The 144,179-nt window shown below is 33.5% G+C and overlaps 4 protein-coding genes and 1 long non-coding RNA gene across 5 annotated transcripts; 3 read left to right on the top strand and 2 right to left on the bottom strand.

The window, feature by feature from the left end:
• Nucleotides 1-41,341: 41,341 nt before the first annotated feature.
• Nucleotides 41,342-53,176, top strand: LOC129228229 (uncharacterized). The gene is made up of 3 exons (XR_008580904.1): nt 41,342-41,439; nt 45,429-45,500; nt 51,568-53,176. It is a non-coding gene; the product is annotated as an uncharacterized LOC129228229 (long non-coding RNA).
• Nucleotides 41,480-44,472, top strand: LOC129228228 (type II inositol 1,4,5-trisphosphate 5-phosphatase-like). Its single transcript, XM_054862896.1, has one exon. It carries the CDS (start codon nt 41,611-41,613, stop codon nt 44,332-44,334), a length of 2,724 nt encoding a protein of 907 aa, XP_054718871.1. The 5' UTR covers nt 41,480-41,610; the 3' UTR covers nt 44,335-44,472.
• Nucleotides 53,177-54,699: 1,523 nt separating the features above from the next.
• On the top strand, nt 54,700-67,616 carry LOC129228227 (uncharacterized). Its single transcript, XM_054862895.1, has 2 exons — nt 54,700-55,658; nt 67,181-67,616. Exons 1-2 carry the CDS (start codon nt 54,903-54,905, stop codon nt 67,349-67,351), a joined length of 927 nt encoding a protein of 308 aa, XP_054718870.1. The 5' UTR covers nt 54,700-54,902; the 3' UTR covers nt 67,352-67,616.
• An 800-nt stretch (nt 67,617-68,416) lies between these two features.
• LOC129228226 (thioredoxin reductase 2, mitochondrial-like) lies at nt 68,417-96,194 on the bottom strand. The gene is made up of 14 exons (XM_054862894.1): nt 96,068-96,194; nt 95,562-95,645; nt 95,138-95,194; nt 92,757-92,979; nt 88,403-88,478; nt 88,169-88,302; nt 85,917-85,936; nt 85,238-85,329; nt 83,904-84,072; nt 81,113-81,246; nt 74,478-74,573; nt 71,418-71,582; nt 71,066-71,160; nt 68,417-69,454 (listed from the first exon to the last, which is right to left on the bottom strand). The coding sequence occupies exons 1-14, from the start codon at nt 96,147-96,149 to the stop codon at nt 69,331-69,333; spliced, it is 1,551 nt and encodes a 516-aa protein (XP_054718869.1). The 5' UTR covers nt 96,150-96,194; the 3' UTR covers nt 68,417-69,330.
• A 4,506-nt stretch (nt 96,195-100,700) lies between these two features.
• LOC129227627 (ester hydrolase C11orf54-like) lies at nt 100,701-120,319 on the bottom strand. Its single transcript, XM_054862216.1, has 9 exons — nt 120,148-120,319; nt 119,479-119,577; nt 118,052-118,125; nt 116,035-116,136; nt 112,703-112,765; nt 109,177-109,266; nt 107,862-108,011; nt 103,027-103,140; nt 100,701-101,359 (listed from the first exon to the last, which is right to left on the bottom strand). Exons 1-9 carry the CDS (start codon nt 120,203-120,205, stop codon nt 101,186-101,188), a joined length of 924 nt encoding a protein of 307 aa, XP_054718191.1. The 5' UTR covers nt 120,206-120,319; the 3' UTR covers nt 100,701-101,185.
• Between the last annotated feature and the right edge of the window lie 23,860 nt (nt 120,320-144,179).

Below are 144,179 nucleotides of genomic sequence, written 5' to 3'. Positions count from 1 at the left end.
TTGTTTTTTATACCATCAAAAAGTAGAGATTCCAACGAAAAAAACTTGCTCCGATTTTTTAAAAAAATCAGATCTATGTAAAAAAAAAAAAAAATCATCACTATGTAAAATTTTAAGCTATCTATTAAATTAACAGCAAACACAATAATTAACAGCAAACACAATTGGAAAACTGATTATTTTTCATAATATTCAAGGTTACACAGTTCGAAATTGCGGAAATTACTCATTTATCCCATCTTACAGTGTAGCTTGCCATTCGTAACTCCAAAAAGTTTGTGTCAATGTAACATGAAAAATTTCATTTTTCGAGTAATTAAAGTGTACATTTTAATAAGGAGCTTAAAATTTTTACATAGTTATGACTTTTTTTTTTTTTTTTTTCAAATACGAGTTTTTTGATTTTCTTCATTTTTTGCGAAAAATTTCTATAGTATGGTATATTGTTTTTTGTACCATCAAAAAGTAGAGATTCCAACGAAAAAAACTTGATCCGATTTTTTTTAAAAATCAGATATTTTGACGTGAGATTTTTTGGTTGAAAATTCTGATGATTTTTTACTACTGAATCAAAATAAGGAGAAAAAATAAATATTTTAAATCCAAAAAATTACAGTGTATTTGGGACATAATAAGGTAACTTTTCATTAAATTTAGTGAAAAAAAAAATTTTTTTGTGGGAGATAAAAATAAAAAACCAAAAAGTCGGTTTTTTGATTTTTTCGCATGTATTTTGAGGTTATAGAAAAAAAGTGCAAATGCAAAAGTTGTAGATCTTTTTATTACCAACAACTTTGCAATTTAGTTTTTTTCGATAAGACTCTTAGTTTTTCCGGAAATCATGATAAACCGTTCCCCCCCCTTAACCCCCCCTACACCCCCCCTTCCCGAACTCAGCTCGCCCGTAATTTATTTTTCCAATTAATGTTATTAGATTTTCTTACCTTTCTAACTGGTTTTATCCTGTTCTAAATTTTTTCGACTTTTTACCATTTTCAATGCTATTGGCACTGGTCTACTTTGGAAAAACCTGTTTTCTGCATGGTTTTTGCCATCTTGAAGGGAAATAAAAACTCATGTTCTTCTTTTTTATTGGTTCTGTCATTTCTGTGCACTTGATTTTGTTTTTAAAGTAAATTACGGTTAAAATTGTTTATGTTTAAGGCTGTAAACATGAACAGTTCTCGGCACTATTTAAATGAAAATCAATTTTCAGTTACAGTAATAATTCATTACAAGTTTTTACTAAATTTACAAATGCACTCAAACTTTAGACCAAACTTTAGCACTCAAACTTAGCCCTCAACTCTCAAAATGAATTTCAATGGAAAAAGCAGCTATTTTTTACATGGTGGTCATGCAATGCGAATTTTAAAGTGATTTAGCGGATTTTTGCATGCTAACGCTATGATAATTTTAGGGGGACGGGGAGGTTATTAAAACATTTTGTATCGATATTTTTTTAATAATATATAATGAGGAATTCATGAGAATGTTTGCCAACTTTCGGAAAAACGAAAATTTTGGGGTCGTTTCCAAAATTTTAAAAGTATTGTTTTCTGAAAAAGCATGCTTAAAAACATAGGATCTGACCATTTTTTAAATAATTTGTTTAAGTTTAATATTTTTAAAAAATTGCTTAAATCAGTGCGCTTTCATTGTTTACACTTCTGCCGATGGCATCACAAATGATGAAATGCCATTCAGTGTTGCCATTCACAGAACAAAATATTTAATTCGTATTTTTACTCACGTGTATTGGCAACGATATGGTTGATAGCAAGCGTAGAGCGCAATTTAATTTCGCTTCTTGATTGTCAGAACGTGGAAACGCGATGGAAAGATGCGCCAAAGAGCATCATTTGTGACGTCATCAAGACCACGCCTTGTTTGAAAAATCGGACATTTTAAAAGAAATAATTAAAAAATAACTGTTGGGAAAATGAAAGTTTTTTTTTTTTTTTTTTTTTTTGCTTATTCTATCAATTTCAGTGACAAAAAGTACTACTCCTGACAGAAGGAAACAACCCTATTGTTCTAATGAATTTATAATATATTTTTTGAATGAAAAAAAAAAGGTAAGGATTTTTTATCCGGAAAACCCTTCCCAAACATTGATTTCTCAATGCCCGGGGAGGTCAATTTTGCCCGCTTGACATCTCCCCCCCCCCCCCCCGTCACTAAGTGACGGGCCTGGTGGACCTCATAATCAATTTTTTCCATAGCATTCGTGTTCATAAATGCAATGAATTGAACCACGATCAGAAATACTTGGAATACATAATTTTGAAATAAAACTTATGCTAGTGTCTCCATCTATTGACATCTTTTGTAATGTTCCAATTGTATGCTCAATTAATATCTCTCTCGCTATCCCATTATCTTCCTCAAGTGTTTTACTATTTTAAAACTAAACGGATCCAACGTTGTTCGTTATTGCCCATTAAACTGCGGATGAGTGTAAAAATACTTTTTTTCACTTTATTTTCTCTTTTTTAACACATTTTCAACGCTGAATTTATCCACATAACAGGCGGTAAATTAGTTTTGTTTTTCTTGAGAATCCCTCTGTAAATATTCAATTAAATTCCTCTAATTGTTTCAGAACATGGTCACTCAATTTTCTTGAAACATCTTTATTATGTAACTAGTTTTACCCGCACGGCTTTGCACATAGTAGAAAATTAAAAGCTCTTTTGGTTCGCCTGTATAATTACAAAAAATGTATGGTGAATTTTTCGCCAATTGGCTTGCCTATGTTACGGTTCCACGTTATGATAACTTGGTAATTCACTCGTCCATCTTATGATAATTTTGCTCGGGAAAATGTTCTTAAAATTGGAAGAGAAAAAGAACAAAATCGAATTTTCAAAAAATCGCTTCGAGGTGCACACCACCATGCTACAAACTAACTTTGTGCCAAATTTCATAAAAATCGGCCGAACGGTCTAAGCGCTATGCGCGTCACAGAGATCCAGACATCCATTACATCCTCCTGACATCGAGACATCCAGAGAGCTTTTCAGCTTTATTATTAGTAACTAGTGGTATTAGTAAAGACTAAAGATGGTCGATTTTTCCTTTATTTTCTGATTTTTACGTCGTTATTAGTCACAACAGATAAAATTCTGACATAGAGAGAAAACTGAGGCTCATGTCACTTTTCAAAAAAGCGCACTAGGCTTCATGCCGCTTTCAAAATAAAATGAACTTCTTTACTAATTATAAAGCTCAAAGTTTAACTGGATCTCTTCCGGGATATCTGTCCGTATCTCTGTCCGGATATCTGTCTGGATCTCTGTGACGCGCATACGCCTAAACCGTTCGGCCGATTTTCATGAAATTTGGTACAAAACTAGTTTGTAGCATGAGGGTGTGCACCTCGAAGCAATTTTTCGAAAATTCGATTTTGTTATTTTTTATTCCAATATTAAGAACATTTTATCGAGGAAATTAGCATAACGTGAACGAACAAATTACCATAACGTGGACTAGCCAATTACCATAACGTGGGCGAGCAAATTAACACAGCAAATTTTAGAGAAATGCATCATCCATTATTTGTAAATATATAGGCTAACCAAATGACCTTTTAATTTTCTACGACGGGCAAAGCAATGCGGTTACCGCTAGTTACAAATTAATTCCTAATAAAAAGGCCCATAGTATTTTTGTGCAAGAAATCCTTCACTAAGTCTAGACCAGCGTTTCTCAACCTCTGTGCACCCGCAAACCAGAAAAAGCTTTTGAAAAACAAATTCGCAGACCGGTGATTATTATTATTTTTTTTTTTTTATTTATTTATTTTTTTTTTTTTGGAGCAATCACGATTGCTTATTGTTCTCATTTGACCGTTTTTGAGGTCCGTGCCTTTTTCAGCTTGGACCAGAAGCGCACCACCGCCCACCGTCCGCTACAGGCGGCGCTGCGCAGCGCGGCGCGGCTGCTCCGGTCCTGAGCTATCTGCTTCTCCTGGTCGGAGGCGTCCATGTCCTACACACACGCACGCTCACACACATACACACGCTTACATGCATACACACAGGTCTACGCACACCCACAAGCCTATACACTTACACACACAAGCACACGTAACCGCCCAGGAGGAGAGGCAGGCTTGGGGGGGGGGGGGGACAGGAGCTGTTTCTAGAAACAATAACTCCAATGAGTAGGATCCTGTCTCAATTCGTGATTGCGAGAAACATAATTTGAATTCAAAATTTCAGAATTCAAATTATTTTTTTTTTCTTTTTTTTCTTTTTTACTAAAAAATGACTCAGGAACAGTTAAAAAAAACTGTTGGGGGGAATTTTGGACTGATGTTTTTTTTTTTTACAGAATAATAATAATTAAATGAACAAACGAAACTTTACTTCGTGAAAAAATATTACAAAAATATTTGAATGCAAATATAAGTAAATATTGTTTTCATTTAATTAATCGTACATAAGTTCGTAAGTAAATACTCGCGAAAAAACACAGAAAATTGCAAAAATTAATCACAAAATTTTGTTTAAAAAATATTTTTTACAATGACGTTTTAAGTATTTTTATTAAACACTAGTGGTACCCGCACGGCTTTGTTCGTAGTAGAAAATTAAAAGGTCATTTGGTTTTCCTGTATATTTACAAATAATGGATGATGAATTTCTCACCAATTTTTTGTGTTCATTTGTCCGCCCCATGTTACGATTCCACGTTATGATAATTTCGTAATTTTCTCTCCCACGTTATGATAATTTGCTGGGTATAACGTTCTTAAAATTGGAATAGAAAAAGAACAAAATTGAATTTTCGAAAAATCGCTTTGAGGTGCACACTCGCATGCTACAAACTAATTTTGTGTCAAGTTTCACGAAAATCGGCCGAACGGTTTAGGCGCTGCGCACATCACAGATATTTAGGCATCCAGACAGAGATATATCCCGATATCCCAGACAGAGAGACATTGAGCTTTATTATTAGTGAAGAAAACTAAAATCAAAAATCGAAAGCTTCTTTATTCCACACAGTAAAGCCGACTCTGTACACAGTAAAGCCGAGATTAAAAAAGAGGGTTAAATTTGTTTTTAAATGCCTCATTTATTTTAATTTAGTGGTAAATCTTTGCCGTGATTTCGATTAAAACTACGCTGGGAACGAGCAGGCATACTTTTAAAAATAGTAAAAAGACGATTTTTTGAGAATAGATATAATTGCAATTCCATGAAATATCCTTTTCAGCAGAGTGAAAGTAGAAAACAAATAATGCTTTTAGGAAATCTCTGAATAACAACACTCAATGAAACAGAAAAATATGTATTTTTTTATTTTTTTTTCATTCTGACGCGTTTGACGGAAATTGCGTCAGAATTTAAAAGATAAAAACATATCCTATTTCCGTGCCTTTATGTATTAAAATTTGTTTTTCTGCTTATTCCCATTTACTCTTTTCCGGTTGGTTTGTTTTGTGGAAATTTTCAAAGCAGTTTTAATACCTTTTTAATTATTTGCTGCTTTTACTCAGGCACGAAATTATTTTTTGATTATTATCACTCCAAATTGCAACTCTTTTCACAAGCAGTTTTTTTTATATAAACCATTCGAAACTTTTCATCGAAACTAAATAAGAGAAAATTGTCTGAAAAATTTCCTCAAATCGTACTTTTTTGTTCATTTAAGCACTCAAAATTTCAACAAAAATACGGAAAAGTTAATAATATTTTTTTGAAGAATGTATTCGTCTATCTGTCATGAAAGATTTAAATAAAACAATTGCTTAAAATTTTTGTAGTTTTTATCAAATGCCTGTGTGAAGATATCGAGAATGAAATCTAAAAAAAAAGTTTGATTTTTGAAATCTTGAATTCAAGTTTTGTTTTTCTTAATCACGAATTGCGATACACTGTAAAAACGATTCAGAAACGTTCCTGGAAAATAATGGGCAGCTGATGTGCCCAATTTCTGCCAGTAACATATCTTGCAAAATCCAGGAACTTTTTCCGCTAAAATCCAGTAACCTTCCCGACATTATCCAAGAAGCCTCCTGAAAATTCAGAAATCTTGCCGTTAAAAGCCAGTTGTCTCTCTGTAAAATTAGTGTGAACTTAAGAAGGTATAATATAATAGCTTGGCATATTCCTGATTTTTCAAGGAAGTTCCAAGAGCATTATTGCAAACATGGCCAAACTAAACCAGAATTGCTGGTAAGTAACGAGCAACGTAGTCCATACTTACTCGCTCCCTTTGGGAGCTTAATTAGCATGGACGGGTAGTAATTGAATCGAAGCCTATACACTTTATCAATACGCTCAGTTAATCTTTAAACTGGGAGCTAAAAATATTTTTCACAACAGTGAAAAGTCTTCAACCGTGCAACTTGTAGCAATTTAGGAAACTTTTTGACAATGATACTTGATTTTTCCAGGAAGTGGGTAAACACCATTAAAATCACGAAACGTAACACGAAAATACCCAGTTACGTTTCGGAATTTTTTTACAGTGTAGGACCCTTCTCGTTGGGTTTCTTGTTTCTACTAATGGCTTTTTTCGCAACCATAATTTAAATTCAAGACGTCAAAATTCAAATGAATGCCAGGGGCTGGATGCTGGATGTTGTGTGCTGGATGCTGTTTTCGCGTTAGAAGGATTTTGTAAAGCCAAGAAAGTCGTTTATAAATATCGATTCTAAGTCACATGGACGCCTGCATTATAAGCATCTTTATTACTAATAATAAAGCTGAAAGTCTGGATCTCTGGATGTATGTTACGCGCATAGCGCCTAGACTGTTCGGCCGATTTTCATGAAATTTGGCACAAAGTTAATTCTTAGCATAGGGGTGAGCACCTCGAAGTGATTTTTCAAAAATTTGATTTTGTTCTTTTTCTATTCCAATATTAAGAACATTATATCGAGGAAATTAGCATAACGTGGACGAGCAAATTACCATAACGTGGACGAGCAAATTCGCATAACGTGGACGAGCAAACTACTATGACATGGGAGAGCAAACGAACGTAGCGAGAAATTCATCATCCATTATTTGTAAATATGCAGGCGAACAAAATGACCTTTTAATTTTCTACCACAAGCAAAGCCGTGCGGGTACCGCTAATAGAGAAATAAAAATCAAAGGAAGCGGACATCATTCAAGGGTCAATTGAAAACAATAAGCAATGCATGATTGCTCAAAAACTAATGAGCAAAAAGTTAATAAGCTTGTTGAATATCGTATCTTCAAATAATACAGGAAAACAAACCGTTGAGTTTATATTTATTGAAAATCAAATTTTTACAATTATAAACAAAATTCAATATTTGAAGGAAACTCACTCGGGGATGCCCATAAAAGGTAGCGTGAGTATTCAAGCTCTAGAAGGGGGTCGTTTCCGAAATTTTTAAAGTATTTTTTTTCTGAAAGAGCATGCTAAAAACATAGGGATTGACCATTTTTCAAATAATTTTACAAAATTTAATATTTTTTGACAATTATTTTAATCGGTGCGCAGATTCAATTTCCTTTTTTACACTTCTGTACTTGACATCATAAGTGATGAAATGCCATTTACTGACGCGATTAGCGCAGAGCGCAATATTTAATTCGCTTCTTTACTCACATGTACTGGCAACGATGTGGTTGATAGTAAGCGTAGAGCGCAATATTTAATACGCTTCTGAATTATCATAACCTGGAAACGCGGTAGACAGCAAGCGTAAAAATTCAGCCTGCCAAAGTTCATCACTTATGACGTCATAAAGATGAAGCCTTATTTGAAAAACCAGACAATTAAAAAAAATAATAATTAAAGATTAAACGTTTTAAAAATAAAAGATTTTCCTTGCTCTCTGTTTTTTTTAAAGCAATTACGAATTGCTTATTGTTCTCACTTGACCTTTAAATAACGTTCCTATGATTTTACTTTCCCCCCGCCTCCCTCTGCAGCACCACCGTCGACCGTTCCTCCCGATGCGGCTCCTCTAGCGAAAACCGTCTCCAGGTTGCGTCCATATCCAACACACACACACACGCATACATGCACACACACAAAGGCGCCCATATGGGGGCAGGTGGGGTCTCAAGCCCCCCCCCCCCTTTGAAATTAGAACTTCCTTGCTTTTAGTACTTTTTTCTTTGTAAAAAATGTAAAAACATTTCTTCCCCAACAGTTAATGAGTAAGTTATTGAAAATGTCAAGTTTTAATAACTCTAGTCTGTACTGAAATCGGTTTCCATGGGGAAAATATCCTGCTAAACCATGGGGGAAATACCTGACCCCCCCCCCCTTAAAATTTTGCATATGTGCGCCCTTGCACTCACCTACACACACACAGACACACATACATACACACACTCATGCCTGCACACAGACACAAACACACACGCCTACATACACACACACACTTGTGATTGCGAAAAACGTAATTTAAATTCAGGATGTCAAAATTCTTTTTTTTTTTTTTTTTTTTTTGCTCATTTTATCAACTTTAGTGACTAAAAGTAGTACTTTTGACTGATGGAAACAACTCCATTGCGAATTACAAAAAAAAAAAAAAAAATTAAGAAATTTTTTTTTATTATTTTATTGTTATATTAAAATTCTAAAAACTTTCATAACATCCTAAAAGTTTCAATGAAACTCTTCCTAGCTCTTTCCTCTCTAAACCTTTTGTTTATTTACAAAAGGTTTGGATTTTTTTTTTCTTTACATTCTTGTAATGTCGAACGAGGAAGTCGAAAAGGTTTTAGAAATACACACTTTAAAATAACTCCAGATCTAACCATTAGTCAGTTTTTGTCATAAAATGGATTTTATATAGATTTAATGGTTTTACAACGGCCATTTCTTGACATCCATCAGTCGATGCGTGGTAATGCTGAAGCTCAGAAAAAAAATGCAATTCAATTTCTTCTTAGTCTATTCGGGTTGAAGAATTGTTATTGTTTTCTAATGCTAAGATGAGAAGAATGCTGGAAAAAGTCAATAACATTTTGTTTACTTTCAGTATATAGTTGTGGTATTAAACGAATACTGAAAAGAAAACAATAAAATATATATCTAAAGTTTCGATTTAAAAAGAAAACTAATAGCGTTTGTGTTCAATTACACACAAACTTTTTTTCCTTAATAACTAGGGAAATGTGGGGCAAAGTGAGATGGTTAAAATGACGGAGCTTTTTCAAAATGAACTACTTGGAAATTTGCTTTACATGGAGAAAGAACGTTGTATTTTATAATAAAACTTTCAATGAAATAGTAATTTTTATTTTTTTTAAATAAATTTTCGCTTTCAAAAAAAAGTGGAAATTGTTCACCATTTTTTTTATGGGGCAAAGTGAAAAATTAAATATTTTCGTAATGAAATATTTTCTATTCAATTAGTAAAAGTATTTTGATCGAATGAATCAGTAAATAAAAGGTTGAATGAAAGTATACTGAAAAAGCTTAATATTAACAAAATAAATACTGCACCGAATATTAGAAGTTCTCAATTAATATTTCAACTGATAATTACAAGAAATTTATAATTTAGTATTGCCAAAAACAATTTTCGACTTACAACAAAATATTACGATATGAGTATCAGTTTTTGAAAAAATTGCTTTTATTATCTTATCTTATCTAGCTTATCTATTGCTTCTACAATTTTTAGAGTTTTTATTTATTTTACAGCATTATAGTGTAATTTAATAATTATTATATTTTAATGATCTCTCTCTCTCTCTCTCAGTGTTGAAAGGGGAGGGAGAATCCCTACTCTTGACAGTGAATGCTAATATTGAGACGTTAAAGAGACCCTGTTCTCTAAGGGTAGCAGTTTATTCTACTGTTTCTTATTCCGACTGTCACTTATACCGAGTGTTTGTAATGACATTATTCAAAATGCTACGTCATATTTTACTTTTCAAACAACATCTAAGCGCTACATTTTCGAAAAATAATCAATTTTAAGAACAGATCAAATTATTTTTAGAAGGAAAGCTATTCAGTCACATTTAAAAACATAAATTTTCAAAAAGAAACAAATGTGTCCTCGGTATTTTTCAACTTTCTGATTTTAGTTGCGCCATGCATGGCATTTGTATCAAATCGATCCTTTATAATATCCTAGAACAGCTAGAAATAAAAAGAATAATTCTTTGAACAAAAACTTAAAAATAAGAGGCTCAGAACCAAATACTATTTCTGTCAAAAATTGCCAATTTATGACGAGTACTTTTATACTCTTTCTAATAATAGATGATGGGTTATAAAAGCATCAAGGAAGAAAGTTTGAAGCAAAATAAGCTAATTAAAAGACAGGAATAAAAGCAACATCTGTTTTATATTGATTTATTTATCAAGTATCTTTTCCTTCTTCGATTAATTGTTTCGGACACGAAAAACGTTTTTTCTTTTACAAAATGTTTTTCTTTCCTTCTGAAAATACATTTGCTTCTTTTTTAGTTGAGAATTTCTTTCTGTACATGCATGAATATTTTATGCTTCGTGCTTTATTTTAAGAAAATATTTCCATGGCTATCTTACCTTATCCTTCAGCATACTTTTTAACTTGGTTTTTAATTTCTGAAACTGATCATGAGAAGTGAGAAAATAGTGGCGTGAGGGACTGTCCGCAAATGATGTCACGCTTTGAAGGGGAGGGAGCTCGTGAAGTTGTGACATTTGTGACAAGGAGGTGGGAGGGTAACATTGAATACAACATTAGACACAAGTACCTCCTATAATTTAAAAATGGCTCGTCGTAGAAGGATGAAATTCCGTTTTCAGAGTTTGTGTGGGTTTTAGTTATGCTTCCCCCCTCTTGGTTGCATTCCAATATTCCAAAAAGGGTCTTTCTTTGCGGTTTTTTTTTTTTTTTTTTTTGTTTTTGTTTTTGGCAAATCAATGTTAATTTCAATGCAGACTGAAGTAAGGTCATAAATTGGTGATCAGTTGGTGCTATATTGTAAAGCTTTTTGTCGCCAAGGTTCTGTTGCAAACTTGGTGATATATCATCAAGATGGCGAGGAAAACTGGACTTCTGTACAAACAGAAACCTGATTTTTGGCTTTTGTCAAGTGACTTTATATCCGCTACACCATTTTGCAAAGAAAAATGGATTCCGAAACACGTGTCAGCAACTGCTTGCAAATTTGTGCGTTTAAAACGGTGTTTTCCTACACATTATACGATTTTTAACTAAAAATTAAACTAATACTCAGACCGAAAACTGCTAACATTTCTTAAACAACGAGGTGCTTCTTAAACTATTCTGTACAAAAATATGAAATTCGTAATGAAAGTGATGACGAAAAAATGCAAATAAAATAATTTTGTTGAGCGAAATATAAGTAGTCTTTTTTTTTCGCATATATTACGCATACTAAAATAAAATAGAATCGCATTTATTACATTTATTATCGCGAAATCGTTTAAGGGAGATTTTTTTTTGGAACTAATTTTTACTAGTTTATCTCTTTATTTATTTCTTCAAATCTGAACAGTCTTGATTGTTTAAGCAAAACTTATCTGACACAACTATTAAGTAAAATGTAAAAACTCACGCTATGCAAGAATATTACATCCTTTTCCTGCTGCCTAACATTCTGCAGATTATGGGAATAAATGTCAGGAATGATTTTCAGACTTCAATTGTCTTGCATCTTTTTATATCTCTGTTGCAGTCTTGCAAAGCACGTGCATGCGTGCGTGATGACTGCATATATTGTTACGCACGTCATACCAAGTAGAATTTCCTTTAAGCAGAATGACTTTTCTCAAAATATGTTTTGATTGTTTGCTGCTTTGCCGAAGAACGAAAATGCTCAATATTATGAAATTTTTGTCACGTTCTAAACACCATTTTAATACTTCAAATATCGCTTCTAAGGATTTTACAGGTGGGATCGGAGCAATAAATAATGTGTTTCTGTATCGTGTGTGCATTAGGGTGTACCAAAAAAACGAAAGTCAATTTTTCAAGTTGCACACTCTCTTATATTTTTCCTTTTGCGTCAAAACAGTTATAATTTGAACAACGGCAACCTGTGCCGACTTGCGCCTGAAAGTGTGAACCAATCCTATGCACTAGGCAGAGTCAAAAACCACATTTTTTTTGGAAATTTTCTCATGTTGATAAAACGTTATAAACCCTATATAGCCTTACGTGTACCACAAAAATTGTTATCCAAATAAAAAAATATTTAGGTGTCCAGCAGGAGTCCTAATAGTTTTTTCGATTGATCTTTTAAAAAATTACATATACATTCAAATATAATTTCGAGTTCAAAAGTTATTAGTGAACACATTTTCAAATCAACATTTGCAAATGAATAGTTAAAAAATAATGTATTTCTAATGAAAAATTTAATTTGAAATTGAAAAATCCAACTGTTAAGTACTATGTGGGAGACCTAAATTTTGCAAGAGAGCACATACTCCTATTTAACGCTAATCATCGACTTAACTGTTTATATTTTTCAGCTTGATAACTTCATAAATTTACCTTACATTTAAAAAATATTTACAAAGAAAAAAAAAACAATTTTTTGCAGAAAATTACAAATTTTAGGGCTCTTGCTTGACACCTAAATATATTTTAATTCGGACAAGTATTTTTGTGTTACAGTATGTGGAGCTATGGGGGCAGCGTTTTATCAACAGGAAATTTTGAATTTTCATTTTTTTTTTTTTTTTTTTCCTCGATTCGGCTTTGTACACGGGGCTGGTTTAGACTTTCAGGCGAAGTCGGCACGCGTTACTGTTGTTCGAATTATATGAAACTTTTTTTTTTTGTGTGTGTGACACTCTAGTGTGCGTCTATACAGCGGCTTACCTAGGAGTTGGCAGGAGTGGCTCTTGCCAGGGGCGCAACAGCAAGAAAGACGAAATTTTTCAATTATCATTATCAAATACGATTTTTAAGTAAAATACTTCAATGATTTTTTCGTAGAAAAATGAGTAAAAAAGAAGAAGAATTTTGCAGATACAGAACATTCCCTGGGTCAGCTTAATACCTACCTAGCAGTAGCGTATTTGGAAGTGGTAAGTGGCTGTTTTCCGCCCCGAATGATCCCCTTTTTTTTTTTTTTTTTTTTTTTTGAGAAGAGGCCCACATTTTAACTCTTGTTAAGTTCTGTATTATGTATGAAGATTCGATGATAATTTCAGGAAGGTTACTTACTTTCAGCGGAAACCGTTCCTGGTTTTTGCAAGATATATGTTACTTGCAGAAATTTTGCACATCAGCTGCCTGTTATTTTCCAGGAACGTTTCTGAATTATTTTTACAGTGTACAGAGATACTGGAACTGGAGGTTGCTCGGTTCTTAGTCTGAATCAAACTAGTATGTTGTGGCTATCACGAAACTTTCTTCTATATTTTTCTTTTTTTTTCTGATCTCTCCCCATGCTTGACGAGGAAGCAATATTCCCAACAAAAACAAAATTACACATGCAAAAACTTGACGACCATCCCAATGTCTGAATTATTGCAAAAGCAAAGCAAAGAGCGAAAATTGAAAGTTATTTTAAAAGCCTTGCTTGAATTAATTACAAATATTTTATTTGTTAACAAACATAAGATGGCAACAGTTAAAAATTTTAAATCATTGAGATAATGTTTCCGATCATTTCAATACAGGACAAGCTGGTGGAAGAGTTTGGCATCCCGACTCTCCACAACTTTTGCAAAAAGCTCGCCAAGAGATTTCACTACAACATTCCCCGTGTTGGCAATCCACTACTTAACATCCTTCCAAATTACGATCCATTGGATCCGGCAAATTCTCGCAGGCCTCGCGCTCTGCTAGCTTAGTTTCAATTTCGAAACGGGGTGAGTGAATCCCTTATCGGGTTCATACCTCGTTTCGACTCTAGTTATTGTGCTACACTCTGGCTGGGAGCATGCTCCTATCTATTTTCATTTCACTATTTTCTTTTTAAATTTCTTATCAACATTTTATCATTGTCTTAATTTTATTTTATTTTTATTCATTCAAATAGCCTAGAAATCCCCCACGGGGAAAAAAAGTATAAAACTTTTAAAAAATATGTAGGAAGCGAAAAAAAAATACTTAAACTTATTTAAATAAAGAAGAACTTTAGTTGAAATTTACTTTGAAGAGCCTTCGGCTAACCATTATGGTACTCCCGTTAGAGGAAGCCACATCTCTCGTACATCCACGCAACCATCTTCTGTGCCACAATAAAGCCATGCCCCCAACCGGGGAACTATCAACATACCACACCAGAGGATAAGGGGCATTGCCCCAGGTGCCTCAAGCAACGAACTTATATTTCCGTGGCATTTCAATACAATTAAAATCACGAGAAATACGCAGACGACAATCTATTAACATTTATCTTTCTTATTGTTGCATTAATAAAGCTATTTTTATTCGCAAAAAAAAAAAAAGAAATCAACACCTCTTGGAGCGATTGGCGTCAAAATTGAACCAAAGCCTGTTTACATATGGATTCACATATGTTCCAAATTTCAACCAGAACGTAGCATTACTTCTTGAGATAGAGAACTCACAATGGAAAAGAAGAACGGGCGATTGCACTACCCCCTTTTTAGCTGTTGACACCAAAATAAAATCAGCTCTTATACCCACTAAGGGCTACTTGCCGATAAATTTTTCTTTCATTCCGTTCATTATTTCTTGAGATACAGCAGTCACAATTGACGACAAAAAACGTTCTATAGCTCAACCCCCGTTTGAGTTATTGACACCAAAATTGAATCAGCACCTGTTCCTGTTAAGGGTAACATATGGATCAAATTTTGTTTGATTCCGCCAGTTACTTCCTGAGGAATGGCAAGCACGCGTAACTCAAAAAACGTCCCATTGCTTCACCCCCCTTGGAGGAATTCATGCCAAAAACCAATGGGCACAAGTTCAAATAAGGGCACATATGTGTACCAAATTTCTTTCGATTTCTTGCGGTAGTTTTTGCTGTAGAGCGGCCACAAAAAACTGGTCACACACACACGTAACACACACACACACAGACAGACATTTTCCAAAAATAGTCGAAATGGACTCAGCACGCCTTAAAACGTTCGAATCCGTCAAAACTCGAAATTCGAAAATTTGCACGAATCCAATACTTTCTTCTATACATTAGATATAGAAGAAAGTAAAAACAAAGCAGGTTTCAAGATCTCATGCACTAATTAATCATGTGTAGTAACAGTTCCGAGGACCGTGTAATCGTGTTGTTAATACCAGAGTCGGATCTGGAGGGGGGGGGGGGGGGTAAGCCGAGACTTCTTGCCCCGGGCAGCAATTTCAGGGGGCGGCAAATTCGAGTGGTGCTCCAGAGGGTGGACTTGCCCACCGGCCCGCGGGTCGGTGCCGGTGCGCCCTTCCCTCCCCCTTTTTTGGCGCCCTTTCGGCTTCTTTTTTTTTTTTTCTTGCACCCCCGAAACTGTTTGCCTTTACTTTCTTTTTCCTGCCTTATAATTATGCGCGACTTTTTTTTTTCTTTTTCTTAGACGACCAAAAAAAATTTTGAAAAAAAAATAGAACCGACTTCAAAATTGCTCTAAAAAGTGAAAAATAATTTTATTCTTTAAACACCATCGATAATGCTTTTAAACATAATTTTTGAAGTTGGCGCAAAAACAAAACGTAAAATCCAGTGTAACCATGCTTCGTTCATATTTTTTTTTTTTTAGAAAAGCATCGAAAGTTACGAACGAAACATTTATATCGCTATTCAAATATGCTTCATCAATGCATAATGTATGTGATAGTGAAGAAACTGGTCCTGGTTAAATTTATAGTTGTATTTGAGTTATGGCTGTGAATGATTTTATCTATCGTTTTTGCGCCAACTTCAAAAATTATGTTTAAAAGCATTATCGATGGTGTTTAAAGAATAAAATTATTTTTCACTTTTTAGAGCAATTTTGAAGTCGGTTCTATTTTTTTTTTCAAAATTTTTTTATTTCATTCTTTTTAGTGTAAATGTAGGTATTTTAGAAATAATAAGAAGTTACCATCACGATAATTCACATTTTTTCTTAAAAATGCTCCATACTAAAAAAAAAACTATTGACACGCGTTAAACTTTAAGCGATTGGCACTAAAAACTTATCTTTGTTCCTCTCTGGAAATCATGCGTAATTAATTTAATTATAACCATTTAAGTATTACGTTTTTCCTAACTAATTTACATTCCACAGCATCTAAGTTGCTCATGATGCAATTCTGTATTTTCTTACTTAGCCCCGATCATCTGTTATCGGCCGAGATGATAACGATAAAAATACTACAGAGTAGTTGAGTCAAACCTAATGCTTGCATTGTGAAGGCTAAGCAGATCCTAATCACTGCATCACCTCGCTTCCAGGTTAGGTTTACCCCTACTATGGAGCAATAGCACTGAAGAAAGGAAGATTTTGATAATTCACATAGGGTTACTATAAATCAGCAGGGTTACTAAAATAAAATTATTTACGCCAAAAATGAGACGACAGCGTCAGATTCCCCATTATCGAAATATCCCTTGAAGAAATTTGATGCTTGCTTCAGAGAAGCCTTCATTCAAAATTATCATTACAATTACTATTAATGTTATAGGGCACCAAAGTTTTATAACAATGAGTTTCCTATTGTCGCGTAGATGAAGAAAGCGAAGACAATGTGAAAGCCAAATGAAGCGAATACTCGTTAGTCTCAACTCGAGATCTTTATTCAGAACCACGAATGAACGTTACATCTCCTTATATACAACTTGAGAAAGTGCTGAACTTTCCAGACTTGGAAAGATACAGAAATTAATAGAAGATTCGAGAAAATACGGGAAACAGTAGAAACGAAATTTTAGTAAAACACACTTTGTCCTAGTCGGGATTTGAACCCGGGTTGCTCGTGTGGGAGGCGAGAATTCTACCACTGAGCCACCGTTGTCCACGGATGAAAAGTGCGAACTTCGCTACAAAATCATTTAATAGGGAAATTGCATAAAATTTACTGTTTTTTGCCCATAACTTTTTTTCTAAAGAACAAATATGGTCAAACGAAATAATGGGACCTAAGTTGAGCCATCCCCTATCCATTAAAAAAAGAATCATCAAAATCGGTTCACTAAGTGAGACGCTATGAGTGGACAAACAAAAAAAAAAAACATACATACGGTATGAATTGATAACCGCCTCCTTTTTGAAGTCGGTTAAAAAATTGGAAAGTCTTCAAAATGCTACGCTTTGGAAGCCCCTTCCCCAGCCAAAACCATTCAAGAGCATCTCAAATTTCACTTCCAATGCTTCAATTTCGCAAAATTCCAGGGTAGAACTAGCACCTCGCCTTCTAACAAGATTAAAAAACGTTTAAGACTGCTTTTTTGGAACTACAATTTGGAATAATTGTCGAGCCCCAAACGTTACCAAATGTGGTTTTCAGTCGTGTTTTTAAAACTTCAATTTCGAAAAATTTCCTGACAAGGCCCTCGAACTCCCTTTCTCTAATGCTATCCAATTCGTCAAAAATTGAATTTTTAAAACGACAATTGATTGAGGCGCTTAGCACGCAGTCCCCTTAAAATAAAGTGAGCTGATGCTCCCGTAATCTGAAAATGCAAAAACTACAATTCCAAAAAAGAAAAAGATGGGAAGCTTCAAATCCCTCTCCCTATTATCACTGAATATTGCTTAAAAACTTCGTCTTTTAGCAATTCGAAATAGACTTCTATTTCGAAGTGTTTTTTGGGGAGAGCCCGGAGCACCCCCTTCCCTAACATCATCAAAGTTTGTTGGTAACTGCGTTTTGGGACTTCAGTTTCGAAAAATTGGGGGAAGGGAGATCGTTTTCACTCTAGTTTTCAAAAAAATCGATAAGAAATAGCCCCTAAGTCCCATCTCTTACCCTAACGTCAATGAATAACACCCATAATAGCGTTTTTAAGAATTTTTTGGTGAAAATTCAAAAGAAAAAGAAAAAAGTGTTGATTATTTTAAAGAAATATTACCTTCAGTAAAAGCTGCTTAAATAAAGAGTTATTGATCAATACTAATTAATAAAAAACACATTCTCGCAAAAACAAATTTTAACAGTATTTTTATTGTGCTTATTAAAAGAAAAAAAATCCATAATTACAGGGGGCTTTTTATTATAATTTTAGGGAGGAAAGGAATTGTTCAGTATTCAGTAAATTACTGCTCATTAGCCAGGGCTAAAGCAGAAATACATTGGTCAAAATACTCCTCGTTGCTGTTACCTCGTAAAGATACATAGGCTCTCATCTTAGTGGTTGCAATTTTCGAATGAGTGTCTCCGCAGCAATAATTAGCATTTAGCACTATCAGTTACAAAATGCATGGTTAAATGGTTACTAATCGAACGGCCAAGCTCTACGTAATTACCTTTCCGTACACATTTCTTAACTATTTCAACTAAAATGTGTTGAGACAAGTATAAAATTGAATGCTTTCCCAAATACATGCATTTAAATCGTCCGACAACTCATAATGCCGATTAGGCTTATCTCGCCAATGCAGAAGTAGTAGTGCATATTGTCAGGGATTAACAGGAGAAATGAACAGTAATTGCTCCAGTAGAGTAGATACAAAGTTTAGTGGAAAGTTCGTGCAATCGACAAATGAATTGAAATAATATCTTGTCATATAAATGTATAAATTTGTTAATTAATATGAGTTTGGATTAGTTCTCTTATAAACTCGAGACCTTCTGAAGCAGATGAAGCATTTTGCAACATAACCAGGTTTTTCTTTCTTTTTTTTTCCCCCTCCTACATTCTACAATAGAACCAGAAAATTCCCGACTGTTTTTGGAAGAAAACCAGTTTTTGACAGCTGTTTTCGACCTTGTTTATCTGGATACATTCCAAACCGATTTGTAGAACAACAAGAAGAATCAGATTACGCCAAAAAAAAAATTTTTTTTAATCATGGATTTTCGTAACAGGGTGACTGCTCTAGACTTGTTCATTAAATTAAAAGGTATCACAATTCTCTACATATAGGCTTGCCAGACTTCTGACATCCCCCCCCCCCCAGTGTCACGGATTCAAAAGAGTTCACTCCTTCAGCTGATTTTTAGAGTGTTTCAGAGGGTTGTTTATTCCACAAAATGTCAAAAAAAGTCTCTTTTTTTTCCATATTTACTCCTTTTAAATCGTTCTTTTGTTTCTTCTTTCTCATTCTTGATTTCTTAAAGGCATTTTATTTTACAGCACTCCTATGTTAATTACATAAAAATTTATATAAAAAAGGAAATTTTTAAATATTTTTTCCTTTTTTTTTTTTTTTTTTTTATATAATTTTGTGGTGAAACAGTATTTTTGTAACTCAATTTTTTAGACTTCTTACTACAAAACGGAATTTCTGTGAATTGTGTATTATTTCAGTACTTTATCGACGAATAATTTCGAAGAAATAGCAATAAGAAACTTAATTTGAAAACTTTATCATGCTTGGATAGACTGAAGTTTATATTGTATTACTCCGCATTATCCGGCATGCCGGAAAAAAACCGAGGTCGACCAGCATGCCAAGAAATTCAAATTTTCCGACATGCCGGATAATTCGAGGTTTATTTTGCAGCAAAACAAAAGTAAATTTCCCTATTCAGTTCCAATCAGGAAGCAAAAAAACTGTAAGGAAAAAAAATAAATAAATCCCAAAAGTAAACTTTAAAAAAATGTGTATTGCATATAATATGTGCTTGTTATTAATGGTATGTCGTTATTAATGGATTTAATTACATGGCAATAAAGTAATCAATTCATGGTTACTGTGATTTGTTCATAATGTTTTAAAATAAATTATTTTAGGTTCCTTTTAGAGAGGTAAGTTTAGTTTTTATTTATTGAATAGCTATGGTAAATTATTTAGCACTGTTTAGGAGCGGTAACTAACTGCTTAAATGTTTGCTTTCTTAGTTTTCCTTTAATTTTTATAAAATTATTCGTTATTAAACAATATTTTTCTTGTTAAAATAACAAATGACATTGTTAATGAATATTTTTACAAAATTAAACTGTTTATTAATACTAATAAGATATGTAGAGAACTTAAATTCATTTTTAAGCTGAACATATATTTTTTATAGTATATATTAAATTTTTTTCTTAACCTCGATTTTTCCTGCATGCCGGAAAGGACCAGACAAGTGTTATTGAAAATCTGGTGACCGCTAAATTTGGTGACATGCCGGATAATGCGGGGTAATACGGTACTTTGTTGTGACGGAATGACAGAAGTTTTTAAGGTCCATTAATTGCAATAAAAGTGACCATATTTTTTATGAAATAAAGAAAACGTTTCACTTGTCTCATATAACGCTACTGTTGTTGCTTACGTGTCTATTTTAAGATTTAGTATCATTGCCTCAAGACATCGGATTGGAGATATTAATTCACACCAGGGCCGTACCAAGAATTTGGTCTTAGGGCCAACTTCCAAAAAAATATTGTTCCAAAACTCAAATGTCTTTCATATGTATATTAATTGCATAAAACGGTTTCATAATAGACCCGACGACTTGAACATCAGCACAAATAGCGCAACTCTCCGCATGAAAGTTTTTAAACCCTCCCCGAAATTATTTTCTGGTTACGACCCTGATTCACACATGAAACACAGACAACACAAGAAAGATTCGCAGCACGAAGAGAGGAAATAACAACCAGGATACTGGCAGGAATCGAACCCACGACCTCCGGTTTATGAAGCTAAGTTTCTACCACAGAGCCACGGAGTCCCCTTGCGCTACTGAATAAAGCATAATGAGTTAAATAAATAAAATCATTTCAATAAAATTTGTGAAAAAAAATGTTTTCTTAAAAGTTTAAAGTTGTCTTAAAAGTAAGTTTAGTTTTCGTAAAAGTTGCCATTTTCGTGGAATTGCCCTGCACCAAAGTTAGAAGCTCAGTGAAAATTCGTTTTTTTATGCAAAAAATGCGCTTTTTTTTAATAAAAGACGTGTGGGTATTTTTTTTTTTTTTTTTTTTTAATAGGACTATGCGCGGTTTCAGATGATCGGTTTACAACTGGGGTGTGTGTTTTAACGAAAGTATTTTTTGTTCGGAGGGGGAGGGGGGAGATGATTTTCCTTCGTTGTAACTTTTTCATACATTTCAATACTTTTCTCTTCTAGGGAAACACGGATTTTCATATTCACTAAGTATTTCAATGAAATTCTCTATTTTTCGGATTGGGAGATTTTCACTTGATTCTGATTCAGAAATCCAGACTGCCAGGGCCGTCGAGAGCCAAGGCGGGCCCTTGTCAGTCTGGTCAACGGGTTCCCCTCCCTCGTAAAATTTATCACATTTATGCCACTCCGGTTCCGAGCCAGGCTCCCTGAAGGACGGGCCCCTGGTTTTTGACTAGACTGTCATGGCCTCTTGTCGGCACAGAGGATTGCTTATTTTCAAATTGCATAATGACAGGACGTTTGCGACTGGTAGATAGCGAGCCGCGTGAACCTTCACTGCATGTCCAATGAAATGCATTTGCTCAAATTGAATATGATCATCTGCTTTTTTTTCTTGCATGTATAAATTTTGTGTTTATTTTTTTTTTTTTTTTTTTTTTTTTTTTTTTTTTTTTGTTTGTTTCAATTAATATTTTAGACCTTAAAACTAAATTTAGTGGTATTTCTTATGTCCTTGCTTTTTTTTTTTCCTTGGCAGTTTCTTTCGAATTGGGTGGTTACAACTTATTATCAAGTTATTTATTTTTAAACGCTTAACTACGACGACTTTGAATGATTTTGATCGTATTTAAACAAGAAACTTTTTTATTTGGAAGAGGGAGTTTTGGCTAACAGTTTTCGTTCTTCTATAAAGATTTTTTTTTATTACTTCATACAATATGCTTGGAGCTTAGGTAAAATAATGTGTGCACTTTTTATTAACGAAACAGAATCTTTCATTTTATTTCGAAGTGCAAAGGGAAATTTGCATTTATTTATTTTATTTTATTTATTTATTTATTTATTTATTTATTTAGATATATATGTATAGCACGAGCACAGCCGTGCGGGCACAGATAGTATGATAATTCTATAGCAGCCGATAAAATTTAAAATAAAAATTGATAGAAGAAGAAATATAGGCTGTATAGTAAAAGCTATTTGTACGCAGCTGTATACCGCCAATTACTTTCCTCTAATTTTGTATTTAAATTTCATTGATTGCTTTAGAATATAAGTAGATATGAAGAAATTAAGATCAACACTGCACTTTTTGAGTGTTATAATCAAGAAGTCATTAACTTATTTCATTGCATATTTTTAATGAGAATCAATCTTATAAAAGTAGTCTTAAAATAAAATTTAAATAAATTATATGTTTTATACATGAAATTTCACTTTCTCATTCATCGCTCGTATGATACGTTGTATCTGTTGACATTTTGTATTTTATCTCCAAGGAAACATTTCAATTGTTGTGACTGAAAATATTTTTTCACTTTCTTATCAACTTGAACTTTGGCTGATTGTGTGCAAGATTATTCCGATAACACACGGGAAAATATAAGGTCGAAAAGTATGCCATTATCAAAAGAACAGTAACCTAATTTAAAATTTAAATAAGAAGTTCCAAAAACCAACATCAATTGATAAGTATCAGATTAATATTTTTTCAATTAGCTAAGAGTTCAAATTGTGTCAAACATGCCCTTTTGAGATTCAACGCTGATTTCAAACAACAAAATATGCCTCTCTTCTTATCAAATATATATATATATATATATCTATATATATAAAAATCTCGTGTCACGATGTTTGTTCGGGGTAAACTCCGAAACTACTGAACCGATTTTTATCAAATTTCATACGTGTCTGTAATTTGGTCCAACTTAAAAGATAGGATAGTTTTTATAATTTTTTATTGCAAATTTCATATTAATTATGCAATAATAGTATGAATTAATTGTTTAGTTCTAAAAACTTTTAATAGATGGCGGTGTAAGTTAATTAATCGATATAACTCTTACATCGTATGACTTACTGCTAAAAACACCATGAGAAAAAAACTCAGAAATGTTGCTTAGAATTTCCATATAACGTTTCGGGATATTACAGGTTATTATTCACTTCCTGAGAAAATCAACAATATTTTTCAAAACGTTTCCTTGAATTTACATAATTGCAGATTTCACACCGTTGTGCAAAATATTTTTCTCCACCAGTATCAAGATTAACTAAACGTATTTAATAGGTGTATCGGTTTCGAAGCGATTACGATCTGTCCAGATTCACTCAACGCCCAACGAGTGCGAAAAGACATCTGGATCACGAAGCTTTGCAAGAGTTTCATTCGAGATACTTGCTTGAGATCTGTCTTCGTGTTGGCAATGTGTGCATTAATGCTTTGAGAGCTTTCTTAGAAAAGCAGGAAGGTTCCAGGCTATTATATTAAACCTCCGTTAGACTTCTCTGAAGGTGCTAGAATCAGAACTTCCTTTAACCAAGAAGACTACGAAATTCTTCAAAAATATTCCAGGTTAATTTCAGGACGTTTAATGAATTTAAGCGGAAAACAATTATTTTTTATTTTATTTCCCAAGAAACTTTTAATATCATTAATTCTTGCAAAGATACGTTCGCAACAGACAATTGCATCGTCAGGCATTGCTGCTACTTTTTTTAGATTGTAGACGAACAGCACATTCAGCTTTAAAGTTGCCTATTAGATATTCATAACAAACAAAACGCAATGTGTAACATTTAAGAAAAGAAAAAAAAAAACGTGGAATGGCTGTAGTGTTGCAAGAGAGGAGTGAAATTAAAATTTCGGATAAGTGTACTATGGCTCATGAGTAAAAGCATTCATTCGAAGCACATCATAAGATTGTGCAAGATTTGAACGGCAACGATAAACTTTTAGGCGAAATTGTCTAAATACTGTCTGGGGACTTCCGGCAGACATTACCAGTTATTCCGATGAAATCAACGCATGCTTAAAACAATCGTATAGCGTAATGTCGAGATAATGCGATTGACCATGAACATGCGAGTATAAACGCAATATAATCTAATCCCTGAAGTATTTTCTAAGCAATTGCTGGGTATTGGAAACGGTGAAATTGAACTGTATCAAAATATACAGTACAACAAATAGACAAACATTTTCTACACTGCCGTTGAGACGAAAAGTGAACTAATTGAGAGTCTATTTCCAGATAAATTTAATTTTTTTAAAATCATAATTGCCTCTGTAATCGCGCTGGTTTTGTAGCAGTTTTGGTTTCGGTAAACATTTTCGAACAGACAGGAGTATTTGTGGATCGTCAATTGTCGACTGTCAAATACATATCCCTATGCATGTCACAAATTGTATTTATTGGTCGCACAAAGTCATTGGGAGTTGACAGTTTCTAATGCAGGCTTGACGTAAGGAGAAACAGTATTCCTCAACTGCTTAAAACAATTTTGACGACATTCTATCTAACACAATCATCATTTTTTAAAGAGAAACTACACAACTTTCACGTTTGAAGACGTATTTCATAAAGTTTACCAAACACACAAATATTTAAATCCAGATTTTACACCAGAGATAAATATGAAGTTTTAGTTTCAACTGAAGGTTTTTGCGTTTCAATTTCAAATTTGCCACTTAGTTATTATGATATGCCGTCACCTGACAGTTGGGCCACCGACTTAGTTAACACTGATTTTCAACGTATAACAACAGAGCAATGACGCTGTCTTAGCTACAATTATTGCGAATAATGGGCCATTACTGACGGCTGAAAAAAAAAACTCCCCATTGATGCTGAACAAGTCTATACAGTTGTCGATGAAAACAAAGCAGTAAACATTCCAACTGAATTTTTAAATTACCTGGATACACCAGGAATGCGACTACACGATTTCCGGTTGAAAATTGGCTCAACAATTTATTCTTTTTCGCGATTTAAACCCACCTAAATTTTGCAACGTACACGTTTCTTCATCAAAATTCAACAATTTTGACGATAAAGTTTAAAGAAGAAATGTTTGTGTTGCCACGTAATCCATTAATAGCGTCATAATTTTCAAACACATTTGAAAGGCTTCAATTTTTGATTCGTTTAGCTTTTGCAAAGACCATAACTAGATCTCAAGAACAAACAATGTCTTCTTTCGGTTTGGACTTGAAACATAAATATTTCTCTCATAGGCAACCATATATCACCTACTCACAAGAGGAAAGTTATCATACTTTTCGTATTAGCAAAAGACTGGTTAAGCAAGAACATTGTGCACAACTTAGTGCTTAGACAGTTTTCAGTTTTCAAATAATAGAAACAATAGTTCGAAGTCAATGTTATCTACTTCATTGAAAAAATTTAATTATTATGTTTTTAATTTAGTTAGTGTATTTTGTAAAGAAGTTATTGATTACAAACTATAGAGAAAGCAAACGTGAATAAAATGTTGTGTAGAATCTAAAAGCGTATGGTGGTTTACGCTTAGTTTCTACATTCGGTTATTTTACAATCAGTTTCGATATTTACTATCACTTTCAAGCTATTTTTGGTTTTGTTTTTAACCAAAGTCATACTTACAAATTTTACTAAGCGTAAGTATAGTGCTTTTTCCATAGAAAATTTAGTTAGTACTTACTGAATTCAATAAGTACTTTCTTCAGCCTGCACTGTAAAAAAAAAATAATAATAATCCGAAACGTTACTGAGTAAAAATTTTCTATAATTGCTTGCAGTTCTGGCTAAGCTTTGGCTATGTTTGCATTACTGCTTATAGAAGTTCCTTAATAAATCAGAAAGGTGCTAAGCTTTTTTTTTTTTATTCCTTCCTAAGTTTACACTAAAGTTACAGAAACACGACTAACTTCAAACGGGAAGATCTTCGAATTTTTAAAGAGGTTTCCGAGATAACTTCAGGAAGGTTATTAACTTTTATCGGAAAACTTTCCGGGTTTTGGCATGACATGTTCCTGGAAAAAATTGGCCACATCAGCTGCCCATAATTTTCCAGGAACATTGATGAATCGTTTGTACATTGAATCACGCCCATTATCAATATCATATGTTTTAAAATCGGCTATACTATTTTAAACTCTATTAAAAATATTTATTTGATTCTATCAAAATAATGAGTAAAATTTCATTTTAATCCAACTTCCTTGCCACAGCAACGCGTGGCTGGGTCAGCTAGTATATATATATATATATATATATATATATCTATATATATAAAAATCTCGTGTCACGATGTTTGTTCGGGGTAAACTCCGAAACTACTGAACCGATTTTTATCAAATTTCATACGTGTCTGTAATTTGGTCCAACTTAAAAGATAGGATAGTTTTTATAATTTTTTATTGCAAATTTCATATTAATTATGCAATAATAGTATGAATTAATTGTTTAGTTCTAAAAACTTTTAATAGATGGCGGTGTAAGTTAATTAATCGATATAACTCTTACATCGTATGACTTACTGCTAAAAACACCATGAGAAAAAAACTCAGAAATGTTGCTTAGAATTTCCATATAACGTTTCGGGATATTACAGGTTATTATTCACTTCCTGAGAAAATCAACAATATTTTTCAAAACGTTTCCTTGAATTTACATAATTGCAGATTTCACACCGTTGTGCAAAATATTTTTCTCCACCAGTATCAAGATTAACTAAACGTATTTAATAGGTGTATCGGTTTCGAAGCGATTACGATCTGTCCAGATTCACTCAACGCCCAACGTGTGCGAAAAGACATCTGGATCACGAAGCTTTGCAAGAGTTTCATTCGAGATACTTGCTTGAGATCTGTCTTCGCGTTGGCAATGCGTGTATTAATGCTTTGAGAGCTTTCTTAGAAAAGCAGGAAGGTTCCAGGCTATTATATTAAACCTCCGTTAGACTTCTCTGAAGGTGCTAGAATCAGAACTTCCTTTAACCAAGAAGACTACGAAATTCTTCAAAAATATTCCAGGTTAATTTCAGGACGTTTAATGAATTTAAGCGGAAAACAATTATTTTTTATTTTATTTCCCAAGAAACTTTTAATATCATTAATTCTTGCAAAGATACGTTCGCAACAGACAATTGCATCGTCAGGCATTGCTGCTACTTTTTTTAGATTGTAGACGAACAGCACATTCAGCTTTAAAGTTGCCTATTAGATATTCATAACAAACAAAACGCAATGTGTAACATTTAAGAAAAGAAAAAAAAAAACGTGGAATGGCTGTAGTGTTGCAAGAGAGGAGTGAAATTAAAATTTCGGATAAGTGTACTATGGCTCATGAGTAAAAGCATTCATTCGAAGCACATCATAAGATTGTGCAAGATTTGAACGGCAACGATAAACTTTTAGGCGAAATTGTCTAAATACTGTCTGGGGACTTCCGGCAGACATTACCAGTTATTCCGATGAAATCAACGCATGCTTAAAACAATCGTATAGCGTAATGTCGAGATAATGCGATTGACCATGAACATGCGAGTATAAACGCAATATAATCTAATCCCTGAAGTATTTTCTAAGCAATTGCTGGGTATTGGAAACGGTGAAATTGAACTGTATCAAAATATACAGTACAACAAATAGACAAACATTTTCTACACTGCCGTTGAGACGAAAAGTGAACTAATTGAGAGTCTATTTCCAGATAAATTTAATTTTTTTAAAATCATAATTGCCTCTGTAATCGCGCTGGTTTTGTAGCAGTTTTGGTTTCGGTAAACATTTTCGAACAGACAGGAGTATTTGTGGATCGTCAATTGTCGACTGTCAAATACATATCCCTATGCATGTCACAAATTGTATTTATTGGTCGCACAAAGTCATTGGGAGTTGACAGTTTCTAATGCAGGCTTGACGTAAGGAGAAACAGTATTCCTCAACTGCTTAAAACAATTTTGACGACATTCTATCTAACACAATCATCATTTTTTAAAGAGAAACTACACAACTTTCACGTTTGAAGACGTATTTCATAAAGTTTACCAAACACACAAATATTTAAATCCAGATTTTACACCAGAGATAAATATGAAGTTTTAGTTTCAACTGAAGGTTTTTGCGTTTCAATTTCAAATTTGCCACTTAGTTATTATGATATGCCGTCACCTGACAGTTGGGCCACCGACTTAGTTAACACTGATTTTCAACGTATAACAACAGAGCAATGACGCTGTCTTAGCTACAATTATTGCGAATAATGGGCCATTACTGACGGCTGAAAAAAAAAAACTCCCCATTGATGCTGAACAAGTCTATACAGTTGTCGATGAAAACAAAGCAGTAAACATTCCAACTGAATTTTTAAATTACCTGGATACACCAGGAATGCGACTACACGATTTCCGGTTGAAAATTGGCTCAACAATTTATTCTTTTTCGCGATTTAAACCCACCTAAATTTTGCAACGTACACGTTTCTTCATCAAAATTCAACAATTTTGACGATAAAGTTTAAAGAAGAAATGTTTGTGTTGCCACGTAATCCATTAATAGCGTCATAATTTTCAAACACATTTGAAAGGCTTCAATTTTTGATTCGTTTAGCTTTTGCAAAGACCATAACTAGATCTCAAGAACAAACAATGTCTTCTTTCGGTTTGGACTTGAAACATAAATATTTCTCTCATAGGCAACCATATATCACCTACTCACAAGAGGAAAGTTATCATACTTTTCGTATTAGCAAAAGACTGGTTAAGCAAGAACATTGTGCACAACTTAGTGCTTAGACAGTTTTCAGTTTTCAAATAATAGAAACAATAGTTCGAAGTCAATGTTATCTACTTCATTGAAAAAATTTAATTATTATGTTTTTAATTTAGTTAGTGTATTTTGTAAAGAAGTTATTGATTACAAACTATAGAGAAAGCAAACGTGAATAAAATGTTGTGTAGAATCTAAAAGCGTATGGTGGTTTACGCTTAGTTTCTACATTCGGTTATTTTACAATCAGTTTCGATATTTACTATCACTTTCAAGCTATTTTTGGTTTTGTTTTTAACCAAAGTCATACTTACAAATTTTACTAAGCGTAAGTATAGTGCTTTTTCCATAGAAAATTTAGTTAGTACTTACTGAATTCAATAAGTACTTTCTTCAGCCTGCACTGTAAAAAAAAATAATAATAATCCGAAACGTTACTGAGTAAAAATTTTCTATAATTGCTTGCAGTTCTGGCTAAGCTTTGGCTATGTTTGCATTACTGCTTATAGAAGTTCCTTAATAAATCAGAAAGGTGCTAAGCTTTTTTTTTTTTATTCCTTCCTAAGTTTACACTAAAGTTACAGAAACACGACTAACTTCAAACGGGAAGATCTTCGAATTTTTAAAGAGGTTTCCGAGATAACTTCAGGAAGGTTATTAACTTTTATCGGAAAACTTTCCGGGTTTTGGCATGACATGTTCCTGGAAAAAATTGGCCACATCAGCTGCCCATAATTTTCCAGGAACATTGATGAATCGTTTGTACATTGAATCACGCCCATTATCAATATCATATGTTTTAAAATCGGCTATACTATTTTAAACTCTATTAAAAATATTTATTTGATTCTATCAAAATAATGAGTAAAATTTCATTTTAATCCAACTTCCTTGCCACAGCAACGCGTGGCTGGGTCAGCTAGTATATATATATATATATATATATATATATATATATATATATATATATATATATATATATATATATATATATATATATATATATATATATATATATATATATATATATATATATATATATATATATATATATATATATATATATATATAAATATCTCGTGTCACGATGTTTGTTCGGGGTAAACTTCGAAACTACTGAACCGATTTTTATCAAATTTCATACCTATCTGTAATTTGGTTCAACTTAAAAGATAGGATAGCTTTTATAATTTTTTATTGCAAATTTCATATTAATTATGCAATAATAGTGTGAATTAATTGTTTAGTTCTAAAAATTCTTAATAGATGGCGATGTAAGTTAATTAATCGATACAACTCTAAGATCGTATGACTTACTGCTAAATAAAGCATGATAAAAAAACTCAGAAATGCTGCTTAGAATGTCCATATAACGTTTCGGGATATTACAGGTTATTATTTACTTCCTGAGAAAATCAACTATATTTTTCAAAACGTTTCCTTGAATTGCTACAAATTGCAGATTTCACACCGTTGTGAAAAGTATTTTTCTCTACCAGTATCAAGATTAACTAAACGTATTTAATAGGTGTATCGATTTCGGAGCGATTACGGTTCGTCCAGATTGACTCAACACCCAATGAGTGCGAAAAGTTAACTGGATCACGAAGGTTTGCAAGAGTTGCAGAGGAGTTACATTCGAGCTACTAGCTTGAGAGTCCGTCTTCGCGTTGGCAATGCGTGTATTAATGCTTTGAGAGCTTTCTTAGAAAAGCAGGAAGGTTCCAGGCTATTATATTAAACCTGCGTTAGGCTTCTCTGAAGGTGCGAGAATCATAACTGCCTTTAACCAAGAAGTCTACTGAATTCTTCAAAAATATTCCAGGTTAATTTCAGGAAGGTTAATGAATTTAAGCGGAAAACAATTATTTTCTTTATTTTGTTCCCCAAGAGATTTTTAATATCATTAATTCTTGCAAACATACGTTCGCAACAGAAAATTGCAGTGACAATTGCATCGTCAGGCATTGCTGCTACTTTTTTTAGATGGTAGACGAACAGCACATTCAGCTTTAAAGTTGCCTATTAGATATTCATAACAAACAAAACGCAATGTGTAACATTAAAGAAAAAAAAAACGTGGTATGGCTGTAGTGTTGCAAGAGAGTGAAATTATAATTTGGGATAAGTGTACTATGGCTCATGAGTAAAAGGGTTCATTCGAAGCACATCCTAGGAACGGCAACGATAAACTTTTAGGCGAAATCGTTTAAATACTGTCTGGGGACTTCCGGCAGACATTACCAGTTATTCCGATGAAATCAACGCATTTCTAAAACAATCGTTTTTCTAGCGTAATGTCGAGATAATGCGATTGGCCATGAACATGCGAGTATAAACGCAAAATAATCTAATCGCATAAGTATTTTCTAAGCAATTGCTGAGTATTGGAAACGGTGAAATTGATCTGTATCAAAATATACAGTACAAGAAATAGCCAGACAATTTCTACACTGCCGTTGAGACGAAAAGTGAACTAATTGAGAGTCTATTCCCAGATAAATTTAATTTTTTAAAACTCATAATTGCCACTGTAATCGCGCTGGTTTTGTTGCAGTTTTGTTTTCGGTAAACATTCCCGAACAGACAGGAATATTTGTAGATCGTCAATTGTCGACTGTCAAATACATATCATGATGCATGTCGCAAATTGTATTTATTGGTCGCACAAAGTCATTGGGAGTTGACACTTTCTAATGCAGGTTTGACATACGGAGAAACAGTATTCGTCAACTGTTTAAAACAATTTTGACGACATACTATCCAACACAATCATTATTTTTTAAGGAGAAACTATATTACTTTCACGTTTGAAGACGTATTTCATAAAGTTTAACAAACACACAAATGTCTAAATCCAGATTTTACACCAGAGATGAATATGAAGCTTTAGTTTTAACTGAAGGTTTTTGCGTTTCAATTTCAAATTTGCCACTTAGTTATTATGATATGCCGTCACTTGATAGTTGGGCCACCGACTTAGTTAACACTGATTTGCAACGTATAACAACAGAGCAATGACTCTGTCTCAGCTACAATTATTGCGAATAATGAGCCATTACTGACGGCTTTAAAAAAAAGCTCTCCATTGATGCTGAACAAGTTGTCAATGAAAACAAAGCAGTAAACACTCCAAATGAATTTTTAAATTCCCTGGATACACCAGGAATGCGACTACACGATTTCCGGTTGAAAATTGGCTCAACAATTTATTCATTTTCGCGATTTAAACCCACCTAAATTACGCAACGGTACACGTTTCTACATCAAAAGTCAACAATTTTGTCGGGAAAGTTTAAAGGAGAAATGTTTGTGTTGCCCCGTAATCCATTAATAGCGTCATAACTTTGAAGCATATTTAGAAGACTTCAGCTTTCAAAGCGTTTAGCTTTTTCAATCACCCTATAAATATCTTAAGACAAAACAGTGTCTATTTGCGGTTTGTACTTGAAATATACATATTTATCTCCTGGGAAAACTATCTATCGCCTACTCACGAGTGGGAAAGTTATTATACCAATTAGTGTATTTTGTAAAGAAGTTATTGATTACAAACTATAGAGAAAGCTGAAGTGAATAAAATGTAGTGTAGAATCTAAAAGTGTATGGTGGTTTACGCTTAGTTTCTACATTCGGTTATTTTACAATCAGTTTCGATATTTACTATCACTTTCAAGTTATTTTTGTTTGTTTTTTTGCGGAAGTCATACTTACAAAATTTACTAAGCGTAAGTATAGTGCTTTTTCCATAGAAAATTTAGTAAGTACTTTCTTCAGCCTGCTCTGTAAAAAAAAAAAAAAAAAAAAAAAAAAAAAAAAACCGAAACGTTAATGAGTAAAAATTTTCGATACTTGCTTGCAGTTCTGGCTAAGCTTTGGCTATGTTTGCATTACTGCTTATAGAAGTTCCTTTATAAATGAGAAAGGTGCTAAGCTTTTTTTTTTTTTTTTGTATCCCTTCCTAAGTTTACACTAAAGTTCCAGAAACACGACTAACTTCAAATGGGAAGATCTTCGAATTTTTCAAGAGGCTTCCGAGATGATTTCAGGAAGGTTATTAACTTTTATCGGAAAACTTTCCGGGTTTTGGCAGGACATGTTACTAGCAGAAATTGGCCACATCAGCTGCCCATAATTTTCCAGGAACATTTAGGAATCATTTTTACATTGAATCACGCCCATTATCAATCTCATATGTTTTAAAATCGGCTATACTATTTTAAGCTCTATTAAAAATATTTATTTGATTCTATCAAAATAATGAGTAAAAGTTTATTTTGATCCAACTTCTTTGCCACAGCAACGCGTGGCTGGGTCAGCTAGTATATATATATATATATATATATATATATATATATATATATATATATAAATTGCGAATCTGCTCAAACGCAAGTAAAGAGTGGTAGTTTTACATACGTGGATGCTACACCATCGTAAAACCCTCCCCATTTACCCGGACTTGGGACCGGTAAAGGGACGGACCTGGTACCCCAAAGACGAACCCCCACCTACGGCTGGGTTACGTAATGGGGGAGTGTCTGAGTAGTATAAAGCATGTTGCCAGTGTAAGATCAGTATTTCTGGCAAAGAGATTGCACGCCGTATAGCAGTTAAAATCACACCGAGTTGCTGCCTCAGCGAGAAATGGCGAATAATCAGTCTGTTAGACGACATCTGGATGCTTTTACCCGAGGTCGAATCATTGGGAAGTTGGAGGAAGGCCGCAGTGTGACAAGTGTGGCTGCAGAGTTCGGAATTGCTCACAGCATCGTTTCACGACTTTGGAGACAATTTCAAACTACAGGAACAGCTATCCGCGGGTTCAGTAGTGGTAGTCCACGAGAAACCACACCCGCAGATGACCAATATATTATCTTACAGGCCAGAATAAACAGGCGGGAGACAGCGGGAGAAATCGCTAGACACACGACACAGGCGACTGGACGACCGATATCGCGTTTTACCGTGGCCAGAAGACTGCACGGTGGTGGTCTGATTGCACGACGCCCTATACGGTGTGTACCTCTAACGCCTGCCCATCGGAGAAGGCGTTCTCTGTGGTGCCGGGAATACCGGAATTGGAGAGACAATGAATGGGGACGAGTACTCTTTACAGATGAGAGCAGATTCAGTCTGAGTAGCGATTCTCATCGCATACTCGTTTGGAGAGAGAGGGGGAGCCCCAATCATCCCTCGAACATCATTGAAAGGGACAGGCATGGAGGTCGCGGTATTCTCGTTTGGGGCGGCATCAGGCTTGGTAGTCGTACAGACCTTCACATCCTCGACGCAGGTTCAGTCAACGGGAACCGTTATTGTAACGAGATTCTTCTTCCATATGTGCGTCTTTTTAGAGGCGCTATGGGTCCGCAGTTCCTTTTCATGGACGACAATGCACCATGTCATCGCACAGTAGCTGCCGAACAGCTCTTAGAGAGTGAGGATATTGAACGTATGGATTGACCGGCACGATCTCCGGATCTCAATCCCATCGAGTGTGTATGGGATTTTCTAGGCAGACGCTTGGCAGCTCGTACCTTACCACCAGTAACGATTCGGGAGCTTCGATTGGCGCTGCAAGACGAATGGACAGCAATGCCTCAACAACTCATTGACACCCTCATTCTCAGCATGGGCAGACGCTGTGAAACCTGCCTAGCAGTCGGGGGAGATCATATCCCCTACTAAAGACCGGATGCTTCTTGCTGGACACCCATCACAGGGATGTTTCGGCCTTCAGTCGCATTGCGCTCCATGCTACTTTTTCAATAAAACTTCTTTTTATCCCTCTGATTTCTCTTTTAGTAAGTGTTGCTTACATTACACATGTCCTTACGTATTGGGGATCTTACTGTATTAAATGTGTTGATTTGGGAAGCTTTTGTACAAAGTTATATTGAAAAAACCGTCTCGTCCTTAATTTTTGCATACCAGTATATATATATATTACTTCCTTTTACAAAAAAAAAAAAAAGTATTTTATTCGCGAAAAAATTTTTGCTCAAAAAATTGGCCTTAATTTCCATTTTGCTCGCCCCCAAATGAATATTGATGGGTTTTTTTTTTTTTTTTTTTTTTTTTTTTTTTTTTTTTTTCCCCCAATCCGAACACACTTGGATATATACCTAAGAACGTATAGACACTCGAAGTAGCCATTTTGACTATCCGCGAGTTAATTACAACGAATTTTCTCGTGACGTTCATATGTACGTATGTATGTGTGTCTGTGCGTATGTGTGTATGTATCTGCGTATGTGTGTATGTATCTGCGTATGTGTGTATGTATGTGCGTATGTGTGTATGTACGTGCGTATGTGTGTATGTATATGCGTATGTGCATATGTATCTCGCATAACTCAAAAATGGTATGTCCTAGAACGTTGAAAATCGGTACGTAGACTCCTAGTGAGGTCTAGTTGCGCATATCCCCTTTTGGTTACATTCGGATGTCCCAAAGGGGGTCTTTTACAACTTTTTGGGGTAAAATCATTGTTAATTTCAGTGCAAACTCAAGTGGTGTTATAATTTGGCAAACACATGCCAATACAATAAAACCTCGTTAAGTCGTCACTCAAGGGACCAAAAATTTTTGACCACTTATGCGGAGGGACTATTTATGTAGAGTGGGGAATTAAGAAAGAAAAAAAAAAGTCTTACAAATATTCATGAATAGCAGTAGAATTCTGTGATAAAAACAATAGCTTATGTAATCAATGTCTACAAATTAGTGGAAATATTAAAAAGGGGGGAAAATACTAATGATAGATACTTTGTTTTATTTTCTCTTATTTATACATTACTAAATAACAACAACTTATTTTAATGTACACAGTCCAGTCACATTAATGTGACCACCACGTACTTTCCACATCAGAGTTAAATAACCAATCACAGAAGGCAGGTGGCAGCACAGTGCAGTTGAGCGTATATAAAGGTGTGTGAGGGCTTCGGAAAACATTTCAATCGTTGGCGTAATGCAGAAACGAAGCGATTTATCCGACGTCCAAAAGGGCATGATCATTGGCTTTCGGGCCAAGGGTGGAAGCATTTCCGAAAAGGCTGAGTTTGTAAACTGTTCGCGTGCCGCCGTGGCAAAAGTGTACCGTGCATGGCAAAATGGGACTGTTCAAAATCAGCGACGTGGTAAATGTGATGCACCACGGGCAATAGATGACAGAGGCGAACGACGGTTGCGGAGATGCGTTCGGGCAGATAGACGGGCTACCGTTGAGCAACTGACCACCAAAATGAACCAAGGGGCTACCAAAAGTGTCTCCCAAACTACTATTCAGCGAACATTGCTGCGTCTGGGCCTCCGAAGCAGAAGCCTGGTTCGTGCACCTACCTGACTGCTGTTCATCGACGACGAAGGCTAGAATTTGCACGCCAGTACAGCAGCTGGACGTCCACTGAGTGGCGACAGGTAGCGTTTTCAGATGAATCGCGTTTTATGCTCCATCGGACAGATTAGAGCTCCTTGAAAAAGACAGGCTGACTTATCCGACATTTTGGTTCCAAGACAAAATTGGATCCAACCTCGTTTCTAGTATTTATAAATACGTTATAATATTCGCTGGTTGCTATGTCGTAAAGCAATTGATGATAAGTTGAGTAAAATGTCACCTAAGGTAAATCTAGAAAGATTATTTAGTTCACAAATTCAACAAAAACGTATCAAGAAATGTTTGCTGTAATAAACCTCATTTTTTCACCTTATTTGTTTTTAATTTGTATAAATTAAATCGTCTTCATCTACAGAATAAAATACTCAAACATCAATCAGGTAACACATCTAAAGCTTTGACACCACTTTTCTGAAATGAGACTTTTGCAAAAATACTATTTTTTCGCTCGACAATTTTGGAACCAAAATGTCGGATAAGTCAGCTCCCCTTATATAGGAGCCTTAGGACAGATGGACGTTGGTGTATAAGGCGTGAAACCTCTGACAGGAACCACCCTGCAACCATTGCCGGAACGGTCCAAGCTGGAGGCGGGAGCATTATGGTCTGGGGAATATTTTCCTGGCATTCTCTGGGTTCACTGATCATTGTGGAACGCACGATGGATCAATACAAGTACGCATCTGTCCTTATGGACCATGTCCCCCCTACATGCGCATTGTTTTTCCTCAGGATGATGGCATCTTCCAGCAGGACAATGCGAAGTGCCATACAGATGCCAGTGTACGTGCGTGGTTCGAAGAGCACCAAGATGAATTTACCGTCCTCCCCTGGCCAGCGAACTCACCTGACTTAAACCCAATCGAGCATCTGTGGGACCATCTCGATCGAGTTGTTCGCGCCATGGATCCTCAACCGCGTAATCTAGCGCAGCTGGCCACGGCATTCGAGTCGGCATGGCTCAACATCCCAGAGAACACCTTCAGGGACCTAAGTGACTCTCTTCCTGCACGTCTCGCAGCAGTCCGCTCTGCGAAAGGTGGTTATTCTGGCTTTTGACAGATGGTCACATTAATGTGACTGGACTGTGTAGTTACGGTACATTAATGCAATGAATTAATGTTGACTCATGAAGTTGTTGCTTACGAAAAAGAATGTTTTCTTCTAACATATATCAAGCTTTAAATTCTGTGTTTGTAGTTCCTTGAACGGATGTTAAATACTGACTAACTTTCTCCAGGTATTAGATTTTGTAAGTCTTGCTGAAAGGAGTTTGATTCATACTCTTGGCATTCGTCAGAATCACAGCAAGAAGTATGCTTTGAAAGACCATAACGGAGGATCGAAATTTCAAGGAAAAATGACTATCAAACAGCCTTTCGACTAAAACCGACACTATTTTCTAAGATCCGATAAGGAAAAGGAATTTTAGAAAACAATTTTTGAGTGACTAGTTAACCAGGTAAAATTAAATTTGGTGACCAGTAAAAGAGGATCATTTTACATTACTGTGAATGAGACTTTTTCGGGACCAAAGAAAAACGACCACTTAAACGGAGTGACCACTTAACCGGTCGACTTTATTGAGGTTTCACTGTATATCGTCAAGCTTTTGGTCGCTATACTTTATCGTCAACTTGGCTACAAATTTGGCCTTTTTTTTTTCCAATTTGGTTGTAATTTGGCCATATTTAGAGAATTAACCATTGAATCACATTAAAACTGCCAATATTGGGGAAATTTATCTGTAAAAAAACGTCTTCTTTGCTTCGGTTCGCAACAAAGTTGGGATAAAAATATTTAAAGTGTTTTTTTGCTTACTCCGAGGCACTATTATCACTAAATAGGAGTATAAGGAAGTCATGTGATGCACACATCAGCTCGTTTTATTATACTTTCATAAAATAAAATAATAAAAGAAATTGTCTTTTACAAAGAGACAATTTTCTCTTATACAAAGACAAATTCTCTCTTATAAAGAGACAATTTTCTCTTATACAAAGACAAATTCTCTCTTATAAAGAGACAATTTTCTCTTATACAAAGACAAATTCTCTCTTATAAAGAGACAATTTTCTCTTATTACAGAAACACTTTTCCTTCAGTTAAATTGTTAAGTACACAATGGGAGTGTTTTCATCAGTCAAGTACTACTTTTAGCAGTGCTACGGAATCGGAGGAAAAATGGCCGACTCCGATTCCGACTCCTGGATTGTGAAACCTCTGACTCCGACTCCGACTTTTTTTTTTTTTTCATTTCTCCCTGCTCATCGAAAGGTTTGGGGAAACTGAACAGAGATTGAAATATTAATTCTTTTTCATGAATTTGTTGAGTCCTATTTTCTTGTAGACCTAATATGTAAACAACGTTAGAAATTCGATTTTAAAATCAAATTTTCGAACAGCTTTTAGTGAAATTTATCAAAATCACATTTTAAAAAAATTAAAAGGATTAATTTGCTCTCTTTTTTATAACAAATAGTCCTGATCAATCGCGTGCTTTCAATTTTTGAAAATTGTTTTAGAGAAAAGAGCTCTCTTGCAGAGTCATAAAACCTTCCTTGCGAGGGGACGGTCCGCACCGGGCGACATCCATCTGGAGGGGAGGATAGACATCCCAAGTTAATTTCAGAGCTCATAAAAAATATAAATACTTTATTTCTGAAGTTATTACCCAAAAAATCTTAAATTATATTCCATCTATAAAATTTCAACGAAACTAGGGCACTATATTGCGGGCTGAGGACGGGTACATATGCGTTGCAGCAAATTTTGCACAAAATGTAGCAGTATAAACATAGCTTGTTCATTTAGCTTTTACAAAACCTATGTTTCTTCTTTCAATTTTTAATTTGAATCCTATTGGCTGCTTTAGATTTTATCCTAATGTAAAGAATTTTAGAGTGACTGCAATTATTGAGAGTAACCTGTAATCAAGAAAACCTGTACTTACTTTATTTTATACTTTTTATGAGAACCAAGCTTGACGTTAGATTTAAAAAAAAAAAGAAACATTTGTTATATTTTATTGGATCTTTTGGATTTGCGCTTTCATGGTTAAATGTTTTTGAACTTTCCGTCCCCTCAGATGTTTCCATCAAGGCTGCGGGTCCTGACTTGACCCAGGAGTATTTCTTTCACTATTTTATAACTGAGATCGAAGTATAAAATACATAATTTTTTTATTTGGAAGTAATTACTTCACAGTCAAAAACGACTTCTACTTTGAAAATGTATTGGGCAACAAAATCGTTTTCTGACAGCAAGGCCGTATCCAGTGGGGGGCCCTGAAGGCCTCCCTGAAGCCCCCCCCCCTTTCTGAAGCTCGAAATGTTTTGTAACGTAAAACAAAAGACAGTTTTTTTTTTTTTTTTTTTTTTTTCACTTTCTAATGTCAGAAAGGAAAAGAACGAAGATTTTTTATTCTTAATTTTGTAACTATTAAGATATGAATAAATACAGAACAAACACTTGTTCTCATTGGATGCAAAAAAAGCATACTTGAAATTTAGACACTTATTAGGACTTTCTGCTCTATTTCCCAATTCAATTAAGGCCGTCCAGGACCAAAGGTAGGCCTTCAGTTTGGTAGACTTGCCCTCCTCCCCTCAAAACTATAAAACTTACACTGCACCGATTTTGATCCGGTGACTCCCGAAAGGCCGGGCCCATAGTTTCCGATTAGGCTAGTGTTTGGTTACCAAGATGTGCCAAATTTGTACTCTTACATCATACGTACAAAATGCAAAAATCACGATTCTCACGTTTTTGATGCATATTTTCAAGTTGAATTTTTGTGGCTCATATGTTTTTTTTTATGTCTTGCCATTTCTTTAATACCGAATTCAATATTTTGGAAGTTCTTTTTTTATTGCTTGTTTTTATCTTACTTTTGCTGCATACTTAAGCATGGGGAAAAATGTAATACTTACTCTACTTTATTTCATTTTCTGCGCTACTTGTGATTCAAAAAAACCTGCTTGTTTTGAGAAATATTTCGTTACATTTATTTAACTTAAAACAGATGTGTCTTACATTATAATCATTTTGTAAGACTGCAATTAACTTCTGAAAAATACAAGTGAATTCTTTTAAATAATTTCAACTGCTCTAGAGTCTTTGAAAATTATTTAAGTTTATGAAATACCTTAAAAAGTACATTCTTCAATTTGGTCTCTTATCAAGAAACTAAAGTATAAACTGTCCGAATATCCAGAATATTACTCTCTCGTTACTTATTTTTTGAATCTCTACACCATTTCTTTTAAACAATCTTGTACAATTTTTACTCTATACGGGAATTTGATATGAAAGGGGGGGGGGATTTGGGGCAAGGGCGCCCATATAGGGAGGCTCAAGACCCCCTTAGAAATGAGAACTTCCTTGCTTCTAGTACTTTTTTTCTTCGCAAAAATGTAAAAACATTTCTTCTCCAGCCATGAATGAATAAGTTGTTAAAAATGTCAAATTTTAATGACTCTAATATGTCCTAAAATCTGCTTCCATGGGGAAAATATCCTGCTAAACCATGGTTAAAATATCTGAGTCCCCCTTACAATTTTGCGTACGGGCGCCCATGATTTGGGGAAATGGTCAAAGACACGATACGAGCAAGTAACGATGTGCTTCTCTTTTCTCCTCTCTCGGTTTTCCTCTCTGTCGATTATGTCAACGATTTGTCAAACAAGCATTTTTTTTATTATTATTTTGATTGATCTTGATATGCAAAGGAATACATAACTTTTAAAAGGTTTTGTTTGAATATTTTTCTTCATATTTTTGTAGTCACAACTAACCCCATATTACGCCTCAAAACACAGATTTTTATATATTTTTTTCAAAAATTTTTCTAACGATCCGACTCCTGTACCCCAAAATCAGTCCGACTCCACAACTCTACAGCCCTGACTTTTACTGAAATTGATAGAATAAGCAAAGAAAATAACTTGGAGCCGAAAGTCAATAGAAACTAAATGAATCACAAAAATATTGCTTGATTTAAGCGGGGTTTGCGCGGCGAGTTATGCTCCCATACACTTAACTATCCAAATCTTTTTAGTAGATAGGGACTCTGCGTTTTCATGTACGCACTCTAGTACGTAACAGTTGTGGAAGAATATAACGTTAAAGAAAAGCAGAAGCAATCCTAGGGGTATTTTTTTAAGTTTTGTATTTTTGAGTAGTTAAATTGTTGTTTTTATGGTAGTAAATGTTTCCCAGATCTGTTGTGATACTTTCTTTAAATCGATCCAGCTGGGCCTTGTTCTTCTCAACATTTAAAAGGAGGCAGTAGTCCAACTACTCAACTTTTGCGCTGGGTGGGATCGAAAATTTAAGAAGACAGTGTTGTTTTCTCTTGAAGATGAGAAAAATTCTTCCGCTTGAAATTCGGTGTTCTGCGATATTTTAATGTGAGTGCATATTTTTTAGTTATAAATATAATCTAAACAAACTAATTTCAGTGTATGAAACAGTTTTTGTGATGTGTTTTAGCTGCACTGAAATATCAACCTGTCATGAAAGATAAACAACTCTTCATGAATGCGTACAAACTTAGTTTCGAAGAAATGTAAATTACTTCGATGGCATTAAATATGGATCAAACTACAGTTGTTCAGGGACTTCTGTGTTCTGGTGACAAAGTACTGTTGTGCATTGAAGCAGGTCTTGTGCAGGATTGGGTAAAATCAAATCGAGTTTTAGCACTGGTCGAACGTTCCGGTGAACATGCTGTTTTTGTTTTGGTGCAAGTAAGAACACCTTCATCAAATCCGGGTTATTTAAGCATTGAAAAGGCAATTGCTGTCAACGACAGTTTTAGGTGTGACATTGAAACTTCTGGGACCGACTCAACTGCAGACGACAATGTATATCTTAAGATTACTGGAAGCAAACAAAAGCTGCTTTTTGAGTTGCCGTACAATGCGAAAACTAAAAATTTTGCCTCTCAAGTTTCTAAAGCTTCTGAAACATTTTTCTTAAAAATGGGTCCTCCATCAGATTTCCAGTGGTTAGCAAAATACCAACCGATACCTGTCATAAGAGAATCAACATTTTTTCTCGATGACGTTGAAAGTTTGAACAACCTAGCACTTGATGTGCAATCTGTCAACTCCATAAATTGTGATGATAATTTTTCCGAGTTTGACAATTCATATTTTCCACAGCTCATGGCAGCACACAGTGACTCTGATCTGTCAAAAAGTCAAATGCCGTCTCCCGAGTTTGGTAATTTACCGAGGCAAAGCATTGCTATGGGTGTAACTCCACTTGCAGCCAGAGAAAGTGTGATTCGTCTGCAAATGACCATGCGAGAAGATGATTATGTCTATCTCGAGAATTACACAGTTTTCATGGGCACGTGGAATGTCAATGGTCAGTCGCCTAAGGAATCCTTAAAAGACTGGTTATCGGTTGATCCTACACCTCCTGATTTCTATGTAGTGGGCTTTCAAGAACTTGATCTTAGTAAAGAAGCATATTTATTTACTGACACCCCGAAAGAGGATGAGTGGCTTCAAGCTGTTAAAGCAGGTTTGAATCCTTCAGTGAAGTACAAAATGGTCAAACTTATTCGTTTAGTGGGGATGATGATGATTGTATTTATTAAAGAAGAATTGGCTGAGCATGTTAAAAACGTTGCCGCCGAAACAGTTGGAACTGGACTCATGGGAAAATTGGGTAACAAAGGAGGTGTTGCCGTCAGGTTAGACTACCATCTTACAACCATTTGTTTTGTCAATTGCCATTTAGCTGCTCATATGGAGGAGTGTGAACGCAGAAATCAAGATTATAGCGATATATGCGCTAGAATCGCTTTCAGCCAGTTCAAACCTCCAAAATCGATCAAAGATCATGACCACATATATTGGATGGGGGATATGAATTATCGAATAATGGATTTAGATTGTGAGCAAGTAAAAGCACTTATCGAGAAAAAGTGCTATTCCATTTTATTAGAACATGATCAGTTGACAATTCAGAACAAGTTAAAGAAAGTATTTGTTGGTTTCAATGAAAGCCAGATCAACTTTGCACCTACTTATAAATATGATACGGGAACGAGCAACTGGGATTCCAGTGAGAAAAATCGACCGCCGGCGTGGTGTGATAGAATCCTGTGGAAAGGATCAAATATAAAACAGTTTTCATATCGAAGCCATCCAACCTTAATGTATAGCGACCACAAGCCGGTCAGTGGTTTGTTTCAATCTAAAGTGAAGGTTGTAGATGTTGCCAAATATCGCAAAATATACGAAGAAGTAATGAAAAAACTGGATAAATTAGAAAATGAGTTTCTGCCACAAGTCTCTCTCGACAAACTTGAAGTTAATTTTGACAAAGTTCATTTCATTGAAACAAAAGTACAAAATATAACAATCGCTAACACCGGGCAAGTACCAGTTCAGTTTGAGTTCAAGAAAAAATTGAATGATACAAGATACTGTAAAGACTGGTTGAGTATCAAACCTTATACATCTTTTCTAAAACCTGGTGAAAAATGCGATGTGGATTTAGAAGTATTTGTTGATAAAAGAATAGCTTATAAGTTGAATGCCGGCAAGGATAAAATTTACGATATTCTCGTCCTTCATTTGGAAGGGGGAAAAGATTTATTTATAACTGTGTCTGGAACTTTTGTACCTGGATGTTTTGGAGCATCACTTGAAGCTCTTGTTAGGATTCCCGTACCCATTACAGAACTCCCTGTTGATGAGTTATTTGAACTAGAAAATGCTGTTTCCACTGATTCAAAAATCAAACCTCAGCAGTTTGAAATTCCTAAAGAAATGTGGGTTTTGATTGACCACTTATACAAATTTGGTTTAACTCAGAAAGAGCTGTTCTTACAACCTGGTCTTAGATACGAAATGCAAAAAATCAGAGACAAACTGGATAATGGCATATATGAGCTAGGCTCTTGTTCTATCCATTCAGTGGCTGAATGTTTCTTACTGTTCCTTGAAGCCCTTGCGGAACCTGTGATACCGTACGAGTTTTATTACAAGTCTTTAGAATGTTCAAATAACTTCATAAGTTGTAGAAATGTTGTGAATGAAATTCCAAAAGTTCATCGTAGCGTATTTAGGTACTTAATTTCCTTTCTTCGAGAAATTTTGAATCACTCTATTTCTAACAGACTTGATGGAAAGCTACTTGCCACTATTTTTGGAGGAATATTATTAAGGGAACCTTTAAATGAAAGTCCTACTCCATCCTACAAGAAGGCAAATCAGCAGGCTATTGAAAGAAAGAAAGCAACTTTTATATTTCATTTCTTGATGAATGACCTAGATGAAATATAAAAATATCATTATTGCATCTCTATGATGTGCTAACATACCTATGTTTATAAACTAATTACCTCATTTTAAATAATAGGAACTATGGTAAAATTTCGAACATCACCTACGCTAATTATTAGTTTAAGAGGACCATTTGTTTTACAAAGTTTCTTGTCTGGGAAAAGAAATGAATTCCATTTAATTTTTTTCTTTAAAGCTCATAATTTGATATTTGTTGCAATTTTATTTTCAATACTCTTATTATTTACAACTAAATATCAGCTTCATGTACTTCTATTGTTTTAATTTTTAAAAGTTATATGTTTTTATTAAAATAGTGGACACTTTCATAGTCTTTTCTACATTTTTTTCTATTTTATTTATATAAGTTCAGAAAATAAATAGCTACATATGTTTTACTTGATGCATTTTTACTTGTTAATATGATGTTGTAAAATAACTTGTTTTAATCAGTGAAACATGATCATAATTGTTTTTCCCCTAAACATTGAAAAATTTAATAATCAATGTAATTGAACAAATTCATAAAATTGCAAAGCAATATTTTTAAGCTACAGTTTAATTGATTATTTTAAAAAGGCCGTAGGACTTACACCCTTTCTGAAATAGTCTATTCAATTGAGCCGAAGATCAGATCCAACTCATGATTTTGGAAAGAGTCATTTTTGGAGAATGGGGTCCTAAATGTAATATTAGAGTAAAATAATGGACCTGGGACAACTTTTTCACAACATAAGTCCTCAAAACGCAGCTTAGTCTAACCTTGATCGCTTAGAGGGATTCGCGCCCCCCTAAGCCACCTTCTGAATCAGCACTTGGTTATGCCCCTTCCTCAGTGCAAAAACATTTGTAACCAACAGTTCTTGAATAACAACTTGGCTGTTACATTTTGAGTGTTTTGCACTTCTGAAGAGGCTCCACTATATCCTTGAAATAGGGATTTAGAGTGGGTTTTTTCCAAATTTGTGCTATATTTATGTTAATTGCCTTGTTTTATTGAACAAAATTGCTTTTTTTGATTAATCATCAATTGTAACTATAAGACTGAAGAAAACTCATGATAAAACAAGTGTTCATAAAATCTCTTTTATCAGAAATGTTGCATAGAAATATACAGGCTTCTCTTGCATTACAGTGATTTGCTCATCAATAGTTTCTACACAAAGGTAACCATTTTACTTATAGAATCTTTTTTTTTATTAAAACATTATACACATTGTATAAAATTTAGTATATTATACATAGCAAATATAAGGAAAAGTTTTCCCAATGTTTTTCCACTACTTTGGTTTTTTCTCCCTTTTTTACAGGTTTCTTTTTTTAAATCAAAATGTTTATCATTGGCCAGTTACCTTAATTTCAATATCCATGCACAATAGAACCTCAATCATTCATATAATCCACGTATTTAGAGCCTGGGGATATATTCAGTTTTGTGATTTTTCGAATAATAACTGATCTATTTTTTTTATTAAAAATTTTAAACACAAAGTTATGGCAGTCATAGTAGAGTATAAAACAATTTGCACAAAATGGTATATGTGGTTTATCATGGTATCTTAGATATTTCACAAAAACATTCATTAGCTTAGTTGGAGAAAGTCCATAGCAAAATCCTTTGAAATACTGATTGAGATGTTTGCTGATGATAAGAAGTTGAACTAACGAATTATCTAAAGCATATCCAATAAATTTATCACTTTGTCTAAGCAGTTTATTATGTACTAGGGAGGCATCAATAAAAGATAATTGGCTGATTTTAATTTATAATATTACTATTACTACTTTGTCTTCTTTTTTTTCATAACCAAAATCAGTTTATAGAGTTTAGGGGGGGGGGGGAATATATCTGCCTCTAAAACTTCGAAATTTTCTCTTTTTTAATCATTAGAAAAGGACTAAAAGAATAGATTCTCCTCCAATATTTAACTTTTATCCTCCTTCAAAAATATTTTTTGGCTAGGCCACTGTTCAACTAGACATAATTCAGGGCTCGAAATTAACAGTGGTTTGCTTGTTCCGAGACCACAAAAAAATCAACCAGGCCACAAATATCCATCAGACCAGCAGAATATAAATTTCAGTGGTCCATCAGACCAATTAAGTTTTGTTCTTGTTTTATTTATTTATATAGAAGCTAAACAGCTTCACATACATAGAGGACTGTACACAGCGCCTGTCCTCCAGACACACAACGGAAAGATTTACAACACAAGAGAAGGAAGGAAATAAGACCCAGGGCACTGCGGAAATTGAACCTATGACCTCCGGCATAGAAGACAAAGCGTCTACCTCAGGGACACTACTGTATTATCCGCAGGCGGCCTATAATTCGCAGATCCTAAAATTGGCCTGAAGAAAAAAAAAGCTTTGTATAATCCGCGGATAATACAATGTAAAAAAATAAAGTTTGAGTTTAACATACCATTTGAGCAACTAAACTAAAAACGTGAAAAAGTAATTACTTTGAAGGCATAATCAAAATTAATCTGAAATATAATCTAAAATATAATGATTTCTTTTTGAAATCTTGATTATAGTATGCTAATTACTATCAAAGTCAAGACAAAGGAGCAAACAGTCTAATCTTGTGCGAATGACTACCTATTTCACTGTAATCTTGCTTATTTTACATGACCTGAATTGCGGAGAGGAACATTCAAGCAACATAAAATAGCCAACATACAGGCAGGCAGCAAGGAAGAACAAGCATGCTCCGTAAAATAAACAATATTCAGTCGGCGTACGGTCTTGATCAGTGAATTCGACTGTAAAAATATTGAGGTTCAATGCGGTTGTATTAAGGGGAAAAGAAAAATCACAGATAATCAGCGGCTGCATATAATCTGCACCTCATAAACATTGCCATTTTTGGCAGATAATCCGCGGATTATACGCAGGAAAATACGGTAAGGTCCCTTGTTCCGTTTTTCTTTTCAAAAATTCTAAGGATGACAAATTTTTAAAACAGTTGAGAGAAAAGTTTGCATTGTTATTTAAAATGAGCTTAGACCTACAGCCCATTATTAGTACTCTTATTGTATTTGCACTTGTGTAAGTCATACCGAAGGATGATATTTTAACCTTTTCCAAACAAAACAGAAGTCCTAGTGCTAAATGGATAAGAGACCTTTCTTGTTGCAAAACATGCCAAGGGGGATAGGTGCCATCATAACCCCCCGCCCATGAGACTCAAAATTGTATGTATGAACACACATACAAGGGTTTAAAACTGCGCTTTTAGTCCTCGAATTTCAAAAAATTTCATATGGACAAAAGAAAAATTTCTCGCTTTGCCACTGACATCTTATTGAACTCTGGACTCCTAACTTGAAAAGCTTGTGCTTTTTTAGAATTTAATTTTGAGGAATTGTAATATTGTTTGGGGTTTAAAATTATAGGATTTGTTTTTTATCCAAGACTCCAATAACTTATGAAGTGAACTCGTTCACTTACAAAAGAAAGACTTTTTTTGACATCCACTAAATATAGAGCTATGTTCATAATGGCAAGGATTGATTTGTCCCATAAGAGAAAATCATAATAGCTTTGTGAAAAATAATTTGCAAGTACTTAATTTTAATATTCTTAGTATAAAATGTATTTGAAGAGCATAATATGTCTCTTTGGTATTGTAAATAGCTTTTTAATCATTAATTTTTTAGGATACTGGTATGTCATGAGTATAAATAAGATTAACAAAAGATAGTCAATAGTGCTTAGGTAAACTATGACATACTATTAATAAAAGTTAAACAGTAGAAATCTTGAACATTTATAACACTGCATTGTAGAGATGCATATAAACTTTCATGTAAATGAAACCTTGTAATGTTTAGGATAATGTAGCATACTCAATGGTGTTGATTTTAGTGAAATGTATTATTAAAAAGTGTAAAGATTTGTTTCTAACAAACTCTCACTCTTGTACATGTTTATAAAAGCATATTTTTACAAAACTTTATGCGTAAATGCAAATTCAATTTGTAAATTTTATCAAAAAACAAATTGATTTGAATTGTAAATAGTTTTTTCAGATATTTTTTCCCAAGCTCACTTTATTATGAGATGTTTTATATTTTTTAAGCATGTGCACTTTCATTTTTGATTAAAATTTTGATAATGTTGCTATATAATGTTGTTCTATCACCAGTAGAATGCTTAGGACATTAGTAGCCATGGGCAAAATGCATTTTATGGATTTCCAAATTATTTTCCATACTCAATGTGGGTTCTTAAAATTTGTGGGATAAAGTAAAACAACTCAAGGTGGTAGATCATACATTGCAACAAGCAACATCACCAAACCTATGTAGAATATCTCTTCGCTAAGAAAAAGTTTTTTCTTGAGTAGCTCAATATTTTGTACTGAAAAAGGGGTGGTGCTTCTTAAAACTATTAAAATGTATATGCAATTTTTGAATCAAATTTGTCACCAAACAACATGGGTTTCACTAGGGGAATAAAATTGTTTCAGTAGCTGTGTAAAAATAATTCTAAAGCAATGAACGTACTAAAATATTCTCTGGAACTCAAAGTTAATTTACATTTTAGATTTAAATTCCAGCTTCAAATATATCGCTGTTTAGGTATTTTTTTCCCTTTGTTCTTGTTGAGTGATTTTTACAGCAATCGGCAATGATATAAATGTCCACCAATCAAATTCTATCTTCTGTTGTGAATATCTCATTTAAGAAATTCTTACTCTCAGTTGATATATAGTTGTACAAAATTGTTCTAAAAGTGAAATTGTGTGATGTGCTTAAATAGAAAATATATTGTTTACTATTTCAAAAAAAAAAAATTGTTTGGCATTACAAATTCAGTTATAAGTTTTTTGTAAAATAAGAAGCAGAAAATGTTTTAAAAAGTTATATTAATCAAAAACCATAAGCTTTGAATTTGCTTTTCTTTTTTAAATAGATTTTATGGCATCCCTAATAAAAACTAGACATTTTTAATCCTTTTTTGTCATTGAAAATGAAAAAAAAAAGATATGAAAGGGACATCGAGATCAAAAATAATTACATGTAAATTTTGTGCTTCCAATTAAAAATCCATCCACTTAGTGAAATGAATTAAAGTAGTTATTTAGATGTGCCTTCAAATTATTGTACATTGTTTATGAGAATTGTGTCATATGGTTGATGTCATTGAAGTCTTGTGTCAAATGCAAATCAGTAGAGTCTCGAAGTTCGAGGTTCCATTTAATCCAAGACGCTTTATTTATATTTTAAAAAGAATATTTTAGTCGCTAAAATAAATATTTTCATTAAAATCTGAAAATGGAAATTTTACTACTGTAAAACTAATTAACTGCTTACAGTAAACAATAAAGACATTGACAATGGATTGAGAGGTTTGTTTCAACAACTCCCAAAGAGGCATGAAATATTCATCGACTACAGGATATGTTCTCAGAGATGCCTTGGAGATAATGATACGCAAAATTAACATTGATTTTCGACAAAGAATGTGTTAACATTCCTTTTAGAGTATCTGATTGCAATTTAAAAAAAAGGTGCACAACTCGATGCCACATAAATTTCATATACGAAATTTAAACCTTTTGCAAATAACTTTTTGTGTTATGCAAGATACGTACATACGCACTCATTCTGGAAGATATACAGAAAAGTCGTCTAAATGGGTTCAAGCACAGTCAAACACATGTTTTGGTTGCCTAAAACTGTGCACATAACATACTTGCCAACTCTACTGTTTTTAACGGGAGACTTCCGTTTTTTGTTTCCATCTCCCGATTTCCCGTTTTTTACAATTTTCTCCCATTTTTTTAGTCATTCATCAAAAAGTTTCACTTTCTTCTCAATAGATGGCACCCCTTTTTATTCTACCAATGTCAGGGAATAGGAATTTTTCCAATTAATACCTCATTTAGTAAAAAATAATTTTTTGGAAGCTTTCCACATTGCATGTTCAACAAAGCACGTGCTTTGCCGAAAATTGCAGCAGATTTTAATCTTTTTGCATCTTGAAAATATTTCAATTATTTTGAAACTTTAAAGTTATTTTACCATGTGCTACCCTATGCCTACTTATTATATATATTATTTTCATTATATATTGATTTTTTTTTTCGGATTTTAGGAATTAAATTTTGGTAGCTACTTTTCTGGAAAAGACTGGGGAATGTACATAACTTTTAGCAAGTTCACTACTTATTATTAGGTTTTTCCTTTGCAGTATGTTTTTCTTGCTGCTACCAATTAGCTTACATCTGCAAAAAATCCCCATTTAGTGGATTTCTCCTGTTTTTTTTTCTTCGAAGGTTGGCAAGTATGACATAAATACGTACCGACATCATGAAAAACTGAAGTCAAAATTTGTTTAGATGCAATTAAAGCGGAAATTTGGGTATTAAATTTTTCACGAAGAAAATACTTCCTTTTCTTTGTACTAAGAAGTAAAATGTGCACCTCCTTACGTCGTCCGAGTAGTCTGAATTTTCAATCTGGAAGAATTTTCCGGATAATCGGTGTTTTCAGTATTCCGAGGTGATATGATGAACTCGAATTTTCGAGACTCTACTGTAGTAATGAAATTGTTTGGACTTTCTTTGTGCACAGTTTCTCCCAAAAAATACTAATAGCTTAGTTAGCTAAACCACTATATTTTGCCATTTTAATCAAAGTCAATAATTGACAATCATAGTGCATTCCTTACTATTTTTATGATCTCCAAATATAATATTAGTAAATATGTGTGTATTGCATGTACATTTGTAACACATGTACCAGTGCATAAATTATGATGCATATTAATTATATTCGAATTTTTCTCTGGATCTGCTTAGAAAAATTTTAAGCAGTTCTCCTTCAGCTTTTAAAATGTTTTGTTTAATTCTTCTGTCTATACTGCTTATTTGGAGGATAATGTTGTTTAGCAAACTTTGCAAATTTATTCCTCCTCCCCCCCCCCCTCCTTTAATTGAAACATTATTCAGTTTCTTTGAATGTCCATTTTTTTTCGTTAATCAATTTTATGATCCTAAGCTTTTGTAAAGGTTCTCAAAATTGATGCTAAAAATAATGTGATAGAAAACAAATTTTTCATGCAAAATTGAATTTTGTTTTGAAACTATAGTTATAAGGCGATGGTGTAGACTAACTTATATCTAAATGAGCTCTACTGTTTAGGGTTCATCACATTTTTTTCAAATTTATCATGACCATTTTGCATAGTTTAGTACAGCACTCAATTTCCTTTCTCAAGGCATAGGTGGCTGTGGACTTGTTGACAATCAACAACCATAGATTTAAAAACTCCAAAGAAAAGGTCCAATGATGTAAGACTCGTTGGATCTGCTGGGCCTATTCACCAGAAAAGAAATGACTGAAGTAATCAATTTTCTGAACCCTTTAATAAAAATGTGTCATTCTTATGTTTAGTATTTTTATTAACTTTGAGCCATCAGTTGTTGTACTGGGCTTTTTCTTGAGCAATCCCGAATTGCTAATTTATTACCCTCACTTGATGGAAGTTGACATCCCGGGTCACTTTTGTGTTCTGGGCCTCAACGAGCTTATGCTCCTCCTGGCCCAATCGCAGCCATGTCTCTGGGTGGTGGCATCCATAAAACCCAATGAGTAAGGTCCTATCATAATTCGTAATTGCAAGAAGTATAATTTGAATTCAAGACTTTAAAATTCAAATTAATACCATGGGCTGGATTTTAAATATTGTTTGCTGGATGTTCTTTTTTTTTTTTTTTCCACTGCCATCAGTGATTCACACAAATAGCTCACAAAATTTAAGTTTGAATTTTGGAATACCTTTACATGTTTTAAGTTGCTGTTTGTTTGCCAAAATTATTGCAGTGGCTGGACTGGTTTTCTGTAAATAAATTTCTATCATTTCATCAAATGAATATTCTTTTAACAGAGCAATGTTGCTTATATCTGTCCAGGGACCAGCACTGCTATCAGTACATGATATATAACACAGTGCACAGTTATCAAAGTATTCAATTGGAAGTTTAGAAATGGATATCACTTGTTAACTAATGAACCCCATAAATGGTTATTTAACAATTTTCATGAGATACAAATAAGTAAAAATATTAAGAACATAGGAACAATGATGCTTTGTCCAGAGAGACAAAAATGTATGAATTGATTTTGAAAAGAATTATGACAAAGAGACTACCTTACTTGAGATAGCATGTTAGACCACATAACTGTTGACCAGGACAGTTAGACCTGGTGGCTGTTGAACTGGTCTCGAGAAATGAGATTCTTGCTTTTTTCTTTAAATTTTTACTTAATACAATTTTATTTATGTATGTTTTCTTGTTCACTTGTAAGCATATATTATGCCCAAGGCAGAAGATATGAAACAAAGATTACTGTGTCAGTACTATGCAATTTGACGTAATAGAAGAAAAATATTTTTCAGAAAATTTATGATAATGTGGTTTAATAGTTTAAACAGTCGTATTTTTTTGCAGTATTATTCATTTCTTTTTTGATTCAAAAATTGTCTTATAAGCTATTGATACAAATTTTACTTATTGCTTTATTAATAATATTTCATATCTTAAACTTAATGTGTATTTTTAACATGTATGTCAATAATTAATTTTTATAGAATTTATGTTTTTACACTACTGTTTACAAGCATAAAAATTATTCTTTACTTGATGTATTATGTCTTGCGTTTCATGTTAATTTTAACTATTATTGTTACTACCTTCTATATCATGTGAATATAGCAATACCTAAACTCATGTATTACTTGTAAATTATTCCTCTATCTGAATATAATAATACATTGAATGTGTAAATACATCAGTTATGTGTGCCATGTATTTAAACCAGTGCAATAAAAGTACTTTATTTAATGCTTTCTTTCTTGATTTTTTTTATAAATTTCAAACATATCTTTTTTTCTTCTTTTGTTTGATTCAGACTTGTAGATGCAGAACTTCTCATGAAGAATTTTTTATTTCAGATTAGTGAATCAAGAAGTAATTTTAAGTGATTTTCAAAACTGGTAAGTTAGTTAATTTTTTGCATGTGAATCTATATAACAGAAAAAAAAGTTGGATTTACTTTATATTTGCATCGTTTTCGCTCTTGCTAATTTTGATTTATAAGAATTATATTTTTATGTAGTGTTTATAAAATGCTAAACCTTGCAATTTAAAGTCATGAAATCATTTTGCAAAATACATTGTCAGGTCTTAAAACAAACGGTACTTCTCTGTTAAGTCTGTAGTCAGGACCGGATTTGGAAGTGTGGAGGCCCCGGGGCAATAAAGGAGTGGAAGCCCCTAATCAGGGTTCGAAAAAATCATATTTTCGAAAATATCCGATACTTTGATATATATCCGAATATTTTGATATGTATATAACAGATATTTTCAACCCGTGACAGAATATTTATGTAAAAATTTTATTATGGGGGCCCCTTTGTTGTGGAGGCCCCGAGGCAGTTGCCCTGCCTGCCGTCCCTTAAATCCGGCCCTGTCTGTGCTACCAAAGAATCAAGTTTGACAGTGTTGCTATCTTCAATTAGGCATTTGCTAGGTAAAATTTTCACCCAGCTAAGGGAAAAATTCTAACCAAACTGATAGTTAAAGATGAGATTAAGTCAACACACACACAGTACAGTCATCCCCACTTAATCAGGTAGCGGATAATCGAATACCCCGCTTATAGGAATATAAATATAACGGCAAATCTAAAATCCCAATTAGATTAGACGTACCAGTAAAAGTCTCCATTAACACAGCTAAAATCAGCGATAAAATAATCAAAGGGGGGATTTTAGGGCTAGAGTAGGTAAGACTGCAGGGGGCGCCCCTGCAGTCTACAGACAATATTGCTTTTAAATAAATTATAAGATTGAATCCTTACTTTATTATTATTATTTTTTTTTTTTTTTAAATAACGAGCAAATTTTGGGTGAAGAAACATTTAAATATATTTCTTGTTTACTGGGATTACCAATATTCAAAAACTCTGATGAATTTTAAGAAAAAGTATTGCTGTGTGTATACTGACTGAACCCCATCTCTGGCTGTATTAAAAGGTAATTTTTTTAAATAAGCAAGAGAAAGTTTTTTTTAAATGGCAAAAAGAAGAGAATAGTTAATTTTGTTCTTTTTATTTGAAATTATTACAGACACTCTTCTTGTATTTGTACAATAATGATCCTGGTTCACAAAAATATAAACAGTATGAGCACCTCATACTAAAAAAAAAAAAAAAAAAATCTTACTATGCATATAAAATCAAAATAGTACAATATTAACCTAATATTTTTTTAAATTGTTATTATTTATTTATTTTTTGAATTATTCCTAATTGTATTTTCTTGTCTTAGGATTTGTCAACATGTCGACAAGATATTTAGAGAAATTTGTCTTCAAATTTCTTTTACAGCCCCAAATTTTTAAAGACACAATCAAAAGTTCCTATCATGAAATTTTTATTCATCGGCAATCCAAATTAAATTTTAGCATTCTGCATAATGAGAACAAGTCCCTGAGATACTTATGTTCTTCAAGCTGTAGAGCAGTACACATAAATAATTTGAAATTAAATATGAATTCTTTTGATGAAGTTAATAGTTTAGCTGATTTCATATTATCTGAAAATCAAAATGAGTACTCTGAAGAAAATAGAGAGGAGTTAACAAAAATTCTTAATTTCTTAATTCATCATGGATGTTCAGTAAATGATATAAAAAAGTATTCAAAACATCTTAATATCTTGAATTGTTCCTATAACAAAATTAAATTACTGGAAGAAGTTCATTCAAATATTTTAACTTTGTTACCCCTTCTATCATTGCCCACAACAAGTTTATACTTAGCCGTGAAGCGGGCTAGAGAGGAAAAGGTTAAAACTAACGATTTCCCTGATAGAATATCATATTTATGTCATCACTTAGAACTGTCTTCCTCAGATTTGATTTCAGCTTTAACTAAGCATCCAGCTTTACTAACAATGAAATTTAAACGCCTGGAACAAAAAATGAACATTTTAAAAGATGCTGAAATAAGCACAGAGTACATAGTAAAAGATTTATGGATATTCAATTACAATGAAAAGCTATTAGCCAATCGCATTCAAGCTGCCCAAAAAGCAGGAGTGGAACCAAAACCATGGATGTTACGTTGTTCGGAAAAGTTTTTTGAATCAATGCTGGTAAAAAACTCTGAAACGCAACGCATTCTGGACGGGGAAGATGAAATTAGTTATCTTGCAAGAAAACTGAATTGCAGCAAAGAGTATGTGGACTACATGATGGAAAGAAACAAGCTGCTGAAAACTATTAACATTCCTAAACTAGAACAGGTAGAAAAAAATTATTTGATTGTGCTATTTTTATGTTAAAATATTAATGACTCTAAAACTTCTAATAAATGTAGGGGAATGTGGGGCAAAGTGAAATGGTGAAATATTTACTCTGCTTTTAGCGCCACCTATCTAGTAATATTTTATTAACATATGTAGTCTATTTCAGTCAGGGGTGTGTGCAGAAGGGTGACCAGGAGTACCATAGTACCCCCATTAGTTAAAAAAAAACACGACGAGGTTCAAAGTCCAGAGTACGAAAAAAATTTGCTGTAATATGCACTGCAGGCGGCTGTGGCTGACTTGTTAGACAGCCTCTTCATTACACACCCAGCTTTTATCATTTACTTGCATTAATGTTATGATTTATTTTTTAAATATGTTTTTATGAAATGGTGTGACAGATAGGAAGAATTTGTTTTGGGATATCGAGTCGAGTTTCTCAATTCAAATGGGATTTATTTTTGACATCCTCTAAATGGATTTTTAACCCTCTTTACATGAATGAAGTCCATTTATTAGAAAAAACTTTCTTAAGGAATATCATGCTTTTCACAAAAGAAAAATATAAAGATGCTGGGAAAATTTAAGGTGCTTTATGCAGGGGTCGAAGTAGTCCTATATATCCTATATTTTCAAAAAAAGCATCAAAATTGTCCTATATTTCCTATATTTTTCAAAAATGTCCTATATTTTCTATATTCCCTTTTTTTACCCTATATATCTTTTAAAAAGAACAGTAAATAAACTTTCTGACATCGGATTTTTCGCTGAAAGTACGTGCCCGAACGAATTTCAAATTAAAAAACGCAACTGACTAAATCCTGCAACAGGCATCTTCTCTCATTGGCTACAGCAATGTGACATCACTCTATAGTTGGTGGAGTTTCGAGAACTAAGTCTGAAGTTAGTTTTAGAATTTTGCGTTTGGGGGGCAACAGCCGTTTGTTTTGTTTTCCATCATTGGGGTTTTCGCTTTTGTTGGTATAGGGGCCTTGGTGGTCGTGTGGTTTCGCCAACTTGCTTTGTAAGCAGAGAGGCGCAGGTTCGATTCCCGTCTGTGGCCATGAGTGTTCTTTTATTCCTATGTAATTTACATCTTTCATGTGTATTTTCCTGGAAATAAAATATGGAAAAAGGTTGTGGATTATTAGAGGTAAAATCTTCTCCGCTGAGAATAGCTTATATACCCCAATGTGTGTTACCATAAAGCAAATCAAATCGTTGGTATATTTTTGTGTTCAGTGCATTTTCTAATTGGAATTTTCTAATATTCTTTTTGCAATTTTTTCTTTTTGTAAAATTTTGGGATCATCGAATGTTAGTTCCTTATGACGTTAAAATGTAGTTTGTTGTATTAAGTGGAATTACAATGGCGAAATCGCATCGCTTAACACAATTTTGTGTGGAGTGATTGAACCAGGAGGACATTAATTGTACAACTTTTGGTGCATGTGCACTAAAGGAAAAGATGATTTTACCGCTTTTTGCCATTTTTGCAACTGTTTGTCATTTTGCAACCATTTGAGGCAGCATGCTAAAACATTCAAGCGTGAAGAAAACGTCAGGAGGATCCTCCTCAAGCTCTGTTTGTTCTTAATAGAAGTGGTAAAAGGTTCAGTTTAGATATAAAATCAAATAATAGTGGAATTTGTACTTGGGTCATGAGTGAGGAAGAAAAATAAAAATCAGCTTTGTTCAAATTTTGTTCAGTTATTTAGTCTATAAAGTACACTTTTTTCAAAAATTATTCTTTCAACTACAGGAAAGTCATTTGAGATGTAAGTTATAATTTTGTTTGAGGTTTTTTTTTTTTTTTTTTTTTTTTTGAAACAAAAACATTGATAAGAATAACTAAATAATATATGATATGTATTATTTCTTTTTTCATAGCAAAATTATTCATATAATGTGTCCTATATTTGTCCTATATTTTTTTGTGGAAAATGTCCTATATGTGAGAAGTCGGTCACTTCTACCCCTGTTTATGCGATCAATTAACTTTTTTGTAAAATTGTGTGGACAATATCTCAAAAATTAACTTTTAACCAATATTTATTTCAGTTCTAAACTAGAAAAAAATCTGATTGGGAAACTTTAAATTCTGTACAAGAACTATTCAAATGAATATTAATTTTTGCTGAAGTTACAAATGGTATGAGGGTGTGTCTCTACCACATAAAATGAAAATATTATGTTGTGAAACTCAACTTTTTATTACTGAGGATTTGCTATTACAGCACACTAACACATTCTTTTATATGAAAAAACTAGTGAATATAAGCTTTGTAGGCTAATGATGAAGCAGAAAAACGTTTTGCGTTTCAGGTATGTCAATTTCATACCCCAAGTCACTTAAAACTCCTTATATGCTTCATTCTCTAAAATGTTTCTTGTTGGAATGCACACACACACAAGGATGCTTTTCCCTTTCAATTTCTCAGGAAGATGGAGCTACCAAGTTCATTTCAGTGATAGAAGAAAACAAAAATCTTTGCAGTCAATGCCACCAATTTCATAAACCCAATAATTGTCAGATATTTTTCAATTATTTTTATACATTCACGACGGTTGTGCCACATCTTCCGTTGATTATCGAAACTTTTAGGCTCCCTGGTACTGTGGTACCCCCTTACTGAAGCTCTGCACACGTTCCTGATTCCAGTTGAGTATAAATTACCTCTGAAAATCACAAAACATGGTAAAGTCTGACCGCGAAAAGTTGACTCTTCACTCCGCCTTCTTCCAGAAGTGTCCATTTTCCTGAAGGGGCGATACCGAGAGGAAAGTTGAAGACTGAAATTGGCAAGTACGTTATTGGGTTTAGAGCTTGAATACATCATCTTAAAATTTAAGAAATTAGCCAAAGAGGTGAAACATTTCATTTTTTTGCGGTCAAGGCTAGAGCCGCTACATAAATACAGTGGAGTCTCAAAAGTTCGAGGTTCTGCTTAATCCGAGGCTTTATTTATATTTTAAATTATATCTTTTGGTCGCTAAAACAAATATTTTTTATTAAAATTTGAAAACAGAAGTTTTGCAACAGTAAAATTAATTAACTACTTACAGTAAATAATAAAAAGAAATTTAGAGAAAGAGAGAGGCGCTTGCTTCAATAACTCCCAAAAAGGCACGAAATATTAATCAACTACAAGATAGGTATTCAGAGATACCTTGGAGATAATAACTTGATGTGCCAAATTGATGTTGATTTTTGAAAAAGAATAGGTTAACATCCTTTTTGGAGCATATGGATTGCTGTTAAAAAAGGAGGCGCATAAATCCACGCCACATGAGTTTCATATACAAAATTTAATTTTTTTACAACTAACCGTTTTTGTGTTATGCAAGATACATACATACGTACACGCTTTGATAGATACAGAAAATTCGTCGAAATAGTTTTGGGTGCAGTCAAAATGCATGTTTTGGTTGCCTAAAACTGCGCACATACGTATCGGCATCGTGAAAAACTAAAGTTTAAATTCGTGTAGACGCAGTTAAAGCTCAAATTTATGTTGAAGTTTGAGTACAGTAGACCCTCGTTTTATGCAGTTTTATTTTAGGCGGTTTAAGATTTGACACATTTATTTTATTTTACGCAGATGAGTTTCAATTTTATGCAGATGCGGCAATGCAAACAGATAAAAATTACCCCTCTTTCAAAATCCAAACGCCTAAAGATTGCAGATTACCCGTAATCAAATGCATTTTAGCATGCTAATAATCGAGCTTGGGCCACTGGAGACATTTTATGCGATTGGTTCCAGAGTCCTTTCCAGAAGCAAAGTTATTAAACTCACACAGTTCAGAACTCACTGGAAGAAGAGCTTTTAGGAGTGACATAGGAGCCAAATTGAACGAGGATACCGACGTCGGTGACACACAACCAAAAATGTTCACATTGAAAATTTTGAGCCATTCTTAGACAATAGAAATGATATTTCTGATTTGTTAGTAAAAGAAGATTCTATCATGAAAATGACACAACTGATCATGAATGTGCTAATGCTCTGAAAAGAATTACAGAGAAAAATTCTTAATGACTGCCAAGAGACTATCATAGACAGCTCCTCTTTATAAACAGAACACAAAATTAATTTATGTTTTCTTTATGCATGTTGTACATAAAAATCAATATAAGTACACATTTAACTCATTATACAATTAGTCATAACTAGAATGAAGTATTTTTATCTACGGAACCTAACCCCTATTTTAACACTACTATTAGGTCTCAATTTACACGGTTTCAATTTACGCGGCATTTCCGTGGTACGTGGCCCCCACATAAAACGAGAGTCTACTGTAATAAATTTTTTGTGAAGAAAATACTTCCTTTTTTTTGTACAAGGAAGTAAAATATGCCTCTCTTATGTCATCTGAATAGTGTCAATTTTCAATCTGGAAGAATTTTCCAAATAATCCGAGTTTTCAGTAATCCTAGTTGAAATCAGCCCCAATTAACTCAGATTTTCAAGACTCTACTGTATAAGGACCTTAGTCAAGGCAAATGTCTCCTTGGATTGGTTACACGCTACGTAAGTGGGTGGCTCTTGGTTTAACCTTGTTCAGCAGCCATTGGTCGGAGAAAACAAAGCCTCCTATAATTAACTTGAGTTGAAAACCGACTAGAGTAGAGTTGCAATAAAGAATGCTAAGCTTGTCATTTTTACTTTTTGGCCAACTCAATACAGTTATTGCTGAAACTTTTATTTTGCAGGCCTAAATAGTCCCATAACTAAAAATATATATATATATACAGGGTGCGGAGAAAGTTCTCACAATTTTATTACATATTTCAATACGCTGTAATTAACACATAATTCAACAAATCAACAAGTTAAAGCAATAAAAACTCTTTATTGAAACAATACTAATAACATTAAAAAAAAAAATTATAAAAATTGTTCAAAATTGGCTGCTTGGGCTTTAATACATTTACGGAGCCGCAGTCTGAAATTGCTGACGATGCTCGCGCACGCTTCCACCGTTATCTCATTCCAGGCACGCCTCAGAGCCGTTTTGAGCATGTCGACCGTGGCGCATCGTTTTCCCCCGATATTTTTTCCTCCGATTGACCACACCGAATAATCTATCGGATTGAGGTCCGATGAGTTAGGGGGCCAAACATGCGTGCCCCCAAAAACCTGGAAACAGATTTTCGCAGATGGCAATTGTCGATCGAGGCCGAATGCGCAGGAGCCCAGTCTTGTTGGAGTGTGAATCCATCTTGGTCAAAGTGTTCTGTTGCCCATCGGCCTCAGTACATCGTATAGAACCCGAAACTGATAGCTCACAGCATTAATTTTGACGTTTCTGTCAATGAAAACAAGCGGTGTCTTCCCAGTGGCACAAATGTCAGCCAAGAACCATTACCAAGCCTGGAAAGTGACTGTGTCCGATGATTTTTGCATCAGCGGTCTTCTTCTGACCCTTCTAAAGCAGTTGGCGATGATTTTGATGGTTATGTGTGGGCTCAATGGTGAAGATCTACTCATCGGTAAAGAGAACCTTCGAAAGGCGAGCACAAGCGGTCAAGCCAAGCATCCGTCGAGCTTTTATCGATCTTTTCTACTTCATTGTGTCATTGAGGAAGTGGAGGCGATTGATCTTGTAAGAATGAAGTCCCAACTTGTTTTTCACAATGGTTCGGATGCTTTTTTGGCTGATCTCCAGTTCTTTGGCCATCTTTCGCATTGAAGGCTCTGGATTGCGACGGATGTGACAGCGGATCTTCTGCACATTCGCTGGAGTCGTTGCAGTGGTTGGATGACCACTCCGTGGACGCTTGGCAGTCCCTCCAGTCTCCTTGTAGCGTTTCACAGCGTCATAGACTGTTTTACTCTTGAATCCAGTCGTTCGAATAATATGGGTTGTTTTCATTCCCTTGTGTAATCCAACGAGAGTAACACGCACATTTTCATGATTCATAGCTCACTAACTCAATGAACTTACAAAGAACAAATGATTGAACCTCAAATACTTTAATGCCAATAAACAATATGTGCCAAATAAATCGCCAACATATGATTTTAATGCTAAAAAAAACGTTTTAAACAAAATTGTGGGAACTTTCTCTCCGTACCCTGTATATATATATATATATATGTATATATATATATATTATATATATATATATATGTATATATATATATATATATATATATATATATGTATATATATATATATATATATATATAATATATATATATATATATTCCCCCCCCCCCCATATCGCAGAAATATTGCTAAACTCTAAGTCTTTTTTTCCTTCTCTACCTATTTTAAAGAATGGACTTTTTTCCCTCAAATGATTGACAAGGGTCATTTGTTTGCAATGGGACTATAATACAAGCAATTTTCAAAAATTAATACTCATATTGTAATATTTTTTTGTAAGTCAAAAATTACTTTTGTTATTATTAAATAATGAAGTTCTTGTTATTAACATTTTAAATATTAATTGAGACCTTCAGTGAAGCATTTATTTTTTTAATACTAAGCTTATTTTGATTTTAAATGCCTTGTACAATTAGTCAAGTGCATGTGGGGCAAAGTGAAATAGTAAATTTCATGTACCAATAAGTATATGAAATTAACTATTTCACTTCAATCTTTTATCAAATCACTTATGTATTTGTTTTTTAATTAATTTATTTACCTTTCTTCATTTAATAATTCCCCTTATTTATTCATTCATTCGCTTATTTTCTTATTTCATTCACTATTTTATTTTTTCTCTATTTATTTATTTATTTCATTTCCTTATCATTTGTTCATTCATTATTTTATTTACTCATTCATTTGATCAAAAATATATTTGATAATCGAATGGAAAATATTTTGATCAGAAAAGTATTTTATTTTTCACTTTTCCCCCCATGAAAAAAAAGTGGAAAATCCCCCCCCCTTTTTTTGGAGGTAGAAATTTAGTGCCAAAAATTAAAAATGTTTCAAATAATGCTACATTTGGCACTTAAAAACGTTCTTTTAGTATATAATGCAATGTAACTACAGTGGGATTCCGCTACAACGCAATCCGACTTAAGCAAAAATGGCTATAACACGAGTTTTTCATGAAGAATGAATTTTTTTTATTGCTGATGCAAATTGCTCCCCTGCAATATGATTTTTTTAGAAAGAAGTCACGGAGCCTTAGAATGGGATTTGTTGAAACTAAATATTGGTTTTGTGAATGGGCTTTCGTCCCTTTAGCATCACTTAAAACGGAAGCTCACACACTTTGCCTTAAATTAGTGTACTTGTACACATAAACCGCTCTGATTCCTTACTGCTCTGATTTCCTTTATTTTCATTCTACATATGAACGTCAATAAATTAGGATGGCTCCCAAGCTTTATTACTAAGGCATTTAAATCCCTTTGTGCTAGGGAGTGTTTCAAAACCTTGTGCAAGCAATAAACAGTGTTGAAAATTTCAACTTGGAAATAGTACTGGAAGCAGTACACAATTGCCTTTGCACTGCAAAACATTATTAGAAATCATGAAAACAGAGACAACCAAAACCAATGAAAGTTGGAAGAAAGGTCAACCGGATATCGTATGGGCCTTGCTCCAGAAGACATTCACCGTGAAGCAGTTCAAAAGGCGGTGGCTATAGGCGGATTTAGAACTGTGTTCCTGGGGAGGCAGCATTTTTTTTTTTTTAGCATTATCAGTTGTATTGATTACAACTGGCTGGATTTAGACTTAGCATGCTTCTAAGCTTTTTCAGGGTTTGGGTCTCTTTAGTAGTCTGGTCAACTTTTCTATCGGTGGGAAAAAAGGCCATTTTTTAAAGTCCCCCCCCCCCCCCATGCATTACACATAAGGTCTAAGGTGGAAAATGGAGTCCTTTTTAAGTAGGGGATAGAATATGTTCAATTTTAGGGGGTCTGGTGGTTTCTCCCCCGCAGGAATTTTCGTAAAATAGATACAAAATTCTGCATTTTGAAGCCCTAGAAGAGGTAATTGGAACTACTAAAATCTCGGAGACAAATAGCAAAACACTCTTTTGCAAATTATGATAATACACAGTAAAAATAGTTTTTGGGTTGACAAATCAATTACCGCAGTTCTCAGAGAGAAAAAGCGAGAAAGAATAGAAGATTATGCATTGGTTTTTGCTTACTTTGGCTGTCGGTTCAATTCAACCAGTTTTTGATCACGTCTCCAACCCACCGACAAATACAAAATGATCAATACTAAAAAAATGCTTTAAAAGAAATGGTGTATAGTATTAGAAAATAGGCCCAATTGAACGATTCATAATTTATACACTTGATAAGAAATAAAGTTGAAGCACTTTGCTTAGGAATTTCAAAGACTCATCTAATCCGTTTCAAGGACTCGAGAACAGTTAAAATTATTTAAAGCACTTAAATTGGCCTTTCCAGTCTCTGAAATTTAGTACTTGATTGTACTGTTTTACAGTATTGTTCTAACTTTATAAGAAACAACTATTTTAAGTTTGGGATCTCGGTGGCCGAGCGGTATTGCTCAGGTTCGATTCCCGCCTAACTGCCCTGGGTGTTCGTCTGATTTCCTTGTATTGTAATAAATCTGAATTGTGCTATCTGTCTTATGTGGTCTGAGCAAAAGTCGGACTTCCACCATAAATGGGGCTCAGTCAAACGGAAGCCGCTCATATTAGCCTCAAAAGTTGATTTAATGCCTTTGTTATTCATTACCTTGGGTGCTCCAAGGGGCATCAGAAACAACAACATTTTAAGTTCAAAAGAAAAAAAAATATTGATTTCTCATTACAAACAACTTTTTATTTTCAATTACAAGTAGGGCAAAAAAGAGGGGGAAAAAAGAGGTAGTGCTTTTTTTTTTTTTTTTTTGTTTCCTTCTGGGCTGAACAGATTAACAATATGCAGAAGAAGTGAGATAAACGCAAGTAATACAAAATAATTTCCAAAATTACTGCCTTGGGGATTAAACAAACAGCAATATATGAAACATGTGAGTCACAAAAATTTATCTTAAGTAATATGCTACAGAAATGTCAGAACTATGATTTTTATATTTTTGATGCAAGATGTGGCAAGGAACTAAATTTGACACATTTCGGCATTTCTCCCCCCCCCCCCTTCATTTGTTTATAAATTTTTAAATTTATGGTTTGTATCCACACTTTTCCAAAATTTCAAGGTTTTCAAGCACTTTGAAATGGAATTTATTTTTTCAAGTACTTTTCTTCTTTTCTTTAAAGAACAAATCATGAAATTTTCCGGAGTTGGGGGCCTTCAACAAAGCGGGTGCCCTCAACTATAGCTTGTTTAGTTTATAGGTAAATCCAGTTTTTTTTTTTAAATCTTTGTTTTAGTTTACAATTTCTTGAAACAGTCGTTGATTATTTTAAATATAGCGACTGATTACTTATATTTTCACTCATATACTTGCTCTAATGGTTTTCAATTCAAAGTAGTCGTTTTCAAACACATTTCAAGAACCCAGTAACAGCTTTACTCTTTGTAATGCAGTGTTTGGTGCCCCCCCCCCCCCCCCATCAAAAGGACAGTCGCTGTTCTCTTCATTTTCACTTCTAAACTTTCAAAAAAAGAAGAAAAAATCATGATTTTTTCTTTTCACATTTTTGAAGGTGCGTTGTTACCATGTATAAAGTCCTCCCAAGACTGGGGGGGCATTGACCCCCCTCGCCCCCCATAAATCCGCCCATGGCGGTGGCATTGGCGAAGCACCTCGGTGGGGAAGGCTTCTCTGATATGAAGGAAGAGAAGATATAAAAGAGCTCATCAACTGCCATCACGAAACTCTGTCAGATACTGACCTAGCAGAATTTGTCAAATCTGTAAGTGAGGAAGAAAGCGAAGAAGAGGAGCTTGAAAGGAAGCTGCCCAAACTGAATTTTGAAGTCCTTAACAAAATGAGCACATACGCAAGAGAAATGCTAAAACTGTCGGAGACGCAAGATCAGAATATGATGCGTTCCCTTACCTTCGCTAAACACTTTGTGTCTGCTATAGCTCCTTATAACAATTTACTTGTATTAGAGAAGGAAAAACTAAGGCAACCAAAAATAACATCCTTTGTAGTAAAGGTGACTGATCCACAGAAAAAAACCCGGGACGAAACTAAAAATGCCGAAGATGAACCATCACTCTTCCATCTTTGTCCTCTTCTTCTGACGAGTTTCTTGACAGGCATTTGCTGTCAGAAGACTGATAAGAGTCTGATCGCGCTGCATAAACTATCGTTTTCTTCATTTTTTAAAATTATAATTAAGTTTACTATATGTAGTGTAATGTACTAAATTTAAGTACCATACTGTTTTGTTTCATGTCTCTGTCTCCTATTGATCTTTGATTTTGTGCTTCATAACCATAATTTATGTTAAATAATAACTCTTTTTCTATAATACAGTAAAAAGCCAGTTCTTTATAAAAGATACAGTGATATACAGTCGGACCTCCATATATCGAAGTAGCAAATTGCCGGAAAAAAATTCGATATATAGAAATTTCGATATATGGAAACGATCTTATATTATCATCCTAAGTATCCTAAAACATTAAAATAATAGCTAATTTTTGTGCATGAAACCCAATTTATAATTTATACAAGTATGGGATTAAATGAAAGTTGATGATTAAAAAATTAACAGAAATTACATTTTTACGCCAACCATACATCTTCATATTCTTTGGCAATTCAACTTGATCGCAACATTAGGGGATTTTCGTTTTAACGATGTGATCGAGAGAAAAGTAAAAAATAAATCTACTTAACTTGAATGATTTTTACTGAAGCTAAGAAGACTAGAAATGATAATCAACAAACAAAAGGGATAATTTGGAAATGATTTTACAGTGTTACTGGTTACAGCTAAGATTTGAAATAAACTTGAGGGAATTTAAGAACTTCATAACGGAACAACGACTTAACTACACACCCTTCAACCCCAGATTTCTTATGAGTTCCGTAGCAACCTTTAATGAAAGTAATTTTCTCCTCTAACCTTCATTTTTCATGAGACAAACAGTCTAAAATGGAAAAAAAAAATCTACGAATGTCTCGAAAAAAATTTCGATATATAGAGATTTTTTTGATATATGGAAACAATTTTTCTATATAATAAACATAGAAATTTGCTGGGATTTCGATATATAGAAAATTTCGATATGTGGAAGTTCGATATATGGAGGTTCGACTGTATAATGAAGAAATGGGTTGAAACAATGGGGGAGGGGGTTACAAATGTCTAAAATAATTGGGTATGCTTATAAAACAATCTGAACATACGTTGTTCCACAACGTAAAATTTCGACTTACGCCAGGGGCCTTGGAACGCATCCCTGGCGTAAGTCAGGATAAGACTGTATCGCTTTTTTTTTTTGCAGAGCAATGTTTATTGAATCTGGCATTCTAAGTTCATTGCACCTTAAAAAATGCAAATTTTTCATTTTTTACAGTTTTTTTTTTTTTTTTTTTTGAAATTTTGAAATACTTTTTGCATTTTACCTCTTAAAATGCCTATTTTTCATTTTTTACAGGTAATAAATTTTCTTTTTGAAAAAGGTTACACTCCTCAAGAAGTTAGATTGTTCCCAAGAGTCTTCTGTTCAAGTGTAAAAACACTGGAAAAGAAATTTGAAAAATTTAAACAGATACGAAAGACACTACCAACAATATCCCAGTTATGTATATCTTCAAAAAAACTTTGAAATGTCACTAGAAAGAAACAAAAACTAATGTTTCAAAACACAAACTGATTTAAAAATAAGAAATAAAATTGTCCCAACTCATGAACTAGAGATGCAGAAGTTGATTTTAAAGTGACTGATTACTATCTTATTATCATAGTGTATTAAAATTTATGTTTAACACATATTTCTATAATAGCCAACATTGAAAATCTTATTGTAGACTCACATTGTTTTCAAAAATTCTCTAATGAATTTGTGTGCTTTTTTAATGCTTAATTTTCACTAATCATTTCAATTTAGCTTCTTAGAATTGGATCAAAGCATAATAATGTACATACACATAAATAACTTATTTCTGTTCATGAAAATCATAAATTTTCTTTGATTACCTGTAAATTGTTTATTTCACAGAATATAGAAACCAGAGGGAAAATTTCTTTAATACATTATTTTGCTTAAACTTTTAAGTTGCTTGTTAGCTGTGTTAGTACATAAAACAGTTGTGTAAGAAAGTTTTAGATTTATCAATTTATTTGTACAGGTTGTGTAAGATTATGTATGCCAATGCAAAACATCTTCGGAAACATTAGCAAACCCATAGAATTATCATATTATCAGCTTTAAAAAGTTTTTTTCAATTTAAGTTTTGAAGAAATGGCACTCATAATTTGTTTTGAACTTTTAGGTATAGTATACTGAATAAAATAATTTTTTCATACTTATGCTAGGGTTTTTTTTTTTTTTTTAAATTAATGAGGAATTATGACTAAAGTGTTTTAATTCTAACCCTTGGCATAAAAATGAAAGCATATAATAATTTACATTAACTGATTAAAAATAAAGCATTGAAAAGCATAAGCAAGTCTTTTGTGGTTAAAATTTAAGAAATCTTATAATACTGAAATTTGTATGTTAATTTAAAATTAGTATGTTAGGTTTAAAACCTGACTCGTTCGCTTGGTTTCAGTTTATTTGAATTAGTTAAATAAGTAATCTAATGTAATCATTGAATTTAATGATCACATTAGATTACATGACATTTTCTAAAATATGTTGTATGAATATGAAGCATTAATATGAATATCATACAAAAATACCTTGTTTATTACCAAATTTAGTTCATTTTACTTTACAATACATTTAGTAAGTAATCCTTTTTTTTTTACAAAAGCTCATTGATTTAAAATTCAGAAAGCATCAGCTTTGCCCCACTTTTTCAGCTTCAGAGCATAGCGTCATTTATCTGAATTAGCAGAAAAATATTTTAATCATTTCATTCTAAGAAAATATCACATTAATTATGATGAATACTAAATTACATCTTAGAATGAATAATTGATGTATGCTACCCCCTTTTCCAAACATTCCTGTTTCAGAACATTTTTCTTCATTGAAAAAAAAAACTTGCTTTAATATACGTGCGTGTGCATAAAAAAAATTAGATTGTTGAACCCTAGCTTAAAATTTTCTAACAACAATTTTTTTAAATGAAATTACACAAATGTGTCAGATTGAGAGTGGTTAAAATTGAATTGCGCTTCCTGAGAAGCTTAGTTAACAGTTTTCCGAACAACTAGTTCTTGGTAGATTTGCTATTATAGGCTCCTAGTTACTAGATATATTCTTTTTCATAAAAGTATGAGCACAATAAATAAAATGAGCAGTTTGCAATGAGTAAAATTTTCTTAGTATGATATCTCAATGCAAAATCTTTGCACATTTTGATATCAGCTATACAAATCTGTACAAAACATTTTTTAAACTATTTTTCTCATCAAAAGGTTTTGAGGGGGCCTGTTTAAACCATAATATTTATATGCTGTTTTTCAAAATGAAAGATTGATATTGATCAAAGAAAAATAAATGACTATGTTTGAATTTAAAACTCTAAGCACTTTTTCAAAGTGTCCATATTAAAATTTTTTTGAAGTAACAGGGTTTTAGGGAAGGGGAATTGTCTCCATAGGAATGTTTGGAATATAAGGGGCAGCTTAACCTCAGCAACCTGTAACTGTTGGATCAAGGCCAGATGCTTTTGTGATATTCAGCTTTACAATCTCCTCAGCACATGTTGGATGAATGCCTACTGTCTGTTGTAAATGTTCCAAAGTGAACCCACACCTGAAAAAATTAGAAAAATACATTGGAGTCAAAATTGCAAAAATTTTCAATGAGTTTTGTGTAGTCCAGATTGAGTGATTCAAAGGGTTTTATGCATTATGTGGTTCCGCTATAAGTACACATGAGTATGTACTCCCAAAAAGAAAATAAAGAAATAATTCTTTTAAAGTTTGAGATAATAATAATAATCATAGTTGGCTTGACAGCCTTGGCCTTCTTTAAAGATCCATCCAGACTGTTCTTCTCTTGGCCCTGGACTTCCAGTTTTTGATCTTAATAACACTAAAATTGTATATTTAGCCCCTAAGCCAGGGCTAAGGCAGAACTACATGCAATATACCAGACAGTCTGGTAATCACATCCAGACACCAGTTTTGTTCTTATAAGAACTCATCAGCCTGAAATAGTGAATAACCAAGCTGGAGGTAGATGTCATATCATTGAAGCTGAGAGTTCCAACAACTCGTAGATAAAGTAAATATATTTCACCAGCAAGTGTCCGCAGCCAGAGGCGTGCACAGTGGGTGGAGAAGAGACACCTGTTGGCCGGGCTCAAGCCGGAAGGGGGCTCAATATTTTCAAAACTAGGTGTGAAATGGAGGGGCCCTGGAAAAGTCATTTGTGATGGGCCTCAAAATTTCTGTACACATCCCTGTCTGCAGCATGGTGCGGTGTTGGCACTCTTAGTTTCAATGAGATGACATCTGCCTCCAGCTCAGTTTTTCACTAATCCAGACTAATGATCTCTAATAAGAATGAAACTGCAGTCTCTGGATGTGATAACTGGGCTGTCTGGTATGTTGCACTACTCCTTGATTGTTGTCCAAAAAAACTGCTTTGAAAACTCTCAAAGTAGCTCTATCACTTTCCATTCACATGAGATGACTGGCCCATCTCATTTTGTTCAGTTTAATAAATTTTAAAATGTCAAAATTACTAAAGAGGTTATAGAGTTCAAAGTTATACCTTCACAAATTTCTACTCTCATTGACAAGGCCCGTCATGTCAAAAATTTCCGGGGGGGGGGGGGTGGAGGCAAAGGATTTGTATTCAATATTTTTTTGGGGGGAGAAACAATAAAACACATACAAAAAGGCATTTACATTAAGTTTCTAAAATCCCTCCCCCAGACAGGAGAGTGTCGATTCCAGTCTGAGATCAGACTGATTACTTGGGCTTGTTCTATGGAAGGTTTTAAGTAAATGTGACACCAAAAACTCTCAGAATTTGCAACATTCAAAAGATTCTAATTAGTCTAGTCCATTCATAACATGTTTGATTAATGTATCAGCTGTAAGTGAGCTTCTAACAAAAACAACAAGCGCACTAAAGAATAAGAATTATATTTTTTAAGAGTGCATATACAGTGCTTTAAGCGATCAGCAGCAGCACCACTCTCAACACTTATAAAGTCACTTAAGTAGTCTTTTGGCGCTAACTTTAATATTTAGCTACTATTTTTTCACCTTAACAGAATAACAAAATAACTTTTTGAAGTAGTGGACATTAACAGTCTTAATATCAACGAATTTTACTTCAGAAACATTATGAGCTCTGAAGAAAACTATGTATTTTTAGTAGACAAACTAATAAATATGTATAAAAATTTACCTAAGAGCAGTACTATATCCTTGGATCACTTCTCCGGCACTGGGACCCAAAAAATGCAATCCAACTATTTTTTTATTTGTTTTTGATACAATGGCCTACAAATATAAAATGATTTTTATCATTAAAAAAATTAAAAATATAATAAAGGCTGTGTGTAAACAACTTAACATTGCAGTCGAAACAGATTGACCCAGGTGTTTTGAAGGATGTTTCCTTCTTATAGAAGTTAAAAATTATATGACTCTGCTCTTGAATAAACTGTTCTGAGTTAACATTCTCAGTTTATTATTACTTAAATAACAGTAAATAAAAAAAAGCAAACAATATTTCTATTCTGCTTTATTTGGCTTACCTTAATATAGCATTGACTGGCATCCTTTTGGGGTAATGAAAATTCTAATGGTTTATAAAATGCATGATAGACTTCAATTTGATTATCACCAAATCTATGAATAGCTTCCTCCTCAGAAAGACCTACACACCCGTATTCCAAAGGAGTGAAAACAGTAGTAGCTACCTGCATTAAATAGCACAAAATTTATGCTTATAAGTTAAAAACAGTTGATGACTAGAAAAATTATTGCTTATGAAACATGTGAGTCTTTGGATGATAAATAACCAGTTTATTTGAACTAAATAAATTCAGAATATTGTAGTTTTAGGGGAAAGTACAATGCTAAAAAAAAAAAAAAAATATGCATGCAGCATTAAATGAAAATATTTTTTTTTTCTATTGAGAACATTTTTCCTGGATGTTATATGGCACATAGCAGAGATCATATTTCTAAATTGTTAATTTTATAACTTTTTTTTTTTTCAAATTATCAGGAAACATGCATATTAATTTAGAAATACAATACTACAACAAATATTCGAAAACTTTATGACTGCATGATAAAGAGTTATTTATATATATTAAAAGCAGCCCTCAGATATATAATAGCCAATTCACTCATCGAGTAATGCTAATGACGTCACTAACAATGTAACTCGATAATTTTATATTTTTTTTGGTGATGTTTGATGTGCAGGGAAATGCTTTATTTTGACAAGGCTGAACTGGATCCGGTAACTTAACAGTTTTACTGGTAAGACTCATTTTAGGAGAAAGAAGAAACGAAAAGGTGGTCAACAATGAACGCCATCTACTGGAATTTAGAATTAATCCACTAGAATTAGGGTTAAAATTTCACCAATCAAAATATCACCAAATAGGGTACTATCCCAGTAATTGGCACTTTTAGAGTTTGTCCTTAAACGTATCTCCGTTTTCATTTCCTAGGAAAAAAAAATTAATTTGCAAATATTTTGTGCAAAGAATGTACATCTCTGCATCTATTTAGTTCACTAAAAGAAAAATGTTTGAAAAGAAATTTTCATTAAAAAATATATGTATAAAAAGTTACCAAAATCACCAGTAATTTGCACCTGATACTGCAGTGTATGACATCTTGTGATCCAGTGATTGGCTCATATTAATAGAACTGGAAAATCACTTTATTTTTTACTTTTGGATAATATACAAATTTTATCATCATAAGAAACATAATTCATGTCAATTTAAAGTTTTTATTACATAAATTAATATTAAATCACACATCTTGACCTTGAAAAAGTATTTTAGAGAAATAAAAATAAATTTAGATTTACATGGAAAAATATATCGAGATAATTGCTGTTTCATCAGTCAGTATGCGGTTTTAATTTTGCGAATTATAGCTGTTTCCACAGAAAAAGTAACATCAGCTGATAATTCTAAGGGAGCATAATAAATGAAAGGATTCTCTACAATTTTATCTGACTGTGATGGTCAAACATATTGGTTTTTTATTGTTTCGCTTAAAAATTCAACAGTACATTCTGTAGGATTCAAATCAGTAGTACACAACCCGTACAGTATTGTTGCTGCAAAAGTATCAGAAATCAAACGTTGCACAACACATTAGTGACTATTAGCACATGTGCCAATTACAGGGGACTATCAAAACTGAAGCACCACTAATTGGCATCTATCATTACTTCAAAAATCCAAAAAGAGACAAAAATATATGTATACCCACTCAAAGTAACACCTTTCACCTAAACAAAACTTTTAACAACCAAAATTTAAAATATATTTTAAGTCAGATTTTAATGGATTGATGTGCATGCTTCCCTTAAGCCAAAAAAGAAGCTTTTACAACAAAAATGTCTGATTTGACTCAGGACACAATTGTTTCTCTTTCCTATGCACTGCTACCATTTAGTAACATGAATTGAACTCATAATCTTGAAAATAAATGTACAGTCGGACCTCCGTATATCGAACTTCCACATATCGAAATTTTCTATATATCGAAATCCCAGCAAATTTCTATGTTCACTACAAAGAAAAATTGTTTCTATATATCGAAAAAGTCTCTATATATCGAAATTTTTTTCGAGACATTCGTAGGTTTTTTCCACTTTAGACTGTTTGTCTTATGAAAAATGAAGGTTAGCGGAGAAAACTATAATCACTAAAGGTTGCTACGAAACTCATAAGGAATATGGGGTTCAGGGGTGTGTAGATAGGGTCGTTGTTCCGTTCTGGAGTTTTTACATTCCCTCAAGTTTATTTCAAATCTTAGTTGCAACCAGTAACACTAAAATCAGTTTCAAGTTATCCCTTTTGTCTGTTGATTATCATTCTTAGTATTTTTAGCTTCAGTAAAAATCATTCAAGTTAAATAGATTGATTCTTTACTTTTCTCTCGATTACATTGTTAAAACGAAAATCCCCTATTGTGGTGGTTCAAGTTGAATTTCCGAAGAATGAAGGTGTATGAAGGAGCAAAAATGTAATTTCTGTTAAATTTTTAATTATTAACTTTCATTTAATCCGATACTCGTTTAAATTAGCAGTTGGGTTTCATGCACGAAAATTAGTTTTAATTTTAATGTTTTAGGATATTTTTATGATAAAATAAGATTGTTTCTATATATCGAAATTTCTATATATCGAATTTTTTTCCGGCAATTTGCTACTTCGATATATGGAGGTCCGACTGTACTTTCAATGGGTGTGTAGCTTTCTACTTTTTAAAAGATTGGATAAGAATCTTATTTTAGGATATTTTAGTTGGAAGTGCCAATCACTGGTGACCTACCAATTACTGAGGGGTGTTACCCTAGGCAATTGCTTTGTCCAAATGTAGAAGTAATTTTCACCCGTCATACCTTGGCGATTTTCTAGTTTAAAAATAAATGTATAGAATCAATTTGCCAGTAAATTGAAGTTTGAAGCACCACATGATATATGATGTTCTTAATTTCAAACTTATGCATTCTAAATGCCTATTTAATATTTATCAAATGATGAAAACCAATACATATGAGAAAATATTAATTTTAAAACTACTAAGAATGTCATTTGAAAGAAAAATAATCTCACATTTTCATAATCCATTTCTTGAGTAGATCCACCAAAGAGCCGATGAGATAATAATCTTCCAGCTTTGATTGCAACTGGAGTGAGTTCAGGTTTTCCCTTAAAATACAAAAAGAAATGCTACCATGATACAAACCAGAATGATAAGAATGTTCAACCCAAATGCATTTGTGTGACATTTTTCAGTAAAGTAAAACACTAGTAGTGACCAGTGCTTCAGTAGTTGCCACTTCAAGGTTTAAAACACAGTAGTAACAGCCACAGTGAAGTATATTTTTAAACTGTGGGTCTACAATATTAATTACCTCTCTTGAAACTCAATGAGCGTATTATAGACCAACTCTTTCTTAATCATCCCATGATTTAAAAATGCCAGAATTCCAATTTGTTCAATTTTTTCCCAAACTTCAAATTTGATCCATTAACAGTCACTCCAAAATCTGAAAATTTCAGTAGTGGCATTCTGACATTCATTTAGGGGGGCACAGGGGGCCCGTGCCCCTCCCCCCAAAGGATAAATAATTTTCAATATTTTATTTATTGCTTTTAATTAAATTTTCTTTTGCATTTTTTTAACCTAGTTAATGAAAAAAAAAACACAAAACACACACAGCATATTTTGAATAAAAGTATTTTTGCTTCCTAAAAAAGTATTACTGGAGTCAGACGCCTAGAGTTGCAGAATACATTTAACTCACGGGTTTTGACTTCAAAAGGACCGTATTATCGTGATTCCTTCACTAATTCTTCTTTGATGGAATCAATAATTAACTTTTTTTTTTTTTAATGTCTAGGCGCACCTATATAAAAGAGTAATTTTGATCCAGGAACCTATTATCGAAATACTAATAGATTTCTTTTTCAGCTTATAAAAAATGCAAAATGAAAGAAATCATAATAAGGTAGTTTCTTGGAAAACCCATTCATGTCGGTTGGTACAAAAATATACCAACCGGGAAAAAAATTATAATTCGTCCTCACATGATGCTATCTCCCCAATAGCTGTACATTTTACATAGTAAATAATCACAAAAAGGGAAAAAAATATGTTTACTGTATCTTTGTTAACCCGTTCGAACCCAGCGGCACGCCGCCGTGACAGAACGATTCCTGTCTTATTTTCCCAGCGGCACGTTACCGCGACGCTCTCTTGTCGACGCTTACATCCCAGCGGCAGGTGGGCGCGTTTTCAAAACGGAACGATTTATTTGAATTTTTAAATGATAATAGATGGCGCTAAATGGTTGTAACTTTCATCATACTCCAGTCACATGGTATTTGACCTTCATGTACAGGCGTTAGTTTTAGTTTCGCGCTGTCTGATAGGTTAGGAGGATAGATTTATTAATGTAAACAAACCGGGAGTTCTGGCTCTTTAAACTGACAGTTAAAAGGACGCCAGCGCGTTTGTTTATTGCTTTGCTTTTTTCGAATGCAGTAATGAAATAACTATATCTAGCTGACTAATACATGAGAGGGGGAGGGAATTGAATATTTCTCAAAGTGCTTAGCAGAGGTCTGAGGATTTATGGCTCCTTAGAAGCGCACTTTTGATTTGGAAGTACATGTTAATTTCGGTTTCTTTTCTGCTTTCGCTTCTTTCTTATTCATTTCTTTCATTTGCTGAACTTCGATTATTGAATCCAGATGGCTAAGATGGGAGAAGGGGTTCTTCAGGGTGTATTTTGTGGGATTTTTGAGGCATGTGCAAGAGATGTAGTTAGTTCAATTTTGTAACCCATGGCTAAAAGACCGAGATATTTAACGGAGAGTGAAATTAGTAAAATTATGAATGAAAGTGATTCCGAAACTAGCGAAGATAGTGACTGTGATATAGGAAATTATAGTGGTTCGGAAGGTTCATCTTCCTCAGAAACTGAAGGATATGATTATGATGAAGAGGTTGCAGGCGATGCTTGCTCTGAGCCTGCCACTAATTGGTCTTCAGAGATAAAACAAATTCCGCAAATTGACTTTTCGGTGAGAACTGGATCAAATTTTACCACTGCGCAGCCAGTGACTGAACTGGATTGTTTTAACCCTTTCTTTGATGAGAAACTTTTAGATATCATCGTCAATGAAACAAATGCTTTTGCTCAGAAAATAATCGAGAAAAAGCAAAGTGAATCTGAACCCTCAACTAGCTGTCTTATCAAGCCTTTTCAGAACATAACAGTGGATGAACTTATGATATTTCTCTCATTAGTAATTCTAATGAGTATCATCCGAAAACCTAACTTAAAAATGTATTTTTCTACAAATACAATGCTTTTAACACCATTTTTTAGCATGGCTATGGCAAGAAACAGATTCCTAGACATTTTGAGATTCCTGCATTTTAATTCCGATGCCGAAGCGAAAAAACTGGAGAAAATCAAGCCAGTACTAACTGCACTAATAGAAAATTTCAAGTCCATACTTACGCCTGAAAGAAACATATGCATTGATGAAACTCTGTTTGGTTGGAAAGGACGTTTAAGTTTTCGTCAGTATATACCATCTAAAAGAGCGAGATATGGAATAAAAATATATAAATTGTGTGAATCGCAGACAGGATACATATGGAACTGTTGTGTTTACACTGGAAAGGATACTGAGATCATTCAAACTGCAGGTCTCTACGGTGAGAGAGTTGTGAAAACACTTTTATCAGATCTGTTGGGAAAAGGATACAACTTATATTTAGACAGATTTTTTGTGTCCCCAAACCTTGCTTCATATCTGCATGAAAACAACACAAACATGTGTGGGACTGTCATGCGAAACAGAAAAGGAATGCCGAAAATCATTCCTGATGTAAAAAAAAAATGAAACTGTTGTGATGCAGAAAAATTGTGTGAACTTATTTGCATTTAAGGACAAAAAGAAAACTGTTTTAATGCTGTCAACTGCTCATGACAATGTTATTGTGCCAGTCGGCAAGAAAGACAGAAAGACTGGAGAGGACATTTCAAAGCCATTGTGTGTTGTTGAATACAATCAAAACATGGGAGGCGTTGACTGCGGTGATTCAGTCATTCACCATTATCCTGCTTTCAGAAAAACAGTTAAATGGTATAAAAAACTGTTTTTTGGATTTTTAGATATGGCACTTCTAAACGCAAACATTATATATTCGAAAGTAAAAGGAGAAAAACTATCAGCTTTGGAATTCAGAACTAGAATTGTTCATCAAATAACTGATAAGTTTAGCAAACCGAAGACTCATAAGATAGCTCCAAAATCACCGGACACTCAACCTTTTCGATTATCCGGTAGACATTTTAAGAAAATTTACATTGATGGAAAAGGTAACAAAGCTAGAAGACGATGCGTCGTTTGCGCAAAAAAAAAAAAGTCAAGGCAAACTTCGTACTATGAGTGCAAAATATGCAACGTAGGACTGTGTGTCGATCCTTGTTTTGAACTATACCACACGCAGCAGAATTTTTAAAATTAAGTTCATAAAGACTAGTAAAGCACAGGTTTTTTTCATTCTGATTTCAATGGTATTTGTTCATATGTTTATTTGCGTATCGTATCCTTTATTTTTGTGTGCATACAGAAGGTTAGTGTTTTGCATATTTATTTCTTTTATTTTAGTGTTATACCTTTGGTGTTAATAAATATTAAGTAGTTATACATTATTTACATATCCTATAAATTTGGAGTATTTATATTGAAATTCTGATTTTATATGATTTTTTTAGGAAAATTAGGCTTAACAGCTCAAAGTGCGTGGGCCCGTGGCGACGTTCCATTGCGGAGCGTTCGGTCCCGTGAGTGCGTTTTGTTTTCCGCGCGCTGGTCCTCAAGGGGTTAAAAACGGTCGTAACAGTAGGCTTAAAACTTGAATAAATCATAACTCCAAAAGCATTCGTCTTCCGTCAAAAAGTAAAATGCAAGTTTTGCATGTATTTTAGTAATTTCAAAAAGGTTTAAAAATTGTACCATAATTGTAACAGTGTATTTGATTCAGATATACTTTTAAAACGTTGTTTTTATCTTTGTTTCGTGTTATGAATTCTCTTTTACTTTCAATGGTAGAAAACTGTACCAACCGGCGAATATGTAGTCACTGTCTTGCTTTGGGCAAATGAAGTGTTTAATCTAAAATTTGTACAAATAAGTGAGATTTTTAAAAGATTTTTTAAGTATTTTAGTAGTGTTGTTAATTTATTATGGACGTCATGGACGCAAAAAGCTGATAAGAGGAAATTCGATTAGATTTGAATATAAGCTGTGGGTGTTATTCTCGTAATACGGACTTTTATTTTTTTCGGTACCATATTGCGTCACCTAGATGAATTGGTATAGCATAAAATATTAGTATTGGTATAGTATTTGTATAGTATATTGGTACAGTATGGAAAAATAATAAGAACCTAAGTACCAGAGGAAACGCATGCCATTATAGAAAATTTTTTACTTTTATTCCTATGCTAAATGATATTCTTTCAACTTATACATTGAAAGAGTATACAAATGTATGTTCCATTGGGTTCAAGAAATGAAATGAAGAAATACACACACAATCAACCAAGAACAGCATGTGGTAATGCTGCAATAAAGATGATGCTGTAAAATGGAACGGCAGTACTGCAGTAGCAATTACAAGCAATAAAGTATTCAGGACATGATGTGAATCAAGCAGTAAATGAGATGCTTTTGAGAAAAATAATTTTATTATTCCAATATCGTAGTTATTGAAACACATAGCAAGTGCATCTGTCGGATAGACCTTTTTGATCCGTAGAAGAATACGGTATTAGAAATTGTTGCAAAAAAAAAAAAAAAATGTGGAGGTCACTTTTCTTGTGGGGGGGGGGGGGGGCAATTTCTGCAAAGTGCTGTAAAAGAATGGCGAATGTTCCAGACTTTTTGAAAAGAAGATTCGCTATTCATTCCGAGAAGATTGTGATGCATAAATATTCGGTTAAAAATATATTCAATTCGAAATTTTACTACATTTTTAGTATTGATTTTTTCAAGTTCATATTTCATAACATTTTATTTTACAAAATAAACACATTTCTTTTTTCTTTTGAAATAAATGAAATTGTAATTAGAAAACTCTTTTATGTAAGTGTAAGTAATATTCTACAATTATAAATAATTATAAGTGGTAATCAATGCAATTATTGCAATCAAACAATAAATGTAAAATTTGCAAACAAAATGTGCTCACACCATACAAACGCCGGTTGGTAGAAAAATCTACCATAAAAATAAAAATAGAAAATTTAACGGGAAAAATTAAATTTGTATATAATGCACTTACTAGACATAAAATAAATAAATACTAATAAAATTATCACAGTTTATTGTTTTTTTTCGAAACCGGCATTAATGGGTTAATGGAAACGGCGTGTACTATCAAAATATGTCATCTCAACTGTATCATGGCTTTAAGAACAAATCAGCAACTGTTTTGAAATTCACACAGAAATAGTTTCTGAATTCTTCAGTAAAACTCGTATGTTATGAAGTTATGATTTTCTTTATAAATTAATTTTAAAAAATCTCAAGTGAGGTATGGGTTTATTTAATAACCTTGCCCTCGTATTATAATCATTATGACAATGTTCCTAAGTAAAACCGTTCATTGACTCGGTGACATTATATTGGGTTGAAAAATGGCTTGAAACGTTAAAGATGTTTTCCGTCCACATTCACAGTATATCAGTGCATAATATTCATGTACTTAGAAGTAGATTCATTGACCTGAAGAATCCTAAAAAATTTTTTAAGAATTTAATAATTGTACTTTCAAAATTAAATTTTAAAAAAAAACCTGTGACCCTCTTTCTCCAATCAACTCTAATTTGAATTCTGAAATTTTGAATTCAAATTATGTTTTTCGCAATCACGAGTTGCGACAAAACCCTACTCATTCGAGTTTTTGTATCTAAAAATGGCTCTCCCCCCAAGCATGTCCCTCCTCCTGGGTGGTTATGTGTGTATAGTTGTGTGTGTGCGGGCTTGAATGTGTTCACGTCGGCGTGTGTATGTGTGTAAAGGCGCGCGCGTGTAGGCGAGGGTGTATGAGCATGCATGTGCAGGACATGGACGCCACCACCCAGCAGAAGTGGATTCAGGACCAGAGCAGCCGTGCCGCCGGTGGGCGGTGGTGCTGCTGGTCCAAGCTGAAAAAGGAACCCCAACGTCAAGGGCTGTCAAATGAGAACAATAAGCAATCGTGATTGCTCAAAAAAAAAGAAATAAAAAAAAACGCACATTTAAAAATAAAGTCATTAAACTCTGTTATGAAACATCAAAGATGGGGAGTGGGGGCTATTCAATTTCCCGTGCCTCCTCCAAACAATTTATCTGTATCCGCCCCTGAATGTAAGGTCACACCTGCACACTGTGTGCACACATCCAAGCAAATGGATTGAATAAAAAACTATTTTTATATGAAAAAAGTATAATGATAGCACAGTTATATATAAAATGAGAATTATATTTACTTTTAAAAAATCTTTCTAATAAACTATATAGTAATCAACAAATTCATTGCTCGTAAGATAAGGATTAGAACCAAAATATTTGTTTGTGGAAGAAAATTAACTAATATAGAACCAAGCACATTAATTCTCAATAAGCTATATGATAAACTACATTAATGTCTTACAACAACAACTTCAAGGCTACTTTACCAACAGTACATCTCCAATGGCATATATGTTAGGAACAGATGTTTGTTCATTTTGACCTACAATCTTGCGAGAATCGGGATGAAATTCAACACCTATTTTCTCTAAACCCAGATTTTTAGTATAGGCTTCTCTTCCTAAGAAGAAAAAATTTAAAACTTCAAAAAGTAATTGGAATACATCATAAAAGTTTTTGAAATCCTTTTCACACTAAGCAAAGTGACAAATTTCTAAAACCTAAGAGAGTGCAATTCTGCTAATAATTATTTAGTTTCACCACATGTATGGTTAATTCAAATTAAGCATGCAGTCTTCTATGACGAAAGATGAAACACATGGGACTTATTCAAACAAGAAGTTCCATCTAGAACTAAACGAGCCTACTTTTTCGTTTACCCATATCTACTTTCTAGTAGCTGATCAATATTCTCAAGAATAGCTAAAATAGCAAATTGTTTCAAACATATTTTTTTGATATTTTAAGCTGATTTCTAGGAACAAAATATGCCTCACTCATCCAAAAAATTAGATGTATAAAAAATAAACAAACAAACAAATAAAATAGCAGCACCTTTTAAACAAAGCAGCTAATACAATTTTTTCCATTAAAAAAAAAACTTTAACCGCTTTCAAAAAGAAAAAAAATAATTAAAATTAGTAAGCTCATTAAAATAAATACTTCATATCAACAAAAAAAAAGTTTGTTTTCCTCCTGTTGCCAAAAAATATTTTTTTAAATGAATTAATGTACTTTCCAAAATTACTAAAAACAATAAAATATCAACTTAAATAATTTTCATTGTAAAAAAAAATTGTCTGCTCATATTTTTATGTAGAAACATAACGAACTTCGAGTTTATCCGCCAAAAACTGAATACATAAACAGACAGGAGGGTGACAGACCGACAAACATTTCCATCCATCTCAATACCCTACTTTCCAATTTTTAATTTTTCAATATTTATTCATTTTGACTTTTTTTTTTTTTTGCGATATTTTCAAGATGCATTAAGCCTTGTTTCATGCTTTTTTCTTCTTTCTCTGACTTTTAGACTTTAGTGGAAAAGTAGGCTAAAAAAAGAAAAAAAAAACTAAAATTTTTGCATTGTCCAAAATTGAAAACCCATTAAAAGGATTAAATTGCTTATATCACAAGTAAGTGGAATAATCTGAAAAATCATATCTTTGTTTTTATTTCTTGTGAGTTAATTCAAATCTATCATTTGCTGTTATGCACACATGGGTTGGACAGTATAATATGAACACTTTAAAATTCGGAAGAACTTAAAAACTATTCAGCTAATGATTTTTAAACTTGAACACTAGAGAAGTCGCGCTTCGGTCCATTCCCCGCCTGTTGTCAGATATTTTGCTCTATCTCACCACCCCTTATTCTAATAATGGGTAGCTGAAGGTCAGACTCTCCCCAGCCCACACTCTTAGTTCTGAGAATTTTCTTCGGTATTTCAAGGTTGCATAGCCTTTGGAAATGTATGTTGGTCATTTAGACCAATAGCCCGCCATCCTAGTCGGGTGTCATTTTCTCCCCGGCACTTCCTTTCTTCTGCTTTCGTCTCACGGATCGCTACCGCGGGGCGGGGAAAAAGACTGAAGCGCAAGCACCAGCGTAACAAGAGGAAACGCGACTTCTCTAGGGTTAACTATAAAAAGCCATACAAAACTCATAAAAAAATTTTCTTACTTATGAAGTTAGGAGTTACCCTGCAGGGAGTTTACCCTATGGTTACTCCTGCGGTCACCTAGTATCGTAGAATGCATAGTTAATTTTTTTTTTTTTTTTTTACATGTCTTCCTGTGTAACTTATGTCTGAATTTTCATAAAAATACAATATATTATTTCTCTACAAAATTCCATTGTTTTTGACATTTTTTGCTCATAGTTTCATAAATTTTCAGTCAAAATATACAAACTTTTCAGAAATCATTTGAATAAATATTCAATTTAATTATATTCTAAGAGGATGTGGATTCTGGATTGTTAAAGAAAAAAGATAAATGTTCATAGCACATGCATAAAAGATATTTGAAAAGAAAATTAGCGACTGAATTGACAAACCTATTTAGCGACTCACATACAAAAGTGCAGTTTTTTTAGCGGAGCGCTAAATGATGAGGGTCTCGATATTTTAATTTCAAAAATGATTTTTTTTTAATGATTTTTTTTTTCAAAATTATTTTTACGACTACTTAGTTTCAGGTTAAAATAGATTGATTAATAACTTATATTTAATTTCTTTCCCTGAGTGCTTTTTAGTACAGTAATACAAGAAGTGATATCAAATATTTATTTAAAAAAAATGTGTTTTGGTGTTTTGAGCTTTAAAAAATTGAAATTTGGAGCTATCTCCTTTTTGCTGCAAAACCATCAAGAACTAAATTTTTTTTTATAGTGAAAACAAAATTATCTATTATATCTTTGACTTCTTAAAATATTGAGCGACATATAAGTATTCTTTTTTCCTTCAAATGGATGCAGTAATGTTCTTATTGTTAAATCAACCTTAAGACAGAAGAGTCTTTCTATTTGGAAAACAGACAACTCGGAAATCTTTTTTCTAATATCTGTATGTGATTTAAACTTGCAGTGCAAATCTAGGTTATATTATGAAAGCTTTGCTCCAAACTTATTATACTTTAAAGGTAAATGAAACAGGCTGCTTGATAACAACCTAATAAAATTAAACTTTTACATATAAAAGTAAATAATATACAAGCAAGATCACGCTTAGTTCAAACTCTGGAATATGCTTAAAAAAGAAGTTAATGAAATTACCAATGGCAAATAGAACAGTATTAAAAGTATCTTCATGAAGTTGCTTGTCTTTACTCTCCCATTTCACGGTCAAAAGATCAGCTGCTTTTTCAATTTTTAAGGGTATGCATCCATGCAGGAATTTTGTTCCATCATTCGCCATGTGATTTGCAATTAGAGTGGCCATTTGCTACAAGATTAAAGACATACTTTACGATTTGCAATTTAGCAGGAAGAAAAATGAAAGCATATAATCATAATTACCAAGTAAAGACTTAAACTAATGATGTAATTTTTACATTACTAAGTATGTAACCTATGGTCATAACAGTTACAGGAATTTCATTGGACAACAAAACACTTCCTTCCTACAGCTCTAAGCTGCTATAAATTTCAAGAAGACAACAGATGCACTTTCTAAAATTATTATCAGTGTTTGCTATAGGGTTTTTTTTTAATCAGTTAGTTTTACAGTTTAAAAATTTAGATAAATATTGGTTTAAGAAAAAAAAATTAGCTACTAACCCTCTTGGGGACAAACCCTAATATACTTTGAGGGAGGGAGACAGTTCTATACACAAACTGATCCCTTATCCAACTGGTTATGACCATCTTGCACTCATTCAAAGATAGCCTACGACTATATTTTGGGGAAGAGCTCTAATATTCAATATTCCAAAAAAATTTCACTTCATTTTCAAAAATTCTTTGAAGTATTAGTCAATGACAACTCAATTACTGACAGATTTATCAAACAGCCTGAAGTACCAGTTCATTATTATTACTGGTACAGTGTTAGGAAATGTCTGAAATGTTTTTTAGTAGATTTGGAACCTACTCTTTACATAAAACATGCAATAAGAGTTCTACCTTCATCATTAATATTACTTAAATGAAATACAATGACAAAGTGTTTACTTAAAATTAATTGTCATTTCACAAGCATTTACAGAATATCAATGCAGAAATTGGGTGCAAACACACACACACACACACACAGAAATATAATTACAGAAGAACTTTTCAAATTACTTTGGGGTTGGGTTGATTTCAGAGCACAAAAATTCATAGTAGGTTCAATATTGGCTATGCATTAAGTAAAAAAGTTCAAACTTTATAGAAAAACAGAACTTTACATATTTATAAAATCAAATTAAAATTTTGTGCACAATTAAATGTTGTATTCAATTTACTTTAGACAAGTTTTTCTTTTCATTAAAAGTCATTCCATCCACACAATAGTTGAAAATTGAAGTGTATAATAATAACAATAAAACAAAAAAAAATCTTTTTTTTTTTTTTTTTGTCTTTTAAAACTTTAAACATTTTGAAATGCTTGAATAAAAAATAATCACCTGGTCAAAGCCTCTGAGACAGATAGATCGGACCATGACTGTTGTGTCAAATCCAAGCCCTGTAAGAAAGCCAGCACATTCCAAAGCAACATCTACAGAAATTGTCAAGGAAATTTCCAATATGAGAAATCAAGTTCTTGGGAAAAGTTTTAGTTGAATGTTTTGGTCAAAATATAGTATTTTATCTTTACAATTTTATTGCAGTATTAAACCAGTTCTTTGCCAGAAATGCACAATGAACACAAAAGACAAAAAACGTTTCTGAAATAGCTTAAACCTAAAAGATATTTTTAAAACTTAGCAAAATTAAAATACAATTCAATTTGGTTATAATTTTATTGTAGATATCTGAGTTGATTTTGTAATAAAGGTAAGACATGCAATGATCATGTTGGAGTGGGCAGAACTTGTAAATTTTTGTTGCAAACAAAATTTCTCACAAATTAGAAATAAATGAAATTGTTTGGGAGGGAATGAATGAATAGTTTGTCATGCCAGGTTTAGAGGTTTTATATTTTTCTGAACTTATAGTACAAGCTCAAACTATCTAATTTTTGCAAGAACTTGGGAAAAACATTTTGTTTTAAACAGGTTTCATTGTATTAACAATGTAAAAAGTTCTTTAAAATACTATAATTGCTATATAAAAATTCTTTTGACAAAGAACTGAAAAAGATACAGCTTCCACCAACAACCAACCTAAAAAGAAAACAAAATTAAAATGTGAACAAAAAAAACTTTTAATCATAAATGAAGAAACATAGAAGTTTAATGAAAAATCAATACCACCATGTTTGAAATCTATTAAGTTTCTCCAAAGAAATTAATTTTTAACAGATTAACTGACTAATTCTAATTTTCAACACAGAAATTCTAAGTTAAGTACCTTTAAGCATTTAGCTATACTCTGTAATGGAATGTATTTCATGATGCAGAATGTATAATTAGAGAACATTATTTTCAACACAGCAATTCTAAGCTAAGTACCTTTAAGTATTTAGCTATACTTTATAACGAAATGTATTTTATGATGCAGAATGTATAATTAGAGAATATTATTTTAACTACCATAATAATACGTTGCAGAATGTATTATTAAGGTAATTTGGGCTAAATGGATTACATTATTTATTTCACATAAATGATATTTTTAATGTATTTAAATGATTTTCAATTTAATGATTCAAAAAATTATTTATGCTTGTGAATAAAAGTGCCTGTCCGTCTGTAAAGTTTACTTCCTCTGGACAGTCAGTTTGCCCAAGGTTGAGACAGGTAGAACTGGAATCAGATCAGAACATTTAAACAAACTCACTCCATTCCCAAGATCCTCATATGTCAGAAAAATTATATATATATATATATATATATATATATATATATATATATAATAACAATAAAAGTGAAAAATATTGAAAAGACCACACCAAGAGCCCATAGATGCGCAACGCAGCAAAACTAAAAAGCCAAGTAAATATAAAATTAAGCAAACAGAATTACAAATATTAAACAAATTATAAATAACAAATGATGAGAAAAAGGAAAAATGCAAACAGCTATTAAGTAGGAATAGAAAAAGAGTGAATCAAGAGCTCATCAGCCGCGGAGGATTCATTAATTATGGTCAAAAGACCAAAATTTTAACTATAAACTAGAAGAGAATGCTTAAGCTCCAGTACATGTAATATAGAGTAACAATGGGCAAACGCACCACTTGCTAAACTAAAAACAATAAACTAGAGCTCAAACCTAAAACTAAAAGCAGGGGGTTTCGCCTCGACTAATTAGGAAAACTAGTTCCGATAATTAGCCATCCACGGGACAGTACCTGCCTATAACAAAATTGTCTTACCTTGAAATTTATGTAAACAAAGCCGATTCCATTGTTCAACCTGATAAAATTCCATTCCAGTTGTTAACATAACAATAAAATAAAGATAAAAACATATCCAGAGGATCAGTCTATAGACATACCGAGTCGAGATATATACGTCACGAGCTCTGGATTCATACTTTATCTTTTCCTACTTAATAGCTGTTTGCATTTTTCCTTTTTATCATCATTAATTATTTATAATTTGTTTAATATTTGAAATTCTGTTTGCTTAATTTTATATTTACTTGGCTTTTTAGTTTTGCTGCGTTGCTAATAACTATATATATATATATATATATATATATATATATATATATATATATATATATATATATAGTTAAAAACTTTTCATTTAAAACCAGAACTTTAATGAGCTAAGATCTGCACTAACACCAATTTTGATGAGGGGTCACTATATTGTAGCCAATTTTGACAATTATCACGGAGTGGCAAGTAGACTCTGCTGATTGTGAGCTCTGGGGAGTCCAATGAAGCAAGCAGAGGCGTAGCTCTTTTGCACATTGATATTTTAGTACACATGTTTTACCATTTATAGTATTTTATTTTTGTTCACTGTTTTAAATTTGTTTTCAATGATTAAAGTACACTAGAACCTCATTAATTCGAACCAATAAGGGATCCAAGTCGTCTGAATTAATATAAGTATGGATTAAATAAAATAAGCTATAAATTTAGCCATGGTCCATAAACCAACTACTGAACATATCAACAATTGTGTTTTGAATTTCAGAGAAATAAATATAAAACTGCTTAAGAGAAAATTACAAAACTACAATTAGAAAAATTCAAAATATGGGGCACAAAAATACATTAATGTACTAGTTCGTCTTTTGTTTCACAGTTATGTACATCTAAATGGCTATCTGAGTAAGTGAAGTCCAGTTTGATAGGGTCCAGGTTAATGAGGATTTACTGTAACTGCAATTATCATGTAATTGATTAACTTTACTTCATTTTTATACAAAGAATATAAAATAATCTGGCATTAATTTAAAGCACAGGGAAGAAAATGCAACATCTAAGCTGATATTTACGTTTTCCCAGGTGGCTTTTCAAGACTGAATACATCATCGCTAGTGATACCATATTCTAATGCACCAGGTATATCAGGATACTTGGGTCGTCCACCAACAGCAATAACGATGTTTTCGGCAGAGAAGTTTTCTTTCTAAATGAAAACATTGAGAGTTTGTTTAAAATTTATAGAAACTGGTTACATCACTGAAAACATCCGCAATAAGAAAGAACTCAAAAACTGAAGAACCTACTTTTCCAGTTTTATGAAGAATTTCCACTTCATTACGTGTTATAAAGGAGCCCTTAGCATTAAAATAATCAACATTTCTGAAAACAGTAAAAGAAAGAAATGTATCTCAATACTAAAAGCAATTTTTAAAAAATAATGGATGTAATAAACTAACAATTTACAATTAAATAAATTGTTCAACATTAGAAAAGACTGAAAATTGCTGAATACAGTATACTCCCAATTATCCGTGTGCGGATTATCCAGTTTGCGGATTATCCGTGCATCATATCGGAATCACTTTTCTAAAGCTTCGATGATGTTATCGATAATATTGATAATCATTGAGGAAGTTAAAGAAATCAAAGGTTTCGAATCAGTTGACACTGAAAATGTTGAAGAGTGGTTTAAAAGCGACGAATGTGAATCAGGATTTCAATGTCTAACTGACGAAAATATCATTGAACTAGTTACTGAATCAAACGCAAGTGATGATACCGAAAACGAAGATGAAGAACATGAAGATTATACAATTTCACATTCTACTGCTCTAAAATCTGTGGAACATTTATTGGATTACATGAGTGAAAGAGGTTACGATTACGGAGAAATAATTGCAGTAAGAAAAATTCGTACGGACATATGCAACAATTTAAACAAACAAAGAAAACAAAAATGTATCACCGATTTTTTTTAAGCAATAAATTTCGAAGAAAAGTTCCTGGTTTGTGTGAGTATTTAGTTTTTTCTAATTTCCCCTTAAATAGTTACCCTGCATATTCCTTAAGTGATTTTTCAAATTATCTGTGTTTTTCGATTATCTGTGCTACGCCGCCTGGTGATTAGCACAGATAATTGGGAGTATACTGTACTTAGAAAGACTAAATGGTCAGTACTACCCCTATCAATTTCATATGTTTTTATTATTATTATTATTATTATTATTATTATTATTTTAAATTTCTTCCTGAATGAGTCCATATAGGGGTAAGTGGTGTACCTTGGACATAGGCTGATTATAGCTCTGCTTATTAAAATAGTTGAATAACAACACATGTAGTTAAAGTTATTTGCCACCAGAGGTCTCAGTGCATACCTTTTTGTTTTGTTGAAAGCTCATCTGATTGAAGTATTATTAAAAGAAATCCACAATTCAAAAGTAAGTTTTTCCAGGTATTTTTATGTATTTTTATTATGAAACATATATTGTTTATCCTGAAATGTAGGTCATGCATTATACAGTCATGTTCTAGCTATAACATGTGCTTGAAACAAAGTTAGGCCTAACTGTAACATAAGGGTCAGCTATTTTGTATTTTATAACTAAGTGATGTACCTCAAACTCAAAACAAGTGATGTACCATGGACTGGTCCAAGGTACACACTTCTGCATAGTTATTACAACTCTTAAAATTTCATGTTCTCCAGTTTGTTGGACTAGTTGGAGGAGCATTCCCACTGGCCTTCACATCATCAAATATAATCAATGGCTTTAAGGCCACTGGCTTACATATACTGAATGAAAATATTTTTCAAGATTTTGATTTCCTCCTATCAAATGTCACTGAATGCTCATTGTAAAAGCAAGAAGAAAATAACACACAAAATGATTTTACTGGTGTGTCAACATCTGAAGCTAGTGATTCTTTGCCAAGCATTGTCACTCCTGAAGAAATAAGGCCATATCCAAAGGCACTACCGAGAAAACAGTTTCCTAGGGGGAGACCTAAAAGAAGTCTTGTATTTTGACCTATACACCCGAGAAAGAGCGTCTTGAAATCGAAAAGGCTGAAAGGGCAATGAAAAAAGTAAAGCAAATTAAGACAGTAAAAAAACCCTACCAAGCCAGCTAAGAGAAAATTTTATTATTCCTCAGAGTCTGAACTTGAGAATATTGAAGATTTATATGAGGAATTCAATATTTCAGATCATCATTTTAATGAGCTAGAAGATCCAGATAACGTCAATATTCAGATTGGGGTTTTTGTATTGGTGAAATTCGCTGGAAAGAAAAGTATCAAATATTTTCTTGCAGAGATTATTTCTATTGCTGATGATGGATATGAAGTCAAATATCTGAAGAAAGATCCAAATTGTCAGAAGTTCACAAGATCCTACCATTTATGAAGTTGACAAAAGGGATATCATGTTCAAGCTATCATGCCCAATACTAACTGGTGGATCTAAAAGGCAGCTCGAGAAGTTAACATTTGGAATTGACTTATCAAACTACAATCTTGGATAGAAATAAGTGTAGCTTAAAAACTAATCTTTAGTATGGTTTTCAGAAGCTAGAGCATCTTGTTATTTTATTAAAAAAGTGAAACGTAATAAGATAATAAGATCTAAATTTTTATTTATCTTTGAAACAAATAAAAAATGTATTTCTAAATTTATGTGTGGTTTACTGATTGATAAATAGTGATGTTCTTAGTGAAAATCATGTTTTCTTTACCTGTTAATTATTAGTCCAAGGTGCACCATCCCAAGTCCCAAGGTACACCACCGGTGGTGTATCCCGGTACTAATTGCATTCTTCTGGGGTTTTTTTCTTAATTTAATTGAAATAGGTTAAATAAATTTTTAAGATAATTATATGTTGTGTAAAAAATCATAAAGTTTTAACTAAAGGTATTTGCATTTGGATTTGGCAAAAAATTATGAAATTAAAAATTAAAAAGTGAACATAGGTCCGAGGTACCCCACCTTCCCCTACCCAATGCATCTTATTTTTTGACTAAATAAAAACTAAATGCGTAATAATGTATGCTGATCTTCTTTTTACACAGCAGAATTTAAAGTTTGTCTGTCTTTCAAAGCACAATTGTTACCGTCCAACTGATAGGCAGTCGACAGTATTTAGCATTTAGAATTCCAACTGTCTGTAAGATGAGGAAGATTAAAAGGATATTAGAGTAAATAGCATTTTACAGTGATAATTATCTAGAAAGAATTTCTGTTTATGTTATAAAATACCTTAGGGACCACTGTGGTCCCTTCCCTCTTTTTTAAGTATAAGGTTTAATATCAACCCTGCTAGGAGGCTAATGACTAAACGATTGAATAAGCATTCAAATAAAGTAACATTATGAAAAGTTTGAAACCTCTATCACATTCAGTAAGAAAGCTCCATTGCATTCTTTAATGTACTGAGCAACAAAATATGAAAAGGTACTCTCTTTTTAGTAGAGATGAAACACATAAAAGCTATGTCGTTAATGAACAAAGGCAAGCAGTTGAAAAATAAAGATTCAAGGTGAAACTACTATGCCAGTTATAATTCAAGAAAATATCAAATACATGTCACTAACATTACATATTTGTTTTTATTTCTCACGTAAAAATTTGAAGACAGAGACATTTTAACAGAGAGACAGGGAACATACTGAACTTGCATGTGAGTGCCTATCAAATAAATGCATAATATATCCCGTGTACATCCTTTTATGATGTATGTACAATAGCTTCAAAAACTGTACAATCATAGGAGTTAGGAACATTTTTTATGTGCCAGAAAACTATGTCCTAGACTTTATTGAGAAATATACAGGGTAACATGGATTCTAGAAGATTGTTGTTTCCAAAGAAGTAGTCACGAAGGTATTTTTTTAGTAACCCAGGCAACCAAGTGCAGAATTTATTGTCCCATATCTATGTGATAAATTTAATTAATACATGCTGTTATTTTGCAATTTTAAAGTCATCATACGCAGGATTCAAATACACCTCATAAACAACAGTGGAATAATTTACACTTTTTGTTGAAGAAATTATTTATTAAATATTAAAGTTTAGAACTTACAGAACATTATCAACTCATATTTTTCTATAAACAATTGACTCCACAAAGTATGCAAAACAGATGTCCACATACAAGTCAGAATACATACTATGTTTATGTAATTCTGAAACTTGTCCTACAATTACATTATTACTTGGTTCAAAAGCATATTCAATAGTGATTAATAGATTATTTTTAAAAAATTAGAAAAAAGCTCTTTTTATTATTAATTCTTCTTATTTGGTTTTACACATCAGCTATTTGAATTTGGTAACAATAAAAATTATTCAAGTTAAGGACAATAGATAGGAAATTATCTTCCTTTAACTAAAAACTGTCTTAGATGTCATGCATTGAATAAACTAATGCATGTGGACCTTCATATGCATTGAACAACAGTTCAGATAATTTTATTAATAGAAACTTAGTTCAAAATCTAATTTATTTTGCAAACATTCATCATAACTAATGTCGCAACATACAACTGAATATTTTAAATTGTGTTTTCATGGTGTAAATTCTGAAAAAACAATTCAAGGGAATTAGATATTAAAGGGTTAGAAATTCAATAATATTAGTAATTGTAAATCCTTACTTCTGTTTTAATTGAACACGATGACCCCAGTTCAAGGAACGGACATGTCCAAGAATGGCGTCTTTTAAAGTCCCCCAATCATGAATTATTTTGCTTTCATCAAAATTCCAGCCATAGCTCTTCGAGTCCTTTATTGCTTTCCCTAATAAAGCAGCCTGATGATATAACTTCTTTGGAATGCAGCCTACATTTACACATGTACCACCTAAGCCCCATGTTGTTCCTAGGGGAGAACAGAAAAGTAAACAACATTATGGAAGATAAATATGCAGGACCTGAGTACTGCACAGTCCCGTTGGTCAATGGACTTGTACACCACAATTTTAGGGGCACCAAAATAGTGGAAGTTTCTTTCTTCTTTTGTTTTTGGAAACTACTTCATACCTTGAAAACATTCAAATTTTTTTGTGAGGGAGTACCAAATTTTACCAGGATCTAGCCATTACTTTGGCTTGATCGAGTTTTGACACAATGTAGTGTTTACAGAAAAAATAACTTTCCATGATGAAGTTTTAAATGCAAATTTGAGCATTTAACATCTGAACATTTGTGTTTAAAGCAATTAATCACATAAAACATAATTTCAAATAGTAAGAGGGATGCCTCGAATTTAAATTTTTGAGGGGGGGGAATTCTCAATTTGCCAAATGAAACTTAAAACTTTGTCGAGTAATGAAATACAGGTATGCATACACACGGACATCTAATGAAAATTGACATTCAGGCATTAGTCTTCAGCTTATGGGTGTGTTCATGGGCGCCCATATAGGGGGACAAGTGGAGGTTCAAGCCCCCACTTGCCCCTTAGAAATTAGAACTTTCTTGCTTTTAGTACTTTTTTCTTTGCAAAAAGAATTCTCCACCAATTTATGAATAAGTTATTAAAAAAACTCTAATCTCTACTGAAATCGGTTTCCATGGGGAAAATATCCTGCTAAACCATGGGGTAAATGCTTGAGCCCCCCACATAAAATTCTGCATACGGGCGCTCATGGGTATGTTCATTATAGAGAGAGATGGAATGAATGCATATGTGCTGTGATCTCCCATCGGGCACCTCTGGCAGTAAATACTGCTGTTTCAACTGCTGCTTAGCTTAAAATTTTCTTGCTGACAAACAAGAGGTCCTTGTAGTCCCCAAACATGTCTATAAAATATATCTTGGAGTCTGTGCTACAAAAACGTTTGTTTGCTCATTAAAAGAAATGAATATATCAAACATAAAATATTAATATTTACTTGGATATTTTTGTAGTTCCCTATACACATTTAGAAATTTATTCAGGATCAGAACCATCAAAGACGGAGTCTGAACAGGATTCCCAAGGTGCCGTGAAACACAAGACACTGAAAAGTGAACTACTGGAATTTTCAGCAACATCCCAACAAGAAATAATAGGAAAAGTTTACTTTAGCAAGCAAATTAGGCAAAATTCTTCCAAATTTATAATCCCTTTGCAGATTTGAATATCAGTCATTATGTAATGAGGCAATGAGAAGCAAAGAGATGTAAGTAGACTTTTTAAAATTTCAAGCACAAGTTTGGTAAGACCTCATTTGGAGTATCTGTTCAGTTTTGGTCTCCTTATCTTACGAAAGATATTAATGTATTGGAAAGGGTTCAAAGGCGGACTACAAGGCTAATAAATGGACTTTCTCATTTAGACTATAATTCCAGGCTTAGAAGGCTAAAAATGTACCGTCTTGAGCAAAGAAGAGACCGAGGCGACATGATTCAGTTGTTTAAATTTATTAAAATGAAAAATGTTATCAGGCTGAAGTTCAGCACTGAAAACAGGACAAAGGATCATTGTTATAAGCTATTTAATCTCAGGCTAAAATGAATATTAGGAAAAATTATCATTATAACAGGGTAGTGGAACCGTGGAACAGCTTACCGGAAGAGGTGGTAATGAACAAGGGAGTAGATAGTTTTAAGAGGACCATTGATCTTCACTGGGGATTGTTAATTGACTAGGATCAGTCTAGCCAGCCTATTGCTGGTCGTCACTTTTGTATTTGTACAAGTAAAAACACTTGCAAAATTCAGATTCTTAGTGGATTTTCATTGAAAAGTCTTTCCTAATCATGCTGAAAAGCAGCACGTACTAAAGCATTATCATCAAGCAATATTATTCAATCAAAATACAATTAACTCCAGAAAATGATAACTTCTACAGTAACATAAATCTTTACTAACAATAAGAATCAAAAATGTTTTATTTAAATTTGATTTACAATTCAAAAACTTAAATTACTGTGATTATTTTAAAAAATGAATACTATACTCATTATTAAAAATATTAGTATTTTTTATTTATCAAATGTATTAAGTTTTAAAATATTAATTCAATCGGTTCTGGTTACATTAAAAATCTTACCTCTAGCAGATGGGTCAACATAATCTAAAACTGCAACTTTTCTACCAAGAAGTGCAGCTGAAATATTAAAAAATGATTGTATTTTTTCTTCATTGAAAATTAAAACAATACAAAAATCATAAGCAAAAAAAAAAAAAAAACTTCTTTTTTTGCATGCAATGTTTCTTAAAAAGTATTCTTTTCATAGCATATGACATTTTTTTAATGAGTGCAAACGAAAACTTTATAATCATTTTAAAGTACCTTTGCAGTATGTTTATAATTGCTTATGCAATAAAAACTGCACAATAAAAGGAGAATTTCACTAACATTTAAAATTTACCATAAAGAAATTTAAAACAGAGGTTCATGACTTAGAGGTCCAAGTAAATTTAATAATGTTTAAAAATCTAACAAACAAGTCACTATGAAAATAGAAACATACTTTCCTTGGCACATGCTAAGCCACCTGATCCTCCCCCAATGACAAGCAAATCATACTGATACTTTCTGTTATCAAATTTTCTTTCTGAAAAAATTAATTTAAAAATGTAAGATTAAATATTCTGCATCATTCCTGGCTAATTCTCCTCTATTCAATGACTTCAAAATAATAATAATCATAGAGAAAAATGAAACTGCCTTTAAATTCAATATTTATTTATAAATTACAAAATGTTGAACAAAAAAAATATATATATTGATTGCATAATGTTCTGTAAATGCTAAATTTAACATTTTCCACATTATATTGCTTCTAAGAAATTTGAAAATTATAGCTAAAGCCATCTATCATCTTAGCGGTGTATCCTGGTTGTTTGAGAAAAGGTAATGAAGATCGACTGTCTCTGTAACACCAAATAAAACAAAAATGAAAAGTGATGCAATATGTAGTCAACTTTCTTCATTTTCTAAACAGTAAGAACATTTACATACACTTATAAAACAAACCTGTGATTTGTGCACTAATTTTTCGGACAAAATGACACTTGCATAAAGAATGGGTTCTTGTGAATATATTGTGAAGATACATATCTAAAACATTGTACAAAAATGGTACAACTTTTGTTTACAAATTCAGTTCTGAAAGCTGAAAACACAAGAACGAGCGTCTGCTACAGAAGTCTTCAGCGGTTTGCAGTTAAGAAATTTAACTGCTCAAAATATATGAGAGGAGAGCAGCATAGAATACCTTTCATTGGACACCATGGAGAAAAGTTTTAAATTTTATTCTGTTCTATGACTTCAGTAGAAAATGCCTCTACATACTTATTTCTATTTAAGCAAAATCTTTTTTTCAAGTATAATCATCCCGAAAAATGGACACGCTTGACTCTGCTCCTGAATGAAGCGAAGAAGCTCTACAGCGGTTACGTTTGCATAGAGCTACCGGTCTACCGCGGTTGAATGATCACATGACAGCTATTGACCTTCAAAGGTTGTGTTCCCGTAGGGTTATTACGCCGTATACTCTCATTTTTTACCTATATTATAAATATGATCGCATACACAATCACATTACGCATAATGCATTACTGGGGGGTATACCCTCAGAAATATTAATGGGAGCGTCACTGCATTTTGCATGGTTTTAATTTCTTTCTTTCTCTCTTTTTTTATTGCAACACAGTTTTTGCTATTTGTATAATCTTTATGTTTCTATTAAAAGAAAAAAAAAAGGCATTTTATTCATGCCTTGTACTTTGAATGGGGATTACATACCCCATCCATTGAACAATGAGTCCGATTACTCCCTGATATATATATATTTTTTAAATGCACCCTTATATATGACGTTTGTCTGAATAGAAGTCACAATAATTGTCTTTTTGCAAAAGACAAGCCACACACTTCCTGCTTTTTATTCAAGACGTATTTGTCCCTTCTGCTTTTGACATGAAAAAGGATCATGACTCTTCGAAAAACTAGAAACCTCTCGTTGAGGTCAGACCCGCCGAGACCCCCAAAAAAAGGACCCCAAGAACAATAATGGTAATAATAAACAATTAAGAAAGGCACAAAAGAAAGCAGGGGGGAGAGAAAAAAACCAAAGGCTGCATTGAGATTGATCTCATCAGCAATGGAAATCTAAACCAGATCTACAAAGCAACACCAAAGCGCACTAGTAAATCCAAAAAATATATACTTTGAAGAGGCAGTCAAATTTTGAACAAAAAAAAAATCAATAATGGGAAGAAAATGTAGTGAATATAACAATGTCTGGTTTGTGGAAAATTATTAACCACAAAATCAAAGAAAATTCAAAACAAAAAAAAAAAACTAATAATTTTTAAAAAAAGATATTTTGCATATTCATTATTCCTATTCCTATTCCTATTCAGAGTCACAACTGACTACAACTGTATTCATGTCGAGGACTTCATACTAAGTGCCTTGCCTCCATTATTTTATGTACCGATAGATTGCAGCACCATCACCGATAGAACAGTTAATGAGAATTTAGAACTAGTCTAGGAGCTAATAGCTACCTGGTGCTAGCACCCCCAGAGGTATCGTTTCACTTGCAGGACATTGAGACCACAAGCATATTTAACGTCGCCCAGTCCCTTTTAATGACGACGGTGGGTCTTCGACCATCGAGGTTCGAACTCAGAACCCTCCGGCCCCGAATCCGACACTCTACCGATCGGGCTACCACGGCCCGCATATTCATTACAAAGGAAAAATAAAAAAAATAAAAAAGTTGAGTGGGGGGGGGGGAGGTCACCCGCTTTGTTACTTCGATACGGTTTGCAGAAAAGTTTCCAATAGACCACATACCGCCGACTTTCCGAGAAAGAGCACATACTTGTGAAGATCGAAGCAGTATTCAAAGTAAGTGCAACCTAGCTTCGAAGAGCATTGTAAAGGTTACAATGAGCCTGATTATACATTACCATGCACTATTTCAATCTTACACTGTGGTTTTCAAATTTGCTAAGAAATAATTCACCTTCAATTTACTTCTTTTGAATGTCACCTTCTCATTTAACGTGAGATAATAATACAAATCTTAACCACTTATTTATTAATTTTTTCATAAAACGTACTAAAATATGAGGGTAAGTCATTAAGTAAGTCACAAAGGTGATAAAAAAAATTAAGTATTATAATCACTTGGAAACAATTTTTATTTTTTCACATTATCTCTTGCAACGTTGATATGCATCCATCCCATCTTATAATTATAGCCCAACTCCAGGTGCCCCTTTTTTTCTGATTGCTGTATCAACCACCACAGTAGCACTTCAGGTTGAACGTCGTCGTCATCTGTTCAAGATGACTATAGTTGGAGCAAACCTAACCTGTGCCAGGTTTGATTCGCCCCAACTATACAGGACACCAACATCCAATCTCACAGCCCAAATACTTGGCCCAGGCCTGTCATTTCCAAGTTTTCCAGTGTGTGTGTGAGGGGGGAGGGAGTATATTCTCATTGCATTTTTTTTTGAAAAAAAAAAAAAGCATCAAAATACATAATTTCATTATATTTTTAAAATTCAGGGGGAGGGGGGTCATTTGACACTCTTGATTGCCCAAATGACAGTCTGACTTGGTCCAAAGCGATTTCCAGCTGTTGGGTCGATTAAAACAATATGTTAAAGGCAAACAATTTGCATATGATGATGACATAGACATAAAGTCTTAGAATGAATGAGACTGTAACCCAAAGAATTTTATGCAGCTGGAAAAAGGCTGGCTTGCAAAAAGATGGAATAAATGCATCAATATTACAGGATATTTACAAAGAAAAATAAAAATTGTTTCCAAGTGATACTATGGTAAATTATTTTTCTGTTATTTTTTGTTACTTATGCCCTCATCTGAACACTTGACTTAAAATACTGCAAAATTACAATATCAATAAGGATATTTATGAATATAAACTTGATTCCTCCTTGAACGTAATTTAAAAAGATTTTCATTCTTACTTTAGATCAGGGTTTTTCAAACTGGATGCCTCGGCGCCATAGGAAGTGGTGAGGGGTGCCACAAAGTGTCTGTGGTATCAATATATGTGAGGTGAGAACGCCAAATAATGCCCAGTTGACCTCTAAGGAAATTCTCCATTTTTTGATACAGTATAACAAAACTTCACTAGATCCTCTTTTGTCATCATCAAAAAGCCTAACTGATGATAAAGCGTTATCAACAAGTTATTTTTAACTACCATTCAGCAGTGTAGCAAAAGTTGTTGCAGAAGAGTGATGTCAAAACCGACTGATCTTATATTTATGTCAAATTTTGTTTCTACATGGTTCTCAGAAGTTTAATAAAAAAAAAAAATGCTGAGAGGAGGATATGATCCTCTGGTGCCAGTGGCGGATTTACTAGGGGAGCGGTAGGGGCGACTGTCTCCTCCGTGACCGTCATTTTCTAAAACCAATAATATAGAATTGAAGGAATCACTAGCAATCGTTACTAATTTTAATCAAGTACATTCTACAAATTTGCTTTAAATTAAGCTTAGATAGTTAGTGTAGTCGAGGATGGACAGCATTACCTACTTTTTTGTTTGAACCTAAGCTGCCCTTCCCCTCTTTTTTGAACTTTAATAATTTTTGTATTTCTCTTTGTGTCTTCTAACATTTTTCTTCCATAGACTACATCATACTGGTATTGATAATACATTACTATGACTTAGAACAATACTTTCAACCCAGGGGTGATAGCCCCAAAAGGGGTGATTTGACACTTCAAGGGGGCAATAAATTTGTGAGGGGCGATAGGGGGGGCTTTAGTATTCAAAAGAGAGGATAGGGGGGCAACTGACTCCCTGCCCCCCTACATGACTGGTTTGGGGGGAGGAATGGCTTTTATGGTTTTCAACCGCCACCCCCTTAAATCGACTGTAAATCCGCCCCTGTCTGCTGCATACACTGCACATATGTGTACGAACTGTGCGCAGGTGTGTTAAAACCTCTTGAAAGTAATTAATTATTAGTTGATTGCATAACAGAGATGGACTAGGGTGCCGTGGGAAAGTTTTAAATCTTCAAAGGGTGCCACGAGTCAAAAAAGTTTGAGAACCCCTGCTTTAGATCATTATAAAAGTTTTTAACTCAGCTGACCTCTTATGCACTTTTTAGGCTCATCCAGTGAGCACAAAGCGTCCCTATGGATTGTAGGAGGCACCTAGTTTAAGTGGGCACCAAACAACTAGTACATGATTTCTATTGAACATTCATGTCCTTGCAGGGACTTGAATCTAGACCCATACTCTGCAGTGTATGTGTGCCCATGGGGAGCTTGAAACGAATTCAACTTTTTGAATAATTTTCAGAGCTATACAAAGTGTACATAAAGGATATTATCAATAAAAAATTGACGTTAAGAGTTGCGATAAAAATCACATATGCATGTTTCAGGGTTACAAGGAACCCCTTTTAGATGTGAACTTTTTGAATGACAATTACCTGAGTAAAGTTAACTCATACGATTTTCATCAGCATATGTAATTTTAACTGCTATTTACTCTTCAACACATATTTATTTATTTATTATTACTCAAGAAAGGGTACTCAAGAAACAGGTAAATGAATAGACAATTTGTTTTAGAAAAATATCTTTTATTTAAATTATGTAGAATACATAAAATTGTATCTTCTGTGTATTTCATATTCTTTCATTCATAAAATAATCCATTCTATCATTATTAAATTTTTTCTCAGTAAAATTGCTATAAAACTTATGTTGGTATTTCATAATATCAAAACTAAATTATACAGTACAAAATACTTCAGTATTTAAAATACTCTCAAGCAGTCAATCTCTAACAGTTTTATTGATAAAATAAATATTTATAACAATGTCAAAATTCATCATATTTTCAAAAACATGCAACTATCATTTTTTTAAAAACCTTTAACAATCATTTTAATTAGTAGAGATATACACATGAACATATCACAATATTAATAGCCTTATAATATGGAATATAAAAATTTTTAAAAGTTAAGTGGGCTTTTTTTTTGGCACAGATATGAAAAAATTTTAAAAAATACTTTTTTAAATTAGAAAATAATCACTTATCACTTGACAAAAAACATTTTTTTCAGAAGATAAAACTTAGTCACGCCCAATTTGGTGAGTAACAGAAGGCGGGTCAAATCGGTACATGAAATCAGCTACATTAAAGTATCCTTCATAATCCACACAATCAGGGGTAGTATCTTCATGATAATGGCCTCCTACACCATGATCGCTGAAGCAATGTGTGTGCTCAATCCTTAAATCCAAACCCTATAGAACATAAAAATGACAGATCACTATTCAATAAGCATTTTATTTAAAGAAAATATAAAAACTATTTTTGATCATAAGAGACTATACTGCCGTGCAGGGGCATGCACAGCACAGGGTAGGAAGTGCAGGGGGGGGGACACCTGTTGGCTCGAGCCCCAGCCTGAAGGGGGGCAAATATTTTTAAAATGAGGGGTGAAATATAGGTGCGAACCAAGGGCGCCCATATAGGGGGGTTCGAGCCCCCTTTGAGATGAGAACTTCCTTGCTTTTGGTGTTTTTTTTCTTTGCAAAAATGTAAAAAAAAAATCTTTTCTATCCATCAATGAATAAGTTATTAAAAATGTCAAATTTTAATATCTCTAACTTGTACTGAAATTGGTTTCCATGGGGAAAATGTTCTGCTAAACCATTGGGAAAATTTCTGAGCCCCCGCTTAGAATTTTGCATATGGGCACCCACGGTTTAAACAATATGGGGGGGGGGGGGAGGGGTGCAAAAGTCATTTATGACAGGTCTCAAAATTTCTTTGCAAGTCGCTGCATCCAAGTTCAAAATGAGAAATTGCCATTTAAAGTTGTTTGCCTCCATGTATTTGATACAAATGCAAGTTTTTCGGAATTCTTTCTGAAAATATTTCTCATTCACAAATGACCATAAACCATTGTATTCCGGTAAAATATGAGACAAAGAATCACTTGATGACTGTATCTCAATTTTGATAAAAAAAATGTCCTGTGCTTAGCACAGCAGTACAGTTGGTGCAAAGCTAAGCTGGGGCAGCATTGGGAAGGCTATACAGATCCTAATCACACCTTTATGATGCTGCCAGGTTTGGCTTGCCCCAGGTATAGTGAGATATAAGTTTAATCAAGCCCATCATTTCAGTTTTTTTTTTTTTTTTCGGATGGAAGGGAAAGGGTATAACATTCTCAATACATTTAAAACATCATAACCCACATCCCAATGCATTAATTTCTCAAAGGTGAGAGGGAGGTAGTGGCAGCCCTTGATGACCTTAAATGACTGCCTGGTTTCAAGATTCAAAATGGTAGCATAGGTGAACAGCTATGAAAAAAAATAGTTCTAGAAGAAATAACTTAATCCGTATTTAGTTAGAGCATTTACTCTTTTACTTGTCATACAATAACTGCTAAATCAAAATTTTGTATACAGATAATTCTACATACATAGTCTTTATTTCTGAGAAACCAAGAGTTTAAGTTAATGATGCAGCTATCATTCTTCTTCGTTTCATATCCAGCATTAATTTTTGAGATTTTTTAATTTTCTTCACCAAATACTCCTCTTTATAAATTATTTCATCATGAGTTTTTTATCTCACAAATTTTACAATCAATGCTTGGGATTTTATTTACAATTTTGGTAACTATACTATTTTGACTATCTGAGAACATAATTTTAATAGAAATTTGTCTTCACCCACTGCTCTTCACCAATTTAAAGTTGATTTAAAAGTAGTCTATTAAATTAAGATGAATTTAGTATTTAGGTTTTTTTTCTATTCAATATTATAGGAGAAGGCATAATGGGCAATACACATCAGCACATGGCTTGCAAAGATTTTTTTTTTTTTAATACGGATTAAATATAAAAAGTCCTATAAATTTCAAAACCAACTTTTAAACAACAAGAAGCAAACTTACAGGATCACAAGAGACAAATGTACTCAAGCAAGAGAGAGGTGCAGGTAAATCAAAAAACTTTAGCCAGTTGTTGACATCATCATCACTATTCAATGGCTTCTCTGAATAATCAGGCTAAAAAAGAACAATAAGTTTTAAAACAATATTGTGGGGTCAGTGTCACAACATGTTTTATGATTTATTAAAATGTTGCGACATGTTTTATTATAATTAACTCATATTTATACCTTTTCTTTTTAAAAAGAAAATACCTTTCATTATTTAAAATATATTAATCATGCTTTTATATTATATGCATAAAAAGTCATGTGCTAAATGACAAATAACAAGATTTTAAGAAGATTGACTTATAATTGGAAAATCTACTAAGTTGGTTCCTTTTTCATGTCCGTTTCAAAATAACTGTCGCTTTTGCCGGGTTTTAGCAGTTTGGAATGCGGCCTTGGCCAACCTTGGCTGGGAACTCGCTGTAAACAGGAAGTGCCTTCGGCGATTCAGCAAAAAGTGATTAGAAATTTCTCATACTTAAATTCTGATGCAATTTCCTGCCCCCACTCCTTCTTGTATGTTAAAATACTGTCTAACTTTGATAACGGAAGTTGTTATGTGATAATATAATTTGCATATAAATCAAAAAACATTTTATACCTTTCGTAAAAAAAATTAAACCAATACAGTAAAACCTGTAAAGTTGACCACCTTTGTAAGTTGACCACTTGTCTAAATTGACCGCTTTTGTCAGGAGCGGAATTAGTCCTATCTTATATAATGAAGGAAAACCTCTGTAACTTGACCACCTCTCTATCTTGACCACCTGTCTATCTTGACCACTAATATACACCAGCTTTGGTTTGGAGTATTGTAAAAAACCCTTTGTAAGTTGACCACTTGGCAAAAGCATTAGATTGTACTAAAAGTGTAATCAGTTATGCATCAAATAAGCAACCAAACATTTTTAAAAACACCAATGAATCTTTATGTTTCTATCTAAAAACATTGGGTTTATGTTAAGTCCCAGAAAATGCACCAAACTTCATTAAGAAGTTATTTTGTTGAAAAGTAGATTACTATTGTTACAAATGTACAAGAAAAAAAATCAAAGAATTTAAGTCACTTTTGACTTATTATGAATTTTTAGGAATTGTTCATGTCAAGTAAGTAGTTTTTCATAAGCAATGAGACATTTTTTCTCTTCGATCGATTTACAGACATTTTGAATTTGTATGATAATTTACGCGTCATTCTGGTAAATAATCTCTAAAAATATTTTAAACCATTTTACTTATTGTCTTAAAGTTAATGTTAAACAATGAAATGGAGTTTAAAGTATTCCAATTAGTTAAAAAATTAATGCATGGGGGAAGAAATGACAAAAAAAAAAACAGTTTTTGTTACTACCCTCTATAGGTTGACCACCTGTCTAAGTTGACCACCAAAGTACTGCACCGCAAGTGGTCAACTTACACAGGTTTCACTGTATCCTTATTGAAGAACTTATTTTCCTTCTTCATAAAATAAACAATCATAACTTTAATCACACAACTATGTTTCTGCTGACTGTGCGAACCAAATGTACGGGGTTCGGCAAGAAAAAAAATAAATGGGCAAAAGCAATTTTCCAAAGGAAAGGTTTTTAAGTGTTAGAAAGTTAGTTTTAATGTTGGCGAATTTTTTCCCACCAATTTGAAAGACTCCTTTTAAACTGAAAACAAGCTTGATTTTTAGTTTTCTATTTTACATACATATACTGCCTTTAAATAGTTCGTATTTCTATGTTGAAATTTAAAAATTTCCAAGATAGTCAAATTTGATTCCTATTTATTTGTGGTGACATCTGTTTAATAATGTATTGACGTTATTTCGTTATTTAGACAGTTTAAAACACCAAGCTCATTTTGAGAAAACAACTTATTGATATTATATTGATTTCAGAAAGTAAAGTGGGAAAATAATTCAGTTTTAAGTTTACTACAGTGGCGGATTTCTAAATTGGCTACTATCTAGTATAGCTTACGGTGGACAACTTCCGCAGACAACAAATTTTTGAAATTCTAAATTCGTTTGGCATTCATTAGAAACGTAGTACCCCTTAATTTCTTTCACTATTGCAAGAACTTCAGTATAGGCAGTATGTTTCAGCATAATATAGACGGCAATTTGTTTCAACATGTTTGCGGCGAATTCTTTTAGTTAACACATAACATTACGCTTAAAATGATCAGTTTCAAATGAAATAAAAGTTACTGAAAACTTATCTAAAATGAATTACTAATGTCAAAATAATTCATAACTAAAAGAGAAATGGTTCAATCTCTACATTGGGGAAAGAAAAAAAAACTGATGAAAATCGATTCCGTCTTAAAATAAATGTCGAGTGCCAAACTATAGAAAATGCTGCCATCTAGCAACCATGCTGCCAAAGTTTTTGCCAAGCCCCCACACCAGTCACATGATACATCTATGAACCAATTTTCTTCATCAGCAAGAGGGAAAAAGCTTGGTCTACTCTTATTCTATGTCTATGCATGGCCCCAATTAATGGCGCTGGCGCTTACCATACGCTATTGAGTGGGGCCTTGGTCTATGCTTCACACTATAAATTTTAATAAGAGCATTGTTGTAGAAAGTTGAGATGACACTGAATGAAGGAAATTTGAATGGAGGAAAGCCTTCGAAAAATTGGGATTTTATGTCGAAATCTAAGTGTCATAATTAATAGTTTTTAATTGATATCTCCGTTAATTATTATCGGAGGAATATGTTAAATAGCCAAACATGAAGAAGGAAAGATTACGAATCCATTGATACCTCGTTCGATGGTCAGTTCACTGTTGTTCGGGAGAGGAAGATTGGACCTTAGATACATAGGTACATATGCTTAGTTTTTAATTGTATAAGCTAGATGCAATGACCCAGAAACATTTTATTAAGTAAAATACGAAATAGAGAAAAATTTGGTTAAAATAACTCAGTTTTGTTGAAAAGTGTAGGTATGACTTCTTTTACTATTGTGCTTAGCACAACCGTATGAATAAACTGAAACTCCAGTTTAAGTTCTGGTTCAGTTTTAGAAATTATTATGCAGGGATTTGGGGTTACTGTTGAAATTTAAAAAAAAAAAATTTAGTTTTGATTTGGACTTAGACTGGATTGGAAAAAATCAAAACTCAATAGCTTTCATTTTCAGATAGTAAAGTTATATAGTAAGGAAGGGGAATAATACTTATTTTTCTTTTAAACAATATCAATCATGTTTGAAAGTCAAAAATTACAATTATTATTTCAAGTTTCAAAGGTGATTTAAAATAGAAAATGTAATTGTTATAATTAGACACACATTACACAATATTATTGGTTGAATAACGACTTGACTTATTTCTGGTGTTTGACCAAGAAAGCTCTCAGTTATAAAACAAAAAGTTTTTCTTTTTCTTTTTCTAGTTAAACTTACTTTTATGTGTGATTCTGTCAAGAAGAAAACGAAGATGTGTGGATTGCATAAATTTTTTAATGCTTAACCCTTCATATGTTCCAAGAAACATAGATCTATTAAGAAACCCTATTTTTATTCATAAAAAATCAATTTTTCCATTTTTTCCAAATTTTCCCAAAAAAACAGGTAAAAAACCAGTTTTTTCCCCCACTTCAAAATTTCGGGAAATTTTACATGTCTACATCCATTACAACTAACAAAACGCTCGGTCCTGTTTTAAAACCTACTAAGATAATGTATGAAAAATTCCGTTTTAATAAACCGATTTTTTTAAAAATTTGTTACAACGAAATGTTTTTTTCAAAGTCTGTTTGATTATTTTATACTTAATGCTGTTTTTAGAAACTACACAACAACTTTCACAAGTTGTAAAGTGAAAACTCCATTTGTACTTCAATACAGAGCCATTCAAGGTGGAAATCCACTCATGCTGAAACGTAAGTTGATGTGTGACAACAAAAGTCAGTGCCTAGCCATGCAGTCTATTTCTGCGCACCAAACGTAATGCACCCTGCACCAAATGTCTCGTACAAAAGAAGATAGCAATACTTTTTGTGATTATGACCAATCAATAAAAGTTCAGTGTTCAGTATTTTTCTTTTTGCTTTTCAGAATAAATAATGTGTTTAATTATATTATAGGTAGTTAGCAATGGAAACTGTTGTGGATTTAATTATAGTAGAGTGTAGATTTGTGAAATTAAAACTTTTATAAAAATAAAGCAAGTTTTAAGATGACTCTGTTACAATGATATATTTTATCAGTGCCTTAGAGTTTGTTGTAAAGTGATTTCACAGTAGCTGCAAAAGTAAGTATTCCACCCCCGCCCCTCCCAAAAATAAAGAAAAATTCATATATCTTTCCATACAAAAAATATTAGTTACAGTAACTTTTCTTGTTTTGTTTAGACCGTTTTGAAACTCTTTGATTGTCTCAGGTTGTTGGTCTACCTGAGCATTGCACTGAAAAAACTAAAGAACGCATTTAAGCAAGAAATAAAATTGGAGATATCTTCTTTTGCAGCAATATACTTCACTTGTACACTTAATTCAATTTGAGGGAAGACAACCAATATTCTGAATTAATAAGGAGTACTTAACCAATGAGTAATTTTTACCAATACCTCGTCATACATTTATTGCACAAGCTACCACCTTCAGCAGCTGCCTCGATTAATTTTGAAAAAGTAAGTATAACAAGTGATTTACAACTCCGTCTTCAGTTTTTTTTTCATTCTCATGTTTTATTTTCAAAAGTGTAGTTTCAGTTTAAAAATGACAAAATTGGCTTAAAATTTCCAACTTAGATGAATTTAAAATGTGCATCAACAGCTTTAGCTTACCATAATATGCAACTTTGCTTTTCCACTTTTGATTACAAAAACACCTCCCATTCCAACTGGTTTCACACCATATTCCTTTGCTAAAACTTTACGCATTGCACTAACAAAGTTCTCTGGGCCTTTCCTTTTTTGGGCTAATACTTGTATAACCTATTTCAAAGATAAATTAGAAAATTATTTGCACAGTGTTTCAAAAGATTAAAAGTAGCAAAGTTTACACATGTAATACATAATTAAAGTGAAAAATTAATGTAAATAAAGCTCAAAATCTCAAAAAAAAAAAAAAAAAAAGAGAGAGAGAAAAAAAAGAAAGAAAGAAAAAAACAGCATATAGCTATTTTTATGAAATAGCTATTATATTATTATAGCTTCTGTATTTCGTTGAGAATTTGTGCTTGATTTACGCTGTGCTATTTTTTCACTTTAATTATATTGTAGCATAAAACTTATTTGATCATTTTTCATTAATTATGTAGAACATGATTAAAATAAATATTACAAAGTATGAGTAACATTTATTTGTCTCCTTACTACTTTTACTAACTGTAGAATAACATTTAATTACTCTCCTTAAAATGTTTAAGCATAATAATACACTTTAAACATTTTTAGGGGAAGTTAAAAAATACAAGGGCAAGTTAATTAGAAATTTTTCTTTTATTATAATTAATACTATTATTATTTGCAAATATCAAAGAAAAAAGTGGGATTCTCTTAGAAGCAAAAAAAAAAAAAAAAAAAGTTGTTAAAAAGAAAAAATGGTCAGAATTTGCAAGCAATTTGAATATAAAAGGTAACAAATAAAAATATTTTGGTATAAAATCAGCTTATGCAATAGATTATGGAGAACAGAGTTATAAGCACAAACCTGACTTAAAATTAGTTGCAATGGTGACCATTTTTCTTAAAGAAACTACTTTGAGATGCAAGTTTTTTGCTAAGCATTGCAAAAGTAAGATTAACATCAATGTAAAAAACACCCTATACAAAACAGAAAAATGCTGCGTAAGAGAGTGCACAAATTAAACTGATGTACTTTAAACCTATAAATGTATTTTTCATTGTATATATGTTTTATTCAAATATGCATACATAGTACTCTGTTTAAAATAAATCTCCGAAAGAAAAAAAGCAAACTTGCATTATTATTTTCATAATAGCACACATTTTCTTAAAATCCATAAAAAGGTAATGAAAACTATTAAGTAATAACAAAAATAATTAATTGAAAGTAAAAATAGATAAATTTCAAACAAAAATGAAAAATACAGTTCAGAAAAAAGAAGAGTATTAACAGAAATGAATAAAGCATTACTTTGCCAGGTTTTCCTTCAGATATAAAAAGATTCCCCAGAAGACAGAACTCTGAGCTGTCTTTTAATTGAATTAATTCATAATCCTTTTCCTAAAAAAAGAGAACAAACACTTCATGACGATGGAAAATTAATGCATGAAAATAGCTTAGTGTATACAGCATTTGCTGCAGCACATAACTTACATCAGAAAACTAGATAAGATAACTATGGTGGACCACACACATATACCTCCAAAAGAAGAATACCATTTCAGGGGTCTGGCCAGAGGATATTTGGGTCCGTTAACGGACCCTTCACAAAATCCCAATCAACCAAAACGGACCTTTCACAAAATCCGGATCAACCAAAACGGACCCTTCACAAAATTCTGATAAACAAGATCGTATCTTTCACAAATTGTTTATTGAAAGAGCAAATGTGAAAGCAAGAAAACGCATACTTCTGTGTATAAACCGATAATTTTTGTATCCTTTTCTGAAGTCAAACTAGAGGGATCAGCTTATACAAAATCGTCTAAATTTGCAAAAGAAAAAAAAAATTATTTGAATTTTGACATCTTGAATTCAAATTATGTTTTTCGCAATCACAAGTGTGTGTATGTAGGCATGTGTGTTTGTGTGTGGGGGTATGTGTATGTGTGTGTAGTCATGTGTGTTTGTCTGTGTGCTGGCATAAGTGTGTGAGTAGTTGTGCATATGAATGTGTGTATGTGTGTGTGTGGGGGGGGGTATGTGTATGTGTGTGTAGGCATATGTGTTTGTGTCAGTGTGCAGGCATGAATGTTTGGGTAGTTGTGTGTATGTGTGCGTGCGTGTGTGTGTGTGTAGCTGCGTATGTATGCGCGTGTGTGTAGGACATGGATGCAACCTGGAGACGACTTTCGCTATAGGAGCAGCATCGTGAGGAGTCGCTCGACGGTGACAGGGTGCGGAGGGTGGCGGTGGGAAAATAAAAAGATAGGACATCAAAACAGTCAAATGAGAACAATAAGCAATCGTGATTGCTCAAAAAGAAAAAAAAACGGCACTCTTGTGATGTTCCTGCAAACGATAAATAATTGCTACTGCCAAATAAATACATGCTTGTTGTTTGTTTTATCACAGCTAATTAGCAGCGGTGTTGTTGTAAACTTTCTGAGGTGTTGTTGTAAACTTTTCTGAAAAGGCGTTGGTAAGCACTTTTCTCCCCGCTCATGATTTAATAAACAATAATAATATATATCTGCGAAATGAGCTTAAAACTGCAAAAGCATAGTAAGGGTGGGGGGGAAATATGGTCGCTTCAGATAGGGTTACCAACTTCAAAATTATCACCAGGAGTCTGATCCTTTATAATGACTTGATTAGAAAAAATTCTCATCATTTTATCAGCTTGACAATATTTGCGTTTTTAAGGTGCAGTGCGGTGCGATGTTTATCTTATTTTCGGAGAAAATAATATGGGTTTGGATTTTTCGACGCTAACAAAGATGATTAACTTTAAATAAACTCTTTTAAATCCCGTTTTTTTTTTTTTTTTTTTTTTTTTTGTTTTTTAGATGTCTACACTTTGAAAAATGCATCTTTTAACATCCGATATGAGAATCATATTTTGTTCTTTTTTCAAGCTAACTTCGCTTTATTAGGATGCAAATAAGTCTTTTTATTTTTGTTAGAACTCTCATTTCAAGTTTTTAAAGCAAAATTCAATTTTCTTTTATGTGGGTAGATATAGATGGTTTTTTTTTTATTTTTTTTTTATTTTTTTTTTTTTTTTTGCTTCAACTGTGTCCACAGATATTACGGAAATGTTTATCATAGGACTCTAAAATGTTGTTAAAATCACGGAATTTATAAGTTTTAAACGAAATTCTGTGCTTTTTAAGAGTCTAGTCTCTTGGACCAAAAAGTTAAAAATGCTGAACCCTTGTCTGAATTTTATTTTATTTTATTTTTTTTTTTGTTACAAATATTTTAAATACTGTACAGAAATGTTTCTAGTATAATTTAACATAATGTAGAATGGTAGATAAATGTTGATACTTGAGAGAGCGATGCCCCCCCCCCTCACTAAATGTCCAGAACGACATAAAAAACACTCCAGAATGATATTCTCGACATAGAGGAAAACACTTAACTTTAAGTTTAATTGATGCAGTTTGTGCCGTCTCTAAATTCTAAAATTTCGTTTTAACAAAAATTTTTTTTTTTTTGCGAAATAATTTTATTTTTCACAAAATTAATTCATTTTTCACAAAATTATTTGATTTTTCACAAAAAACGGACCCTGTGAAAAATCCTGGACAGACCCCTGCATTTGTAACATTTTATTTCACACATAACTAGATCAGTTTATAGATTTAGTACACAATATAAGTAATAATAATAGCAAATTAGATATGGTACCTTACTTAAAAGACTTAATATGTATAATCTTGAGCAAAGGAGAGTCAGGGGGGCCATGATTCAGTTGTTAAAATGTATCAAAACGAAAGATGTTAATGGCTTAAATTTTTGCACAATAGGAGAGGGGGCAAACCAGGAGAAGGGGACATTGTTTAAAGCAATCAAAACAATATACTCAGCGATGAGGTCCAGGGGGAGAAGAGGTCTAGCGAGATTAAAATCTATTTTATACATACCAGGTGTGATCAAAAAGTACATTGAATGAATTTTTATAGCAGCAACTGCTGAAGCTACATCCATTTGCTGCAATTTGTCCAGAAGCGTGATCATCTGAGACTAGCAGGGATGAATTGTAACACATTCGAAGTTGTCAGTCAGCTGCCAGAGCAGCTAGAGTGAGGTTCAGTTTATTGTGTCTTTCGCGCAACATGGATTTCAAACAACGTATTAACATTAAATTTTGCTTTAAACTGCAAAATAGCTCACAAAATGTTAAAATTTGTGCACAGTGATAATGTAACTCTGAAGACTGCATACAAGTGGTATGACCGATTTAAAAGTGGAAATGAGACTGTTGAAGACGAAAAGTGTGCGGGACGTCCAGTAACCTCAAAAACAGAAGAAAATGTGCAAAAAGTGGTAACAATGATTCGTTCAAACAGACAAATGACTATTTAAAAGCTACCAGAAGATCTTTACATTTCATACGGTTCTATTCAAAGCATTTTAACTAATGAGTTGCAAATGAGACGAATGAAGGCAAAATTTGTTCCCAGACTTTTGAGTGATGAACTGAAAGAAGATGGTGCACAAGTTTTTTGGCTGGGAAAAGTGTTTTGTTCCTGTTTGTCCCAATCCATCATACACTCCGAATTCAGCACCACATGATTTCTGGCTCTTCCCAAAAATAAAAACTGTGCTTAAAGGAAAACCTTTTGACATCATCGTTGACTTTGATAGGGCGTCGACAGAGCAGCTGAAAGCCACACTTCATTTTAAGAACAAATATGTACTTCTTCGTTTAGGTATTTTACATAACATTACGTATAACTGAATGAAATGCATACGAAGTAAATATTTTAGCAATTAATAGGAAACAAAAAAGGTTAAAAAAAAGAATGCTTTTTTTATATAATCTTACCTTTCCTATTTTAGCTATATGAGTATTATTAAACTCTGGATCTAATTTTATATTTGCCATCATCTAGAAAAAAATGAACAGATTTATACAGTCAAAAAGTACAACTTATAACACTTTTAGTAAAAGTATACGAAAGTAAGTAATAATATTCAAATATAAGTTACACATAAAGTTCTTTATTTTTCAATTACTAAAAGTTAGTAGTATGATATAGGATTTCCGTTGAGGTCACATTTTTCGCAAAGTGAAAAAATGCTATCTCAATTACAAAAATGAAACAAGGACTTTTTGCTTTTTTTTTGCTCAAACAAAACATAATTCATTTTAAAAAAAGAAAGAAAAGAACGGCTGCATGATCAGAGTGATGAAACAAGCATAGGGATAGTCAACATAATTTTATTATACATCTTAGCTAAGATGTTTATTAGGGTGGTCCTTATATGAAAAAATAAAATTGTAAATTTTCAACAGGCCACCCCTAGTTTTGATCTAGTACATAAAAAAGAATTACAGTAATTTTTTGAGACATATTTTAGGAGTTAGTACCACAGCTGAAACTTTTGAATTTTCAGAAATTTTTTTGAAATGTCACATTTTTAGTAAAAACAAGTTTTTATTAAACATTTCTTACAATTTATAATTAAACACATCTAGTAAGATTTCAAAACACTCTTTCTCTTCGATAACATAGATGAAAAACCAAATCACAGTATATTACCTTTTAAGAAAATAAGGAGCTTTTTTAGAGTCCGGAAATTTGCTTCTGAACTGTTTCACTGACAGTAGCAAGTGTTGCTTTTCATCTTCATCTTTTGTAAGAAGTTTATTGTATTCTTCCATTAGTCCTATTATTTACAACTTTCAATGAACTAAAAATCTCTTTACTTTGCTTGTAGAGTTTGTCTTATTTCCCTTCTGTCACATTTTGTTTTTTGTAAAAATTCTGAAGATATACTCAAGGTTTTAAAAAACTGCATTGTGTTGCTCAATGCAAAATCATTCAAACCCTTTTTAAGGACTCCATCTGGATCTATTCATGCTCTCTTTAAGGGTTCATCATCTCCTTTTCTTTTTAAAGCATCCACCATCTTCCCTTTCATTTCTTGAGGAACACAATAGTCAAAAAATGCAAGAGTGACGATTTCCTCTGATAGATACCACAAATGGCGAACAAACTTGTTCATTACACACTTTGAAACCTCATAATTAATTTTTTTCATACTCTTTTAGTTTTTTTAAGAGTTGCAAATCATTTTTTTGGGGATAAACAAGCAGCTGCTACTTGAAACCAACTCTTTACATAGCATTTTACTACAAATGAGAATATGTCATGAATGCCAGTTTTTTCTTGTTCGGAAAGTTCAAATTGATCTCTGAATAGATACATTTCAAGAGCGTAAAGAAGACTTATACCTTCTTGGATATGGATCATATTAAGAGTGTTAGCATGAGCAATATAAAACAGTTCTGGTAAAGACTGTCTCCATTTGTCATTTTTCTGTTTCAAACCTTCTGAGCACTTAGCTTTATTTTCTTTCTTCTGTTTGAGCTTTTGCCAGTCTTGAAAAAGTCCTTCAATTTTATCTACAACATGATTTTTTTTCTAGTGGGAATCATAGCCTTTTCCTAAACATGAAGTACATCACTATAGCTTCACAATGAGCAGAATCTCAAGTATTTAGATTTAAAGCATTTTAATAATGGAAAAAAATGCTGAGAACTTCTCTTTTAGATGGCAGTTTTGCTTGGCACAGTGATGTTGATGTTTGACCAACAAGCCAAATATCCATAGATTTTTTTTGCTGAAACGGGCGTTTTGCTGCTTGATGCCATTAAAAAAAATGTTGTAAGTTAAAACACTGGTATCACTTTGATAATAATATTTCAAACCATTTGACTAACAATTTTTAAATAACCTTTGATTAAGTCTACACTAAATTAAGAATGAAATATTGGCAATCCACTTTCAGAGAAATATATTCAACTTCGTACAGTAGCAGACTGCAGTCTAATCTGTTCGTGAGCCAACACATTGCGTTTGTTACATTACTTTTTCTACAGAAAAAAAAGGGAGAAAGAAAAACAACAACAAAATAATGGTGTTTCATAGAAATAACATTATAATCGTTTTTGCTTTCCGTACCGTCAACTGGTTCGAGCCTGAAAAAACAAAAACAGCGAAACCATTATTATTCCCCAATGAAAGAAAAGAAAATTCACCACTCTGGCTCTCTGACCATATGGTCCAAAAATCTAATATCAAATCATTAAACTTGAATCTGACTCCCTTTTACCTTGTACGATGGGGAAGGTAGACTCTCTATGTAATCAGCAGAGGGTATTGATTTTTATTTATGTTTTTTTTTTCTGTTTGCAGTCAAGTTTATTTGAATTTTGGGAAAAAAAGCTGAATTTTCACAAATTTGAATCTTGGTAGCGACTCCTAAAATACATTTTTTTTTGGTCAGAAATTTTTGTGAAAGTCTTATTTTAGACCGTAAAAAAAATAGGAGTGTGGCCTTTCAAATTTCAAAAGTTCATTTTTAAGGACAACCCTAATGTTTGTATTGCTATTAAATTCAACGATACTTAGGCTTAATGGGCACAATGTATCTAGTACTATTTAGTTTTTAGTAACGGTAGTTTTTAGACAATAAGTTTTTAGTTTTGGAAAACTTATTGTCTGTGTCTCCCAAATTTACGGTTTTCATTCTGTCCATGTTAACAATTAATTTGCACAAACTTGACAGGCAATTTTGACTCTTAATACCTCTTTTAGTTTTACTTTTTTGCCTCTGATATCTTTGTTTTTCCATACAACACATCATATTCTATATTCTGCTTCTAGATATTCAGTGTCTTAGAAAGGAGACAGACTCTTTAATCGCTTTGAAGAATTTTTTTTTTTTTTTGTTATTTACGATAGGTTGAAGTGAATTAAAACTGCTTTGAAACAGGGTTTTTTTTTTTTAATTGCACACCACAACTTGAATGGGATACTTATAAGCATTTGAATCCTAGTAAGTTCCAGCACAGTAACATTTTAAGAAACAGGAAAGCAAATATACAAGACTTATAACTGCTTTCAAGTTGTACATGTTTCACAATAATTTGACTTGGGGATTTCACAAGGGGGCATATATACATAGCTGTGTTTTTCATCTAATTTTGTTATCAATTAATACAGTTTTTACTGAATTAAAAGAAATGCACAATTGAAATCATGAAGTCAAAAAAAGAAAAAAAGAAAGAAAGAAAGAAAGAAAGAAAGTACACAAATGATAAACAATTTGTATTGTAACAGAACTAGAATGTAAAAGAATAAAAACTACCTCACAATTTGTTCCAATATGATGTCTGGGACCTGCTCCAGCCCCTATAATGAAAGCATTTGGAGTTCCAATTTTTTGTGCAATTTTTTTCATATCGTAAATCTAAAAATGAAAGGAAAAGAAAAAATCACATCATATTTTCAAATTCATCAAAGTATAAATTTAAAAGGATGCACTTAGTATTATTCTCCTTTAACTTTTCTCCCCCTTCCCCCCTGAAGAAAAAAAAAGATTATTACTAGGTTAATATTTTTATATTCTAGCAAAAAATTTAATATGTTGTATACTTAATGATTCTAAATCACTGTTTAGGCATCTTAAATCTAAAATATAGAATTAAAATCTCTCATTAGATCACAGTGCATCACTTTTAAATCACACACATTCCTGCTAATGACAAACCAAATCTAACACTGGAATAAACCATAAAGAGAAAGAAAAACATCCAGAAACAAAGAACAATTCTAAGAACAACAAATATTGCCTAAATTTATTTTGAATAATAAAAAAACAGCAGACCCTCGTTTTACGCGGGGGTTACGTTCCTCGGAAAAGCCGCATAAATTGAAACCGCTTAAACTAAGACTCAATATTAGTGTTAATCTAAGAATTTGGTTCGGTAGATAGAAAAATACTTCATTCTAGTGATAACTAATTGTATAATAAGTTTAATGTGTACTTATATTGATTTCAATGCACAACATGCAAAAAAAAAAAAAAACAAAACACACACACACACACACAAAATAATTTAGTGTTTGTGAAAAAGAGCTGGCTGAGATAGTTTTTTGGCAGTCAAGAATGTTTCTCTGTAGTTCTTTGGAGAGCATTAATGCAATCATGATCACTTCCATGATATAATCTTCAATCATAGAATCTTCCTTCACAAACAAATCAGAATGATCATTTCTACTGTCAAGGAATGGCTCAAAATTTTCTATGTTAACATTTATTGGTTCTGTGTCATCAATGTCAGTATCCTCATTGCTCTTGTCCTCCTTTGTCACTCCTAAAAACTCTTCTTCAAGTGCATTCTGAACTTCGTGAGTTTAAAAACTTTACTTCTGGAAAGAGCTCTGGAACCAATTGCATAAAATGTCTCCAGTGGCCTAAGTTCGATTATTAGCACGACAAACAGCACATTATTACTTGTAAGCTGAAATCTTTAGGAGTTTGGATTTTGAAAGAGGGGAAAATTTTATCTGTTTGTATTGCTGCATCTGCGTAAAACCGAAACTCATCTGCGTAAAATAAAATAAAGGTGTCAAATCTTAAACTGTGTATAATTGAAACTGCGTAAAACGAGGGTCTACTGTACTTGAACTTGTTGCAAGTCCAAATTATATTTTTAATTTTTAAAACATAAAAACAACTAGAATCTTCAAAAACATGAGGATGGAGAAACTAGCTTTCATTTGCTCCTTGAAAAAGTTTTATAAAGAAAATCACCCTAACATCTTCTTTTCAGTTTACACTGTGTTAGTATTTTCACTTTTAATTAGTTTCCTGGAATTTAAAACCAATATTTATTTGGTTTATGTCCATGCTTTATCGCATATCACATGTCTTTATCTACGTGGAGAGGCTACCTGATAGAAGGTCTATGTGACCTTTCAGAAAACTTTTGCTGATAATTCGGTATTGTAACATTGCAAAATTATTTTCTTTTTTAAATTTTCAAATGCCTAATAAGTCTTCTCATTAGATGTAGGGGCATGCTCATATATCATTACTTGGAAAAAGGCTGAGTATTGTTTGGTAAATTAAGAACTTCTCCAGTTTTTCTTTCAATACATGTCTTGACTTTTTTACTAATCCATGATGTTTTACCAAACATGCTGGACTCATAATAGCACTCCACTTGCACATAATTTTACATTTTTGCTGTTGGCAATAATATAGGATTCAGGAAGCATGCAGCATTTCTCTTGGAAGAAAATTTTTAAAAACTATTTGAGCTTGAACACTTTTTATCTAGGTCTGACTAACACATATAAAGTTTCTTGGTTTTACACACCTTATCCTTTTGAGCTAAAGGTACCAAATATGGAACACCACCAACATCAGCAAGAGCTGTCTTCCCAGACAATCCTGAAAATGGTAACGGAGAAATTTAAAAAAATAAAAAATGCTTTGAATGCGTGAGCTCAACCTGCAAATACATCTAAAGAATAGCAACATGTTTCACAAGAGAATTGTCAATGCTAAATATAGTACAATTAAGTAATATGGAACACAAGGAAAAGCAATTGAGGGTGGTTTTAATATAACATAGATAGTTGTAGAAGCTAAAGAAAAGTACTTCAAAAGTAAACTTATTTAAATTTTTGCAACTTTAGATCAAGCCCCTTATTTGAGAGTTCAAGGCCCCCCTACAATTGATATCTAGATTTTAGAAACAATGTAATTATGCATTGATGTAAACATTTTGTTGTGTTTTTTCTATAAAATGTAAGGAAAACTTTTAAAAGCTGGGCCTGCTTAAAAACAGATTTCAATCTAGAGACCCACTACTTACATCTGTGCAATACTTTTTGATAACTATTCAATATTTTCCCTGTTAATTATTTCACAACACATGACTCTTTAAGTAATAACTAACTTGTTGAATATCTTAAAAATACATTTTTAATTTCAGGCATAAAAAAAGCTAATGAAAAGTTCAATGATCAATTATTGATAGGCGATTAAAAACTAAAAAGACAGTAAATAAAATACAAGAGGTGAGTTTTTCTACAATTATAACCATTTTTAAAAGAAAGAGTTGTTTATAAAACATTTACAGAAGAATTTTACATACATATGTTTATATATATACCAAATCATGGCCCCACTTAAGTCTCATAAGCAGTGTCCAATCGGCAAAACTCATGGCAACAAAGAGGGTGCTACAGGGAAACCCTGTTTCCATTACGTTTCTATTGATTAGTGGATGCAGGGGTTCAGCGCCTCCTTGTGGTAAAAATGGGCGACATCCAATCAAAAAAAAAATTTTTTTTGAAACTTGTCATTGATTGGTGGATGCATGAATCGCATCACCCTACTTTTTTTCTTCACCTTTCTCATCATTTAAATAATATTTTGCAAGCAAATCATATCTAGGGCATCATTCTGATGATGTAGGATTTTATTTTATCTTGATAGCTGTAAAATTAACTGAGTTAGATGCATTTAGGTAAAACTTGTTTTTGGTCCAAAAACGGCTACTGAGCAAACTTAAGTAAAAGAAAGCGTGAGCCTAAAAAATTTTCTTTCAACACTTTTGAACTCACTTAGTAGTGAAAAAATTGGTAAAAAAAATTAGGAAAATAAAAATGTCAAGCAACAAATTTTATTCTTTTTGGGTGATTTCAAATGGATTGACAAATAAGTGCTTATGCAAACTATTCAATGATTTTAAAAATATATAGCTTAAAAGGAAGAATTACTGTTTTTCAAAAGTACCTTCACTAGCCAGCATAAAAGGCTTTTCCTTTAAATTGGGACATTCTACCACACGTACACTCACAGACGTAAATGTTTCTTGTAACCCCTTTTCAAGAACTGAAAAAAAAATAAATAAATAAAGAATTTATTTTGTTCTACATATATTTAATTAAAATATCAAATAAATATTACATATGATAAAATGAGTTTTAGATGGATAAAAAATTTTCTCCTTACAGACGTTTAAAACAAACTATTAGGAAATAAAAAGGATAGATGTCTGAAAAGAATGCATCAGAATAACAAATTCAGTCTAATTTTCGACTAGAGAAACGGCTCGAAAAGAATGAGAAACATTTAAAGAAAGTCCAAAGACACAACTTGCATTTTCCAGGCTTGAATTTCAAGCAATAAACATGTCGAAAAAGAAATGAAGATGATTATAGTTTTAAAAAAAGAAAAAGAAAAATACTTAAAAGAAATATAAAGACGTAATATATTTTAATACTTTGGAAAACTTTTTATAAAAATACTTCAATGCAAGACGTAACAAAATTTTCAATGTTCCTTTTGGCAAGAAGGAAAATATTTTCAAAAAAACCCGATCAAATAAATAAAACTTAACTGTCTACAAAAAAAGTTTAGATTTAAAGAAATAAACGCAATGATGCTCAGTATAATACAAACCACCAGCAACTTCTTCCAGGGAGGGGAAGTACAGTTTATGTTTGAGAAACTTATCCATACCAATTCGATGGTCAAAAAATTTTAATTTATATTTTCTTGAAGTTTTCCAATAAATGCCCTACGAATTCTTTTTTGAACGCCGGTTGTTATCAGGTGGAAAAATTTTGAAGAGTTTGTTTACATAGTGATAAATTTTCAGTCAAAGTTGCAGAGACAGAATGTAGCCGGTTAGTGAAAAGACTTTAGTCATGTTCGAGTAGAGCTACTTGATGAACCGGTGGTTGATCCCATGACGTTTGTAAACGTCAGTGTCCGTAGAACGTTTTCACATCCGATTGCCTAACTCTAGAGTCCCTATTAGGGACTCTACCTAACTCATGACTACACTCATATCCAGAATTAAGATCAAAAACATGTTTTTCAAAGTAATTTCTAAACGGCTATCAAAAAAAAAAAATCAAATCATATTTTATTTTATTTATTGTGACGGATCGGTTACATGATTTTTACCATTGTCTCTTTATAGTAAATAAAAGTAAGGTTTCAAAGAAATTCCTGCGTCCAGAAGACCCTATAGCACCTACAGGGGTGCCCATCCCCCCCAAGCTCAATGGCGCAAATCCCCCCCCCAAAATTTTCTCGCTTTCGAATTGGGTTAAACATAACAGTTTTTAGAGTGTATATATAACTTCCAGTCAAACTTACAGGGGGGGGGGGGAGCGTTAACAAATACCATTTGAACTAAAATGCTGTTGGATTGTTGACCTGCTTTGTCTTCCCTAATTTTAAAACGTGGACCTTGAGTAAACAAGTTTTGGATACCCCTGAATTTTGCTACACCTTATCGTTATTTTTTTTTTCAAACGTATGAATAGTTACAGGGACAACTTTCTGGCTTGTGACGGAGCCATTACTAGATGTATACAATATGAACAGTGAAACGGAAATTTATTGTCACTTAGATAGGGGTTTCGGGGAGTTTCTCTCCCGGAAAATTTTCGAAATTGTAATTTTAAAACCACAGTTTTACACGATCTCTGGTGATGTTAGGGGAATAAAAGGTTCGTTGGCCCCTTCCCGGTAGTTTTTCAATATTGAAGCTTTAAAAGCGTAATTGTAAATAGTCTACCGTTGTGTTAAAGAGGGCTTTCCTTTGTTTTCAAAATTGTAGTTCTAAAACCGCAGTTTTAGACTATTTGTTGCAATGGTAAGGAAAGAAGAGATCCTAGGGCTCGCCCCTGGAAAAATTTTAAAATTGAGTCTTTAAAATGCTATCTATGGTTGGAGGACAAGCAGTTTTCTGAAACTGAAGTTCTAAAATCGCAATTGTAGCCGACCTTTGTGACGTTAAGAAAAAGTTTTCGGAAGCTCTCCCGGAATTTTCTCGATATTGAAGCCCTGAAAACCAAATTTAAGACGACTTTTAATATTGTTGACGAGAGTGGGGAGGATGGAGAGGGGCGCTTCTCTTAAATTTCCGAAATTGTAGCTTTAGAAACGCAGTTTTGATATATATTGATAATATTAGTGGAAGGTGAATTTCGGTGCCATTCCCCCGGCAATTTTTTGAAGTTGATACTCCAAAAACACAATTCTAGCCTTGTCTTTGATCGTGTTAAGGAAAGAGGGGGGAATCAGGAGCTCTCTCCTAAATTTTTCAAAATTGCATTACTAGAAACGCAGTTTTAGATGACTCTTGATGATAAAGAGGGTATCATTCTGGCGTTACAGTGGGGGCGCTCTCTTGGAAGTTTTCCAAAATTGATGTCGCATAACCAAAAAAGATGGATCACACACACCATGACAGATATTTTTCGGAAATCCTCAAAAATGGATTGAGTTATTCTGCATACATCGAAAATCAGAACTCGAAAGTTTTAACGAATCAAATATCCTTATAGATATGGAAGAAAGTATATATGATTTAAGAAAAATAACTTAAACACCTTAAGAACAGAATGTTCTACTTCCATCAGCGAAAACCAACATCACTGAAAGTTTTAATAAAAATCATCTAATGATAAATTGAAACAGTCAGTTTCTTCATACGCTTAAGCTAGTTAATGAAGAAAATATATAAATTGTCAATTGGAGGGATAAAAAATATGTAATTCGCAAACTTCAAAACTAGTTCTTAACGATTGTCAAAATGCAAATGAATCAATGAAAGACTAGAGCATACTGGTTAGAATTATTACAAACAATAAAACATTTTTTACCTCCCTCCCTCTCATCACTGTCACACGTATTCATCATGCAGAGTTGTGCTACTTCCAGAAAATTTATAAGATATTGGAAAGAAATCAAATCGTCTGATCCAGCTTTGAAACGGGCAGAAGCTCCATGCCATCTGTGATGCTCCTTTCATTGAAAAAGAGACACGGTCATTATATTTTGGAAAGAGTACCAGGGCCGTCGCTGTTTCAAAAAACTGGGGGGGGGGGATTCGCTTTTGGCGGCCCCTTAATTTTTTTCAGACGCATGTTCGAATATGCAGAAAGAGAGAGGATTTGACTTCTGGTTTAGCAGGGATAGTCATATTACTAGACCTTAGTACTAGCAATATAAATAGTCGTAAGGATAATATTCAATCAGAATTAGGGGGTGTCGCATGGCTAAATTCTTGCCCTGCTTCACAATTTGAAGACATAAAAACGCAGTTTTAAACTATATTTTAACTCTGGGGGGAAGGGGAGAGGTGTTCCAGGAGAACCTCTCCCGATAATTTTTCCAAGTTTAAGTTCCCAACACAATCGTACGTTATAGTGAATTATGTCCAGAACAGGGGGTCCGGGGGCTCTCCCTCGGGAATTTTCAAGACTGTTATTGGAAAAATCACAGTTTTAGACGATCTATGGTGATGTTAAAAGAGGAAGAGACTCGGGGTCATCGTTCTATAATTTTTCAAAATGCAAACTTTAGGCACGGATTCCCAATTGTGAAGTATTTGCGATTGTGACACGTAAAGGGGGGTCCGGGGGCTCTCCCCCGGAAAAATTTGAAAATTGTAGTTCGAAAAATGCAGTTTTAGACAGTCTATGGTGGTATTAAGAGGAAGAGAGATACGGCCTCCCCCCCCCCCGAATTTTTTTGAAATTTTTAAGTATTAAAAACGCGATTGTAGACTTTTTTGCTAAAATTTAGTGCACCGCCAGTTTCTTGAAATCAAAGCTCCGAAAACGTAATTTAAGCCAACCTTCGATGAAGGGGGGGGGGAGTTTTGAAGGGGCTCACGACCAGAAATGTTTCGTAATTGAAGCACTAAAAGCGAGATTTAAGACATTTTTCGATGATGTTGGTGAGAGAGAGAGAGAGGCATTCTCTCGAAAAAAATTTCGATCCGTAGAAACCGCAATTTTAGACGATTTTTGTTAATGTTAATGGGTGGAAAGATTTGGAGTCCTCCCCTGGCAAATTTTCAAACTTGAAATTCAATTAAAGCAATCGTAGACGATTTATTAATACTGTTAGAGGGGTAGAAGGTTTTAGAGATCTCTTCCCCGAAAAATTTTCTAAATTGAAGCGTTAACAATGAAATTTTTGAGGATCTTCGGTAATATTTGGAGGACGACAGTTTCGGGACAACTCTGGGAGTTTTTTTTAAATTAAAATCCAAAAGACGAAATTTATTCGACCTTGAATGTGGATGAATGATTAATTGAGAGGGCGTTTCTCGGAGGTTACGTTGGGAGCACTCTCATGGGTTTTCGAAATTGCAGTCCTAAATACTCAGGTGTAAGCCATCTTTAATGACGTTAGGCTAAAGGATGGGGTTTGACAACATTTTTCAGGTATTTTTTTCAAAACCTAAATTTTAAAAACTCACTTCCAGAAGGGTTTGGAGTTACCCACTCTTCTATTCAATTTGGCTACGTCCCTCCTATCTTCTTTGTCAATTTTAATTACTGATAAACATATTGTGGTTATATTTTCTTCCAATTTTCCTTTGCCAAACACGGTTATTCGCTTGGATTTTCCATAATAAAACTTTCAATTCCCCCTCCCCCCCCCCTAATATTTTTGCTTTCTTGCAATACAAGCGTTTGCAGCCTTAGAAAAAGGACTTTTAACACTTTGAACAAATGTGATACCTTAGGTCTCTATTCCACTTCATTTTATTTTAAATATGCCACCTGCATGTCTTGATAAAGGTGTGATTTACGTACGATTTTTACATTCAAAAAATTTAGAACTTTTGGTGTGAGTATTCATTACAATACTTGGAATCTTTCTTTGCATTTAACTGTTATTATTTTATTTTTTTTACTCTCTATTTCAAATTTATTTCGGCGACCCATACATTTTTCTCCACTTAGCAATGGTTTTCAGGACAATATTTTTCATCAAAAAAAAAAAAAAAAATTACATATGGGAATGTTTCGGCGAACCCTATCCTACGGGCTGTTCTAATGAAGCTGTCCTATTTATTTATGTTTTTTAATGAAGCATAGTTTTGTATAACCAGGGCCACCGAGAGACATGGCGTGCACCATGTTAGTTTTGTCGCCTTTCCTCCCTTCCATTATGCTAATTTTACTCTATGCACAATACTTTAATTTGAGCCGAGATCATAGTTTCCGACTAGGCAGACATACCCATTCTGCGGCCTTGTGACAGGAACTTGAATGAAACACAGGAGGACTCGCATGACAGTGCAGTAAATTAAGCTGCTCAGATTTTTGAACGTATCTTTAAAATGAAAGGTAAAAGTAATGAAGTTATGCAAAACATTTTCTAAGGCTACGACTTGGTGAAACAAAGCAGTACTCACCCTTGATCTTCCCTTGCTGTAATGAATCAAATACATGACACAATGACAAACGTTAATTAAGTCACTTGGGCTATTCTCAATGCAAGTTAAATTGGATACAGCTAAACACGTACCCAATAGACATCGTTTTGGTCCGAAGTTTGCAGTTCTTGAACAAAAACCATGCTTCAGAAAGAAAAATCTACTTCAGAAGTTGATGAAATTAATGGGGATCTTTTGTTAAATGTCCGCAGTAATTTAATCTCAGTAAAACCAACTGCACTGGAGCCACAGCACGTGTTTTCATCAAGAGCATTGTTTTCTGAGTAAAAATTCTTTCTCATTCCATACGAGCAATGCTTTGTTAAGACGCGTTGGACTTTTTTTAGGGCATGCTTTTGCGTACGAAATGATAATTGCTAGTTATGATCTGACTTTGTAGTGCTCTGCAATTGGTGTACGGAATTCGTGAAAACTACTAATTCTAGTAACAAAAGCAGTTCTTCCTAAAAGGCACAACTTTTTCTATTTGATGTTAACATTAAATTTTTAGAAAAATAAAGTCAATCCCGAAATCCCCGCGGAACTGGATTCGGTGCAGGATTGGAAACCCTAGTGCTCTCGGCAGTCATGAGTACGCCCAAAAAAAAAATGCCTTGTGGCAACTTCTGATATTAAACCTATATCCAGTGACTTGATTGCCACCTAAGCCCCTATTATTCGTAGGCCCAGTCACCACAAAATTTGATGGTTCTTCAAACTATTAAGAGAGCGTTGCGGAAGAAAAAAAAAAGTTTAACCGCAAAGCGCAACCGGCCCCCGCGACTCAAAGTCTCTTCGGGTGATCGCCCGGCCGCCCGATAGCCCAGTCCGGCCCTGGACGACTCCTTGAGATGGAGAGACGTTGGCAGGCTTGAAGCTGAGCAGTCTTAAGCGGGGGAGGCTCGATTATTGCAAGTGGCATCGAAAGTGGTATTCAGGTTGTGGAATCAATTCCAAGCATCCAGGTTACAATTCCTGGTAATGGTACAGTAGGAAGGTCGGCCAAGGCCATCACAGAGCAACGACGCATGCACAAAACCGCTATTTGGCACCAAGCGCACGACGGCATAGGCTTACAACGGCTCCTCAACTTGCTCGTGATCCTGCTGCTGCGTTTAGAATAAGAACTTTCAGACAAACAGTATATACAGACGTCTAGCAGAGAGGGCCCTTTATGCCCGGCGACAGGTTCAGTACGTCCCTTTACCCTTTGACTGCATCCAACAGCAGGAATGCACACCTGGGGGGAGGGGGGTCATGGCGCAAACTGAGCCATTAACATTTAGGGGAGGGGGGGTGATTTAAGGGGTATTTTTCTCATTTTTTGGGGGGCTCCTTGCTTTTGGAAGGGGTCTCTGCGAATATTGAGGAGGGATGCCCTTTTGCCCTTAGGGAGGAGAGGCACCCTTATCCAACAGAAAAGTCCGGTTGTTGTGGAGGTGGACATATCAGTCTTGGGCGCAGCAAGAATGGGGGCGTATTTTTTTCTAAGGGTCTCTCCTCCTAAAGACAATAACTCCCTCCTAAATATTGCAGAGACCCCTTCCAAAAGCAAGAGCCCCCCCCCCCCAAATGTGAAAAGTACTCGTTAAAACAACCAACCTAATAACTTCAATAGCGCAGTCTGCGCCATATGACCCCCCGCCGTAGGTGGGCACCCCTGTCTTTTCCGTGATGAGTTGAGATTTAGCACGCAGAGTGACACGCGTCAAATCTTCATCTGGAGAGAGCGAGGAAATTCCTATCATCTCTCCTACGTAAAAGAAATCGACAGATTTGGTGACAGAGGAATCCTTGTGTTTGCTGGCATAACGTTGGGCAGTCGTAGACCACTGAACGTCTTCGATGCGGGTACTGTCAATGTTCATCGCTGTAGTGATGAAATCCTTGAGCCTATGTGAGTTGTTTCGGGGTACTTTCGGTTCAGTCTTCATCTTTGTGGACAATACGTGCGTCCCCGCAGAGCCCCAGATGGTTGATAATTTTCTTGAGGAAGAGAATATTCGCCGTATGGCCTAGCTCTCGAGGTCTCCGAATCTCAATCCTACTGAACATGTTTGGGATGGTCTCGGAAGAGCCATTTTAAAACGTAACCCCCTCCTAATACCCATCAAGAGTTAAAAGCTGCTCTTTTGGAAGAATGGGCTCTGTTGCCCCTGGCATTTATCGAAGCCCTTAAAAATAGTATGAAAGCTCGTTGTGAAGTTTGTATTGGAGTCAGGGCGGTCACAATTCATAATAGACAGGCTTTTCAAGTTATAAATGATTTTTTTCTGATTCATAATTTGCCTTTTTGTTATACAGTAAAACCTGTCAAGTTGACCACGCTTGTAAGTTGACCTGTCTATGTTGATCACCAATATGCACTAAATTTGGCTGAGAGCCATATAACAAACCTTTTGTAAGTTGACACCTGTCTAAGTTGACCACTAAAGTACTGCACCGCAAGTGGTCAACTTACACAGGTTTCACTCTGTACCATGTTTCTTAATTCTCAATTAAATCTTTTCCGTGTTGTTACGCTTACGTTTCTATGTTCTTTTTCCCATTGAAAAATACCTCAGTACTAAATTTCGTGGCAACACAGTGAACAGTTTTTCAGTTTTCGCAGATTTTATGTTTGTGACCTTAATTTTGGACATGAGTGTATATTAAACTGGGAAAAATACTTGGATTATCGATAAGCCTCTTCATTATTTTGACATGTAACGTGGTTCTATTAGTGTTTTGAAATTAATGTCTTACTATCTTTAAAATAAAGAAAACGTATTACAGGCTGAATAGTGTATAAAGCTGAATAATCACGAAGACAACACTATAAATCGTAAGCTATAAGATACGAATCTTTTACTCAATTTAAAATGAATGGTGATTTTCAAAACTAAATAACCTGAAAATACTGAAGATTTGAAACAGTACAGAGCAAAAAAAAACCGTCTGAGGCTCGTTTAGAAGTAAGACAGAGAAGTAAAACAGAGTAAGAACGTGCATAAATGTGGCCCGATGAAAATGCGTAAACGTGCCCCGTCGGCAAGTTTTGATTTATTTTTATAACGTGCAAAAAATTTAATAACTTTTCTGTCCATACAAATACAATTCTCAAAAAAGGATAAAATTCTGCTATTTTTCATATATTTATTTGTTTTTAATAAAGTATTATTTCTTCACAAGAAGCTTCAAACGTTCAACACAAAATTTACTCGGCTTGGTAGAAAACAGATTTTCCTATCCGCATGCTAAACCGAAGCTCGACTGATGCTCAAAAACTTGTGAGAATATTTGCTAAGGAGCAATATCAATCTGGTATGACTATTGGCTCTCGAGTTATAACTCGTTTTTGAAAAAGGGCTCTGCGTAAACGTACCCGATGCGTAAACATGCCCCGGTCTACCCTACATTTTTCAGGGATTTTTTTTTTCTTCGTTTCTACAATCTGCACATGTTAAGCACATGAAAACATGTTCACTTCTTTTTTACTTCTTTCTACAAAAAAGGAAGTATTATATTCGCGAAAAATTTTTCACCCTCAATCGACCTCAATTTCCATTTTGCTCACCCCCAAATGAATGTTGCGTTTTTTTTTTCAACCCGACCACACGTAGATATGTGCCTAGGAACGTACAGACACCCGAAATATCCATTTTGAGGATCCCCGAGTTAATTACAACGAGTTTTCTCGTGACGTCTGTATGTACGTATGTATGTGCGTATGTGTGTATGTATGTCGCATAACTCAAGAACGGAATGTCCTAGGAAGTTGAAATTTGGTACGTAGACTCCTAGTGGGGTCTAGTTGTGCATCTTCCTTTTTGGTTGCATTCGGATTCTCCAAAGAGGGTCTTTTGCCCCTTTTTGGGGGGAAATCATTGTTAATTTTGATGTAAACTGAAGTGGTGTTATAATTTGGCGGACACTTGGCGATATATCGCCAATCTTTTCGTCGCCAAGTTTTGTCGCCAACTTAGCGGCAAATTTTACGATTTTTTTTTTAAATTAATTTTTTTTTTAAAAATCTGGTTTCAATTTGGCCACTGTTGGTGATATTTAAACAGTAAACTATTGAATCATATTAAAACTACCAATAAGGAGAAAATAACATTAAATTGGAGTAAAAGGAAGTCATGTGATGCACACATCAGCTCGTTTAACATTAGTTTACATCCCTGAAATTCAAGTCCTCGGAGGTAACTAGTCAGAATAACTACACTAAGTTTTTAAAGCAAAATCTATCTTTTTGTTTTTCGACAAAAATCTAACAAATTCAATTATTGGTACAAAATAGTTGGCAGGTTCAAATTGATATATTTTTTAGTGAAATTAAAAAGCATTGTTAAATGAATTGTTCCTTAAAAGTTTTTCTGTATAAATGTGTGTGACAGAAAAGTTACACTTTTTGAAGAATGACCCATTTGTACATACTGACGTCACGAGAAAACTCGTGATAATTACCTTGGAGATCATCAAAATAGATATTTCGGGCATCGGGGCATACATACATTCATAGATGCATGCGCCGACAAGCCGAGAAAACCACTCAACATTCATTCGGGGGTGAGCAAAAAGGAAATTCAGTCCGATATTTGAATGAAAATGTTTTGCGATTACAATACTTCCTTTAATTTTAACAAAAAGTTCAATTATGTCAAAAAAAAAAAAAAAAAGTTATGCTCTTTCTTCTGGGTAAAAATAAAGCACCTCGGATGTTATTTTTGTCTTGTTACCAAAAAATGATAAAAAGTTTAGTACACTAAAGAAAATAAATAAAAATAATAATAAAATGTCCACTAAAATAAATAATTTTCATTATAAAAAAGAAAAAATCTAAAAAGATCTTTCTGTTCGATTCCGAGTCACAACTGACTACAACTGTGTCGAGGACTGCATTTTAAGTGCCTTGCCTCCATTATTTTTTATACCGATAGATGGCAGCACCGTCACCGGATCGGACAGATAATGAGAATTTAGACCAGGAGCTAATAGCTACCTGGTGCTAGCACCCCCAGAGGTATCGTTTCACTTGGAGGACATTGAGACCACGAGCATATTTAACGTCGCCTAGTCCCCTTTAATGACGACGGTGGATCTTCGACCATCGAGGTTAGAACTCAGGACCCTCCGGCCCCGAATCCGACACTTTACCGATCGGGCTACCACGGCCCTATCTTTCTATTTCTATTCTATTCTATTTCTATTCAAGAGTCACAACTGACTTCAACTGTATTTTATGTCGAGGTCTGCATACTAGTGCCTTGCCTCCATTATTTTATATACCGATAGATGGCAGCACCATCACCGGATCGAACAGTTAATGAGAATTTAGAACTAGTCCAAGAGCTAATAGCTACCTGGTACTAGCACCCCCAGAGGTATCGTTTCACTTGGAGGACATTGAGACCACGAGCATATTTAACGTCGCCCAGTCCCCTTTAATGACGACGGTGGGTCTTCGACCAGCGGGGATCGAACCCGAGCCCCTCCGGCCCCGAGTCCAATGCCCTACCGATCAGGCTACCACGGCTCCATCTTTCTGTTAAAACACAAAAAATTCCGAATTTTCCTGTATTTCCCGTTGCCAAAAATAGAATAAATAAAGTTAAATTTAAGAGTGAATGTAAAAACAAATCGTATCAGTGAGCATTCATAGAAGAAACCAGGACTGCGGAATCGGAGTTGGGAAAGTCGAAGGTTTTAATTTCAAGAGTCGGAGCAGGGCATTTTCTCCCTAAGTACGCGACTCAAAGGCTCAAACTTCCCAGAGTAGAGTTGGCGTCACACATTTTCCCTTCGACTGGTACCGCAGCCATGGTAAAAACGTTTTGCTGTGAATTAATTCATTTCATTTTGATTCAGTCATACTTATCTTTGACTCGCGTCAGTGCTAAGTACAGTCAACTTCCGCAACAACACGATCCGACTTACGCGAAATGGCTATAACACGAGTTTTTCAGGAGCAGAAATTTTAGAGCTAAAGCGAATTTCTCGCTCTGAACACGAAAATATTTGGAAAAGAACCGTGACGCTACGTTTCAGCTTTGTTATTGACCACTAAACATTGACCATGAATGAACTTTCATCCTCTCAGCATAACTGACTGCGCAAATTCCCACACACCGCACTATAAACATAGTTTTAATTGTGTGTATCTATCGTCACTCCTCATCTTTCATTTATTTATCCTAAGTATGAATGGTGATGATATATTGTGGCACCTATAGGCACGCTGTTTCATCTAAAGTTTGAAGATGGAAACAAAAAGTGAAAGTTTGCGACAGTTTAAGAAAAGCTAATAAGATTCTTGATACGCTTGGAAGTCGAAGGTAGCACGACAATTAGGTATAAGTGAATCTTTCACACATATAATCAGTGGCGGATGGGGCAACATGAACCGGCCCTGGCATTTACAGGCCAGCCGGCCCCCTTAAGACTTGCTCCTTGAAGAGGAGACGCTCCCACTGTCCTTACGTTTTTTTTTTTTTTTTTTTTCAGATATAAAAGATAGAGCGGATACATCTTCTAGTTTTAGTAGGGAGTCACCATTAGAATTTGAGCATTCAAACTAGGAGAACTGCGTTTACGAATGTGGAGAAAAAGAATCAATAATACGAACACCTGCATAGTAAAAATTAATGTTCTGATGGATGATGGGGGAGGGGGGTTCGGGGGTACTCCCCCGGAAAATTTTCAAAATTATAGCTTCAAAAACGCATTGTTAGACTTTTTAAATGATCTTGGGCGATGTTTGCGGGAGGGGTGTTTGGAGAATTCCCCCAAAACTTTTTCAAAATCAGAGCTCTAAAACGTATGTGTAAGCATTGCTTTGAAACACTAGGGGGAAGAGGGCTGTTCAGAAATTCTTTCTGGGCAAAATTTCTCAATTGAAGTTCCCAAAGCGCCAATTTAGCTGACAATTGACGATGTTTGGGGGGGAGGGCTATGTTTTTTGAAACTGAAGTTCTTCAAAAAGTTTGTTACCTATAAATTGCCCTCCCCCCCTCCAAAAGTCAGTATATGAAGGTCTTATGTGCAATAACGATTGATGAGGAACTTTTCACGCCATATCGCGTGAAAAGAGAACGTATAATTTTGATGAACGTCGTTAAACTATCTTTGACAATGTTAATGAGAGCAAAGATCCGGTGTCCCCCCCTCCCCTCCGGGATTTTTTTCAATTAGTTGTCTTAAAAATGCATTCTAGGTGACCTTAGGTAATGTTTGGGAGAAAAGAGGCTCGAAGGTGCTCTCCAGGAATTTTCGTAATTGAAATCTAAAGAAAGGGATTGTAGGTCTTCTTTGATAACGTAAAGGGGACCGACAATTCTGGGAAACTGAAGCTTAAAAAACGTTATTTCATCGACTTTCAATGACGTGAGGGGGAGGAATTTTCGGGACATATTTTGGAATAGAATCCCATAAAACGAAATTTGAGAGGACCTTAAGTGATGTTGGCGAGCGTGTTGAGAACAAAATATTTTCTAAGTTAGCTTTTAAAACGCAGTTTTTGTCCATCTTCGGTAATGTTAGTGGGTGAAGCTGTTCGGGGACTTTCATTCGGTAATTTTTCGAAATTTGAATTCTGAAACGCAGTCGTAGATGATATTCGCTGATGTTACCAAGGGTTCAGGGGCTCTTCTCAGAAATCTTTTAGGGATTGAAGCCCTAAAAAAGAAATTTCACACCACCTTTGGTGATACAAGAGGGAGGAGAGATTCGATGACCTCTGAAAAATTTCTTAATTGTAGTCCTAAAAACGAAATTTTAAATGATCCTTAAAGATGGGGTGGAGGCACTTCTGCGGGATTTGGGTGATCACTCTCCTGGAAGCTTTTCGAATCTGAAGTCCTAAATACGAATTGTAGGCCATTTTTGATAACAATAGGCGTTATGAGATAAGACTGGGTTCCGATTTAGAAACTTCCCCTGCACTCTTTCAAAATAAAAGTTTTAAACGCGTTTCTAATCTACCTTGGAGGTGTAAAATGAAGGGTAAGGCTAGAGGATGTCTCTCCCTTCCGCATTCTTTGCTAAGTCCCTATCTTTTTATTATTTTATGGATACAAATGTTATGGAAAAACCTCCCCCCAGTATATCTTTTCCGAGATCATTTTAGTTCTTCGGTTTTTTTTTCATAGTGAAATTTTCAATTTTCAACCTGATGTTTGAAGTTGTTTGAAAATAAAGAGTTTGAGATTCGTTAAAATATTTTTTAACATTTTGGACTGATGTGGTACTTTTCAGGGACACCAGATCTTCCATCTTTATTTTACTTTAAATATCCTCCAGTTAGAAAATCTTAATGAAGTTTTATTTTACTTTCGTTTTATACATTCAAACACTTAGTATCCATTACGTTACAATGTTTTAAATCTCCCTTACTGCATTTTAACTTTTTTTCTATTTAAAACATGCTTCGGCGGCCCCTATGAAACCGCCATTATCATTCATTGTATTAAATTAAAATTTGTCATAGGTTTTTACTATGTACTGAATACTTTTTTGGTTGATTTTTTTTTATAATTTGTCAGAATGTCTCGAAAAATTTCAGCTGCCTTTAGTTAAGTAAATTATAATAAAGAACCGTGGATGTTCCTAAATAATATTCAAAGGTTTAATATTCAAGTGTTGCATTTTCTTTCAAAATTTTGTTGAGAAAATGTTTTTTGTTGCGAGAATTCCACTTGGTATTTTGTTACTTCTATTTAATTTTTTTGAATACTGAGAAGGTTTTCTTTTTTTTTTTTTTTTACTTTGTTAAAATTAAAATTGGCAGCCACGGTTCTACGCCACCCCTGGAGGCGGCCCTGCCTTTAAGTGTTCATTGTCCCCTACAGACTTTTACAGGCAGCTGTTAGGGCCTTAGAAGGTCCTGGACAGTTATGCAACAAAGTTATCTTATCGGCCGACCGATGAATTTACAGACGTACAGTAAAGTATCTTATTGCTCACAGCAGAGCATCTTTTAAGGAATTTTTACTAGGCGACACAAGTTTATCATAAGAGTAAAAATTATTGAGAAGGTTACAGCCTTTTTCTCAACAAATGTATGCATAATCGTCGCCTCAAAGTGTTATTTCTCTAAGTACTGTTTGTTCTGTGGCGGCTGTATAGGATTTCTGATTTAAAAGGAAGCCGATATGAACAAACCTTAATCATAGTATTAACTCCGAAGTAAAGGGGGTCCGGGAAATTTTTCGAAATTTTTAGTTTTGAAAACGCATTTTAGACGATCTTTGGTACTGTTAGGATTGAAGAGGTTCTGTGTCGCTCACCTGTCTATTTTTCGAACTTGTAGCTTTGAATGCAGTTTTAGACGATCTTTTTGATGATGTTAGAGTGAGGAGAGATTTGAGGGTCCATATCCCATTAAATTTTTCTTTATTTGTATTCTTAGAAATGCATTCTAACTGTCGTTCGTAATATTATGCGCTCGGGTGCGACTCCCTCCCCACGCCCGTTTTTCGAAATTGAAACGTTCAAAACGCAAACATTATGTCCAATAATGTTAAGAGGAGGGTGGTTCTGGGGTTGTCCGGCTGATTTTTTTCTGCAATTGTAGTGCTAAAAACAGAGTTCAATGCGCTCTTTTTGTAATGTGACGTGGAGGAGTGATTCTAGGGCCCGCAACAAGAAATTTTTCTAATTTGCAGTCTTAAAGATGCATTCTACTTGTCTTTGATAATGGTAGGGGAGAAGAGGTTTGGAGCACTCCCTCGGAAATTGTAGCTCTAAAAAATTAAAGATTAAAAAACTGAAACCCCGACTACGGCAAAAAAAAAAAAAAAAAAAACCCTAAAAGATAGGAAACAAGGTAGGTGCTGTTTAATATCATCGTCCTATTGAGTAAAGCTAGTAACTTGATAGGTTAGATATTCCTATTTATTGAGTTCTATTGAAATCCTAAATACGAATATCTAACCTATCAAATTACTGGTTTTACTCAATAGGACGATGATATTAAACAGCACGTACCTTGTTTCTTATCTTTTAGGGTTTTTTTTGCCGTAGTCGGGATTCAGTTTTTTAATCTTTTATTTTATTTAAATATTTTCCGTTTTAATCTAAGATGGACAAAAAATAATAGCGTGAGTAAGTTACGGTAAGCATTTTAGTTTGATATACAAGAATGGTAAACTTAATTTATTGCTATTATATGAAGCTGATAGAAAATTTAAACGATAATAGATTGATTTTACTTAATAAAACTATAATAGTAATCAACACCAAACTTGTTTCTTACCCTCTGTTCCCTTAGTCGGGTTATTAATAAATTTATTTAAAACCCACGCTAAAAATCCTTTAAAATCGAGTTTTACTAGGTAAAATCAACTCCTCCTATTGTTGAAGTCGATTGATAGCGTACGTTACTTGGGCCACAATACCGAATCAATTGACACCTTATTCATGAAAGTCGGATAAATAGTTAAGGTGCTACAGTGGAACATACACAAATACAAAGACTGCTAATTTTTTTTAAAAGCAAATAAATCGTCTCATACTACATTTGAAGTCGGTTAAAATATAGCCTATGTTACTCGGGCTATAATAGGGAATCGATTGACACCTTATTCATCAAAATCGGATCAATAGTTTAGGCACTACGGTGGATAATACGTAAATACAAAAACATACATAGACTGCTAAAATTATAACCCTTCCTTTTGACTTCGCCGTAGCCGGGTGAAAAAACAGAAAAATATTCCGCCAAAAGTCAGTAACCTTTCTGAAACGGTTCTTGAAACTTTTTAAAGAATTGGGAAATCTCCTCTGTTAAAGCCAGCCATGTCTCGGGAACCTTCGAGAAGAATGTGGTAGGTGGGTTTTAAATAATTAATTAGAACCTCGCCGCTCCACCAACAAAGCTCCAGAAACATTAAAGCAGACACGACGGAACTGCAAGTAAGAACTAAGTATACTCCTGGCAAAGCTGAAGCGATCCTTGACTAATTCGCTCTTACCGATACATTAGTCAGTCTAGACAGACAGTAATCGTGGTAAAGCCAACACACTTAATAAACAAACTCAGTCAGTCTTTAAACTGGTAGCGAAAAAATATTTTTCACAGCAGTGAAAAGTCTGCATTCGTGTAGGTTTGGCAATTCAGGAAACTGTTTGACAAATATACTCGATTTTCTGAGGAAGTGGATGAAAACCTGCGAAATCCCGAAACGTTCCACTGAAATAGTCAGTAACTTCGGCCTTTTTTTTTTACAGTGTAGTCATCCAAGTTTCGTGGGTGATTTTCGTATCGTTCGAAGATATTTTTAAAAGATTCAGGACTGTAAGTGTCAAATGTAGCCTATGTTAGCCGGGTTACAATTAAAAAACGAATGACACCTTATTTATAAAAATAGGATGAATAGTTTTGGCGCTGCGGTGAAACAACCGTAAATACTAACATACATAGACTGCTAAAATCATAACCCTTTCTTTTGACTTTGCAGTAGTCGGGTAAAAACGAATAATACAATAGCTTGAGCACTATGTACCTGCAAGCAAGCATCTTAGTTTGAAACACATGAAAGATAAATTAAATTACAGTGTTACTACATAAAACTGGTAGACAACTTAGATTATAAAAGATTGCTCTTACTTAATAAGAATATAATAATAATCAACACCTAAATTGTTCTTTACCTAATGATGTTTTTTCCGTAGAATAGTTACAGTTTTTGTTATATTTATTTATAACCCGTGCTAAAAAGAGAAAGGAATGAAATTGGTTAAAATCAGGATGTATAAGGTTAAATCAAATTTTCCTATTGCTGAAGTCTGCAAAAATATAGCCTATGTTACCCGGGTCTCAATTACGAAACGAATGACACCTTATGTATCAAAATCGGCCAATCTTGAACGATGCTGGCGAAAAGGAGAGGTGGGGGACCCTTCCCTGGAAACTTTTACAAGTTTTTTTTTTTTTTTTTCAAACGCAGTTTGCAGACGATCTTTGGTAATATTAACAAGAGGAGTGGTTTGGAAGATCCCATATTAAAAAGGGAATGAAGAATAATTACATAGACTAGCATATAATGTCAGTTTTGTTACTATTTCTAAAACATTTATGATCAGGGTCGGATTTAGACTTTCTTTCTTCCTTCCATTCTCTTTTTTTTTCTTTCTCTTTTTTTTGTGTGTGTTTTTTGAATGTGTGTTTGCCTGCCTTTTTGGATTTCTCTTAAGAAGGGGAATAGCATCGAGAGAATGATGCAGGGCTCCCAATTTAGGGATTCCGGGGGTTCCCCAGAGAGAAATTTGGAAAAAAAATAAATATAGTAAAATTCTGCAATTTGAAGCCATATAAAGGAAGATTGGAATCAAAAATTCGGGGGAAAAGTAGGCAAACAAAACTTTTTTAAATTATGTACTCTTGCAAGTTGAGATAATACGCAGTAAAATTTTTTTAAGGATCGACACATCGATGAGGCAGTTGACAGAGAGATAGAGCGAGGGAGGAGAAAGGATAATGCATTGTTACTTGCGCTCATGGACTTTCGATACAGCTAGTTTTGAATCATCTCTGCAACCCATCTACAAATTGCTTTAAAAGAAATAGGGTACAAACTTAGAAAATAGGTAGCAAGAGAGTAACATACTGCCCATTTGAACAATTCATAATTTATACTCTTACAGACCCCGAAGTGGTTTTTTGAGGAGAAAAAGTAGGAAATAAGGAATCAAAAATTGAAAAAGTAGGAAAAATAGGAAAAAAATCACTTAAAAAAGTAGGAAAAAATAGGAAGAGATGGGACTACACACACGTCAAGAGGAAACAAATTTAGAGTAAATTTTATTTCTAATAACTACCAGTATTTTTGATTTAAAACTGTCCCAAAAATAAACTAACAGTACTTTTGAAGTATTAAAGGGATTTAATGAAAGGCTAAGTCGCAAAAACAAAACGAAAGAAATAAGCTGACAATCTACAGTATGAAAAATAAACTGGTGGAAACAAAGATATATATGAAAATAAAATCCAAACAAAGAAACACTGTTCAACAATACAGTAATAAAATTTTTAAGTGTGAAAGAATAAAATGCAATAAAACCATTTTTGTCAAAGATTTTTTTTTTGTCAAAAACGAAAGCATTCCTTCGAGAGCATCTATTTATCATTTGAAAATACTAACACTTTCCGTTCCTGTTGTCATAAACTCTGATACAAAAAGCAAAGCAAATATTAAATTAGTTTTAGTTAAAATAATCAGCAGCTGACATGCATTCCTGCATAAACAGGGGCAGATGTTTGAATTTGAAGAAAAAGGAAAAAGACTGAAAATAAAGAACTAAAATAAATTTGTTCTTAAATATGCGACATAAAATTTAAAATAAAATAAATAAACTAAATAAATAACGAAGTAAGTAAATTATACGGTTTGTATTATGTTGTGTACTTTTAGCATTCAACATAAATTTTTGTTTCAGGCAAGTCATTTATGAGGGGTTAGTGGGGTCAATTTCTCTCCTCACTGGCTTTGGCAAATTAATGTTTATTTGCATTCAGTATACATCCTTTGCTAGTCACCCCCGGGGGAAAATCAGAATGAGGGGCCAGTTTTAATTTGAATCATGCAATAAAAACGAACATTGTTTTGTTGGTTTGATGGTTTTTTACCTCTTTCTTGTTCCAAAATTTGTCACTGAAAAAAAAAAAAAAAAAAAAAAAATACATGCATGGTAAATATAACATTTTTATCAAAGCCATGCTTCTTTCTCTGTGCATAAAAAACGAAGACATGTAGTTTCGTTCGATCGACATCATACGAGAAAAATATTCATTCGGAAATAGTTCACGAAATTGAGAGTGAGGGGGAGCAACTGGTATCAAATATATCTCTTCCACTCCCCCCCCCCTTTGTTTAGGGGCCCTGAGCACAATAACTTACTGTAGATACGCAGCATCGATATAATTGCCGCACCCCGAAAAGAGTAAGAGACTGTCAAAAAAATTTTATATGTTCCGAAATGCCGCATTGCCATAAATGCAGCACATAAAAATTATGAGCAACTCCTCGATATTGATGATATATCTGAGTAGAAAATACCCATTAAAAAGAAAAAAAATACAGTACATATTTACTTGTGGCTCTATTTCCCAACTTTAAAAAAATAAAGAAATAAAAACGGGATTTCGCATTTAAATTGATTTCCGGTTTTTCTCTAAAAATCGGGTACGTTTTGCCCATCTAGTTTTTTTTTTTTTTTTTTTTTTTTGCAAATACACTCTTTGCAAGGAAAGAAAATGAAATTTTATATCATGTTTACGATTTAGAATGAACAATAATCATATTTATGTATGAAAAAAGTTAGTTTCCACTATTATTTTTGAAGTGATCCGTTTTTGCGAATTTTTGTTATCTGTGCCTTTTATTTTGTACTAACATCAATAAAATATGTATAGTGTACAGGTTTTTCATTTTTTGCTTCCTTACGTTCCTTTTATGGTTTTTCGTTGCTTTTCTGTTTAAATAGAGCTCCATTTCACTTGTAATCAACTATACAAAAATTTGGCAAATAGGAAATTCGGCTTTTCCCGCACTTTTTGGACAGTCGGCCGTTTACTTTAATTAAAGCTTCTAATTGAGGGGTAAATAATATATAATTGCATCAGAATTGGCCGGTATCTGTTTCTTTATTGTTTCGTAAAAACAGTAAACTGAAGTCGGGGTGATAAAAAGAAAGGTCGATCATAAACCCCGCAACGGCATAAAAGTCACTCACGAATATTTAATTTTAAACGCTCAGACGCCGCAGTATTTATTCCAGATATTACTGTAGTCAGTGAATTAAAAACTTAGGATTCGCTTGTTTCTTTTGCTTTTTAAAATTGAAACATGCAGAAAATTATTGGTGCGGCATTGTAAAAAGAAGAAAAAATGCACAATTAGAAGTGCTATACTAAAGAAAGAAAAAGTAGGAAAAAAAAGGAAAAAGTAGGAAAATAAGGAGAAAGCTCTAAAAAGTAGGAAAAATAGGAACTCTTCGGGGTCTGCTCTTAGTAAGAAATAAAATTGAAGCATACTTTGACGAACATACATTGAAGCACTCACTGAATTTAACATATTTTGGCACTCCTCCCCCTTATCAACTCCAATTTGTTAGAAATTTTAAAATTCAAGGCTTGTAGCCACATTTTTGCAAAATTTCAAGCATTTGAAAATAAAATTGATTTTTTTCAAGTATTTTCCTTCTTTTTAGGAACGACAACTCACACAACTTTTCGTTATAAGCAATAGCTTTCAACTAAAATGTAAATCTGGCCCTGGAAATGATAGTATAAATAACAAGTCTCCAAAACATTTTTACAAATTAAAAGCAGTAATGGATAACTAAAGTAAAAGTTTTAGAAATAAGTAAATTTTTTTACGAACCAAACTTGCTCTTCAAAATCCTTTGTTTGAATCATCAAAATGAATTTCAATTTCATTATAACTTTAAAAGGATTTTTAATTACAGCTAAAACGTGTTACAAATGACTCCATCATTCTTCAGTCCTGTTGCCTCGAAACTGGAGAAAAAATAAATAGCTTGCCAGTGCCTACAAGTACAAGTTTCAACGCGCGAATCCCTTTTATTCACAAAGCCATAAAAAAGGAAGTGGTAGGTGTGGTATAATCCTCAGTTACCCTAAAGCAAAAATTACTGAAAAGAATTCCAGGAAACAATCCCGACCCTTCAGCCTTTGGCTTCATTCGGAAAAATACCTCTCTCTTTGCATCTTCGAATGAAAAACAGCTGTTTCCGTTCCGCAAACTGCTTTTGCCGTCCCGTCCCAAATGGTGTTCCTGTACTGGTTGGTCCCTGTCCATGTACCCTGCTGTACACAGATGGACGTAAAATGGTTTTTAGGCTATCATCAATGAAAGGGCTAATGAGGTGGGGTGCTAATCGATTGCTTAATCTGGCGCCGAGTGCGTGGTGGGCCGGTCCACAAGGGAAGAAAAAGAAGGCTTTCGTCATGTACGAGTAGACGTTTTTTTTTTTTTTTAAAGAAGGCAAGGGTCTTCCTAAGATTTTTACAAAGATTTGAAATCCGTTTACAAAAATGAGTGAACCAATTTTAGATTTTCCAATGTCGCAAAGTGGTTTGATTTCGCATCTTCTAGGCGACAGATTTCTTTCACTAGTTTTTTAAGGAAAAAAAATGAAAAAAAAAGTTTTTTTTTTTATACTATTCAATTGAAAGATTTAATGCAGCCCGAACCGAGGCGGCCCACCGGGCATTTGCCCGGCTGCCCGCCGGCCCCATCCGCCACTGCATATAATTAAAAGTCAAGAGGGAGGCAATCCGGATAAGTCCAGACCTTAGTTTTAATTAATCTATATAGCGGATCTATAGTTTTAATATGAAGCTCGCAGAATAGTGTTTCAGCAAAATGCAAACAATATAAAATTGGAATCTGCTCTTGTATCGTAGATTATTGAGACCCTGAAAGAGAGGTGTTACCAAAAATGTAAATGTTATAAAAGTACATGCGACGCTACTGTATTTAAAAATATATTAGAATGACGATCAGAGATTGCGCATAAATCACCATCTCGGTTTTTGAATGAAACGTGAAATACATATAATTATCAGAAACAGCTACATTTGTGTTGCAAAGAAATTTTAGTTGCCTAATATACAAAAAACAAATAAAAACTATAAACGCTCTTTATATAACTTGCCTTAGACACATATGTGTTGGACCGTAGCGAGATCAAAAAAGTAAAGTGGGTGTAAGAAAATGATGGCTACTTAACTATTTCACAAACATAGGGAAATATAATGGGATTCAATTTTCTGGTTTAGGACAATATGAACATTATCCTGAGTATATATTAATTCCATGGTATGGGGAAGGGGCTCCGGGGGCTTCTCCCCCAGAAAAGTTTCAAGTTTGCAGTGTTAAAAGTGCATTTTAGATTTTTTCAAAATGCTAGAGGGAAAAGAGGTTTGGGGGAAGTCCTGAATCGTTTTTTAGTCTTTAGAACCATTTAGAGGATTGACAATTTTTCGAAATAGGAGCTTTAAAAACTCAATTCGAACAACTCTTAATAAAGCCGAGACAAAAAATGATTTAACGAATAACTACTAATGTGTGAATCTCCATTTAGTTTTAGAACCGTTGCTCAAATTTTCAGAAACTCTTATAACATTTTGGGTGTCACCTCCGAAAAATTATGCCAGACGGCGCAATGCCTGCGCCCCCCCCCCGTAGTGCTGCTACTCTGCTTGATAGATTAAATTAAATTTGAAATGTTGGAAAAACATTTCAGAACTGAAGTATTTATATTTTTTATAAACTCTTAAATCCAGTTTGGCATCAGCCTCCCCTCTAGAGGGTGTCTCCGAACGCAAGTAACTCCCCTCCCCCGCTTGTTGATGCGACTGCATTTGATGGAGTAAATGTTAAAATATTGAAGAAAATTTTATGAATTGAATTATTTGTATTTTTTAAAACTTTGCAATTCCACTTTGGGTTTCACCCACCCCCAGCCCGAAGGGTGACACCCAGGGCAGACCTTTCCTCCGCCCCCCTGTAGCGACACCACTGTGGTTATACCTACTTGTAGAATTCCCCCCATGTTGGAAAGTTTTTCTTCAGATATGATTTTGACTGAATTTGTGCAAATGGGGATTCTTCGCAGTTTTTCTTTCTTTTAAAACGATAAATGCGTTTTGACATACCCTAAAGTCAACTTTCAGACATCTGGTGAAAAATAATATGAAGCTCGTGTGAAACGAAAATGAATATGAATTATGAAATGATTAAAAAAAACCTATAACTTCAAAAAAGAAAAACAATAAAAAACCACTTTGATGTGGCATAGCCTTGAAAAATGTACACCTTGGGAAAAAAAAGCAACTTGGCAGTCATCGAAACGTAAATAGAGAACCTGTGCCTTTTCGCTTTCTTCCTGCATATTACAGGTGAAGCAACATCATTAATCACGATTTTATTTGCGTCTTTGGCGATATTTCTTTGTCGCCAGAATGGCAACCCTTCTCACTCAGAAAATGGGTACGGGATGATCTTGACATTCACGCCAAATGAAAAGGGTTACACGAAGCGCGCGAATCCGAATCTTTTCGCTTAGTGATTATTTTTAGATAATGAAAGACTGCGGCTATCAAACTTATAGCTCAAGAAAATTCGACCATCAAAAAAATATTCTTTGCAGACTTTGAAATTTTTTCGTATTGCAGGATAAATAAGATTTTACAGCTTCTTTCCGTATAGCATCTACGCAGTTCAGGAAAAGATGACGCAGTTCTATTCCTAGTTTTAACCCATGCGCAGATTCGAACAGTACAAGCTTTATTTTAGGACTGTGTGGAACTACCTAGAAACCACCAGCAGATGTACTAGTTTGGGCGTAAAATTATTACTGGAAGACCGGTGAGTTTGGAATTATTTAAAATATTTTTTGACGGTATTTCTTGTAATTAACGGCAGTATTAAAGCAATCTATAAGCGATTTTAAATTATATAATCTTTTTTGGATCAGTGTTTTGACAAGTGGCAAATTGTATACGTTGTCATTTTCGCATCGATTCGATTGAATGACGCAATACGTCGCTGCAGCTGTTGGGGGAAAAAACAAACAATCCCATAGTTTTAAAGTTTAAAGGGTATTAATGTATTTTTTTGTAAATGTATTTGTAAATTTGATAATCGACTTTTTTTTTTTTTTTTACTGTTATCTTTTCTTCATATTATCAGTATTTTGATCGATAAAACCTTTTTCATGTTTATCTATTACTTTTTATTATTGTTTACGTATTTATTTATAGTTCCTAACTGGTATACAAGGATCGATTCTTTTAAAGACCAAAAAATGATGTGATACTTTGAGGGCATCAATTTCTTTAAACCGCAACCCTTGATTTGTTATTGAAAAATCATTATTTAAAATTTTTAACACGTTATTTAAATGTAATTTTCATTTAAAATTTTTAGGTTTTTAAAAACTTATCAAAGGAGTTTTTTTTTTCGTTTTTGGATACCTAATATTTTAACACAATAAGTGTTTTAACACAGCAGTACTCAAAAAAATTATTCATATCATTTTGTTGTACTTTCTTATCATCAATATCTTTCAAACATTTACATAAAATAAATTTGCCCTTAAAAGATGCTAATTATTGATTAATACACGGCCCTGATTTTATCGATTAGGTATTCAGCAATAAAATGAATAAATGCTCAAAAATATATTTATTTATCCCGTTTTTATTTCTTTTCACTTGTAAATTGATTTCGCT

This window comes from Uloborus diversus, chromosome 8 (genome assembly GCF_026930045.1).
Source record: "Uloborus diversus isolate 005 chromosome 8, Udiv.v.3.1, whole genome shotgun sequence".
NCBI classification, from domain to species: domain Eukaryota; kingdom Metazoa; phylum Arthropoda; class Arachnida; order Araneae; family Uloboridae; genus Uloborus; species Uloborus diversus.
Note: the sequence above shows the minus strand (reverse complement) of the source record. Positions and strands in the feature narration are given on the sequence as shown.

Bases quoted from the DNA above. Each gene is read 5' to 3' on its own strand.
- LOC129228226 (XM_054862894.1), bottom strand. From the start codon at position 96,149: ATGTATCTTCACAATATATTCACAAGAACCCATTCTTTATGCAAGTGT. The intron at 88,479-92,756 runs GTAAGGATTTAC...TACTGTTTTCAG, and splicing joins CGTGTTCAATTAAAACAGAA to AAATGTTGATTATTTTAATG. The intron at 85,330-85,916 runs GTATCTTTTTCA...CAATTTCTGTAG, and splicing joins GTTGGTTGTTGGTGGAAGCT to ATGTTGCTTTGGAATGTGCT.
- LOC129227627 (XM_054862216.1), bottom strand. From the start codon at position 120,205: ATGGATAAGTTTCTCAAACATAAACTGTACTTCCCCTCCCTGGAAGAA. The intron at 116,137-118,051 runs GTGTGTAAAACC...TTTCATTTTTAG, and splicing joins CTTTAGCTCAAAAGGATAAG to ATTTACGATATGAAAAAAAT. The intron at 109,267-112,702 runs GTAAGATTATAT...CTCTTTTTTTAG, and splicing joins ATATAGCTAAAATAGGAAAG to GAAAAGGATTATGAATTAAT.
- LOC129228227 (XM_054862895.1), top strand. From the start codon at position 54,903: ATGAATTCTTTTGATGAAGTTAATAGTTTAGCTGATTTCATATTATCT. The intron at 55,659-67,180 runs GTAGAAAAAAAT...CATTTTTTACAG, and splicing joins ACATTCCTAAACTAGAACAG to GTAATAAATTTTCTTTTTGA.
- LOC129228228 (XM_054862896.1), top strand. From the start codon at position 41,611: ATGGCATTAAATATGGATCAAACTACAGTTGTTCAGGGACTTCTGTGT.